A 144,179-nucleotide genomic window follows, 5' to 3' on the forward strand; every position below is an offset into this window, starting at 1 on the left:
GTTTCATGAGGTTTTCAGCAAATCATATCCACTTAGCTTAAACTGTTAAACGCGGTGGATTTAATGCAGACAAAAAAATAATTTACACTCTGCGGGAACATGACGTAACATACCACAAGCGCCATACATTGGTTGGGAATGGAGACATCCTAACTACAGTGTTGTTAAAATTGTTATTAAAGCACCACTCCAGCGTTGTTGTTATTTTATTGCACCGCTGGAGTGGTGCTTTAAATGTAAATCCCCTGCCCACCTGTCTCATACTCATCTTCCGGTGTTTGTCGGTCTTCGGTGACAAGTGACCTGCTCGCATCTCCAGGAGGGCACTTTACAATACTAGTCTACGGGAGCCTCGTTTCTGGCCTTGTTCTGTCTCTCAAGAGCTTGTGACCAGTCAGAAGCTGCGCTCACAAGATGGGGTTGTGGGACCGGAACGGTGCCGAGAAACGGTGAAGACGCCGGATGGTGAATATATGACTGGGGGCAGGGAGCTTACATTTAAAATGCCACTCCAGTGCTGAAAAAAAACACAGCTGGAGTGGTGCTTTAAAACAACAAAAGACAGAATCACCAACATAAACATTCCCTCAAGACTAGACGTATGTAAAGAAGGGTTACCGTTTCACGACAGTGATTTATCATAGATAGAATGCACATGATCTACATTAGAGCTCTCAAACACGTTGGCCCCATACGGCCACAGAGACTACATTGTGTGGCCCTTGGACCTCTGAGACGATTATGTCCACAGAGTCAGGGGCCCACCGACACGAGCGCTTCTTTTCAACCGAATATACTCCCTCAGAAGCACATTCAATGTGTCAATGAAATGTATTGCGGGTCGGAAGCCAGTCCTCTGCATCGCATGACCAATACCAGCCACTAGCTAATCAGAGGCCAGCAGCTGATGTTGGCATCTCCTTGGCGGCTGCGCATGACATAAGGATAACGACCAGGATGGGGAGCATTATTGCAAGATGAGGACCATTAATGCAGGACAGAGGACAATATTACAGAACAGGAGCAGGGTCTTCGTTAGGGGTAGGAAAAATAAGCATTTGCCTAGGGCTCCCACTACCCAGGGTCCCCCCAGCGTCTACAGCAAAAATTAGATTGATACTGTCAATCTAATTTTTGATGTTGAGTGTCACAAGTGTGCCATGCCAACCTGGGAGACCAGGGGGTAGAAGATCACTGCGTATTGTGAATAGCAGATCTTCCATTTAGGCCAGGGTCACCCTTGCGTGTGCAATGCGAGAAACTCGCCTCAATATCCAGCACTGCCGCCGGCACTCGGACTGGAGGGTGCTGCTGCATGTATTTCTATGCAGCTGAACGCTCCGGTCCAAACCGCCAGCGGCTTTGCCGGGTATTGATGCGAGAGACTTGTGCGAGTTTCTCACATTGCAGTTGAAAGTGTGATCCCGGCCTTAGCCTGTGTATTTGGATTCCTTATTACATTAATTTGATTTACTTTGGTGCTGAAGAGGTTAACCCCTTTACCCCCAAGGGTAGTTTGCACCTTAATGACCGGGACAATTTTTACAATTCTGACCACTGTCCCTTTATGAGGTTATAACTCTGGAACGCTTCACTGGATCCCGGTGATTCTGACTTGTTTTCTCGTGACATATTGTACTTCATGATAGTGGTAAAATTTCTTTGATATTACCTGCGTTTATTTGTGAAAAAAACGGAAATTTGGCGAAAATTTTGAAAATTTTGCAAGTTTCCAACTTTGAATTTTTATGCAATTAAATCACAGAGATATGTCACACAAAATACTTAATAAGTAACATTTCCCACATGTCTACTTTACATCAGCACAATTTTGGAACCAAAATTTTTTTTTTGTTAGGGAGTTATAAGGGTTAAAAGTTGACCAGCAATTTCTCATTTTTACAACACCATTTTTTTTTTAGGGACCACATCTCATTTGAAGTCATTTTGAGGGGTCTATATGATAGAAAATACCCAAGTGTGTCACCATTCTAAAAACTGCACCCCTCAAGGTGCTCAAAACCATATTCAAGAAGTTTATTAACCCTTCAGGTGTTTCATAGGAATTTTTTGAATGTTTAAATAAAAATGAACATTTAAATTTTTTTCACAAAAAATTTACTTCAGCTCCAATTTGTTTTATTTTACCAAGGGTAACAGGAGAAAATGGACCCCAAAAGTTGTTGTACAATTTGTCCTGAGTACGCCGATACCCCATATGTGGGGGTAAACCACTGTTTAGGCGCATGACAGAGCTCGGAAGCGAAGGAGGGCAATTTGACTTTTCAATGCAAAATTGACAGGAATTGAGATGGGATGCCATGTTGCGTTTGGAGAGCCACTGATGTGCCTAAACATTGAAACCCCCCACAAGTGACACCATTTTGGAAAGTAGACCCCCTAAGGAACTTATCTGGATGTGTGGTGAGCACTTTGACCCACCAAGGGCTTCACAGAAGTTTATAATGCAGAGCTGTAAAAATAAAACAAAAACCGTTTGGGCGCATGGGAGAGCTCGGAAGGGAAGGAGTGCCATTTGGAATGCAGACTTAGATGGAATGGTCTGCAGGCGTCACATTGCGTTTGCAGAGCCCCTAATGTACCTAAACAGTAGAAACCCCCCACAAGTGACCCCATATTGGAAACTAGGCCCCCCAAGGAACTTATCTAGATGTGTTGTGAGAACTTTGAACCCCCAAGTGTTTCACTACAGTTTATAACGCAGAGCCGTGAAAATAAAAAATCTTTTTTTTCCCACAAAAATTATTTTTTAGCCCCCAGTTTTGTATTTTCCCAATGGTAACAGGAGAAATTGGACCCCAAAAGTTGTTGTCCAATTTGTCCTGAGTACGCTGATACCCCATATGTTGGGGTAAAACCCTGTTTAGGCACACGGGAGAGCTCGGAAGGGAAGGAGCACTGTTTTACTTTTTCAACGCAGAATTGGCTGGAATTGAGATCGGACACCATGTCGCGTTTGGAGAGCCCTGATGTGCCTAAACAGTGGAAACCCCCAATTATAACTGAAACCCTAATCCAAACATATCCCTAACCCTAATCCCAACGGTAACCCTAACCACACCTCTAACCCAGACACACCCCTAACCCTAATCCCAACCCTATTCCCAACCGTAAATGTAATCCAAACCCTAACCCTAACTTTAGCCCCAACCCTAACTGTAGCCTTAACCCTAGCCCCAACCCTAACCCAGCCCTAACCCTAACCCTAGCCCTAACCCTAGCCCTAACCCTAACCCAGCCCTAACCCTAACCCTAGCCCTAACCATAGCCCTAACCCTAATGGGAAAATGGAAATAAATACCTTTTTTTATTTTTTTATTTTTCCCTAACTAAGGGGGTGATGAAGGGGGGTTTGATTTACTTTTATAGCGGGTTATTTAGCGGATTTTTATGATTGGCAGCCGTCACACACTGAAAGACGCTTTTTATTGCAAAAAATATTTTTTGCGTTACCACATTTTGAGAGCTATAATTTTTCCACATTTGAATCCACAGAGTCATGTGAGGTCTTGTTTTTTGCGGGACGAGTTGACGTTTTTATTGGTAACATTTTCGGGCACGTGACATTTTTTGATCGATTTTTATTCCGATTTTTGTGATGCAGAATGACCAAAAACCAGCTATTCATGAATTTCTTTTACACACGGCTGATAACACGGGATCCATCAACAACACTATGAGATGTCACAGGGTTCCTGATCCCTCTCCCTTCACTATCACCTTTGCACACGCTCATTGGACTCTTCAATACAAAAGATTGGGTCTGGATTGTGGCTGATGTCCATGTGTTATTTCCTGAAACAAAAGGAAGTGTCAGCCTCAATAAGTCCTAGTGGCCAATGTGAAAATTGCAAGATTTCTATTTTTATTACAGACTGCGCTATATAAAATAAAACATTAACAAATATTTTTTAAAAATACATTTAAATTAAAGACCGGATTTAGTCAATAGGTCATTTCCTTTAAATAAATAATGTTTCATGAGGTTTTCAGCAAATCATATCCACTTAGCTTAAACTGTTAAACGCGGTGGATTTAATGCAGACAAAAAAAATAATTTACACTCTGCGGGAACATGACGTAACATACCACAAGCGCCATACATTGGTTGGGAATGGAGACATCCTAACTACAGTGTTGTTAAAATTGTTATTAAAGCACCACTCCAGCGTTGTTGTTATTTTATTGCACCGCTGGAGTGGTGCTTTAAATGTAAATCCCCTGCCCACCTGTCTCATACTCATCTTCCGGTGTTTGTCGGTCTTCGGTGACAAGTGACCTGCTCGCATCTCCAGGAGGGCACTTTACAATACTAGTCTACGGGAGCCTCGTTTCTGGCCTTGTTCTGTCTCTCAAGAGCTTGTGACCAGTCAGAATCTGCACTCACAAGATGGGGTTGTGGGACCGGAACGGTGCCGAGAAACGGTGAAGACGCCGGATGGTGAATATATGACTGGGGGCAGGGAGCTTACATTTAAAATGCCACTCCAGTGCTGAAAAAAAACACAGCTGGAGTGGTGCTTTAAAACAACAAAAGACAGAATCACCAACATAAACATTCCCTCAAGACTAGACGTATGTAAAGAAGGGTTACCGTTTCACGACAGTGATTTATCATAGATAGAATGCACATGATCTACATTAGAGCTCTCAAACACGTTGGCCCCATACGGCCACAGAGACTACATTGTGTGGCCCTTGGACCTCTGAGACGATTATGTCCACAGAGTCAGGGGCCCACCGACACGAGCGCTTCTTTTCAACCGAATATACTCCCTCAGAAGCACATTCAATGCGTCAATGAAATGTATTGCGGGTCGGAAGCCAGTCCTCTGCATCGCATGACCAATACCAGCCACTAGCTAATCAGAGGCCAGCAGCTGATGTTGGCATCTCCTTGGCGGCTGCGCATGACATAAGGATAACGACCAGGATGGGGAGCATTATTGCAAGATGAGGACCATTAATGCAGGACAGAGGACAATATTACAGAACAGGAGCAGGGTCTTCGTTAGGGGTAGGAAAAATAAGCATTTGCCTAGGTCTCCCACTACCCAGGGTCCCCCCAGCGTCTACAGCAAAAATTAGATTGATACTGTCAATCTAATTTTTGATGTTGAGTGTCACAAGTGTGCCATGCCAACCTGGGAGACCAGGGGGTAGAAGATCACTGCGTATTGTGAATAGCAGATCTTCCATTTAGGCCAGGGTCACCCTTGCGTGTGCAATGCGAGAAACTCGCCTCAATATCCAGCACTGCCGCCGGCACTCGGACTGGAGGGTGCTGCTGCATGTATTTCTATGCAGCTGAACGCTCCGGTCCAAACCGCCAGCGGCTTTGCCGGGTATTGATGCGAGAGACTTGTGCGAGTTTCTCACATTGCAGTTGAAAGTGTGATCCCGGCCTTAGCCTGTGTATTTGGATTCCTTATTACATTAATTTGATTTACTTTGGTGCTGAAGAGGTTAACCCCTTTACCCCCAAGGGTAGTTTGCACCTTAATGACCGGGACAATTTTTACAATTCTGACCACTGTCCCTTTATGAGGTTATAACTCTGGAACGCTTCACTGGATCCCGGTGATTCTGACTTGTTTTCTCGTGACATATTGTACTTCATGATAGTGGTAAAATTTCTTTGATATTACCTGCGTTTATTTGTGAAAAAAACGGAAATTTGGCGAAAATTTTGAAAATTTTGCAAGTTTCCAACTTTGAATTTTTATGCAATTAAATCACAGAGATATGTCACACAAAATACTTAATAAGTAACATTTCCCACATGTCTACTTTACATCAGCACAATTTTGGAACCAAAATTTTTTTTTTGTTAGGGAGTTATAAGGGTTAAAAGTTGACCAGCAATTTCTCATTTTTACAACACCATTTTTTTTTTAGGGACCACATCTCATTTGAAGTCATTTTGAGGGGTCTATATGATAGAAAATACCCAAGTGTGTCACCATTCTAAAAACTGCACCCCTCAAGGTGCTCAAAACCATATTCAAGAAGTTTATTAACCCTTCAGGTGTTTCATAGGAATTTTTTGAATGTTTAAATAAAAATGAACATTTAAATTTTTTTCACAAAAAATTTACTTCAGCTCCAATTTGTTTTATTTTACCAAGGGTAACAGGAGAAAATGGACCCCAAAAGTTGTTGTACAATTTGTCCTGAGTACGCCGATACCCCATATGTGGGGGTAAACCACTGTTTAGGCGCATGACAGAGCTCGGAAGCGAAGGAGGGCAATTTGACTTTTCAATGCAAAATTGACAGGAATTGAGATGGGATGCCATGTTGCGTTTGGAGAGCCACTGATGTGCCTAAACATTGAAACCCCCCACAAGTGACACCATTTTGGAAAGTAGACCCCCTAAGGAACTTATCTGGGTGTGTGGTGAGCACTTTGACCCACCAAGGGCTTCACAGAAGTTTATAATGCAGAGCTGTAAAAATAAAACAAAAACCGTTTGGGCGCATGGGAGAGCTCGGAAGGGAAGGAGTGCCATTTGGAATGCAGACTTAGATGGAATGGTCTGCAGGCGTCACATTGCGTTTGCAGAGCCCCTAATGTACCTAAACAGTAGAAACCCCCCACAAGTGACCCCATATTGGAAACTAGGCCCCCCAAGGAACTTATCTAGATGTGTTGTGAGAACTTTGAACCCCCAAGTGTTTCACTACAGTTTATAACGCAGAGCCGTGAAAATAAAAAATCTTTTTTTTCCCACAAAAATTATTTTTTAGCCCCCAGTTTTGTATTTTCCCAATGGTAACAGGAGAAATTGGACCCCAAAAGTTGTTGTCCAATTTGTCCTGAGTACGCTGATACCCCATATGTTGGGGTAAAACCCTGTTTAGGCACACGGGAGAGCTCGGAAGGGAAGGAGCACTGTTTTACTTTTTCAACGCAGAATTGGCTGGAATTGAGATCGGACACCATGTCGCGTTTGGAGAGCCCTGATGTGCCTAAACAGTGGAAACCCCCAATTATAACTGAAACCCTAATCCAAACATATCCCTAACCCTAATCCCAACGGTAACCCTAACCACACCTCTAACCCAGACACACCCCTAACCCTAATCCCAACCCTATTCCCAACCGTAAATGTAATCCAAACCCTAACCCTAACTTTAGCCCCAACCCTAACTGTAGCCTTAACCCTAGCCCCAACCCTAACCCAGCCCTAACCCTAACCCTAGCCCTAACCCTAGCCCTAACCCTAACCCAGCCCTAACCCTAACCCTAGCCCTAACCATAGCCCTAACCCTAATGGGAAAATGGAAATAAATACCTTTTTTTATTTTTTTATTTTTCCCTAACTAAGGGGGTGATGAAGGGGGGTTTGATTTACTTTTATAGCGGGTTATTTAGCGGATTTTTATGATTGGCAGCCGTCACACACTGAAAGACGCTTTTTATTGCAAAAAATATTTTTTGCGTTACCACATTTTGAGAGCTATAATTTTTCCACATTTGAATCCACAGAGTCATGTGAGGTCTTGTTTTTTGCGGGACGAGTTGACGTTTTTATTGGTAACATTTTCGGGCACGTGACATTTTTTGATCGATTTTTATTCCGATTTTTGTGATGCAGAATGACCAAAAACCAGCTATTCATGAATTTCTTTTACACACGGCTGATAACACGGGATCCATCAACAACACTATGAGATGTCACAGGGTTCCTGATCCCTCTCCCTTCACTATCACCTTTGCACACGCTCATTGGACTCTTCAATACAAAAGATTGGGTCTGGATTGTGGCTGATGTCCATGTGTTATTTCCTGAAACAAAAGGAAGTGTCAGCCTCAATAAGTCCTAGTGGCCAATGTGAAAATTGCAAGATTTCTATTTTTATTACAGACTGCGCTATATAAAATAAAACATTAACAAATATTTTTTAAAAATACATTTAAATTAAAGACCGGATTTAGTCAATAGGTCATTTCCTTTAAATAAATAATGTTTCATGAGGTTTTCAGCAAATCATATCCACTTAGCTTAAACTGTTAAACGCGGTGGATTTAATGCAGACAAAAAAAATAATTTACACTCTGCGGGAACATGACGTAACATACCACAAGCGCCATACATTGGTTGGGAATGGAGACATCCTAACTACAGTGTTGTTAAAATTGTTATTAAAGCACCACTCCAGCGTTGTTGTTATTTTATTGCACCGCTGGAGTGGTGCTTTAAATGTAAATCCCCTGCCCACCTGTCTCATACTCATCTTCCGGTGTTTGTCGGTCTTCGGTGACAAGTGACCTGCTCGCATCTCCAGGAGGGCACTTTACAATACTAGTCTACGGGAGCCTCGTTTCTGGCCTTGTTCTGTCTCTCAAGAGCTTGTGACCAGTCAGAATCTGCACTCACAAGATGGGGTTGTGGGACCGGAACGGTGCCGAGAAACGGTGAAGACGCCGGATGGTGAATATATGACTGGGGGCAGGGAGCTTACATTTAAAATGCCACTCCAGTGCTGAAAAAAAACACAGCTGGAGTGGTGCTTTAAAACAACAAAAGACAGAATCACCAACATAAACATTCCCTCAAGACTAGACGTATGTAAAGAAGGGTTACCGTTTCACGACAGTGATTTATCATAGATAGAATGCACATGATCTACATTAGAGCTCTCAAACACGTTGGCCCCATACGGCCACAGAGACTACATTGTGTGGCCCTTGGACCTCTGAGACGATTATGTCCACAGAGTCAGGGGCCCACCGACACGAGCGCTTCTTTTCAACCGAATATACTCCCTCAGAAGCACATTCAATGCGTCAATGAAATGTATTGCGGGTCGGAAGCCAGTCCTCTGCATCGCATGACCAATACCAGCCACTAGCTAATCAGAGGCCAGCAGCTGATGTTGGCATCTCCTTGGCGGCTGCGCATGACATAAGGATAACGACCAGGATGGGGAGCATTATTGCAAGATGAGGACCATTAATGCAGGACAGAGGACAATATTACAGAACAGGAGCAGGGTCTTCGTTAGGGGTAGGAAAAATAAGCATTTGCCTAGGTCTCCCACTACCCAGGGTCCCCCCAGCGTCTACAGCAAAAATTAGATTGATACTGTCAATCTAATTTTTGATGTTGAGTGTCACAAGTGTGCCATGCCAACCTGGGAGACCAGGGGGTAGAAGATCACTGCGTATTGTGAATAGCAGATCTTCCATTTAGGCCAGGGTCACCCTTGCGTGTGCAATGCGAGAAACTCGCCTCAATATCCAGCACTGCCGCCGGCACTCGGACTGGAGGGTGCTGCTGCATGTATTTCTATGCAGCTGAACGCTCCGGTCCAAACCGCCAGCGGCTTTGCCGGGTATTGATGCGAGAGACTTGTGCGAGTTTCTCACATTGCAGTTGAAAGTGTGATCCCGGCCTTAGCCTGTGTATTTGGATTCCTTATTACATTAATTTGATTTACTTTGGTGCTGAAGAGGTTAACCCCTTTACCCCCAAGGGTAGTTTGCACCTTAATGACCGGGACAATTTTTACAATTCTGACCACTGTCCCTTTATGAGGTTATAACTCTGGAACGCTTCACTGGATCCCGGTGATTCTGACTTGTTTTCTCGTGACATATTGTACTTCATGATAGTGGTAAAATTTCTTTGATATTACCTGCGTTTATTTGTGAAAAAAACGGAAATTTGGCGAAAATTTTGAAAATTTTGCAAGTTTCCAACTTTGAATTTTTATGCAATTAAATCACAGAGATATGTCACACAAAATACTTAATAAGTAACATTTCCCACATGTCTACTTTACATCAGCACAATTTTGGAACCAAAATTTTTTTTTTGTTAGGGAGTTATAAGGGTTAAAAATTGACCAGCAATTTCTCATTTTTACAACACCATTTTTTTTTTAGGGACCACATCTCATTTGAAGTCATTTTGAGGGGTCTATATGATAGAAAATACCCAATTGTGTCACCATTCTAAAAACTGCACCCCTCAAGGTGCTCAAAACCATATTCAAGAAGTTTATTAACCCTTCAGGTGTTTCATAGGAATTTTTTGAATGTTTAAATAAAAATGAACATTTAAATTTTTTTCACAAAAAATTTACTTCAGCTCCAATTTGTTTTATTTTACCAAGGGTAACAGGAGAAAATGGACCCCAAAAGTTGTTGTACAATTTGTCCTGAGTACGCCGATACCCCATATGTGGGGGTAAACCACTGTTTAGGCGCATGACAGAGCTCGGAAGCGAAGGAGGGCAATTTGACTTTTCAATGCAAAATTGACAGGAATTGAGATGGGATGCCATGTTGCGTTTGGAGAGCCACTGATGTGCCTAAACATTGAAACCCCCCACAAGTGACACCATTTTGGAAAGTAGACCCCCTAAGGAACTTATCTGGATGTGTGGTGAGCACTTTGACCCACCAAGGGCTTCACAGAAGTTTATAATGCAGAGCTGTAAAAATAAAACAAAAACCGTTTGGGCGCATGGGAGAGCTCGGAAGGGAAGGAGTGCCATTTGGAATGCAGACTTAGATGGAATGGTCTGCAGGCGTCACATTGCGTTTGCAGAGCCCCTAATGTACCTAAACAGTAGAAACCCCCCACAAGTGACCCCATATTGGAAACTAGGCCCCCCAAGGAACTTATCTAGATGTGTTGTGAGAACTTTGAACCCCCAAGTGTTTCACTACAGTTTATAACGCAGAGCCGTGAAAATAAAAAATCTTTTTTTTCCCACAAAAATTATTTTTTAGCCCCCAGTTTTGTATTTTCCCAATGGTAACAGGAGAAATTGGACCCCAAAAGTTGTTGTCCAATTTGTCCTGAGTACGCTGATACCCCATATGTTGGGGTAAAACCCTGTTTAGGCACATGGGAGAGCTCGGAAGGGAAGGAGCACTGTTTTACTTTTTCAACGCAGAATTGGCTGGAATTGAGATCGGACACCATGTCGCGTTTGGAGAGCCCCTGATGTGCCTAAACAGTGGAAACCCCCCAATTATAACTGAAACCCTAATCCAAACACTCCCCTAACCCTAATCCCAACGGTAACCCTAACCACACCTCTAACCCAGACACACCCCTAACCCTAATCCCAACCCTATTCCCAACCGTAAATGTAATCCAAACCCTAACCCTAACTTTAGCCCCAACCCTAACTGTAGCCTTAACCCTAGCCCCAACCCTAACCCTAGCCCTAACCATAGCCCTAACCCTAATGGGAAAATGGAAATAAATACCTTTTTTTATTTTTTTATTTTTCCCTAACTAAGGGGGTGATGAAGGGGGGTTTGATTTACTTTTATAGCGGGTTATTTAGCGGATTTTTATGATTGGCAGCCGTCACACACTGAAAGACGCTTTTTATTGCAAAAAATATTTTTTGCGTTACCACATTTTGAGAGCTATAATTTTTCCACATTTGAGTCCACAGAGTCATGTGAGGTCTTGTTTTTTGCGGGACGAGTTGACGTTTTTATTGGTAACATTTTCGGGCACGTGACATTTTTTGATCGATTTTTATTCCGATTTTTGTGATGCAGAATGACCAAAAACCAGCTATTCATTAACTTCTTTTGGGGGAGGCGTTTATACCGTTCCGCGTTTGGTAAAATTGATAAAGCAGTTTTATTCTTCGGGTCAGTACGATTACAGCGACACCTCATTTATATCATTTTTTTATGTTTTGGCGCTTTTATACGATAAAAACTATTTTATAAAGCAATCGATCTATTGGATCTTAACTTTTCGGTATTAACCTTTGAGGCGGCATCGCAACGTTTCCCACTATTTAATAACAATCCTTTCCATTTTCTTCAGGCGCGTAGCTTAGCACAGAAGTGTCAGCCGAGTGGAGGGGTGGGGGAGGGGAGGACAAACCTGGATGGATTTATTAGAAATGCAAGAACACAACCAGCATCCATAAGCAACATCTACTCGGTAATACGCAAAAAATGGACGTGGGAAAGGAAAACAACGGGAGTGGCCAGATGGTTAAGGGACTTCCCAGGTCTCAAGATGGAGGATCTTCTTGACGCTACATTAGCGCAAAGAAAAGTACTATCATATAGTAGCTACACTGACATGGCTCTACTAATATTACATAGAGCCTACATCACGCCATATCTGCAGTCTAGGATGTCTCCGGTCTCAGTATACTTGTGTTCTAAATGTAAATCCCGCAACACGGATATCTATCACCATCTGTGGAGCTGCCCGAAAATTCAGGAGTTGTGGGGTAGTGTCCATGATGAGCTACAAAAGTTATGTGGAGTCAGTTTTGCGCTTACCCCTCAATGGGCTATTTTTAACATTCTTGATGAGGCACAAAACAAATTATCTAAATATATCAAAGCTACACTCGTGAGATGGGCCTCGGCGACCAGGAAGAGCATACTTCATCAATGGTTAAATCCGGCGGCTCCATCGCTTTCTCTTGTTCGTACAAAAATCCAATTCATATTTAAAATGGAATGGATGGATGCTTTGTCTAACAAAGAGAAAATGGCTGGTAGATTTTTGTCCACATGGTCTACTCTCATCCCGTCTCTACCTTTGGAGACTAGGGAAAAGCTGAAAGCGCAGTTTGAAAACACACAATGGTACTTGTTACAGAGGATAGGCGGCAACTCACCAGTTCCGTGACTTGCCTTGACGGTTATGCGCATGCAGAGATTGGGGTTTTTGGGAGGGGGAGGGTTTGGGTTGAGTTTATGTCTGCTAAATCATTTTGTCATTACCAATTGTATGATGGTTATATTGGAAAATTTAATAAACAGTTTAAAAAAAACCAAAAAACTATTTTATAGAAAAAAATATTTTTGCATCGCTTTATTCTGAGGACTATAACTTTTTTATTTTTTTGTATAAATCATTTTTATTGGTCATTGCAATAAAGAGTAAAGGTAAACAATACAAACTAGTAAATCAGTGCAATGATAAACAATGGTTACAAGTAAGTCAAGTAAGGCATTGTGACAACGTTTAGGTCTTGTAATTCAACTTTCTGGTAAATAATGTTGTTGGTTATCCCAAAATTATGAGGAGTTAATAATAAAAAACAGCTGGGATAGTAGATAGCCATTATTACATTTCTTTGTAATCATTTGACAGTATAATATATGTTCAAACTGGGTAAGAGGAAGACACACAAAGTAAGATAAGGGAAAGAAAGAGGGGTAGAAAGAAGGAGAGGAGTGGATGGGGGAGTAGGGAATGTGGGAAAAAAGTGTGGCTGCCAACCCGCTCCAGCGGCCAGAGCGCAGGTCGAGAAACGGCTCGAGAGTGCACGCGAATGTGTTACATAATGCGTCAAGTTCTGGAAATCCAGCGATCTAATTCAGAGGTTTCCCTAAAAGCAATCCAGGGAGCCCATGTGTTGTAGGTTTTTTCCGCATTACCTGTACACTGATTTATCAGCTGCTCCATTCTATAAATGTCATTAAGTTCTGCCACAAATTCCGCACTGGAAGGGAATTTTTCTTGTTTCCAAAAACGTGGGATTAGATTCCTGACTGCAGTAAGAAAGTGTCTGAGGATGCCCCTCTTGAACCTAGATATCGACAGGTTACACAAAGACAACAATGCTAGACTTGCTGAGGGTTGGATCTGTGTGATAGAGATCCTATTATGAAGTTCAAAGACGGCCAACCACGAATCCTTTATGGGGGGGCAGTCCCACCAAATATGCATGTAAGAGCCTATTTCCCTTAGGCATCTCCAACAGGTGTCAGGAGTCGTGGGGAACACCGCATGCACCATGGAAGGGCATCTATACCATCTTGCTAGAATCTTATAGCTCCTGTGATACCGCGCATAATGACGATCTGAACGAGAAGAGAAGAATTTTTCCCCTATCTTCAGATGACAAGGGTCTTCCCAGATCACCCTCCCATTTCGAGAAAAACATTGGTCAACCCTGCAGCGGAGCCCTCCCCTCTTGGAAGATTTTATATAGCAGCGAGACAGTATGGTCCGGGGGGCTTGCTGATATGCAAAGCATCTCAAAGGGAGTTAGCGGCCTGCTGATATTGGTTTGTTTAGAGATTGAGTGGATATAACTTCTTAGTTGTTCATAGAAGAACCAATCAACAGAGTGTGATTCCTCCTCTGGGAATAGTTCCCGAAGGGATTTCATCCCAGTTTCTTTTAAGTAGTCGTGGATGATGGGTTTGGAATCTTTTCTCTTATTTAGATATGTCCAGCCCCGCCGGAAAAGCAGAATTGTCATAGATTGGAATTAAGGGGCCTGGGAGAGTTGTGATCTGAAGGTCTTTGTTCCTGTTTTTAATAAGAAGCAATATGTTTTGTGTGAGGAAGGGTATTTAGATGCCTGGCCCTACCCCCTTGCTTCCTGTCCAAAGAACAACTTGGGAGTAGCATCCGTTAAGATCGTTTTCTAGGTTTACCCACTTTTTGCTATTTTTACTGTGATAAAGGTCTAGGATACAAGTTCCCATTGATGCATAACTATAAATCGCGAGATCCGGGAGACCCAATCCACCTGTCAGTTTAGATCTACTTAATGTTGTATATGAAATACGTGCCCGGTTATGAGACCAAATAAAACGAGTAATTATTTGTTTGAGGCGGGAAAAGAAGGAAGCTGGTAGGTATAGGGGAATTGTTTGAAAAAAATATAAGAGACGAGGTAGGAGGTCCATCTTAACTGCATTGATCCTACACAGCCAGGACAATTGGAGCCTGTGCCACCTCTCCAAGTCCGAGTTTGTTTTCTGTAGAATTGGCGCAAAGTTGGTTTCAAACAGTTTAGACGTTTTGCTTGTAATTTTGATACCTAAGTATGTAAAGGAATCAAAGCGCCATTTAAATGGGAAAGTCTTCCTTAATTGATCCGCCAAGGGGAGTTGGAGTGAAATGTTTAGGATTTCGGATTTATGGGAATTCATTTTGAAGTTACTTAGGAGGCCAAATTTATGTAGTTCCGAAATAATGTTTGGTAGGCTCGTAGAGGGGGATGTAATATATAGGAGAATGTCATCTCATCTGCAAAAAGTGCTAGCTTATGTTCTTCAGAACGTAGTTTTATACCCTTAATTGATGATTTGTTTCTCAAGGCCACAGCTAAATGCTCCATTGTTAGGATATATAAGAGGGGAGAGAGTGGGCACCCCTGCCTTGTACCATTTCTGACCGGGAACATATCTGATAGTGTGCCGTTTACCTTGACCTGAGCACTAGGAGAAGAATACAAGGCGGAGATCCTACGCAGCATATTTTCTTTTAGGCCAATTTCCTCTAGGGTCTGAGAAATAAATTCCCAATGGACCCGGTCAAAGGCCTTTTCAGCATCAATTGACATGATACACAGGGGGTCCCCCTCTCTGCCCGCTCTGTCAATTAGAGAGATAGTTCGGATTGTGTTGTCTCTCGCCTCTCGCCCTGGAACGAAGCCCACCTGGTCCTGGTTTATTAGTTTTGGTAAAAGGGGGCATAGTCTATTGGCTAACATTTTTGCATATATTTTAATATCCAGATTTATTAAAGAGATCGGGCGGTAATTATCGCACGTAGAAGGGTCCTTGCCAGGCTTAGGGAGAACTGTTATGTGAGCGATGAGTGCCTGTGTAGGGAAAGAGCCCCCAAGAGAGACAAAATTACAAGCCTTCAGAAATATTGGACTAAGCAGAGTGTTGAACGACTTGTAGAAGCCTGCTGAGTACCCATCAGGGCCCGGGCTCTTGCCTTGTTTCAAGGCGCTAATGGTTTCCGATACCTCCTCCACTGAGAATTCCTTTTCAAGATCAAGTAGATCACCTTCAGGCAGAGTGGGTAGTTTATGTTCCTGTAAATATGATTTGATTTTATTACGGAGAGAATGTAGTGGAGCCTCTTTATAGTGTCCCGCTATGTTATATAGAGATTTGTAGTATTCGCTGAAGTTGGAAAGAATATCTCTGGTATTAAACACTTTCTTCCCCTCTTTGTTTTTAATAAAAGGAATGTAGGTATTGGGATTACGTTGATTAAGGGCTCTGGCCAAGAGTCTACCACTTTTATTGCCGAGCTGATAGAAGCGGCTCTTGAGTCTTTCTCTGAGGCATTTGGATTTTTGGTCTATTATAGATAACAATTTTTGACTGGCCGAGGAGAGCCTAGCAAATGTGCTGGCTTCAAGGTCACGTTTATGTTTGTTTTCTAATTGGTGGATTTGTTCTGTTAAGCTAAGTATTTCCGCCGCTCTTTCTTTTTTCATCCTAGCGCCATGAGAGATGAGGACGCCTCTTATTACACTTTTCAAAGCTTCCCATTTTACAGTGGGGGACGTGGTGTCTTCCTCGTGGTCAGTCAGGAAATCTGTGATTGTTTGATCAATCTTGGATTTACATATGGGATCTTGTAACAAGTTTTCATTCAGACGCCAGGAGAAACCTGGTCTCGAGGCAGAATGAAGTGAGATTGTTAGGTATATAGGAGCGTGATCTGACCACAGTATCGACCCCACGTCCGCCTTTACCTGCATGTCGAGCAACTTATGCGAAACGAAAAAATAATCTATTCTACTGTAAGTGTTATGTATTTTTGAGAAAAAGCTATAGTCCTTAGTTGTTGGGTTAAGAACCCTCCAGACATCTACCAGTCTCATGCTGCGCAGCTGGGATCTTATTTTGTTAATAGAAGATGTAGAATATGAAGACTTACCCGAAGAGACATCCACCGCAGGGTTCATAGGAATATTAAAGTCGCCCCCAAGTATCACAGGAGAGGAACCAGCAAACTCCTCGAGACGTCTTTTGCAATCGGCTCCAAACTTCTGCTGCCCTTGGTTTGGGAAATATATGTTAGCTATTACAAGTTTATGAGCTGCCCATGTGATAAGTAGGAAGATATATCTACCATTTTTATCGATTAGTGAGTCCAAGATCTCAGGCATAAAGGATTTGTGGAAGGCTATTGAGACACCCTTTGACTTTGAAAATGGATTTGTGCTGTGATACCATTTGGGGTAATTTTTCGTGATAGAGTGTGGCACCACACCAGTTTTGAAATGTGTCTCTTGAAGCAGTAGCACAGAGACCCGTTGTTTGTGACTATCAAATAGGACCCGCCTTCTCTTTTCTGGGATATTTAGCCCCTTCACGTTAAAGGAGCAAAATTTAATTTCATCCATTATCAAATACTTTTACGCCATCTCGCGACACCACGCGCTCCATCCGCCGAAACAAACGACAGCCAAGTGTAGTAGGGAAAAAACACTGGGAGGGAGGGGAGAAAGACAGGGTGAAGAAGAAATAGTAGAACATAGAAAACATAGAAGGTGCGTTAGGGTTGACGCACCCAATCTGACTTTGCATCTGTGTAGTTAGGGCAAAAGAAAGGAGAAGAATAATTCTCCCCCCCTTCCCTCGCCCGTGCACCTTTAGTGGAGAAGGGAAGCCAAGGGGAACACCTGCTCCCCCACCCCCCACGCGAACTTGTTAGGTCCCATGAACAAAAACTTGCAAACGTGTAAAATCTATTTAAGCATAACAATAACCCTTGCATAAGCAAGATGTCCCGCGTGCCATCAGAGAACAATAAGGCCATGTTCACACAGTGCGTTTTTTACTGCGGAACCGCAGCGGTTTTGCCGCTGCGGTTCCGCAGCTGTTTTCCATGCAGGGTACATAACAATGTAACCCTATGGAAAACAGTCACTGCTGTGCACATGATCCGTAATTTCGTTTAAAAAGCCGCGCAGAATAGCTGCGGCAAAAAAGAAGGAGCATGTCACTTCTTTTTCCTGAACCGCAGCGGTTCTGCACCCATAGACCTCCATTGTGAGGTCAAAATCGCAGTAAAACCCGCAGATCAAAAATATATCTGCGGGTTTTACTGCGATTTGATGTGCAGAACCGCTGCAGCAGGAAGTGCGGGGGAGCGGGCGGAAGTGCGTGGGCGGAGTGTGGCTGCCCCCCCGTGCTCCGATCCTGCCCCCCCCGTGCTCCGATGCCCCCCCCCGTGCTCCGATGCCTCTCCCCAGTGCTCCGATGCCCCCCCGTGCCCTAATCTCCCCCCCTTATACTTACCCGGCGTCCCGGTGTCCGTCCGGCCGTCTTCTCCCTGGGCGCCGCCATCTTGCAAAATGGCGGGCGCATGCGCAGTGCGCCCGCCGAATCTGCCGGCCGGCAGATTCGCTCCAAAGTGCATTTTGATCACTGAGATATAACCTATCTCAGTGATCAAAATAAAAAAAATAGTAAATGACACCCCCCCCACTTTGTCACCCCCATTGGTAGGGACAATAAAAAAATTAAGAATTTTTTTTTTTTTTTTCACTAAGGTTAGAATAGGGGTAGGGTTAGGGATAGGGGTAGGGTTAGGGTTAGGGGTAGGGTTAGGGGTAGGGTTAGGGGTAGGGTTAGGGGTAGGGTTAGGGTATTTTCAGCCATTTTAGCCCTAAAAAGCTTCCTAGGAAACACACAGTCTCTGCATAGAAAACTGCATAAAAAAAGGATAAAAAAACGCATCAAAAAACGCATCAAAAAACGCATCAAAAAAGGACAAAAAAAGGACCAAAAAAAGGACCTGCGTTTTCTGCCAAGAGCTGCAGTTTTTTAAAAAAAACTGTCCTGAAAAAAAAAGGATGGAAATCCTGAACGTGTGAACATACCCTAAGAGAGAGAGAGAAAAAGAAAAAAAAAAAAGGGGGGGGGGGGGAAACGAAAACACTGATGACAAGCAAGACACCACGCGCTCAAATGTCCAGGGATTAAGACTAAACCTCCAAGGCGAACCCACAGTGAAACCATCCGCCCCATCAGGAGATTCAATCAATTAACAATAAGTATCCATGGGACCACTCAACTGCAGCAGAGTGTCTAAATACATTGCAGCAATGAGTAGAGGCTAATTAAAACTAGAGAAAAAAAATGGGAACAAAAGAAAAGAACTTCATGGAGGATCAGAGGAGCCTTCATTGGTGTGTCGATTCTTGGAACGGGGGACCTTGAGCCACCTTGGAGGAGCATTTGGGAGTGTTGGAGTTAGAGGCCAGTCTGGAAGATCTATTAGTGGAAGTTCAAATGTGCCTAGGAAGTTAGCCAGGTCCCCGATCCGGCGAAAGTATGCGCTTTTGCCGCCTTTGGATGCTGTTAGTTGGAATGGGAACCCCCACCTATAGGGGATATCTCTTTCCTTGAGAGCCGCCAGCAAGGGTTTCAAGGCTTTGCGCAGGAATAGGGTGCGTCTGGATAGATCTGACAGGAGTAGTATTGGTTGGCCTTCAAACTGGAGAGATCCCTTTTTCCTAGAAGCTATCATGATGGCCTCCTTAATTCTAAAGTAGTGCACCCTGCAGATGACATCTCTAGGGCGTGACTCAGACGTGGGTTTAGGACCAAGAGATCTATGAATCCTGTCGAACTCAATGGTGTTGTCTTCGTGATCGCCGAGAATGTCCAGGAATATTCTCTGGACTGTGCGGTCTAAATCCTGAGGACTGACGGATTCTGGGAGGCCACGTATACGGATATTGTTACGCCTGTTGCGGTTTTCCATTTCTTCAAGGCCAGATGACATTTCCTCCAGTTTCATGGTATGATCCATTAAGATTTCTCTGTGAGCCTGGAGTTCTTGTGAGATATCTTCTTGAGTCTTTTCCACGTCCTCTATACGCGATGTGAATTCCATCTGCAGATTATGTATCTCCTTTTTATACGAGTTCTCAAGTCTGCACGCAAAGCTTTCTAGATCTGTTTTGGTTGGGAGAGCTTTAATATATTTACTCAGCTCAGCTATATTCATGTCCTCAGGTAGGTCTTTGTCTCCATTACTATTGTCTGTTGATTTTTTAGGAGAGATATGTGAAGACTAACATAGTAACATAGTAACATAGTTAGTAAGGCCGAAAAAAGACATTTGTCCATCCAGTTCAGCCTATATTCCATCATAATAAATCCCCAGATCTACGTCCTTCTACAGAACCTAATTGTATGATACAATATTGTTCTGCTCCAGGAAGACATCCAGGCCTCTCTTGAACCCCTCGATAGTAACATAGACTGAGGCTCTTTGGAGGAGGAACCATTGTTATGCGGGGTTTGCGACATTGTTGATCTGGTATTCCTTGTTTGGAGTGGCTGGTTTAAGAACCGTTCCATGTCCTCTAGAGAAGGCTCCTTGTGTAAGCTTGTGGGTTGTCCAGAAATCCTTTTAGTTTTACCCATGTATGACTGCTGCTATTAATTGCCCATGATAGTGTTCAGGGGAACATGGGGGTGCAGCGATCACCACATTAGGCTCAGCCCCCCATCAGCAAGCCCCCTCCGAGGTGCATTTAATTACGATCTTAGGGTTAGTGGGGCATGTACAATGTTCTGAGCCAGGAAGGGGGAACCTCTGGATGCTATAATCGATCCCAACACTAGGTGTCACCAGAGGTCTAGATTTGTAGAATGCAGGCTTACTGGGTAATATGCTGGTAGTCTGTGTTTCCAATATTAATGTAAGAAAGGCACAATGACAGCCCCGTATAGAGCAATGGCAGGGTGACTGCACCGCTTCTGCAGCAAGGCTGGTGAGCAGGACAGTATGCTGGCGTGCCGAGAGTCTTAGGTATGCCCGCACTATGATGGTGTTTCTCTGTAAGGGGATCTGTCCCCAAGATGGCGTCCACCCTCCCACTGGCGGGAAAACGACCAGCACAGGGAACACAATGGCGGGCGTCCCGGGGGGTCTCCTGTCCCACCTGTACCAGTCCTACCTTGGTCGCCTTTCTCCTAAGTGAGGTGTGGTCTGCGCACTCTTCAGGGTCTTCCCTGCAGGAGCTGCAGCTGAGCGCGCCTGCGATGCTCTCCTCTCGGGTGCCGCGGGAGGTCCAAGGGCGGGAGGGCCTCTCTCTCACCACCCCTTTAGCTCGGCGGGGGGTCCGCAGTCTTCTCACTGCCGCCTCGCACCTTACTATGTGCCATCTGCTGGACTTCCCTTTGCCGTCTGCGGTACCTGAGGAGTCCTTGCTGTGCCGGCCTGTTTCTGGTGCGGCTGTGCTGCAGGGCCACTCTGTGCCTGAGGGTCCGGTGTGCCGGCTCCTCGCCGCGGGAGATCGCCGGCCAGGGGTCCCCCTTGATCCAGGTGTATTGCCAGGTAATAACTGGTGGTCCGTTCTTGGTTAAGGTCTGGGGAAAGACCTATATCTCCTCTTTGCTGGAGGAGATCTCCACCATGCGTCCTTCTTCTCCAGCAGCTGGACACGCCCCCTCATAACTTTTTTATTTTTTTGCTGATGATGCTGTGTGGCGGATCGTCTTTTGCGGGACAAGATGACGTTTTCAGCGGTACCATGGTCCGTGACCACTCCTGGCACATAGCGCCAGATGTCAGCTGCGATAGGCAGCTGACACCCGGGCCGCGATCGGCCGCGCTCCCGTGAGCGCGGCCGATCGCTATGACGTACTCTCCCGTCGAGGGTCAGATAGGCCCAGGTCACCTCGACGGGATAGTACGTCCAAGGTCAGAAAGGGGTTAATGACCCTTTCTATGCTGGTCAGAAACATGCAGCTCCATTTCAGCTGCTTCTGATCTGGTTGTTAACTCTTCCTACAAAACATGGGCAGATCCTCTCTGCCTTGCCAGTGAAAGCTCTGCTTCCTTGCTCTTAGACACTGTGCTGAATAGGAGTTTGTTGTTACCATTGGAGATTCTCCTTCCTTTGTTGTGTGGTAAAGATAAGTAGTTGAAGGTTGAAGTTGTGGTGCTCTGTAGTTTGCTGTTGTGCGTTTGTGTTTATCTCCTGGTACCCTTTTCTCATTTCATTTATTCCTCCCTGCCCCTATCCTCCCTATTATTGGTCAGTGCATTTGTATGATAGAGGTTTTCTGTTATCCGTTTTGTCTTTGTGTCTGGGTTACCTTTCATTTCTGTTTCATGCCTCATGGGGTGAGGGAGGGGACAGATTTAGTTTTTTACAGGCGCATAGTAAGGTCGGAGACCCAGGCCTCTCTACCTTCAAGAGTACCATCGGGCCAGGGATAGTTTGGGTCCCAGCTCCATATGTAGTTTGAGGACCCTTTTCCTTACTGAAGACCATCACAACATAACACTGAGACAGCTTAAGGACCTTCCGTAAGATCAGTCATGTGACCGTGATGGCAACGCAGGTCTTGTACTCTTTGGGACTTTAGGACCCTTGGTGACATCATGCCTCTTTAAGTATGTGTTGCATATATGCATGTATCTGTATGTGCACGCATTTCTCTGTATGTGCATACATAAAACTATTTATGTGCATGCATGCCTCAGTATGTATGTACAGTTGTGTGACAGTGTTTGCCCCTTCCCGATTTCCTATTCTTTTTCTTGTGTGTTACACTTACTGTAAATGTTTTAGGATGTTTCAGATCACCAAACAAATTTAAATATTAGACAAAGATAACACAAGTAAACACAAAATGCCATTTTAAATGAAGATCTTTATTATTAAGGGAATAAGAAATGCGTGAAAAAGTGATTGTCCCCCTTTAAAACATAAATTAACTGAGGATATCACATCTTTGGAAAGCTGAGTTAATATTCCCTTGCCACACGCAGACCTGATGATTACTGTCACACCTGATTTAAATCAAGAAATCACTTAAATAGGACCTGCCTGACAAAGTGAAATAGACCAAAGAAAGTAACAGCTAGACATCATGATCCAAAGAAATTCTGGAACAAACGAGAAGCAAAGTAGTTGAAATCTGCAAAAGGTTTTTGCCAAGAGTGGGCAGCTTTACCATCAGAGAAAATAACCTCATCCACAACTGCCAGAAAAAAATTTCATCTGTCATTGATGTCCACACCCCCCCCCCCCCCCCCCCCCCCTGAAGAAGTGAACACGAAACGTGCGTTGGGGTGGAGGGAGACAGTGCTAGAACCCGCAGCAGATACGGTTTGAATTCCTATAGAAATAGGTAAACAATTCCTTCCCTATTTTGTGGTTTATTTTTTTACTTTGTATTAGGCAATCAGCCACTGGGCACAAATTGCAAAGACTATTCAAACAGGAATGGGATTGTCCTAATAGGATTACACTATACATAACTGTTTATAAATGTGTTTTTTTTGTCTGGCATGTTTTCCCTGACACAAGAGGCATCTTGGCACTATTAATTTTTGTCAAAAATTTTTTGTGATTTATTATTGATGATTTTAAAGTATACTAATAAAATATAATACTTTGTATGCTCTGGGCAGCTGCTTGCTTTTAGATCATACCTTTGATTTTCTCTGTTCATGTCTTTGTCAGTGGGCACACTTACAAAATCAGCAAGGGCTCAAATACTTATTTCCCCCACTGTAAGTGCTTTGTGTATGCATGTATTTGTTCTTTGTATACCTATATGTGTGTGTGTGTGTGTGTGTGCGTAACATACTGGTGTGTAGCATCCGCATTTATAAATTGCAGCAGCGCAGACGAGAGTTCATATGTGTAAACATGTTGACATTCATCCAACGAACGAGCAACATGCTGCTCAGTCATAGAGTGATTGTATTGTTTATGGTGGAACAAAAATCAATGTTCTCAGCAGCACATTGCAAATGTGCTGCTGATAACATGATGCTGGGGCCAGATTGACCTAACAGCGATTGTTCTGTGCCAATCGTTCTTCCTCAGTCGGTGTGAAGAGTCCTGTAAACAATGACGTGAATATTGTTGATCGTGCTGGTTTAACATTCTGAACTCAGCACATATTACAGGATGAGGAACAATATTACAGGATGAGGGACATTATTACAGGTTGAGGGGACCTTATTACAGGATTGGGAACATTATTACAAGATGGGGCCAGAATTACTATAAGGGGCTACTTGTAAAACAATTTTACTCTTTGAGGCCGAATGGAAGGACAAAAAAGAAACAAAACGTTTTTTTATTAAAAATATATTATGGAAAAATATTTGGCCACTAAAAATACTGTTTTATGTAAAAACTGAAATAAAAAAGACCTGTACCTTAACCTATATGTTAAACACCATTATAAAGCATAAAAAAACATGCCAAAAAATGATTATCAAAAAGTCATGTAGAAAAATAATGATGTAAATGAAAACGTTATCCCCTACCGCAAAGAACCCGGGCCTTTATGTTCAATTTTTTTCTGTGTGTGGCCCACTTACCCAACCGAGTTTGAGACCCCTGATCTAATTTGTTGGAGAAAAGTTAATCACCGGAACTACATGCTGGAGAGTACAATGACAATGCTGGATATGTGTTGTGTAGGAATCAAACCTACAGCACAGACCAAAAGTTTGGACACACCTCATTTAAAGATTTTTCTGTATTTTCATGACTATGAAAATTGTACATTCACACTGAAGGCATCAAGGTTGGGGATAGATGTGGCCGGTGCCCATCTATCTCTGCAGACGAGTCCTGGCTGGAGAATTTGTCATGTCGGTCCGGGCCAGATGGAAAAGACGGGAAAAGTCAACAACTCCATCAAAAAGAAAGTCAGCTGTAAGTCTCTATACTATATATATATATATATATATATGTACTGTAATCAACAATATCAGCTGGTATCTACCACTATATGGTCACCATATGGCGGTAATATCAGTGTTGGTCTTTGTATAGCGATTTATTTTTAGTAACAGGATAGTCATCGGCTGATGTTCCCCTATACCCACTATTAGGCTGCACCACCGTAGTTGTAATCATGGATACTTGGTTTGGGGCCCATTCATATGTTTTGTGCCCCCCCTTCCTGAGCTGAACCCCTAGCTATGTCTCTGGGTATCGGTGTTCTCAATGATCTCTGAAGATTTAACAGGAGCCCAACTAAGTCAGTCCAGTTCCTGCAGCTGATCATGCATTACACTGGATCAGCATTACATGTATATCTGCTATGGAGCACTTGGTAAACATAACTTATCTAAGTGTGTATATATAGTGTATATATACAGTTAGGTCCATATATATTTGGACAGAGAGAACATTTTTCTAATTTTGGTTATAGAAATTACCACAATGAATTTTAAACAAAACAATTCAGATGCAGTTGAAGTTCAGACTTTCAGCTTTCATTTGAGGGTATCCACATTAAAATTGGATGAAGAGTTTAGGAGTTTCAGCTCCTTAACATGTGCCACCCTGTTTTTAAAGGGACCAAAAGTAATTGGACAATTGACTCCAAAGCTATTTCATGGAAAGGTGTGGGCAATCCCTTTGTTATGTCATTCTCAATTAAGCAGATAAAAGGCCTGGAGTTGATTTGAGGTGTGGTGCTTGCATTTGGAAGGTTTTGCTGTGAAGTAAACATGCGGTCAAAGGAGCTCTCCATGCAGGTGAAACAAGCCATCCTTAAGCTGCGAAAACAGAAAAAACCCATCCGAGAAACTGCTACAATATTAGGAGTGGCAAAATCTACAATTTGGTACATCCTGAGAAAGAAAGCACTGGTGAACTCATCAATGCAAAAAGACCTGGGCGCCCATGGAAGACAACAGTGGTGGATGATGGCAGAATAATCTCCATGGTGAAGAGAAACCCCTTCACAACAGCCAACAAAGTGAACAACACTCTCCAGGAGGTCGGCGTATCAATATCCAAATCTACCATAAAGAGAAGACGGCATGAAAATAAATACAGAGGGTTCACTGCACGGTGCAGCCACTCATAAGCATCAAGAATAAAAAGGCTAGACTGGACTATGCTAAAAAACATATAAAAAAGCCAGCACAGTTCTGGAAGAACTTTCTTTGGACAGATGAAACCAAGATCAACCTCTGCCAGAATGATGGAAAGAGAAAAGTATGGTGAAGGCGTGGTACAGCTCATGATCCAAAGCATACCACATCATCTGTAAACCACGGCGGAGGCAGTGTGATGGCTTGGGCATGCATGGCTGCCAGTGGCACTGGGTCACTAGTGTTTATTGATGATGTGACACAGGACAGAAGCAGCCGAATGAATTCTGAGGTATTCAGAGCCATACTGTGTGCTCAGATCCAGCCAAATGCAGCCAAACTGATTGGTCCTCATTTCATACTACAGATGGACAATGACCCAAAACATAAAGCCAAAGCAACCCAGGAGTTTATTAAAGCAAAGAAGTGGAATATTCTTGAATGGCCAAGTCAGTCACCTGATCTCAACCCAATTGAGCATGCATTTCACTTGTTAAAGACTAAACTTCAGACAGAAAGGCCCAAAAACAAACAGCAACTGAAAACCACCGCAGTGAAGGCCTGGCAGAGCATCAAAAAGGAGGAAACACGGCGTCTGGTGATGTCCATGAGTTCAAGACTTCAGGCAGTCATTGCCAACAAAGGGCTTTCAACCAAGTACTAAAAATGAACATTTTATTTAAAATTATTGAATCTGTCCAATTACTTTTGGTCCCTTTTAAAAACAGGGTGGCACATGTTAAGGAGCTGAAACTCCTAAACCCTTTATCCAATTTTAATGTGGATACCCTCAAATGAAAGCTGAAAGTCTGAACTTCAACTGCATCTGAATTGTTTTGTTTAAAATTCATTGTGGTAATTTCTATAACCAAAATTAGAAAAATGTTGTCTCTGTCCAAATATATATGGACCTAACTGTATATATATACACACACACTGTATATTCTGCAAAAATGTGACACTAGAAGGCATATAAGTTACAATGACTTTCCATTGATGGATGGGACATAAAATGCTCCCTTTATTAAATGGTCTACAAGAAAATGATCCAGCTTATTTTTAAATACTGTTATAGTGTCTGCCGTTACCATCTCTTGTGGTCGGTCATTTCACAGTCTGACTGCTCTAACTGTAAAGAACCCTTTCCTATTTAGCTGTCGGAACCTTCTTTCCTTCACACGTAATGGATATGCCCTGGTCCTTTGTACAGTCCTTAAAAGGAATGTGATATGCTGGTCCTATGTATTGACCACACATATATTTATACAGCTCTGGCAAAAATTAGGAGACCACTGCAAAATGTTCAGTTTGTCTGATTTTTCTCTTTATGGGAATATTTTTGAGTAAAATGTAAATTTTTCTTTTATGCTATAAAAGAAAAACATGTCTCTGACAACATGTCTCCGAAGTTCCAAGCAATAAATTTTGGGGTTTTTTTTCTGAAAAGGAGAAATGGTCAAAAATAAAAAAATAAACAGTGCTTTCAGACCTCAAATAATGCAAAGAAAACAAGTTCATAAACATTTAGAAACAACAATACTAATGTTTTAACTTAGGAAGAGTTCAGAAATCAATATTTTGTGGAATAACCATGATTTGTAGTCACAGCTTTCATACGTCTTGGCATGCTTTCCACCAGTCTTTCACACTGCTCCTGGAGCAAAAATGTAAGCAGTTCTTCTTTGTTTGATGGCTTGTGACTATCCATCATCCTCTTCATTACGTTCCAGAGGTTTTCAATGGGGTTCAGGTCTGGAGATTGGGCTGCCCATGACAGGGTTTTGATGTGGTGGTCGATTATAGCGACCACCACATCAAAACCCTGTCATGGCAGCCCAATCTCCAGATATATATGAGGTGTCCTATGAGGCATCTTTTTTTCTAAACTAAACAAGTCCAAATTCTCAGTAAAGGAAAGTCATTCCACACTGTAATAAATTAGGGGCTCATCTTTGAACTGACGCTAACAATATAAAATATGAAGCCCAAAACAGGATCCCATAATCTAGATGTGGTCTTACAAAAGATTTATAGAGGGGCAATAAAGGACGCGTTTGGATGACAGGATATTTTTTTTTCTTTTTTTTATGCACCCTAAAAACTTGTTTGCTTTTGCAGCTCATGTCTGACATTGAGTACTGCTGCTTAGCCTACTTGTATCCAGAATATAAGTCCGTCTACTATTCTGTCATTCCTATTATATTTCCATGTAATATATATGCAGAAATACGATTAGTCGTCAAGCTGTCGTCAAACTTTATATTTCTGAACATTAGACTTCATCTGCTGTATGTTCGATAAAGCAGACATGTTATCTAGATTGTTCTGTGATATTAAACAATCAACCTCAGTTTTTATTATAATACAAAGTTTTGTGTCATCAGAAAAAACTGATACTTTCTTCTCATTCCCATCTGCAAGGTCATTAATAAATGGATTAACCCCTTAATGACAGCCAATACCTCTTAACTGACCCGAGATATTTGAGAATAGCCTCCCCATACAGGTGACAATCCAGCAGCTGTCGGCTGTCCACTATAGCTGACAAGTTTCTGCATCAGCCCCAAAAGTTGTTGTCCATTTTGTCCTGAGTACGCTGATACCCCATATGTGGGGGAACCACCGTTTGGGCGCATGGCAGAGCTCGGAAGGGAAGGAGCACCATTTGGAATGCAGACTTAGATGGAATGGTCTGCAGGCGTCACATTGCATTTGCAGAGCCCTATGTACCTAAACAGTAGAAACCCCCCACAAGTGACCCCATATTGGAAACTAAACCCCCCAAGGAACTTATCTAGATGTGTTGTGAGAACTTTGAACCCCCAAGTGTTTCACTACAGAGGCGTGAAAATAAAAAATAATTTTTTTTCCCATGAAAATGTTTTTTTTTAGCTTCCCAAATTTTTATTTTACCAAGGGTAACAAGAGAAATTGGACGACAAAAGTTGTCCAATTTGTCCTGAGTACGCTGATACCCCATATGTTGGGGTAAACCCCTGTTTGGGCGCACGGGAGAGCTCAGAAGGGAAGGAGCACTGTTTTACTTTTTCAACGCAGAATTGGCTGGAATTGAGATCGGACGCCATGTCGTGTTTGGAGAGCCCCTGATGTGCCTAAACAGTGGAAACCCCCAATTCTAACTGAAACCCTAATCCAAACACACCCCTAATCCCAACCACACCCCTAACCCAAACTTGCCCCTAACCCCAACACACCCCTAACCCTATTCCCAACTGTAAATGTAATCCAAGCCCCAACCCTAACCCCAACGGGAAAATGGAAATACATTTTTTTTTTATTTTATTATTTTTCTCTAACTAAGGAGGATATGAAGGAGGGTTTGATTTACTTTTATAGCAGGTTTTTTAGCGGATTTTTATGATTGGCAGCTGTCACACACTAAAAGACGCTTTTTATTGCAAAAAATAGTTTTTGCGTCTCCACATTTTGAGAGCTATAATTATTCAATATTTTGGTCCACAGAGTCATGTGAGGTCTTGTTTTTTGCAGGACGAGTTGACATTTTTATTGGTACCATTTTGGGCACGTGACATTTTTGATCGCTTTTTATTCCGATTTTCGTGAGGCAGAATGATTTATAGAAAAAAATATTTTTGCATCGCTTTATTCTCAGGACTATAACTTTTTAATTTTTTCGCTGATGACGCTGTATGGCGGCTCGTTTTTTGCGGGACAAGATGACGTTTTCAGCGGTACCATGGTTATTTATATCCGTCTTTTTGATCGCGTGTTATTCCACTTTTTGTTCGGCGGTAATAAAGCGTTTTTTGCCCTTTTTTTTTTTACAGTGATCACTGAAGGGGTTAACTAGTGGGACAGTTTCATAGGTCGGGTCGTTACAGACGCGGCGATACTAAATATGTGTACTTTTATTGTTTTATTTATAGATAAAGAAAAAAATATATATATATTGTTCCCATAAATACATTTCTTTATTTAGGATTTTTTTTTTTTTTTTACATGTGTGAATATTTTTTTCTTACTTTATAACATTGCCCCAGGGAAGGGGCATCATATTATAGGGTCAGATCGCTTATCTGACACTTTCCAGAGCATTGTGTCAGATCAGCTGACAGGCAGTGCAGGGACACTTGCAAGCGCTTGCTCTGAGCAGGTGCTTGCAAGCCACCTCCCTGCAGAACTCGGATGCAGCCCAACAGCCATATTGAATCCGGGCCTGCAGGGAGGAGGAGGTAGGAGACCCTCGGAGCAACGCGATCACATCCCGTTGCTCCGAAGGTCTCAGGGAAGCATGCTGGGAGCCCCCTCCCTGCGCGATGCTTCCCTATACTGCCGAAACACTGCGATCATCTTTGATTACAGTGTGTCGGGGGTTAATGTGCCAGGAGCGGTCCGTGACCGCTCCTGGCACATAGTACCGGATCTCAGCTGCGATAGTCAGCTGACACCCGACCGCGCTCCCCCTGTGAGCGCAGCCGATCGCTTATGACGTACAATCCTGTCACTGGGAATTAAATCCCAGGTCACCTCGACGGGATAGTACGTCATATGGGATTAAGGGGTTAAACTCCATCCCTATCCAGCCGTGTATAACGCTATTCATTTAAAGGGAACCTGTCGACGCCAAAATCGAAGATGAGCTAAGCCCACCAGCATCAGGGGCTTATCTTTGGCATTCTGTAATGCTGTAGATAAGCCCCCGATGTATCTTGAAAGATGAGAAAAAGAGGTTAGATTATACTCACCAAGGGGCGGTCCCGCTGCGGTCCGGGTCCGATGGGTGTCACGGTCCGGTCCGGGACCTCCCATCTTCTTGCGATTACGTCCTCTTCTTGCATTCACACCTCGGCTTCTGCGCAGGCATCCTTTGTTTGCCCTGTTGAGGGCAGAGCAAAGTACTGCAGTGCGTAGGCGCCGGGCATCTATGACCTTTCCCGACGCCTGTTCACTGCAGTACTTTGCTCTCCCCTCAACAGGGCAGGCAAAGTACTCCTGCGCCGGAGCGTGAATGCAAGAAGAGGACATCATCGTAAGAAGATGGGAGGCCACGGACCGGACCACTACGCCCATCGGACCCGGACCGCCCCTGGGTGAGTATAATCTAACCTCTTTTTCTCATCTTTCAGGATACATCGGGGGCTTATCTACAGCATTAGAGGTGTGGCTTCAGTCACCACTCAGTACATAGTGAGCGACAGCTGTAACCATGCTCTGGCACTAATTGGAAACTGTCTTCACTAATGCACTTTTGAGCCAGCTGTTAGTGCCAGGGTGTGGTCACTGCACTGCTCACTATGTACCGAGCGGTGACTGAAGCCGAACCTCTATGACTAAGCCAGGTGCTCCTGCGAGACTGCACGGCTTTAGAACGCTATTAACCTGCAGATTAACATCATATCTACAGGTTATTAGCGTTTTATGAATTGACAGGTTCTCTTTAATATAATAGCGTGCTGTCTGACAAATTAAGGATTACTATATTTGTATTCATGTTAGGAACATTTAAAGAAATTGTCCACTACTTGGACAACGCCTTGTCATACCCCACACTTGGCCCCGATAAAATAAAAAAAATGGTTTTAAAAAATCATGGCAAAAAATGTGGCATACACTTTTTTCAAAACCACAAACTTCTGTATACATAAACTTTATTGGCCCGATGCCAGAACCAAATGTAGTGTATACATAGATTAACCTGCAGTCATTATCCATTACATGGGATTTCCAGGCTGAGAATAGAAATCTGCAGTCACACACACCCAGAAAACACCTTTAATTTACTTGGGATATATTCTCATGTGAAAGATTTGTTGAGGAGATTTCTGTGACTGCCCTTTTCATCTAAATGGAACTTGCAGAAATTTAGCTTTAGAAAAACTCAATCTTGAGGTTTGAAATTGATTTTTCACTATCACTAATTTCTGCAATGAATTTCCTGATTGTGAAGTTACTTCTCATGGAGTCACGCTAAAACAAGTTTATCTGGTATTTTCTTTGGCCTGTAAAAACAAACCATAATTTATATGGGTTTTCTACAAAGGTTTTTCTTAGCTTTTTTTTTTATACACATTGTTTTTGTTCTACATTTTTTTTCCTATGGGAAAATCTTTAAAAAAAAAAAAATACCACAGTAGAACATGTTGCATTTGAGGGAAAAAAACACAACAAGAACACAGAAAACACACCAAAAGTCTGAAAAAAAGGTTGCCAAACCCCCACTGTGTTTGTACTATATTTCTTATTTTACTATTGACTAAAAAAAAAAAAAATGAAAAATGTACTGTATGTCTGCAAAAAATACAATCAGCAAAAACAAGGCCAGGTTTTTACAGCCTAAACTCAAACTCGTCAGGTCCACAAATTGTCATTAGTAATTGGCTCTGTGTGTTCATGCACATAGTGGTGTCCTGTACGGTGGCAGTAGTTGGCTGCTATTGGTATGCACAAGCTTGCTCTCAAAAGAGACGTACATGCTACAATTTTTTTTTAATCGCACAAACACATGGTTTTGTGAAAAAGTTGTCATCTGAACATCCCAATTGAATTACATTGGTCAGTGAGCTGTCCGATTAACAGACAGCACAGGTACAGAAAATATGCTCGGGATGAAAATAGTTAAATGTGCTTTAAGCAATTTAAAGAAGTTGTCCACTACTTGTCATACCCCTTGCTTGGCCCCGATAGAATAAAAAAGCCTACACTCCGCTCTCGTGCCATTCCCGTGGTGTTGATAGTCGCTTTCCCCGAGGATCCAGTCTGGTTGTTATGACACGTGAAGCTGATGCCCAATCAGCGCTGGCGTCACTGGCTCCGCCTTTGGACAAATTGAACATGAAGAGGAAGTCCAGGCTGCAGCTGATCCCTGACTTCCTCTTTATGCTCGATTTGTCCAAAGGCGGAGCCAGTGACGCCAGCGCTGATTGGATGCTGGGTTCACGTCATAGCAACTGCACAAGAGCCCTGGGAGAGCGCCTGCCGACACTGCGGTAACGGCACTGCTACGGCAGGTTTTTTTATTTTATCGAGGCCAAGCGAGAGTTATGAGAATTCGTTCCTAGTAGTGGACAAGCTCTGTAAGAGCATCTTAGTTTGGTACATAATCTCTTCCCATCATCGCTTTAAGTAAAAGTACTGCAGAAATGCCATATACATTCCTCAACACCGAAATGGCAACACGAATGAAAAGTCGTGGAAATATGGAAATCACTTTATGGATAGACATGTTAATTATGTGTAAGTGATGAAAGAATGGAAAAATTTTTTTAAACATCTAAATGATTTTTTTTTTCAGTATCGAGTATGAGCACCATGCAAATAAATCCCTGCACGTATTCGCCTTGGCTGTTATCAGTTGGATCAGTAATGGTATCAGGAATGCTGTCACACTGAATGAACTTAGGCACAGAAATCAGCAAGATCCAGCACTGGCAGCTCTCTTTGCATTGGCTAACCAATGATGTCCCAGATGTACTCAATGGGAGACGAGTCCGGAGATGCTCCAGGGCATGGCAGCACATTTAGGCCATCCTGGCTGAATACAGAAGCCCGGGCACCATGCGCCCTGGCATTGCAGTATTGAAAAACGGCTCCTGGGACACTTTGGAAAAATGGCCTTACCACTGGTTTCACAACCATCTCAATGTAACACTGAGCTGGAATGAAGGCTAGAGGGATCCCGCCACCTTACTTTAGGCCACCTATTTTTTTCTGTGATGTATCTACACAAGTATACCTCATATCATAAATGCATACCAGTGAGACAGGGGCCAAAAAAAACACACTTTTGACCTCCTCCTGGTATTTTGGAGGCCTATGGGAACATTAAATTAGTAAATTATATGTCCTGAAAAGCTTTAGAAGAATACTTCAGGCTAAAAGCACAGGCGCAGTTCTGCACTTACACAGAAACTATGCAATGTCAATCTGCAATTAAAACCAAAATAAATGAACTGGAGTATAAGTTGGTATACATGAAACATGGAGGAAACTTTTTTGGAGGGAATTGGGTCAGGAAAGATGAACTTTATACATAGCATCTTCATTTGGAAAAAAAAAATCATACACAAACACATTTTTTAAATTAAGCAAATAGGAATACCACATCAAAACTCTGTTATGGGCAGCCCAATCTCCAGACCTGAACCCCATTGAAAACCTCTGGAATGTAATCAAGAGGAAGATGGATAGTCACAAGCCATGAAACCAAGAATAACTGCTTACATTTTTGTACCAGGAGTGGCATAAGGTCCCCAAAAGCAGTGTGAAAGACTGGTGGAAAGCATGCCAAGACGCATGAAAGCTGGGATTAAAAATCATGGTTATTCCACAAAATATTGATTTCTGAACTCTTCCAGATTTAAAAACATTAGTATTGTTGTTTCTAAATGATTATGAACTTGTTGTTTCTTTTGCATTATTTGCAGCCTGCAAGCAATGCATTTTTTTGTTATTTTGACTATTTCTCATTTTCAGAAAATAAATACAAAGTTTATTGCTTGGAACTTCGGAGACATGTCCGTAGTTTATAGAATAAAAGAACAATTTACATTTTACTCAAAAGTATACCTATAAAGAGAAAAATCAGACAAACTGAACATTTTGCAGTGGTCTCTTAATTTTTGCCAGAGCTGTAGTATATGCTACAATCACATGATTTTAAAGACTTAGAAAAAAAATGCATTAAATACATGTTGCATTAGTGACGGCAGTTTTTCTGCAAGCATCTGCCCTTAGCTTGGACTCATTCAGGAAAGGATTATACAGTTAAGAAGGTCACCTACCATTTAAGATCTTTATTAATCATGTGACTAATATGCGTCGAGCTTCACTATGGCATTGTGGGCACTGTAGTTCTCAATTGCCTGAAAGAAGCTTTAATCCTAAAGATCATGTAAAAAAAAAATTTAACACAAAAACACACAAACACTAAACAATTACAATAGATAAATCCTTTATTAAAACGGAGTGACAACCATTAGACATATGGGGATGTAGGGAGTGGTATAGAGCTAAGTTGGGGATTTTTCATGGCTATCAATCTGGGGATATCACAAGCCACAAAAACAAATACCATCCCCTTTATTAAAAAGGCACAACATCAGTGTAGTCAGTCTTCCAAGAGAAAAGCAATTAAGACATCTTATTCCTAATCCAGTGCAATCTTGGAAGGTGAAGACAAGAACGAGGAAGACAATTAGTTTCCTTGCAGTTTCACAAGAGACCACATAAAAAAAAAACAAAAAAAAACTTCCATTACAAAGTTTGTAAAACAATAAAAAAAAATCATGATGTACAACAGATGGCCAAGAAGTAGCTTCACTAGTCTCGCACCTTCTCGCCTGTCACTTCAGATCTAGTAAGGAAGCCCAGAAATTCAGCCACTTTATTTACAAGCACCATCTCAATCCTGCTAATCTAACAAAAAAGTAAAAAAAAAAAAGTTTAAAACCTAAAAGGTAACACCTTTGTGTGGAACAAGAAAGTTGTAAGAGACCAAGTATAGTAGTTCTGGGTTCCCGTGTTTGGATTTTGCTGCGCGTCTGTCCAGTAAATGCAGTTTATCATTAGGACAATCTGTAAAATAGAAAAATTAAAGCACATCCTTCTCTGTAATAAACATGCTAATCTAGTAGGGTCATCCTCCAGAAGCAAAAGTATAAAAAAAGCCGCAAGTCTAAAATCAAAATCCTAACAAGGGTTTTAAATAATGACAGAATAATTGTCTCTGACGTTCAGTAAAGTACACAGCAACACGCCTTTCATCCATCAATATTCGGCATTACCGTCATTTATAATACAGCATTAGTTTTATATTTCTGCGATTTAAACAGGAGTTGAGTATTGGACACCAGATCAATGGAATTAACTGTAAACAGCTGCATTTAGAGTTATGAGGGTTCTGTGCGGTATTATTGGGAGTTTTAAATAAAATAAAAAAAAATCTTTAAACCAAATTACATTAAGTTACTCAAATGGTAGTTTCTAGTCTAAAGCAAATTATTGAAAAGTTTACGCACACATCGGTTTTGTGGCTTGGTTTCCAGAACATCACACATGCTATGGATAGGATGTTTTTATGGCATTATTTTTTTCCATAGGCCTCTCTTTAAGCGTTTAAAAAAAAAATGCAAAAGTTTTAAAAAAGGTTACAAAATAAAATCCCACACAAAAACACTAAAACCGTTTATTATATATGGCGGTGCTTATAACCATTTAAAAATGATGAAGGAGCGCTTGAATAGGAATATCGCTGACGGCTCTGCCAGTCTCTCGAATATTCGCTGTATAGGTTAAAGGGGTTTTCCGAGGCTTAACCGTTGTTACACTACCTTTTGGACAGGTCATCAATACGACATTGTTAGCGGTCCGACACTTCCCGCAATCAGATGGAGTGAGTGGGACATAAAGCACTGTACTCGGCACTGGCTGCTGCGTTCCACCCCGTACATTGCTTCTATCCAAGCACTGCCTGAGCAGATGTCAGCTGATCGATGGCAGTGCTAGGTTTCGGACCCCACCAATCTCATATTGATGGCCCATTCTGTGGATATATCAGCAGTTGTTACATCCTGGACAGTCCTTTTTAAAAGTCCATTATGTGGTCCAGTGTTGTAAAAGAATATTCAAAATAATCAGATAGATTCAGGACTCCAGCTGTTGTGAAACTACAACTCCCAGCATTCCATGTTGGATGCTGAGGCTTCATAACTAGTGATGAGCGAGCGTGCTAGGAGAAAGTGTTATCCAACTACACTTGTGCGCTAGGATAAAGTGTTATCCGACTACTCGTGCGCTAGGATAAAGTGTTATCAGACTACACTCGTGTGCTAGGATAAAGTGTTATCCGACCACACTCGTGCGCTAGGATAAAGTGTTATCAGACTACACTCGTGTGCTAGGATAAAGTGTTATCCGACTACACTCATGCGCTAGGATAAAGTGTTATCCGACTACGCTCATGCGCTAGGATAAAGTGTTATCCAACTACACTCGTGTGCTAGGATAAAGTGTTATCCAACTACACTCGTGCACTACGATAAAGTGTTATCCGACTACGCTCGTGCACTACGATAAAGTGTTATCCGACTACACTCGTGCGCTAGGATAAAGTGTTATCCGACTACACTTGTGCACTAGGATAAAGTGTTATCCGACTACACTCGTGCACTAGCATAAAGTGTTATCCGACTACATCGTGCGCTAGGATAAAGTGTTATCCGACCACACTCGTGTGCTAGGATAAAGTGTTATCCGACTACACTCGTGCACTAGGATAAAGTGTTATCCGACTACATCGTGCGCTAGGATAAAGTGTTATCCGACCACACTCGTGTGCTAGGATAAAGTGTTATCCGACTACACTCGTGCGCTAGATAAAGTGTTATCCGACTACGCTCGTGCACTACGATAAAGTGTTATCCGACTACACTCGTGCGCTAGGATAAAGTGTTATCCGACCACACTCGTGTGCTAGGATAAAGTGTTATCCGACTACACTTGTGCGCTAGGATAAAGTGTTATCCGACTACGCCCGTGCGCTAGGATAAAGTGTTATCCGACCACACTCGTGTGCTAGGATAAAGTGTTATCCGACTACACTCGTGCACTAGGATAAAGTGTTATCCGACTACGCCCGTGCGCTAGGATAAAGTGTTATCCGACTACACTCGTGCATTGGTCAGTTAAGGTATTCCATTGTGAAAAGGGGGTATTGCAATATTACGATGTGTGTAGTACGGGCACATTCTCAATGCCTGACATTAAGAGGTTTATCCAGCACAAAAAAAAAAAACCTATAGTCCCCAGCATTAGAGTGCTGACGCTGCAGAGGTGCCCCTGGCCTTAGTTTACTTGTGGCTGGCACATGGCAAGTGAAGCCGATCACTGGCCACATCAGTCACGTACAATGGCGTCATGTCCGCTATCATTGATTACAAGTGGCTGGCACAGACTGCCCACCAGTTACCAAAGATATAGGGGCCACTAGGGCATCATCTCTACATCTTGTGGGAAAAGAGGAGGTAAATTGTGTTTTTTTTTGTTCCATCAGTTATTGAGAAAGCTGGCTAGCCTATTGAACTGGTTACGATACAAAGTGGTCTATGAGAGAGGCTGGAGAATGAAAGCCGAGGTCTGACAGCCGCCAAGGAGCGAGCTGATGCCATCTCTTCCGCACTATATACACGTGCTTCATATCTAGGCCTAGTGAAGCCATAAGTCGCAGATCATGCAGGATGAGGCCATTATACAAGGTACAGACATTTAATATATTGCAGTGCTATCCATATTCATTTACTAGGGACAATAAAAGGCACAAAGTATCGGGAGTGGCTGAGGTGAACCGATGAGATCACATTACACGTTGGCCAGCATTAAGTGGTTGTCCACCTTTTTGGAATTTTTTTTTTTTTGCAACTGAAATGCGTGGTGTAAAACAAAATTACTTTTTACACAGGATATGTTTGCAATGAGCGCCTCTCTTGTGCTGTGTATTGCTGGCTGCAGAATGAATTGATGGAGAATCCGTCAGTGAGTCACCATGAGGTTGGACAGGAGGTTGCAGCTTTTATCTGTCTTTTTTTTTTTCCTTATCTCCTCTCATATGATTTATGACCATAGACCACATCAAAAAATTGAACAAAGGGCCTCTAAAAGCAAAAAACTATGCAACATTTTAATGAAATCCAATTGCAAAAATTGTTTTTTTTTAGCCCTAAATACATGCATTTATGCAAAAAAAAAAAAAAAAAGTCCCCAAAATATTGTCAACCACTTTAACTAAACTGAACCACACGTGAATAATCTTACAAAAAATAAGATACAGAGCAAAAAACTGTTTGAAGAAGAGTGGATTATTTAATGCTAACTGCATATGTGCTTTTCTATAGTTGTGGGCGTCCACAGTACTCAATCATGTGTCAAATCTTCACGTTGCTCCACGTATCTAGCACTCAATTTCGCCTTTCAAAATCATCATACAGTGTTCACTAAAACGAACGAGTATAAATCCACACACACTGGGGGCACTACTGCACCCAGCATTCATACATTGCCCCCAACCTTACAATGCACATCTGTACAAAGATATTTCCTATATAATTAAAACAAGGGCATATACACATAATTATTCTCTTAGTCCCTGTGATGTAAAACCGTTGTCTGCTGGGTACGGACCTGCTCGCTTCCTAGCAGTGTTCACATTTAGTGCACTTACTGTATAACCGGTCATGCCCCCCTCCCCGCACGCTCCCTGCTCGCTTATCCACCTAGGTGGACTCTACATACAGTCGCTTCCCATACGTAACAGTAATAGGTAGGATATGTTACAATGCTCCAGACCTGTGGACACCTCAATTTGAGCTATATGACCTTGTACCACTGTCTAGAAGGTTGGAAGGAATCCCCATTTCTAATAACATATTAACAATATTAATAACAAGTTGTATAAAATTCTGTGATTCACATATAAAACGGAGCAGTTTTGTGGCGAAAGGTGGAGACTCGGTGATGTCACTTGTCGGCGTGAGCGATATCCATCTCCGTGATTAAAAGTCAGTGCATTAACCTGCAGAAAGAATACAAAAAGTTATTGGTATAGTTAAAATAAAAGTAATATATGCTGTATGTATATCAGGGTATAGGAGGAGGAGGAGGACGCAGTGGCACGGCACACAGACAAGAACATCACGGAGTAGGCCATGTCTACATGTGCAGTAGGTTAGCTAAGATAGCCAACACCGAATGTATCCACAGGTCTCCATTGAGACAACAGATGCAAAAATAAAATAAGCGTCCTTGGAGAATCTACAGTGGCATACATGATGTGGACGCCTAGGCACGGGGTGGGTGCATTGTCCATTTATCAGATTACATGACAGTAGACGTGCAGATCTCTCACCGTTACTCTCCGACGCTGTTGCGCATTGCAGCCTCTTCTCGCAGAGCGGCCATGGCAAGTCGCAAGTGTTCTTTCAGCTGGTCAATCTCGCGTTCTGACCGAGATTTGATGTTATTAAGTTCTACATAAATATCTTTGTATTTTTCTGATGCGTATCTCTTATCCTAGAAGGGAAGAAAAATAGATTTTTGGGGACACATACTACTTCTATGATAAATTTTGCCCAAAACAGAAAATTAGAAAGTACGGCAATATCCAGAGTGTGACAGCTATGCTTTACATACAGAGATACTAACCATTTGTGTAACAGAGCAGCCACAATGATAACAACCTTAGCATTAAAACGGTGTGGCCAAAGTGTGGTGCACCGTTACACCTCCTTATTAACATATTGGGGTCCTTCCTCTGCTTCTGATCAACTGTGCTCGCTTCCCAGAGATTTTACTGCAAGTACAAAACTCCACTGTTCTTGTTAATATCGGGAGACAAGCATCGTCGCATGTATTTGAACACTCCCAGAAGGGAAGGAAAAAGACAACAGAGACAATGCAGGCTGCACAGCAGACAGCGGCCTTTAGCATCCTACACCCCACGTTGGCATCTTGTAGAATTTGACAAAGGTGTGGACAGTGGCCCAGGTGACAGCCTAGCAGACCCGAGACAAAGAGGCCTGATGCCTGACTGCCCAGAAGGCCCCACCAGCCTGGATGGATAATCTACAAGATATAAGGCCTGAGATTTGGGTTAGCCTACAACTATGACCAATCCATTTGGACATGGTTGTCTTGGAGGCCGACAGGCCCTTGTGTGACCTATCAGGGATCAGGAAGAGACAATTGAACACATGAAGGCTTCAGTAATTGAAAAATTGGATCTGTTCAGGGTCATTTGGACCTTAAGGCGCAGAGAAGACTCCTGGGAATGAGACTCCAAAAGGATGAGAGTATGATGCTCTCATTTATATGGAAGAAAAGAAAGTTTATAAAAACGTTATGGGTGAAAGACCACCTTGTCCTGATTGAGAACAAGGAAGGCAGCCCTGCTGGAAAGGGCACGGAGCCAAGCATGGAGGCCACCAGAAAAGTCATCCTCCATGTAAAGAACCCTGCAGAGAGGCAAAAAAAAAAAAAAAACTGAAGAAAAGGAAGGTATTCTAGAAGTGAAGAAAACCATGTGATGGAAGGCCCTCTGTTCACATTAGCGAGGTGCAGAGGTAAACCTTGGCAGACTGTAGCTTACAAGCCCTCAGCTCATTCTAGACAACAAAGTCAGGCAGACCCTTGGATCTCAAAACCTTGGCCACACTGTTAAAACGCAGCTGAAGTAAACCATGGACATTGTGAAAGAAGGTCATAATGAGAAGGAAGAGGCCATGGAGCATCTGTGACCAACTAAATAAGGTCGGAGAGCAATGCCCAGCCATGCCAGTCCAGTGCCATAAAAATCACTGCAACGTATTCCACCTTTATCCGCTAGCCAAAGTGGGAAAGCAGTGAAAAAGGAGGAGAAGACAGAGCGGACATAACTCTGTCCCCTCCATGGGTCTCAGACCTGCGACAAAAGGTTGAGGCCTGGTGATTGAGCCAGAATGGCGCTGGCAGCTGGGTCATCTGTCTGGATGCTGCTTGTGGAAAAGTGGAGTTCTGGGACAGGTGAAAAGAACCAGAAAAGGAGCCTACAGGAATGTAGATACAGCCTGAAAGATAACCCGAGAAAATAAACATGTGCCCCAGTAACTAGCGCAAAAGTGTTCAAGATTATAAAGCTGCACTCTGACCATCCCCGAGCAATGGAGGGGGTGGAGGGAGGTTACACACCGCCGTGAGAATGAAATGATTGCAGACTAGCTACAAGTAAAGCCGGGGTCTCAACTAGTTAAGCTATCAAGCAGTGTGGCACCCCTGGTGTGTTAGTCATTAAGTGGGTTGGGGGGGCCAGTGGGACTCTGGTGACCACTGAAGATCCCATGGAGTGACACAAAAATATGTCGAAACACCCAAAAAATGGCCTCAGAGAAGAAGAAGCAAGAAAGTGCTTAAATTTAAAAACAAACAAACCAAAAAAAACATCTAAAAAAACTGAAACTGCAAAGAAGGGTGGGCTAGAGGGAATAAAGATAAAAGGAGATCCCCAGGAGGAATAACAATCAAAACCCATGGAGGCGAGGGTGAGGATGACATACAGGAGAATTATGCTCATCCATTCGGTATCTTCGGAAGCCCACAAGGTCACTCCTTGGGTGGCTTCTCACTATCGCGTGGACAACACCACCGAAGAAGGATTTTGAACTGAAACGCGCATCGGGGTGTGCTCTGTACTTGGACCAGCAGGCCTTAAAGGTATATTACCAATATTATTCCTCTTGGATTTTATTGAACCTTTGCATTTTTTACACATTTTTTTTCACCTTTTTATGTGCAGTTTTGCTTATTGCACCATATACCGCAATATATATATATTATTTTCCATTATTTTTCTTTTTTTGATAACACATATGGTTTTTATTTAACTTTGTTACCTTGGGATCTGCTGTAATTTTAATATTTTTATATGGAATATTTAACTACTGAGGTTATGTATTCCAAGTACGAGCATATCTTTACTTTAGTGCTACTATTTACCACTGTTGTCTAATAAAGGTATTTTATTTTAACAAAAATTGCATTTGTACTTTTTTTTGACCATTAGTTCGGGTTGGTTTCTTTTTGGCTTTTCTTTAATCTTGAATGGTCTTCCATTAGTCCATTTAGCCACTATATATCATATATTATTTATTCTTATGTATACATTATAAATACTTTTCCATTATTTTTGATATATAGTTATTGCTACGTTCAGTTTACTTTACATCTACAACACACAGAAGACCGGATACAGATCAAGTCTTCATCTACAGACACTAGGTTAACCTTAGTTGCCTTTTGTCTGACAAAAGATTAAAGCCCACCAGGCACAGCCAACAGTTTATTTCTACCTGGCGATGAGCCTCCTAGTGGTGGGGCGTATACCCACGTGTCTTCCAGCGCATTTAATAAGAAATCTGGTTCTAACTAGCAGAAAAAAAATACATGTGATACATTCTCTTTAACATCCAAATGTCTTATGTCAGCTAGTGGTTTAGGTCCCGAGTGACATTTTGACTGTCACGAATGTTGTTGGGTGTCCTGGGACCAGGGGCTCCTTCCCTGTCCCCAACGCTAGGGGCGCCCTAGCTCGCCCTGTTCTTCGGATTTTCTGATGGTGAAGACGCCGGGGCCACGTATCTTGCCCTAGCTCTTTAATCCGCCCTTAGTCTGTACCTTTTCCCCATGCAGGAAAGAGGGAAGTAGTAGTGTACCGCAATACTCCAACCAGATTAACAAGGTGATATGAACAGGATTAAAGGAAAATACCAATCATACAAACATACTCATACAAACAGAGGTAAACACAAGGGAGTGGAGGATGGGGTTAAACCAAAGTAGGAGAAGAAAGGAAATCACACACAAAACCTAGCAACAGTCACAGATAAATCCACCAAACGCCTTCTCCAATAACAACCACCAACAACTTCCAGCCATGCAGCATAAGCTAGCTCTGACAATGAGTGCTAGCCAGGACCCAGATTATATAGGAGATGGGAATGGCTAACAGTGCACAGCTGAGCCTTAAAAGCTCCTGGAGCTCTCAACTGAGCAGATTAACCCCTGCACTGCTAAAAGAAACTTACACCATTTAATATGAAGGTGAAGTGCTTCTAATCAGTACAGGAGTAGGAGAAATCAGACGCTGCGATCTTCTGGCTCCTCTTTGTCGCGGTAAACCCGTGACATTGACAATGCAGAAATACTTCTGCAGTCTGTCAGGAGCAGGCCACTTTATCACCACCTCCACCTTTATTTTTCCAAACTTCATAGTGCTTAGTAAGCGGTATGTAGTAAATGGAAGCAGTGGCAATGCCCATGGCTCTATGGGAACTGGCACTGGGGGTCTTCATGGCATAGAAGAACAGCTTGGTGTTAGCAGACCCAGATCAGATTTACCACTGACTTATGACAAATTTGTCATTCCTGATGACAACATGACTACATAGAGGGAAAAAAAGGCTATAATACAAGCTCTGAGCACAAATATGCATAAAAGCCACAAGCAGCATTTTAATATATTACAGGTACAGTAGCCCTGCATTGTTCTATAGTGTTTAGATGTAAATATGGTGGTCTGGGTGGGTTGCAATAGGCAGATATATAGACAATTTCCCTGTTTAAATCACTCAAGGCAAGTATTTTTTTCTGGTATCTATATCCATTACCAATTTTACAACAATAACACAATTACATAAAAGTCTTACTTTCTGCATGTTCTGGACATCCTCACGGAGGCAGGAGATTTCTTTTCTTAAATATTGCAACTCATTCTCTTTCACTCGAAGTAAAACCTAAAATTGAAGCACTTCGGTTACAGAAACATGCACACAAAAAACACTTTAACGAAAGAAAAAAAAGGGAATTGCTCAAATGGCCCATTCTAGAAAATATTCCAGAAATACCAGACAATGGAAACCAATGTGCCAGATGTTAACAATGAATTGGGTCTGTATGTATGTATGTATGTATGTATGTATGTATGTACACACAGACAAATGTCCAATACTAGATGAAAAGTCGAATACATGGACAGTTGTGTCTACATGTGGGACACTAAAGTTTTAGCAGAAGCTATTTTTGCATGTTGTATGCTATATAGAAACATGGTGGAACATGATCAATTTTACCATGATTGATTAAGTTTTCATTAAATTTGCTTTAACAGGCACCCCCTGAGAGGAGAAACTTTTTTTTATTATTATTATTTACCATATATATTTAGAAAATAAAACCCTAAAATACCTTTGATCTGCAAAACAAATTTGTCATATTTAGGGGGAGAATATTGTGGTCAATTAAAATGACAATCATCTTCCAGTCCTGGAGTATTAAGGACACAGAGCAGGACAAACAAGAGCAGGAGGAGCAGCAGCACGGACACATTGACAAGAATGACGTCGGCTGTAGATGGATCTCAGCAGATATGGGATCGAGTGGACACAGGCAGCTAAAGTGATGAGGAAGAGGGAGCGGGCGCTGACTGCTGGTGGTGGGAGTAGAGGAGGATGGTATTATTTAGGGGTACGTGACTGATCCGCTACGGACTACTAGAAATCCTGCAGGGACACAATCCACTCCCACACATTTTGATGTGGAAAGTTTGGATTTACAGCTCATTTCACAGAGGTGATATCTGCAGCCTTAATCACGTGTTTTTCCCCCAGAGAACCTCTGACAAACCCGAGAAGGCAGTGTGCCCTGCAGGTTCCACTGCATCAGTAAGGCCGGCGTCACACTACAGCGAGATACGGCCGAGTCTTGCTGGTTAAATACAAGCTCTGGCATCGGCACTCCGGAGCGGCGCGTGCGGCTCCATGTATTGCTGTGCGGCCGCACGCTCCGCTCTGGAGTGCCGGTGCCAGAGCTTGGTTTTAACCTGCGAGACTCGGCCGTATCTCGCTGTGTGTGATCCCGGCCTAATAGGTACACGACATTCTTCCTTTCTAAAATCAAAGCAAAAGCCGATGTTTCGATGTGTAAGGTTATGTGCACACGGCACTTTTTACAATCTGATTATGCCCAGAGTCCGTAGAAAAGGCGATCCAGTACATGAACATAATACACAGCAATGTCAATAGGGTTCTGCTGTATACATATTCCATCTCAAGTCACTTTTTTTTTTTTTTTTTTTAATTGCATCAAAGTTTGGTGAAAAGCACTGACATTCTCATTGTTTAGGCGGCTTCTAAGAGACTGTCTGCACAGAGCCTGCGGATTGTGCATCGTATTTACACCAGGGTTAGCTATGTGCCTAAAGGAGGCAGTCATAATGTTACGGCTGGTTCCATACACTACACTATGACCTGAATGACTCCTGTATATCGGCTGCCCAGAGAAAGCATCAATCAAATCATTGTCATTTATGTCACTTTACAACCTGCCCTGGATAAATGATTGGTGATCTCTTACAGCCCACACATTAATCCCATGTCAAAGTACAACTACTGGAGTGAGATGGACACACATACCGGATGCAGAAACCTCCCGTTTAACCCATTAGGGATGTTGTCCAATTTTGCATTTCCTTAACCTGTGTTGCTTTTGTTTTTCCTCCTTCTCTGCATTTGAAAAACCAGAACTTTTCCATAAACATTGGTCTCCATCCATATTTCAGACACTGATACGTCAGTACATCACAAGGCCACGTACACATGTTGAGTATTTTGGGAGTTATTGGTATTTGCAACCCCCCCAAAAAAGTGGGTAAAAATAAATAAATACAGAAGTGGTGACGTGTTTCTATTATACTTTTTCTTCAATTGTTCCTCTCCTGGTTTTGGCTGACAAATACTGATGTAAAAAATTCACCAAATACTCAAACTTGTGCATGTGGCCTAAGGGCGTATTCATGCTGAGTTTTTTGTGCAGTATTTGAAGCAGAAACTCTCCAAAAAGACTTCAGTTCTAGCAAACTAGTGGTTTATGGAAAGTTTCTGCTTTAAAAACTCAGCAAAAAAAACAAATAAATACACTTTTCACAAAGCGTCACATAGCATTATGATGCAGGAAGGAATTAATTTTTCATTAACCCTCACCCCCAAAAATTCATAAGAAATGTAAGTGTATTTTGTAAGACAAACTAATGCAGGGGTATAACAAAACTCCACCATAAGCTGAAGCATGCAAATTGCTATGTTCAACAAATCAACTATGATCCTTCAACCATGCTAGTGCAGTCACCTCCAGCTCGGCACTGTTCCTGTCTCCTGCTTGTAACCGTCCCTCACTTGGCCCATTACCAGCCATAAAGGTCCGCAATTTTGAGATTTCTTCTGAAAGCCGGTTGTTTAATTCCTATAATTAAAATAAATGATACACAATTAAAAAAATAACCAAAACAACCAAAGAACTTTACTTACACTGCATGAGGAAATTTGAAAAAAACAAACAAAAAAAAACATATGGAGTAGAATTAGTAAGTCAATTACACTGGCTTGCGAAAGTATTCACCCCTCTTGGCTTTTTACCTATTTTGCTACATTACAACCTGTGTTGATCTGATATGTGTGTGATGCATCAGCAATACATAGTCTAAGTTGATGAAGTCAGAAAAATCTAGGCATAAATTATATTCATGGGATCGAATAAGTAAAAATTGTCATGTGCATATGTATTCATATTCATAATTAAGGGTGCTTGGTCACCAGAAACGCCTTGATATCGCATTTTATCTACTGTTTACGCTGATGTTTTCATCCTCCATTGAGCACATTTTCTAGTGAATAAAGCAGCAGATGACATGGCTCCCCAAACCATCACTGATTGTGGAAACTTCACACTAGACCTCAAGCGACTTGGATTGTGGCCTCTCCACTCTTCCTCCAGACTCTGGGACCTTGATTTCCAATGTCCAGTGTGAAGTTTACACAATCAGTGATGGTTTGGGGAGCCATGTCATCTGCTGGAGTAGGTCCACTGTGTTTTATCAAGACCAAAGTCAGCGCAGCCGTCTACCAGGAAATGTTATAGCACTTCATGCTTCCCTCTGCCAACAAGCTTTTTGGAGATGGAAATTTTATTCTCCAGCAGGACTTGCACCTGTCCACACTGCCAAAAGTGCCAATACCTGGTTTACAAACAACAGTATCACTGTGCTTGATTGGCAGCAAACTCGCCTGACCTTAACCCCATAGAGAATCTATAGGATATTGTCAAGAGGAAGATGAGAGATACCAGACCCAACAATGCAGACGATCTGAAGGCTGCTATCAAAGCAACCTGGGCTTCCATAACACCTCAGCAGTGCCACAGGCTGATCGCCTCCATGCCACACCGCATTGATGCAATAATTGATCCAAAAGAGCCCGACCAAGTATTGAGTGCATTTACTGAATATACATTTCAGTAGGCCAACATCTCAGATTTTAAAATAATAATAATAATAATAATAATCTTTATTTATATAGCGCCAACATATTCCGCAGCGCTTTACAGTTTAACAGTTTCAAACACAAAAGTCATAAGTAACAACATTAACAATAATTAAAGCAAAATAAGAGGACCCTTCTCGTGAGAGCTTACAATCTACAATGAGGAGGGGGAGATGCAAAGTACAGGTGTGTATTTACAATGATGTATTTACAATCATGGTCCAGCCATCTTCAGAGGGTGGGGGATAGATGGGGATAGTGAATGGGCTACATACACACACAAACATAACATAACTTTGATTAGTGAACGTGATAGGCCGCTCTGAACAAATGTGTTTTATGCGAGCGCCTAAAACTATGCAAATTATTATATAAATAAATTATATATAATAAATTATTATATAAAATCATTTTTCAAGCTGGTGTTATAAAGTATTCTAATTTACTGAGATAATGGCTTTTGGGTTTTCATTGGCTGTAAGCTATAATCCTCAACATTAACAGAAATAAACACTTGAAATAGATCACTGTGATTGTAATGACTATATAATATATGAGTTTCACTTTTTGTATTCAATTACTGAAATAAATTAACTTTTTGATGATATTCTAGTTTTGTGAGATGCACCCGTATATCTGTATATAAAATTGCTTTGTTTGTAAAACAGGATTTTTGGTTGCTTACCGTAAAATCTGTTTCTTGAAGCCTCCATTGGGGGACACAGGAACCATGGGTGTATGCTGCTGCCACTAGGAGGCTGACACTATGCAAATAAAAAAGTTAGCTCCTCCTCTGCAGTGTACACCCCACCGACTGGCATTATACTCTTCAGTTAGTGAGAAAGCAGTAGGAGAAAAAACAAGGTTGAAAAAGCATAACCACAAACTTGAGAACTGTAAACGTGAGAACAGTCAGAGAACATATAACAAAAACATTGGGAGGGAGCTGTGTCCCCCAATGGAGGCTTCAAGAAACAGATTTTACGGTAAGCAACCAAAAATCCTGTTTTCTTTATCGCCTCTCATTGGGGGACACAGGAACCATGGGACGTCCCAAAGCAGTCCCAAGGGCGGGAAAAACAGACTTCCATCAGGTCAGAGGACTCACCACTGCCGCCTGCAGGATCCTTCTGCCTAGGCTGGCGTCCGCCGATGCGTAGGTATGGACCTTGTAAAATTTGGCGAACGTGTGGATGGAAGACCAAGTTGCCGCTTTGCACAGCTGTAGGGCGGAAGCCCTGTTGTGCACCGCCCAGGAGGCGCCGAATGCCCGGGTAGAGTGAGCCTTAATCCCAGGAGGGGGCACTCTGTTCTTGACCCGGTAAGCCTCCAAAATTGCCATTCTGATCCATCGAGCAATAGTCGCTTTAGAAGCCGGCTGGCCTCTGCGCGTGCCATCAGGAATGACGAAAAAGGAATCCGTCTTCCGGAAAGTGGACGTTCTGTCCAGATAGATCCTCACAGCCCTGACAAGGTCCAGCTTGTTCAACGATCGCTCCAGAAGATGAGTCGGAGCTGGACAAAAGGAAGGTAGAACGATGTCCTCGTTGAGGTGGAAGGTGGAAACGAAGGTGGGGGCCGGAAGACCACCTTGTCCTGGTGAATGACCAAAAACGGAGGACGGCAAGACAGGGCCGCCAGCTCGGAAATGCGGCGAATGGACGTGATGGCCACAAGAAAGGCTACTTTCCATAATAAAACTGATAGAGGAATCTCCCTAAGAGGTTCAAAGGGAGAAACCTTCAGAACGTCCAGTACCAGGTTTAGGTCCCATGCCTCCACAGGGGCCCTGTACGGCGGGACGGCGTGGGCTACCCCCTGAAAGAAGGTCTTAACCTGTGGCCGAGAGGCCAAGGTCTTCTGAAAGAGGATGGAAAGCGCAGAGACCTGACCCTTCAGGGAACTAAGAGCCAGGCCCGAATCCAGTCCTGCCTGAAGGAAGGCCAAAAGAGAAGGCAGGGAAAAAACCATAGGCGGAACGCGGTTGGACTCGCACCAACGGAAGTAGACCTTCCAGGTGCGGTAGTAGATCCTGGAAGACGAAGGCTTCCGAGCCTGAATCATGGTGTGAATCACCCGGTCCGAAAGGCCGGACGCTCTTAAAACCGCGGTCTCAACAGCCACGCCGTTAAACTGAGCGACCGAGAATTCGGGTGGCAGATCGGACCCTGGGACAGTAGATCGGGCCTGTCTGGAAGGCGCCAGGGAGCGTCCGCAAGAAGGTTGACGAGCTCCGCGAACCAAGCTCTCCTGGGCCAATCCGGGGCGATCAGGATGACAGGCACCCCTTCCGCTTTGATCTTCTTTAACAGTTTGGGAAGTAATGGAAGGGGTGGGAACAGGTAGGGCAGCTCGAACTGTGACCAAGGAATGGCCAGAGCATCGACGCCCACTGCGAGAGGATCGCGGGACCTGGAGACGAACTGCGGAACCTTCCTGTTGACTCGGGACGCCGTGAGATCCACATCCGGAGTTCCCCATCGAAGACAAATCTGATGGAAGACCTCCGGATGCAAGGACCATTCCCCTGCCGCGAGGCCCTCGCGGCTGAGGAAGTCGGCGGCCCAGTTTTCCACGCCGGGGATATGCACCGCGGATATCACCGGAACCGTTGCCTCTGCCCAAAGGAGGATCTTGGATACCTCGGCAAGGGCCAAGGAGCTCCGAGTCCCCCCCTGATGGTTGACATATGCCACAGCCGTGGCGTTGTCCGTCTGGATCCGGACTGGAAGGCCCCTGAGGATCCTTTCCCAGTGGCGGAGGGACAGAAAGATGGCCCGAATTTCGAGGACGTTGATCGGCAGAGATGACTCCTGCGGCGACCAACGGCCCTGAACCGTCAGGTGGCGAAAAACCGCACCCCAGCCGATCAGGCTGGCGTCCGTTGTCACCACCTGCCAGTGAACCGGAAGGAAGGACCTGCCCTGGGAGATGAGAGGTGACGTCAGCCACCAGTTGAGAGACCACCTGACCCGAAAGGAGAGTTTGATCGGTCGATCCAGGGAGAAGACCGACCTGTCCCACTGAGACAGAATGGCTTGCTGAAGGGGTCGCGAATGGAATTGGGCGAAGGGAATCGCTTCCAATGTAGCTACCATCCTCCCCAGAACCTTCATGGCCGAACGGAGGGAGGGAGGTTGAGGACCCTGGAGCAAGCGTATGTCCCGACAGAGTGGATCTCTTGTCTTTGGGAAGGAAGACTCTGCTCTGACGAGTGTCGAAAAGCATGCCCAGAAAGATGATGCGCTGAGAAGGAATAAGGCAGGACTTCTTCCGGTTTACCAGCCACCCGAAACGGTGTCGAGAACAATGGACAGGCTTTCGTGGGCCTGAGCGAAGGACGGAGCCTTGATGAGGATGTCGTCGAGATATGGAAATAGGACCAAGCCTCTGACTCTCAAGATGGCCATCAGCGCCGCCATGATCTTCGTGAACACTCTTGGCGCGGTTGCGAGACCGAACGGCAGGGCGACGAACTGAAAATGATCTCGTTGCACTGCGAAGCGCAGGAAACGGTGATGTCCGGGAAATATCGGGACATGGAGGTAGGCGTCCTGGATATCTATTGAGCATAGAAACTCCTGAGCCTCCATGGAAGCAATTACTGAACGAAGGGATTCCATCCTGAAGTGTCTCAGGCGAACCCTCTTGTTCAGCAATTTGAGGTCCAGAATGGGGCGAACTTTGCCGTCTTTTTTCGGTACCACAAAAAGATTCGAGTAGAAACCCGTGAAGCGTTCTTTTTCTGGGACGGGAACGATTTCCCCGGATTTGAGCAGAGAAGCGATGGCTGAGAAGAAGCCCGGAACTAGAGCGGGGTCTCTTGGAGGACGGGATTGGAAGAAACGATCCCGAGGTCGGGAAGTGAACTCTATTTTGTATCCCGAGGATACAACTTCCCTGACCCATGCATCCTCTACTGCGGAAATCCAGACGTCCCTGGAAGGAGAAGACGGCCGCCCAATCTGGGAGTTGGGCTGGAGTCTTGCCGAGGTGGATCTTGCAGTCCTGGGCCTGGAGGATCTACCCTGGGAGAAACGAGGACGCCAGGACGGAGTGGGCCTAAAGGACACCGCCTTCTTCTCTTGACGTGCCTGTGGCCTCTGTTGCTGCTGGGAAAAGGAGTTTGACGCAGCGAAGCGACGAAAAGGCTGAAAAGAACGAAACTGTCGTCTAGGAGGAGGGCGACGAGGCTTAGCCTGGGGGAGAAGAGAACTTGTACCCCCGGTGGCGTCCTTAATTATTTGGTCCAGCTGGGAACCAAAGAGGCGAGAGCCCTGGAAGGGCAGACTAGTGAGGGACTTTTTGGAGGACAAGTCCGCCTGCCAGGCCTTGAGCCAAACGGTCCGGCGGATGGCAATGGCATTGCTGGAAGCTTGAGCGGCACAAGACGCGACATCCAGGGAGGCGGAAACCAGGTATTCACCAGCGTGGGAAATCTGGTTGGCAAGTTCCGCTAATTGCGCGGGAGGCGCCCCGTCCAGGATACCTCGCCGAAGATCCTTGGCCCATTTTGAAATGGATTTTGAAGCCCAAGTGGACGCAAAAGCTGGACATAGAGCCACTGAAGCCGCTTCAAAAGCAGATTTCGCAAAGGATTCTATAACTATCGTTAGAATCCTTCAGAGATGCTCCACCGGACAGAGGAAGCACCGTGTTGGTGGACAGCCTGGACACAGGTGGATCCACTGAGGGAGAGACCGTCCAATTGGCGGTAAGTTCTGGAGAAAAAGGATATAGCACACCCAGGCGTTTTCCCCTCTGAAAACGCCTAGTGGGGTTCTCTCTCTCTCTGGACAAGATTTCCTCGAATTCAGGATGAGGAGCGAAAAATTTAGAAGGTGGTTTGGCCCGTCTAAACGAAACCGCCTGATCTGCGGGTTCCGTAGAGGGATCCTTGATGCCACAGGTTTGGTTTATTGCCCCAATGAGGTTCTGTACTGTCTCACTCATGGTGGCGATTTGGTTAGGATCCAGCTCTGAAATATCCTCCGAAGGCGCATAAGATAATGCCTCGCCCGACTCAGGGGAGGAGGATCGGTGGGACACCAACCGCGGGGGAGGGCCAAGCGGCGAGATGGAGCGCGAAGAGGACTCAGACCGACGTTCCTGTCTGGACCTTTTGTGGCTTATCAAGGAGGGCTCGGGCGGCGGTTCCTGCGATTCGCTGGCCACTGCAGGGGTAACCGATCCAGCGCGGACACTAGGGTTTGAGATACCCGTGTTAAATCGGCCACCGATTGTGACAGAGAGGCGGCCCAGCCTGGGATGGGGGGGATCACTCTCGGGCGGAACAGCCGGGGGATCCTGGGCGGTGGGAACAATCGGGTTGCTGCAGGACTGACACAGCGGGGAGGACTGACCTGAGGGAAGTTTGCTGTTACAGGACGAACATGCAAAGTACGTGACTAAGGCAGAAGATGAAGAAGTCGGAGGACGAGAGCGGCCCCCTTTAGAGTTAGACATTTTGAAGAGGTCCCTGAAGAAAATGCCAGCAGGTTAGGGGACAGTGGGGCAGAGGAGGGTGTCAGTCTGCAGTGCAGAGCTACTCACGGCAGACGAAAAACCCCCGGATACCAGGAGCTGCAGGCCTGGAGGAAGATGCGGTGGATCCCCAGCGCAGATGGCGTGCTGTGTTCCCAGAAAGAGCGCTCTGCGAAGTTCCCCCGGCGCAGGAGCGTGGCACGATGAAGAGAACTCGTGCCCTGAGCGTCCAGCAGCGGCGTGGAGGAAGGGGCGGAGCCAGCCGAGATGGCGCCGGTGGGTGGGGAATGCCGGGCAGAGTTTGTCGGGCGGGAGAAAGCCCGCCCGATGATACCGGAAGTGACGGAGCGCGTCACCGGAAGTAGGCCCCGGGGGAAGCCGGGGCCTAAATTAGCAGCCGGTGACCGCTGAAATGGGTGCCGGCGCCGAGGAAAAGGTGCGGGCGTCCCGTCTGACAGGCGCGGCAGCCGCCGCATGAACAGCGGAGCGCCGGTGTCGGCGCCGGAAGTAGGCCCCGGGAAGAGCCAGGGCCTACATTATAATAGCGGCCGAGACGACCGTGGCCGCTGAAAAGGAGGGACCGCGGCAAACTTAAAAAGGTACCGCCGTGGAGATAAAAACAGAGCGGCTGTCTGTAGTGGGGCCGCGCCGCAGAGGAAAGGGTCTGGGGCACCGATTAGAGGTGCAGAGCCACCGTGGGAAGGTAGCGCGGCCGGAATTAAGAGTCGCCGCGCAAAAGATGGGCCCCGGAAATTGTCCCTAATTGCTAGTACAGGAAGGGTGCTGCCGCAGGAATAGCAGTGCGGCCGCAGAAATGCAGGAAGAAGGGAATCCCGAGGCCCCCCAAATACTCACCTAATATCCCACGCCGTCTACTAACCTTAAAAACGTGGAAGATATTAGACGTCCTTGGAGCTGATGGACGTCCTCGTCTCCTCCGACCGACAGGCTCTGGAAGGCGAGTGGGTGGCGACGGAGCCAGGACCGGACTTCTGAGCACGCTTGTGTGCTAGGATCTTGGTCCTGGAGAGGGATCTATGAGGATACGGGGTGGCAGTACACGCCGTACTCATAGTCCGCTTTGTGGGACTACAGGTGTGACTGTTCACCCTGTATCCCTTCCGAAAACCTGAAAAAGAAACGACGCACATTGAGGTAGATAAGGGTCTAATGAAAGACCCGTGTCCACCTCCTACTGACACTAAGCTAAACTGAAGAGTCTAATGCCAGTCGGTGGGGTGTACACTGCAGAGGAGGAGCTAACTTTCTTATTTGCATAGTGTCAGCCTCCTAGTGGCAGCAGCATACACCCATGGTTCCTGTGTCCCCCAATGAGAGGCGATAAAGAAACTAACTTTAAATGACAGAATTTCTGTAAGTAAAAGCTGATGTTAAAAAAGCATTGCATAAGAATGCTAGGTGAGAAAAATCACATTATATTTGCATGACACTCGTCCTACTTTTCTGGATCAACATCAGTGCGATTTTTTTTTCCCCTTTACACAGAAAAGAGCCCTTAGTCAAGGGATTCTGATTAGGACATAGAATATAATACACTGTGGTGACTACAACACTTGCCTGATTCTGCCTGAGCAGCTCCTTTACTTCTTGCTGGTATTTTTGCAGTTCTCTGTCTCGCTCTGATGCCGCCTGATTCAATGCTCCAATCTCTAAGCACTTCTGTGAGTAACGTTCGGACAAAGTCTGCAGCTCCCGCCTTAGTGCTTCCATATCAGACCTGCCCAGAGGATAAAAGAGAAAAAAAGAAAACCTATAAGCAACCTGCATGACATTTTGATGCCATAATGCATCGCTTGGCAAAGCACACTAAACATGCATGGATGAGGAGCTGCTGTGTCCAAAACAACAAATAAAATCATTGCTTGTAGCAAATGCGCGTGTTCACACGTTGCGTTTTTCCAGAGGAAAAAAATGTTGTGTTTTACTGTACCAGCAGAGTGAATGAGATTTCACAGGTTGCTTATTCTTTTCTTGTAGATTTGAAGCAGTTTCATATCTGCAGCATGTCAATTTTTTCAACTTTTTTTGCAGTGTTTTTTACCCATTCAAATGAATGGGGGAAAAAAAAATACATAAAGCACACAAAGTATTTGTAACAGAGATGTCTGCATTAAAAAGCGCTGTTGTCTACTCCCATCTGTACTGAAAACAAGTTTCTTGCAGGAAACATGTACAATAAAACAGGATTTTTGGTTGCTTACTGTAAAATCTTTCTCGGAGCCTTCATTGGGGGACACAGGAACCATGGGTGTATGCTGCTGCCACTAGGAGGCTGACACTATGCAAATAAAAAACGTTAGCTCCTCCTCTGCAGTGTACACCCCACCGACAGGAAGTAGGATATTCAGTTAGTGAGAAAGCAGTAGGAGAAGCAACATGTTAAAGATAGAAAGTCAAACTGTGACAATATAACACAATAAAACAGAGCTGTTCAACTTGGGAGGGTGCTGTGTCCCCCAATGAAGGCTCCGAGAAACAGATTTGACGGTAAGCAACCAAAAATCCTGTTTTCTCTATCGCCTCATTGGGGGACACAGGAACCATGGGACGCCCAAAGCAGTCCCTGGGGTGGGAACAGCAGGAAAAAAACTCCATTCAGGTTGGAGAACTTACCACTGCTGCCTGCAAGATCCTTCCGCCTAGGCTGGCAACTGCCGAAGCGTAGGTATGGAGCTTATAACATTTGGCAAATGAGTGAATGGAACACCAGGTTGCCTTGCAAAGTTGTAGGGCGGATGCCCCATGGTGTACCGACCAGGAGGCGCCCACTGCCCGGGGCAGAGTGAGTCTTAATCCCAGGAGGAGTCACTCTGTTCCTGACCCGGTAAGCCTCCAAAATAGCAGGTCTGATCCAGAGAACAATTATAAACTTGGAGGCTGGCAGGCCTCTTGGCGCACCGTCTGGAATGACAAATAGACTGTCCGTCTTCCTAAAGAAGGTGGTCCTAGACAAATAGATCCTCACCGCCCTGACCAGGTCTGGCCTGTTCAGCGAACGCTCCAGAGTATAGGTCGGAGCAGAACAAAAAGGTGGGAAGGACGATCTTATTGAAGTAACAAGGAGGACACCACCCTGGGAAGAAAAGGCGACGATGGCCGTAAAACTACCTTATCTTGGTGAAGAACCAAGAAATGGGGCGACAGGAGAGAGCCACCAAATCTGAGACGCGCCTAATGGAGGTGATGGCCACCAGAAACGACACCTTGCAGGACAGAACAGACAGTGAGGCCTCATGGGGAGGTTCAAGGGGGGAAACCCCACTGAGCCTCCAGAACAAGATTAAGGTCCTTGGGATCCACGAGAGTCCGGTACAAGAGAGCTGCATGCACCACTCCTTGAAGAAAAGTTCTGACCTGAGAACGGGACGGATATATATCCTTGTACCGTGATAGCCAGTAGATAGACAAATATTTGGAATTGAATTAGTCTATGCCTGATGAAGAGGCCTGAGAAGTCTCGAAGGTTTGCAATTTGGTACCATCTTTTCAGTTAGCCATTAAGAGGTATCAACCACCGAGGTCTCTCAGATCTAAATATCTGACCTGAGAACGGGAAGTCAAGGACTTCTGAAATGGGACTTCAGAAAGAGAATGGAAAGCGTTGCTACCTGACCCTTTAGAGGACTAAGGGCAAGGCCAGCATCAAGTCCCGCCTTGAGAAAAAGGCCAAATGGAAGGATTCAACAGCCAAGATGTTAAATTGAACAACCAAGAACTCTGGTGGCAGATCGGTCCTTGGGACAGAAGATCTGGCCTGTCTGGGGCCTTCAGTGGAAGTCCGCGAGATTGACGATCTCAGCGAACCAGAACCTTCTGGGCCAACCTGGTGCGATCAGAAAGACTGGCACCCCCTCCGCAATGATCTTCAACAGCCTGGGAAGAAGGGAAGGGGAGGAAACAGATAGGGAAATACAAAATGCGACCCAGGAATAGCCAAAGCATCGGTCTCCACTACAAGAGGTTCGCGGACCTGGAAACAAACGGTGGAACCTTCCTAAGCAGTCGCGACGCCAAGAGATCCGCATCCGGAGATCCCCATCAAAGGCAAATTTGAAGGAAGACCTTCCGATGCAGGGACCACTCTCCTGCCGAAAGGCCCTCGTGGCAGCGAAAAACACCGCGGCCTAGTTGCCAACGCCGGGAATATGCACTGCGGATATTGCCGGAACCGTCGCCTCTGCCCAGAAGAGGATCTTGGATACCTCCACCATTTCCAAGAGACTGATTCCCTCCCTGGTGTTTGACATATGCCACAACCGTGGCATTGGATGTCTGGATTCTGACTGGCAGACCTCGGAGAACCTTTCCCCAGTGACTCAGGGACAGAAGAATGGCCGCTATCTCAAGGATGTCGATCGGCAGAGGAGAAGCCTGCTCCGAACAACGCCCCTTTAACTGACGGATTGCGGGAAACCGCGCCCCAGCCGGGAAGGCTGGCGACCGTCGTCACCACCTGCCATGGGCGAGAAGGAAGGACCGGACCTGGGGAATGAGAGGGGATGACAGCCACCAGCTGAGAGACCATTAGAATCGGACGGAAGGCCGAATCGGATGATCCAGAGACAGCACAGACCTGTCCCACTGAGAAAGGATGGCCTGCTGAAGTGGAACTGCGCAACAGGGAACGCTTCCGATGCTGCCACCATTCGTCACAGGACCTTCATTGCTGAACGGAAGGAAGGCAGCCGAGGGCCTTGCAGAGAACTCCGTCCTGGAGAATTGCCCGTTTCTCCTTGAGAAGAAAAAATAACAGAAAACCCTCGACTGACAGGTGTCGAACAGCATGCCTTAGAAGACGAGGCACTGACTCGGAACAAGACAAGACTTTGTTCTGCTGACCAGCCACCAGAAACGGGACAGGGAGTCGAGGACGATTGTCACTCTCCTGGGCCTGAGAGGGGGGCGGAGCCTTGATGTCTTCGAGGTACGGAATGAGCACTAGGCCCCTGATCCTCAAAATGGCCATAAATGTAGCCATGATCTTTATGAAGACACTGGGTGCGGTCGCAAGACCGAGTGGCAGGGCGATGAACTGGAAATGACTCTTCTGCGCCACGAAACGCAGGAGACACAGGTGTGCTGGGAAAATCAGAACATCGAGATAAGCTTCTTGGATAACTATGGAGCACAGGAATTCCTGTGGTTCCATGCAAGCCAATACTGAACAGAGGGACTCCATCTTGAAATGCCGCAGGCGGAACCTTTTGTTCACTAACTTAGGAACCAGATGGGTCGAACTGTGCCGTTCTTCTTCGGCACTACAAGCAGGTTTGAATAGAAACCTGTGAAGCGTTCCTACTCTGAGATGGAAACGATAACCTCCGAACAAAGAAGAAAGGCAATGGACGCAAAGAAACCTGGGATCAGATTAGGATCTTTTAGAGGGTGGGATTCGAAGAAGCGATTCCGGGGCCGCGAAGCGAACCCCATCTTGTATCCAGAGGATACCACCTCCCTGACCTCGATCGAGGCAAGCCAAACGTCCCTGCAAAAAAGAGAAAAAAAAACAGACGCCCGCCCAAACTGGGAGGAACGCTGGGCCCTGAGCACGAGTTATGCCAAGGAAGATCTGCCAGGTCTGGGCCTGGTGGAACTACCATGGGAATTGAGGGAACGCCAGGAAGGGGTAGGCTTGAAGGAAGCCTTTTCTCTAGCCAGGCGAGACCGCGGTCTGTGCTAGCCAGAGGAATATTCTGACGCCGCAAACCAGTGAAAGGACAAAAAGGGAGCTGAACTGCCATATCAGGGGAGGCCAGCGACGCTCGTGCCTCCTGTGGCGTCCCTAATAATTTGTTCCAGCATGTAGTCAAAGACGGGCCCCCTGGAAAGGGAGGCTGGTAAGGGACTTCTTTGAAAACAAGTCCACCTGCCATGTCTTGAGCCAAATATTCCACCAGATGGTCACCATATTGCTGGATACCTGAGCTGCACAAGACGCGCATCTAGGGAGACAGCTACCAAATATTTCCCTGCATAGGAAATCTGGTCCGTCAGGTTGGCCAGCTCCCCCGGAAGAGGTCTAGCCGTGGTACCCTTACAAGGCTGTTTGGTCCATCTAGCTGTGGTCCTTGAGACCCAGGTAGAGGCAATGGCCGAGGCACAAAGCAGAAGTAGCCACTTCAAAAGGCTGATTTTTTCAGCGATTCTATAATTGTATCCTTGGAATCCATGAGGGATGCTGCATTAGAAAGTGGAAGGACCATGTTGGCGGACAGTCTGGGGACTGACGAGTCCGCTGCCGAGAAATCAGTCCAGTTAGCGATGAGCTCAGGGGAGAAGGGATATAGGATGCCGAGACGCTTCCCTGTCTGAAAGCATCTGGTATGGTTCACCTTTCCCCTGGCAAGTACCACAACAAATTCAGTGTGTGGAGCAAAGACCTTGGAAGTTGGTTTTGACCGTCTAAACGAAACCGACTTTTCTGCGGGTTCCATAGAGGTATCCATGATGCCTAAGGTCTGGTTGACTGCAACAATAAGGCTTTGCACCCCATCACTCATGCTAGAGGCCTGTAGTGAAACAAAGTCTGAATCTTCCTCTGAAAACATGACCGAGGACGCCCGTCTGACTCGGGAGAGGAGGATCTGGAAGAGGGATCTCACCGTACCAGACCGGAGGGCGAGATGGATCGGGAAAAGGACAGAATTTCGCTCCTGTCTGGATCTCTTGTGACCTGTGTTGAAAAGGCCGGATGGAGAATCCTGTGACCCACTGGCAACTGCGGGGGGCTGGGAGGGACAATCTGTCAAGCACGGACACCAGGGACGTGACATCCTGGTGAGGTCCGCCACAGACCGAGACAGAAGGAAAGCCCACCCAGGGATAGGGGCCTCGGTCTCACCCGGGGTAGGAACTCCTGGGCGGTGGGTTCATGATGAGCAGACCCATTAACTGATGCCAGAACATTAAGCTAAACTGGATATCCTACTTCCTGTCGGTGGGGTGTACACTGCAGAGGAGGAGCTAACGTTTTTTATTTGCATAGTGTCAGCCTCCTAGTGGCAGCAGCATACACCCATGGTTCCGGTGTCCCCCAATGAGGCGATAGAGAAATGAGCTTTGATGTATTTTTTGCATGCGTTTTTGATGAATTTTTCCCCATTCATTTGAATGGGTGAAAAAATGCTGCAAAAAAGCTGAAAGAATTTACGCTGCAGATATGAAACTGCAAGTAAAAAGTAAGCAGCGTGTACATGACACTTCAGAAAGTTCACTTTGCTGAGGCGGTAAAACTTTTTACGTGGCAAAAACATGTGGAAAACCAAGGCAAAAACGCAATGTGTGAACATGCCTTAGAAAAAATAAAGCAGAACCCATCTAGGCCACATCACTCCCCCCATTTTTTCCCATTATGATATCTTTGGGATGATCCCTTTCAGATGGTCCTCTCCTGCTATGTGGCGGCATTAGTTTATGGTTTCTCAGTCTTCTGTCCATCATGGTGTAAATACTTATGTTCTAATTTTGGGAACGACTTCTTCGCTGCACCCAGTGTACAGGTCATAGTGTAAAAATATGATGTCTGGACGCTTTGATGGAACAGTTTTCTCTTTGCCTGTACTTTTTATTTTTACGTATCAACATGTTCTCTATCTTTGATTGTAAATGATGGTCTGTTATATCTATGATGGAATTTATAAGGTCCATAGATGGAGAAGGGGAGTGAGGACGGGGGAGCGTGTTATTTGAAAAAGGAAAAATTAAAAAAAATTGTATCCAATTTAAAAAAAAAAAGTGATGTCGCAAATCTACATGTTAAAATTTAAAAAAAAAACAACAAAAAACAAACAAGAAGTGCCTACTGGTGCTGCCGCCGGATCATCTCGTTGGTTGAGGAGCCGCCATGTTGGAATGTCCGAGCCTTCTCCACTTCTCTTTGTAGTTCTTCCTTGTGAGCAGCCCGTATGGCGTCAATCACTGTGGAAGAGCAAAGAGGATACTAAATATCTACACATATTACCTGCAGAATTAGCAACGCATGTCAGCCATCAGTCTGGAGATCGGGGTCCAGCTGCTGGGTCCACCATGCCCGGACAAAGCCATAGTGATGGAGCCACTCAATAAGAAGAATACAAACACTTGCACCATTTCTCTGTACAGAATGGTCTCAGTGTTTCCCAAAATTTTACACTAGGATTCTGTAAACATCCAGCCGCAATCTGATTCCTTGGCTGCTTGCAGACACTATGTAGCAGGTGTGTACGATTTGACTATAGCTGCTATCAATTCCATATTGATTAACAGAAGGACTTTCATTACATTGCAGACGATCTCTGACAACTCATCCAATAGAGTAGTGTTAGCAGAACGGGCGAAGAAATATCCATTACTGTACTCCGCCATACCAGATGCTGTGGCTGCGGTCTCCTCCGCTAACAGCTGGTCCTTCTCCTGCCGCAGTCTCTGGATCTCCCATTCATGGTGTCTCTGGAGTTCAGATAAAAGCTGCTTGTGCGAGTTCTCCATCTGAGAGAGGCTGTGCTCACAGGCCTCCTGCAATACAGAGTAAAGGGAATGTGTGCGTACAACATTATTGCTGTTAGATGTGATGCACATGTATCAGAGTCCCAAAATCAAGCAAATATTGGATGTTTGGATGCAAATTGCCAGAAATAGAGAGCCTGTTACGCCACTCATGCTGGCTGCCCAAATCTCTAGCAGCATGAATCAGAGATTTTGGTATCTCTACTCAGGTTTGTCACATTCATTCTCGCTTCAGGAGAAAGCTGTGAGGAAGTGAGAACTTTTACTTCTTTGCATATTTCTTATTTCTGCCATTAGGTGGCGCCATTACCTACAAGAACAGTTGGAAGGCGTTCTGTGCAGTGTGGATAATGGGAGCCATAGCCAGGGATGACCATCAGACAGTGACCAGGCACAGGACACGGGCTAACCTTTCTGGTAACTAAACTCTTCTACTACATTCTACTTGGCAGAATTCATTTCTCTGAATATTTGTACAAAAACTTATCTATAATTATTTATGGTTAATAATAGAGCAAATGAATCATATCAGGAGGCGGAAAAGCACCAGATCATGAACTATTTGTATTTTATAATTGCTGTGACAACTTCTTATGAATGTATACAAAATAAGGGGGAAAAAAAAGTCTATGCCCACCATGATGTGGGAAGGCAAAAAAAAAAAAATTAAAAAAAGTTTGCCTAGGTGTCCCAGATTTGATACACCACATTCACCCTTTTAAATTTGTTGCAATACAGATACGGTAGTCTAAACTTGATTTTCAGAAATTAGCACTGCTGAAACATTCTCTATTGGGTCACGGAAGGGCTGTCCTGCTAAATACCTGAGCAGGGTACATGATTAAAGAGAATCCATCAGCAGATATTTTGTTATGTAATCCAAGAGCAGCACAATGTAGGTAGGGTACGAGAGCCCCGATTCCAGTGGTGTCACTTACTTAGGCTGCTTGCTGTCCTGATACAATCGTTTTCTCTGCTGTACAGCCGTGTATAACCCCGCCCACATCACTGATTGGCCGCTTCCTGTGTACACTGCTAATCAGTGGAAGGGGCGGGGTTACACAGAAGAATGACATAGGAGGCACGAGGCACTTCGGCTAGTTTCACACTAGCGTTTACCTGATCTGCGGTGGGCTGTGGACTTCCTCCGTGAAGCCCCGCCCTCCACCGCACCTCCGCTGCTAGCTCCGCCTACATCTGCATGCAGCCCGCATGCGGCCGGCGTACCTATATTTAACATTAGATACGCAGGTCGTGCGGCTGTATGCGGATGGTGCCGCATGCGTCGTTTTGACGATGCGGCGACCAGTGTAGGACGCAGCCTGTAGCATTTTTTTTTCCGCATCCTCAAAACGACGCATGCGGCACAATCCGCATACAGCCGCACGACCTGCGTACCTAATGTTAAATATAGGTACGCAGGCCGCATGCAGATGTAGGCGGAGCTAGCAGCGGAGGTGCAGCAGAGGGCGGGGTTCACGGAGGAACTCCACAGCCCGCCGCAGATCAGGTAAACGCTAGTGTGAAACTAGCCCAAGTCATGTACTGATAATTTCCTGCTGATAAAATACTGATTTTATTGAAACAGCAACACACAGCAATGACAAACGACACTATAGTGTTCAAAACGCGTTGCTGCAGTCATTGATGCCATGTAATTTTTATTTTTACCAGTCCCTTGGAGTCCGTGCTTCAACACGCCACACACAGGGTGAGCTGGTTTTTCAATTTTTTTCTGACAGACTAGTAATACATCACTGTAATCAGGGTCTATGTCCCTATATCATGCTGCTCTCTGACATAGCAAAAAACTTCTGACATTCCCTTTAATGTATGACTCTTGGAGGGTCCGTATAGTGGGACCCCACTGCAGCAATGGTCTGCCTGTCTGACCACTACTCTATGCACTTTTTATGGGACTTGTTGACAGACATTTTCCACCAGCCCCATAGAAAAGAATGGAGTTTTCAAGATTTGTAGGGTCCCAGCGATCAGACTTCCAGCGATATCACAGTAGATTTATCACCTATCCGATCAATAGGTGATAAATGTATTTAGTGGGAAAATAGGGATTTTTGTGTACTCACCGTAAAATCCTTTTCTCCGAGCCATTCATTGGGGGACACAGACCGTGGGTGTATGCTGCTGCCAATAGGAGGCTGACACTAAGTGATACAAAAAAAAGTTAGCTCCTCCCCTGCAGTATACACCCTCCTGCTGGCTCTCAGCTAACCAGTTCGGTGCAAAAGCAGTAGCAGATCAATAACAATATATGAGCGTATAGCATGTCATATTCTAAAAAAACAAGCATAAGCTAATAACAGGGTGGGAGCTGTGTCCCCCAATGAATGGCTCGGAGAAAAGGATTTTACGGTGAGTAGACAAAAATCCCTATTTCTCCTTCGCCTCATTGGGGGACACAGATCGTGGGACGTCCCAAAGCAGTCCCTGGGTGGGGACAACAATAGATCAGGCCCTGTGTAACCGCTACTTACAAGTGCGCCACCGCGGCCTGCAGAGTCCGCCTGCCCAGACTCACATCTGTGGAAGTGTGGGAATTATAGTGCTTCAAGAATGCATGCGGACTGGACAAAGCCGCAAGCTTGCAGGCGTGCCTTGCTGACGCCTGGTGCTTAGAACCCTTGATAGACAGGGAGATAGGCTGACATCTAGCACGGAAGGACTCCTGGATGGTGAAAAGAATTCACCATGTTATCATGGTCGATGAAACGGCTAAACCCTTCCTGAAAATGACAGGAAGCCTTCCTCTACCGTCAGGAAGCCCAAATAAAATGTCCAACCTTCAGAAGGACGCTGTCCTCAAGACGTACCTACTCAGAGCACTCACTTCGTCCAGAATATGGGGGATCTTATTCCATTTTGTGGACTGGAGCCAAAAGAGATGAGGGAAGAACTATGCCCTCATAACAGTGGTAATACAGTACCACCTTGGTAACAAGGGATGGAGATGGCCTGAGGACAACCTTGCCTCGAAGGTAATAAGGGAAAAAAGTCTGAAAGAGCAGAGAAGCTAGCTCTGAAGACTCGTCAGAGTGAGAATATCGCAGAGGAGAACGGGACGACTTTCCCTGATAGTAAAGTCTGCCCGGACAACAAAGGAGCCTACTGTAAGGCTCCTAGGAATAATAAGGTCCCAATGATCTAACGGTATGCGATAGGGAAGAACTACGTGTGAAAACTCCCTGTGAGGAAGTCCCTACTTGCAGTTGTGCTGCGATAAGGCGAGAAGATACTAGCTCCGCAAACAAAAAAAAAAAAAACGGACGTGGTCAGTGCGGATCTCTGAGGATCACTGGGGCCCCTTTCTGCTTCCGAAAGGCTTTCGGAAGCAGTGGAAGGGGAGTTATGGAAACTGGTACCACGGCAGAACCAGAGCATGGAGAGCGATGGCTCTTGGATCTCGAGGCCGAACCACGAACTCGAGTACATTGGCCTTCAGTCTGGATGTCATCCCACCTACAACTGGAGAGCTCCAGTAAGGACAGATCTGATGGAAGACTTCGGGGTGAAGTTCCCACTGACTTGAGGCGGAACCCTGACGGCTGAATTTGTTTGCCGTTCAGAGTTCTACTTCTGGGATATATACTGCCGAGATCACCGAATAATAGACTTCGGCCCATCAGAGAAAGTGAGGTACCTCGGTCATGGCGCCTGATCGTGGGTACCTGCTAGATGACTGACGTAAGGCACCGCCGTGGCATTATCCAATTGAATTCGGATAGGGTGACCCGCCAGAAGGCAGTGGACCTGATGAAAGACTACCGTTCGGATCTCCAGAACAATGATGGGGAGAAGAAGACTGGCATTGGTAGTTACTAATAACCATTGAACCGGGAGAAAGGCCCTGGATAAAGAAGGAGCTCAGAGACTATTGTCTGAAAGTCTATTTGACTTGCTGAAAACGAGCGGAGCGAAGGAAACCGTTTCCATTGTCGTCACCATTTTTGCTCAGAACTCTCTTAGCAAATCGAATGAAATGAGGGGAGAGTAATCAAGTCCTCAGAACTCTCCTTGCGCGAGCTCCCTGTTGAAGGGCCATGACCTTGTCTCGAGGAAGAATTACCATCCTTCTAGAAGTGTGCAGGATCATCCTCAAAAAGGATATCTGCTGGGCTGGAAATGAGGAGAACTTGTCTAAGTGTAGCTGCCAGCCCAGGAGAGAAGGTATCGCAAGTGATATAGACGACTCAGCGTAGTCCTGGAAGGGCGGCTAGACAGACCAAACAGGGTAGGACGAGCACGCCTCTAGAGTGCAAGAGAAACATGACATCCGCCATGACCCGAGCTAACACTCTGGGTGCGGAAGCAAGGCCAAAGGACAAGGTTGTGACATGAAAATGCTGTTGACGAATGGAAAGGCGAAGGAATTTTTGCAGAGGGCAAGCAACCCGAATGTCGATGGATGCCGGAAACTGCACCTTTTTCTGTTGAAGTAATGGCTGAGCGGAGGAACTCCATCCAAAGAAGGAGGACCATGTCAAAGGTTGTTAGAAGTTTGAGGTCCAGAGTCGATCTTACTTTCCGTTCCCCTGTTTGGAACCAAGATCCCTTAGATCTAGACTGTGCTGGACAATCCTTATACAATCCTTTGTCAGTCTCCCGCTCAAAGGATTTGATTGGCCAGTTGTTGCTGGTGTGAATCAAGGTAGTTAAGGTCTCCAGCCAGGAGACCATTGCTCTAGCAATCCATGCGGCCGCTAGGGAGGATAGAGCGCTGGACTCGAAGCCGCAAGACGGAACGAACCAGCTTTGCTATCTGACAGTCCGTGGTATTTTTAATTGATGACCCATCAGGTAGGGATACTGGTAGGAATACCACAGGAGATTCTACCCGGTTAATCTGCCCCATGGCAGAATGTGCGGCTGCATCCAGCAGGTCATAGTCTCTTGCCATCTTCTCTTTTCACGGTGCAGAGATAAAAATTAGGAACCCTCGATCCATCAACCTCTTAACAGGGAAGTGGAGAGGAATTGTCCGCCTTCTTGCATCATCCACTAAATAGTGGTGATGCAGAGGGGGGAGCTCGTACGCCAAAAAGGGTGCCTCTATATGTCCACAGAGTTCAGGTCTCCAGGTGGACAGGACAGGTTGTCTGGCGTTAGGCCTGGATGCAGAAGAGGAAACATGGAGACGACACTCCGTGTGCTCGTCTGTTGATGGTGTGGGGAGATCGGTGCCCTTTAAAGGACCCGTCGCCCTTAAAAAACAGGCCAGGCATGGCATCCCACGTAGAGGCTTCTGTCCAGTGAATCGCTTATCCGAATTGAATGCAAATGCTCTCGAGGGAGTTTAGTCTCTGAAGCTCTGGCAAGCTCAGGCAATATCCAATCCATATTCAGAGCCTTGTTGTCATCAAATCATTGGTGAGGGAGCAGGAAACGAAAAACTTCCGTTTTCTAGATGCCTGTATGTTTCTAGACGCCTGCACGTTTCTAGAATACTTGCGGCCCCTGCTAGCCGATGGCTCCCATGTAGGATAGGGACCATGTATATTGGTCCTGCGAGCACTCCAAACACAGAGGGTACACAGAGGGATTCAATCTCTTGGTCAGAGAACCATGGATTGGTCAGTGAAGAAGTCCACTGAGGGGAACTAGAGGATAAAGCTAAGGTCGGCGGCGGAGGGCTCCTCGGACTGATCAAGCGCCTTTAAGACCAGGAAATATTGGTCATACGCCTTTAAGACCAGGGAATAATGGTCATGCGCCTTTAAAACGAGGAAATACCGGCAATGCGCCTTTAAGATCGGGGAATACCGGCCATGCGCCTTTAAGACCAGAGAATACTGGTCATGCGCCTTTAAGACCAGAGAATACTGGTCATGCACCTTTAAGACCAGAGAATACTGGTCATGCGCCTCCAGGCCAGGTACTTCCTTACCCGGGTACTGATGTAGAGTCGATGTGCCCCTTTAATGCAAAAATACTGTCACCCCAGTGTGAGCTGGCCGGGTGGACCAAGATGGCCACCGGGAGCTGCAGAGTTGATAAAATCTCGCAGAGAGCGAGAAGCGCCAATTTGGGGGGCGGAGCCACAGACACGATGTTGAATAGGCCTAAGCCGGGGCCTAAATTTCTGTAGCCGGCGGGCGACACCAGCGGGGCGTTCCAGGCAAGACTTCCAGGATGCGGCCTACAAATCGGCCGAAGCCGGGGGCTAAATTTTTGCAGCCATTCAGAGCGTTACCTCAGAGAGGTGGGCCACATGGAAGTGGCTGAGGCTGCCTGTCAGCATGTGGATATCCCTCTGAAGATGGAGCCACTCACCATTGGTGCACGTCCCGGCATGGAGCCGCCGCGGATGTGGGTTTCAGCGCTGTTCTGTGCAGCGTGGATGGTGCAGAGATAAACCTCAATCCATCATCCGTTTGTTAGGGAGGTGGAGAGGAACCGTCCGCCTCCTTGTGCCATCCGCTTTCACAGTGGTGGGACAGTGGGGGCTGCTCGGACGCCATAGAGAGGGGCCTCTGTACAGCCACGGAGTTCAGTCTGGGTGGACAGGGCCAGTTGTCCGGCATTAGGCCTGGCTCCAGGAGAGGATACATGGAGGCGACACTCCATGTGGTCGCCTGCTGCTGGTGTGGGGAGATCGGGACCATGAAGGAACCGTCGCCCCTGAAGTGAGCTCAGGCATGGCTTCCCACGTCGCAGGAGAGGGTACGGGGAGGTATACTCGCCGTGCTCGCCAGTTGATGGTTCGGGGGAGATCGGAACCTTGAAAGGATCCGTCGCCCCCTTCACTCCGTTAATTAAAAAATAAAAATTTACAGAAAAGTAAACAAAATAAAAACGTTGGGGTCTGAAACAGACCCATGTGCCTCCTACAGACACTAAGCAAGAACTGGTTAGCTGAGAGCCAGCAGGAGGATGTATACTGCAGGGGAGGAGCTGAAAGCCAGCAGGAGGGTGTATACTGCAGGGGAGGAGCCGAGAGCCAGCAGGAGGATGTATACTGCAGAGGAGGAGCCGAGAGCCAGCAGGAGGGTTTATACTGCAGGGGAGGAGCCGAGAGCCAGCAGGAGGGTTTATACTGCAGAGGAGGAGCCGAGAGCCAGCAGGAGGGTTTATACTGCAGGGGAGGAGCTGAGAGCCAGCAGGAGGGTGTATACTGCAGGGGAGGAGCTGAGAGCCAGCAGGAGGGTGTATACTGCAGAGGAGGAGCCGAGAGCCAGCAGGAGGGTTTATACTGCAGGGGAGGAGCTGAGAGCCAGCAGGAGGGTGTATACTGCAGGGGAGGAGCTGAGAGCCAGCAGGAGGGTGTATACTGCAGAGGAGGAGCCGAGAGCCAGCAGGAGGGTTTATACTGCAGGGGAGGAGCTGAGAGCCAGCAGGAGGGTGTATACTGCAGGGGAGGAGCTGAGAGCCAGCAGGAGGGTGTATACTGCAGGGGAGGAGCTGAGAGCCAGCAGGAGGGTGTATACTGCAGGGGAGGAGCTGAGAGCCAGCAGGAGGGTGTATACTGCAGAGGAGGAGCTGAGAGCCAGCAGGAGGGTGTATACTGCAGGGGAGGAGCTGAGAGCCAGCAGGAGGGTGTATACTGCAGGGGAGGAGCTGAGAGCCAGCAGGAGGGTGTATACTGCAGGGGAGGAGCTGAGAGCCAGCAGGAGGGTGTATACTGCAGAGGAGGAGCTGAGAGCCAGCAGGAGGGTGTATACTGCAGGGGAGGAGCTGAGAGCCAGCAGGAGGGTGTATACTGCAGGGGAGGAGCCGAGAGCCAGCAGGAGGGTGTATACTGCAGGGGAGGAGCTAACTTTTTTTTTGTATCACTTAGTATCAGCCTCCTATTGGCAGCAGCAGCATACACCCACGGTCTGTGTCCCCCAATGAGGCGAAGGAGAAAACCTTTTAATAGTAATCGAAGATAATATCCATATACCAGGAGCAAATGTAAGAGGAATAATCATCCTATGGCACACTATGTTAGGCATGCCATCTATGGGGAACTTACCTGAGATATATAACCCTGGGGTAAAGCCCCCTCGCCCGCTCCCCTCTGGGTCTCCGTCTCCTTCTTCGCCTTCTCCAGCTGCATCTTTAAACTCTGGACCTAAATATGAGCAATGCATAGTAATTCATCACCATAAAGCCCCACAACTACTGGTAAAGACAGTATGACGTATAGCTCCATCTATAGCAAAGAGGGCTGCACTAAAAAAAATAAGTCGTAAGTCAATGCAAAAAAAGGAAAGATTCTCCAGCGATGGAAGGTGTGATTTCTATATAAAATGTCACATTTATTAGTACATTTGAAAGCTGCAAAAGTCACTGGCACACCACAGGGGACCCACAGAAAACGTCAGCACATTGTGCTCTCTGGTTTGGCGGAAGGCAGGGAGCTTTCGTGGACCTCAGCAGGTTCTCCTTCATGATCTCGTGCTCCAGCATATGCCACCTTCACGCCTTCATATCAATGGTCAGGATATTCCTTACCAGAAGAGGCCACAGTTACCATCACAGGAGAGCAATCCCAGCTTCTGTCCCTACATTTCTCATGTCCCTATGTGTCGCCTGAAGCCTCGTTATTGCATGGCACAATACAAGCTTCAAAACACAACAAAGTGCATTAAAGTAGAAATAAAATAATAGCACTGTACGTACCTGCTTCTCAAGTGCCGCCGTGCTTTCTCCACCAGTCCTGTTTCTGCTCCCGCCTAGTAGACACGTAAGGGACGTCTGCTTTGTGTCTCGCAATGGTAGCCGCTCCAGCTCCCTCCATTTAGCCTCAATATCGTCACCGAGGCGTTGCTTTTGCTCCTCTGTGAGTGGGGTCTGTGCGATACGACGTGTAGAAGAAGAGTCTCCTCCAGGGGGAGCTTCAAACCAGCGTCTGCGCTCCTCCGATCTTTGATCCCGCTCCTCTCCGGGGGACAGTGGGGACAACTCCACATAATCAAAGGAACCTTGGCGAGATCCTGCCAGCTCCACTTTCCTGGCTCGGACTTCTGAGCCAAGCCGAAGTTCATCTGGTCTCTGACTCTGACGCGTGGGAACAAATGTATTCTCCTTATTGCTCTCAGACAGCCTGAAAAAGAGAAATGTGCAGAAATGTCAGGTATAATGTACACCAGTGCCACCATCTGCAACAGTGCTCCTCAACAAGTATGAAGGCGGGGGGCAGCGACGCCAGCGCCGAGTGGGCACAGGGCTCACGTGACATGGCACGGTCATGTTAACCCCAGGAACGAGTGTGCTGGAACAGCACCGGGATGGGAAGTGAGTATAGGTGCTTTTACTTTAATGGGGTCAAACATGGGAAACGAGAAGGGGTTATTCCAAGTAGTGGACAACCCTATTAACATAGTGATGCATGTTAAAGTAAACAAAGCCTGACCAAGTCAATGCACTGCCAATGTCTTAGGTGAACTACGCCCGACCAATTCCACTCCCCCTGCTGTTTTCACATTTTCAATTGTGTATTTTTTCATGAACTCACAACCTTAGTTCACGACCGTGCTTCATATGTTCCAGCTGTTCTGTTCAGAATAGTCACTTTTCAGATGTAAAAAAAAAAAATTTCCACTAAATAATTTAATCAAATTGCCTTTTTCCACCCCAAAGTGTTTTATGGCATCACATATGTCTTGCATTGCTGCCCTAACACCTCACATTGTTCGTGTATGCATGGTGGAAGGAAAGCTGAACTGTAGGATCCTGAAACATGCAGTAAAAACACAGCAAAAACCCAATTTTTGTTTGCAGCCTTTTTACTGCCCAGGGATCGGGTTTTGGCTGCAGAATAAAGCAACGTGCGAACATATCTTACAGATCTTTTGCCTAATCCATTTATGGAATATAAAATAATGAAGATGCTTTTAACTATTTTGGCATAAACATTGATGTTCTCCTTTAATTTATCATATCTGCTGTAAAACCTTAAAAAAAAAAAAAAAAAACACAAGCCAATGGTCACCAAAATGTTATTTTGGCATTTCACTTGGCTACTTGACTTAGTGGGACTATGCCGCCATATATCGCAATCATCATGTCATTTTCATGTTTGATCAGGTATAGGGCATATGATCTATTAAATACAAGCTCAATAACGCCTGGATGTTGGATTTTTGCAGGGGCAACTATCTCACCTGGGTGCAGCAGCCATGTCAGATTACAGAGGAGAGCGGTGCTACACAAGCCCTTCAATTTCTTTATGGTGGTCAGAGCTTTACTTTTCTGGATACAGGCCATCATTCAGGGCTATTGTACATGCAGTGTACTATTTTTTTTTTTTTTTTTTAATACGTTCACGACCAGAGGTATTTCCGTTTTCTGCTCCTCTAAATCCCAGAGCCATAACTTTTCTATTTTTCGGTCAAAATAGCCATGTGAGGGCTTGTTTTTTGCGGGACGAGTTGTACTTTTGAACGACACCATTTGTTTTAACATATTGTGTACTGGAAAACCAATACACTAAGTGAGGTGAAATTTCAAAAGGTGCAATTCCAGTTTGTTTGTCTTACCATGTTGACTAAATGCTAGAACTGCCTTTATGATGTTTTTATCAATACCATTTTGGTGTAGATTCGATCATTCTGATATGTAGCGTCAACCAAAAAAGCGTAATTATGAAGTTTTTTAATTTCTCGTTACATCGTTTAGCGATTGGGTTAATCCACATAGCGACCTTTTGATGTGAAAACTGTACAGCGGCCAGAGTGAATTGCTTAAGGCAATTGTGAAGAATATTGGGGGTATAATTTCAAGTCAATCATTTGTATCCTATTTGGCATGGGATTATGAAACCCCCTTACTTGTGCAGCTGTAACAGGACACCTGGCTCAGGAGGGGGGCCCAGCATTCTCAGCTTCAGAGAAGAAATTCACACCCCCACCAGCTAGCTAGTATCAAGCTACTACAGGAAGACCCCCTGTATAGAAACCATGCGGTCCAACTGCTTTGATGAGTCTGCTATGATTTCATAGGGAGAATATGAACTTATCGTAAGTCCTGGTCACACACCAGTTACATTTTCAAGATCTCTGAAATGGACCGAACACTTAGCTTTTGCAGTTTTTAGCTGCTAGAGGCAAGGGGATGGGATTTAGGTTCAGCTCAGAGGGCAGGAGCGGAGTGACCCAAAGGGGATAAAGGCTAGTGTAAGGCCATGCTATGCTGTTCAAGCTGTTATGCTTGTTGTTCACTTCGAAAGTGGGGGCCACATCGAATAACGTGCTGTGAAGGAACCAGTTAGCAGCCAATGCCCGCTGCGGCCCAGGGTAGAACAGCAAACTGGTATTTGGCATAATCCATCCACTTATATATCTTTTGTACTTGCATATCTCACCATTGTATATGAATAACCATTTTTTATACAGTTTATTGTCTAGTAAACTTGGGCTGCTCTTATCTCAATCCACACGTTCGTAATCTCGGTTTAACTTTCTATGCCATCGGGGCTGGTTTTTGACCCTATAATCTTTATTTTTATAATCCCATTAACGGAATGGGCTTATATTAAACGAGGAACTGGTGGCAGTCCTACCGGGCTGGCAGTGCTCTGTTTAACTGGTGCTAGTGGGAAAGGAGCCCCTCAGTCTGTCAGGTTTGTGAGAGCGTGTGGTGCGTCTGCGTGCACCACATCCTCTCACTCCCTGTGCCTCCCTGGTCCTGTGTGGACAGGGGTTGTCTGTGTAAAACTGTACCAAGCTGATCTCGTGTCCCTGGGGAGTGTGGAAAGTCACATTGGTGTAAGTGGGGAGGCCGCACTACATGATCCTTCTGACGTAATAGTGACATCAGGCGTGGTGGCGAGGTGCAGGTTCATCAAAGCCATCCGTATTATGTAAAAGTCACATGATAACTTGGACCCCGTATAGATTTTGTCATAGTTCCAAATAGTTTTAAGTCCAAAGTTCTAACAGAAGAGTAACAGACGCTTACTTGGTCACATCAGGGATGGAAACTGGGTGGACATTCTTTCTCAGTGCTTCGATCCAGTTTCTCCTTATACCAGATGTCATGGCGGAAAGTGTGAATACACCTTCATTTGTCTAGAAGAAGCGTAAGATGATTAAAACAAATGGCATGTCCAGATAAATAATAATGGTGATCTATCCTGGCAATATGTCATTCATATCAGATCACTAAGGAGTGGACACTTGGCTCCCACAGGTCAGATGCTCTTAGAGCTCTGGCCTAATAGAACAGGAGCTGATCTGCAGTACTCGGCAGCGGCCACTACACACTGAACAGAGTATCAGTTCAACTTTATTCAATGTTTACATCCCTTATGTACAGGCTCAAAAAAAAAAGAAAAAAGCTAGTAAGGGTTGCATATGCCTGCAGTGTCGGGGTACAGACGACCTGAAACATCGTCTTACTGCAGGCAGCACAGGAAGGTTTTATCTGGGAGTTTACCTTTCCTTTTCCAGAAACGTAGTAATATAAAATATCCTCTTATTTCCCAAGTACTGTCTGTAACACTCAGCAATGGGTAAAGCCTTGTCTGCATGAGGTCTTATTAGACTACTGCCATAAAAAAGGGCAATGGCTGCTGACTGGTAAAGGACGATGGTAGCAAAAACAAAGTGTCCACGTCAGTTTTACTTCTAGATAAAATATCAGTGACATAAAATACTACAACACACTGACATATGAACATGTAATTTCTGCAAATCATCTCACATGAATCTGGAAGCCATAATTCCTCTGTACAGCAAACTCCGGCACGTCCGTACAAGTTCGCAGATCAATCTCCCCATCTAATTCATCTGCCTGAGGAGTGGAGGAAAATATGTTAAGACTTGCACCATTGCTCCCCACTCGCATTCACTTTATTATTTCTTATAAAGCTGCTATCTACGCGCCGATCTACACACAAAGCCCTGCACAAAATGGTGAGCGACAACGCAGACTTAGGATGAGTCAGAACGTTGTAATTTCGTACAGCAAACTTACACCTATTTAGTGTTAGGAGACTGCTAACTGTGATAGAAACACCACGAAACTGACTGATAAACTCTACCCTAAATATTGCCCCATAAACTCAGATCCTTCAGTACACACATCACACAGACCCAATAAACCTGAAATCCTGGGCACGGCCTCCTCCACATTTAATTGTGGTGCTGCAGGAGACTGTATTTGTATCAACACCCTATTAGAATTGTATTTTTACCAAAATTCCTCCCTCTTCAAATGGGAAAAAATACATCAGAAAGATCTGATTATTAAGAGTATAATCTAGTTGCATCAAACGCTAATAATTCAGCATTTTCAAATACAAACTCAGAAAATGTAATATCTGGATTTTTTTTGTAGTACAGGGAGCAAAAATCTGTGTATGATGGCTAGTGATGAGGGAATGTGCTTGAATAAGGTGTTATCTGAGCATGCTCAGGTGTTATTTGAGTATCTAAGGTCTGCTAGAATACTATATTCAAGTCCCCGTGGCTGCAGGTCTCTCAGCTGTACGACAGCCGCAACACATGCAAGGATTGCCGAACAGCCGCAACACATGAGGGGATTACCGAACAGCCGCAACACATGCGGGGATTACCCAACAGCCGCAACACATGAGGGGATTGCCAAACAGCCGCAACACATGAGGGGATTGCCAAACACCCGCAACACATGAGGGGATTACCCAACAGCCGCAACACATGAGGGGATTACCGAACAGCCGCAACACATGAGGGGATTGCCGAACAGCCGCAACACATGAGGGGATTGCCGAACAGCCGCAACACATGAGGGGATTGCCAAACACCCGCAACACATGAGGGGATTACTGAACAGCCGCAACACATGCAGGGATTACCGAACAGCCGCAACACATGAGGGGATTGCCGAACAGCTGCAACACATGCAGAGATTGCTGAACAGCCGCAATACATGAGGGGAATGCCTGACAGTCAGGAGACATGCAGCGGCAGGGACCCGGACATAGTATTCAACCACACCGAAGACACTCGGATAACACACGCGCTCATCACTAATGATGACCTCTGCCCACATGTTACAGAAAACTACAGTGGTTTCCTACTTATTTCTGCTCCTCTTTGGAGAGAACTTGGAGGAGTCTCCAACATACAGTATTACACCACTGTAATGCATCAAACCTTCACATAACACTTCGTTTCTATGTTTCTTACAGCTCAACTTGGCTGACGTCCATAATGACTGTTTATGTTATACTCCTTTTTCATCCCTGATTGATGAATTCTTCAAAACTTGCACAAATGCCTCCCAGAAGTGTTCCGGACACAAACCAACAGTTATTATACAGCAGACATTTTGCTTTCCTACAATTATACAAAGCTTCCAGGCATATCTCCTTAGGTGTCAGATGCATATAGATGGGACTGTTCGTGGCAGCTGCATGCTGCCAACAAGCCAAGCCAGAGGCTGTGGGACAGTATTTCACACTAAGGCCAGATGTACATGTTGCAGATTTTCAAGAAACGCAGAGCAAGTGTTTGTATTCTTACGGAGCAAGCCGCTTCAAATATAATATATATATATATATATACACACACACACAGTTAGGTCCATATATATTTGGACAGAGACAACATTTTTCTAATTTTGGTTATAGACATTACCACAATGAATTTTAAACAAAACAATTCAGATGCAGTTGAAGTTCAGATTTTCAGCTTTCATTTGAGGGTATCCACATTAAAATTGGATGAAGGGTTTAGGAGTTTCAGCTCCTTAACATGTGCCACCCTGTTTTTAAAGGGACCAAAAGTAATTGGACAATTGACTTCAAGGCTATTTCATGGACAGGTGTGGGCGATCCCTTTGTTATGTCATTATCAATTAAGCAGATATAACGCCTAGAGTTGATTTGAGGTGTGGTGCTTGCATTTGGAAGGTTTTACTGTGAAGTAAACATGTGGTCAAAGGAGCTCTCCATGCAGGTGAAACAAGCCATCCTTAAGCTGTGAAACCAGAAAAAACCCATCCGAGAAATTGCTACAATATTAGGAGTGGTAAAATCTACAGTTTGGTACATCCTGAGAAAGAAAGCACTGGTGAACTCATCAATGCAAAAAGACCTGGGCGCCCACGGAAGACAACAGTGGTGGATGATCGCAGAATAATCTCCATGGTGAAGAGAAACCCCTTCACAACAGCCAACCAAGTGAACAACACTCTCCAGGAGGTCGGCGTATCAATATCCAAATCTACCATAAAGAGAAGACTGCATGAAAGTAAATACAGAGGGTTCACTGCACAGTGCAAGCCACTCATAAGCATCACGAATAAAAAGGCTAGACTGGACTTTGCTAAAAAAACATCCAAAAAAGCCAGCACAGTTCTGGCAGAACATTCTTTGGACAGATGAAAGCAAGATCAACCTCTACCAGAATGATGGAAAGAGAAAAGTATGGCGAAGGCGTGGTACAGCTCATGATCCAAAGCATACCACATCATCTGTAAAACACGGCAGAGGCAGTGTGATGGCTTGGGCATGCATGGCTGCCAGTGGCACTGGGTCACTAGTATTTATTGATGATGTGACACAGGATAGAAGTAACCAAATGAATTCTGAGGTATTCAGAGCCATACTGTGTGCTCAGATCCAGCCAAATGCAGCCAAACTGATTGGTCGTCGTTTCATACTACAGATGGATAATGACCCAAAGCATAAAGCCAAAGCAACCCAGGAGTTTATTAAAGCAAAGAAGTGGAATAATCTTGAATGGCCAAGTCAGTCACCTGATCTCAACTCAACTGAGCAGCATTTCACTTGTTAAAGACTAAACTTCAGACAGAAAGGCCACAAACAAACAGCAACTGAAAACCACCACAGTGAAGGCCTGGCAGAGCATCAAAAAGGAGGAAACACAGCGTCTTTTGATGTCCATAAGTTCAAGACTTCAGGCAGTCATTGCCAACAAAGGGTTATCAACCAAGAACTGAAAATAAACATTTTATTTAAAATTATTGAATCTGTCCAATTACTTTTGGTCCCTTTAAAAACAGGGTGGCCCATGTTAAGGAGCTGAAACTCCTAAACCCTTCATCAAATTTTAATGTGGATACCCTCAAATGAAAGCTGAAAGTCTGAACTTCAACTGCATCTGGATTGTTTTGTTTAAAATTCATTCTGGTAATGTCTATATCCAAAATTAGAAAAATGTTGTCTCTGTCCAAATATATATGTACCTAACTGTATATATTATATATATATACATATACACACATACATACACACTGGTCTGCAAAAAAAAATAGTTTTTCTGGCATGGACTTTAAGAACAGTTTTAAACTAATTTGAGGGTGCTGAATTCAAATCTGATCTTATAATTTCTCTATCACATCACGTTTTTGCTGTACAGGTATATGGCCCATTTTCAAGAATTCCATGATAAATATAAGTAGTGTATGAAAAGTGCCAGTTTATACGGTTCACCAAGGTAAATTTAGTTTTCATTTAGGGTATGTGCCCACGCTGCGGATTTTCCTGCGGATTTTTCCGCAGTGGATTTGGAAAATCCACAGTGCAAAACCACTGTGGTTTTCACTGCGGATTCTTCTGCGGATTCTTCTGCGGGTTTTCACCAGCACTTTCCTATTGGTGCTGGTTAAAACCCGCTGCGGAATCCGCACAAATAATTGACATGCTGCGGAAAATAATCCGCAGCGTTTCCGCGCGGCTTTTTCCGCAGCATGTGCACAGCGTTTTTTTTCCCCATAGGTTTACATTGTACTGTAAACTTTGGGAAAACTGCTGCGGATCCGCAGCAAAATCCGCAGCGTGTGCACACAGCCTTAGTCTCCCAATAAATGATAACACCCTTGTTTTCTGTGCTACTGGGACAGTAGAGCTACAGCAGAGCATTGGGTGAAAACTGAATGGCCTCAGCGACAGAGTTTGGCATCTGGCGATAAGAATGTCATCCATGATCCTCTAGTGGATAGGAAGGGCATTGTCTTTCCTCCCTTACATATAAAACTTGGATTGATGAAGCAGTTCTTCAAAGCTCTCAATCACAGTGGAGAATGCTTTAACTATATACTGTATGTTCAACTTTTCCTGGTCTTAGGCTACGTTCACATTTGCATTGTGCGGCGCTGCGTCGGCGACGCAACGCACAACGCAAATATGAACGCATGCACAAACGCTGCGTTTTGCGACGCATGCGTCGCTTTTTGCATGGTTTTGGGCGCAGGAAAAACTGCATCATGCAGCGTTCCCTGCGCCCTGACGCATGCGTCGCAAAACGCAAATGCAACTCATGTCCATGCGCCCCCATGTTAAATATAGGGGCGCGTGCGTCGCCGCGGCTGCGCCCGACGCAGCCGGGAGCGGCGCAAATGTGAACGTAGCCTTAGTGAAGAGAAGAAAAAGGCTGGAATATTTGATGGACCTCAAATAAGAACACTTATCAGAAACCCAAATTTTATCACATCAATGAATGAGACAGAAGATAGAGCTTGGAATGCATTTTGTAATGTGGTGCAGAATTTTCTAGGGAATAAGAAAGCAGACAACTATGAAGAGATCGTGGAAGAGCTACTAATGAGTCTGCGAAATCTTGGATGTAGAATGAGTATCAAGAGTCACTATTTACACAGCCATTTGGACTTTTTTTCCAGAGAACCTTGGGGATGTGAGCGAGGAACAAGGGGAGCGTTTGCATCAGGACATTAAAACAATGGAAGAACGGTATCAAGGCCGGTGAGACTCACATATGATGGCTGACTATTGCTGGAGCTTGATGAGAGACAACCCAGAAGATGTACATCACAGATCAGCCAAGAAAGAAAGTTCCAATAACTGCCATTTGTCATTCATCTGTGTGCCATGTATATGTGTTTTTATATTTTGTAGTTTAATTCTGTAAGTATATTTCATTTTCTGTACATAGACTTTGTAATCTTTGTTATTCCTTGATTAAAAATATACAAAATGTAGCACCGAAAATCATGTGTTTTTATCATAAAACATTAGGAGTCATTTTCATAAAAAATTGAAAATATCTCGAAATCCTGATGTGATAGCCAAAAACGGAGTTCATATTCGTAATCAGCAGCCAAAATTGACTTAAAGTATGTTTTTAAACCTTTTGCCAGAAAAAATTGCGTTGACCAGTGTAATCGTCGAAGGTCCACTTCCATCTGTTTGTCGGACCAATCAGAGACAGGCGCAGTCCGGCCGCGAATTGCCGCAGGATTTGAACCACACTTCGCTAATTGGTCGCGGCTGGCCAGCCGAATCCTGTGTATTCATTGCATTATTCTGAAATCTTCATAAATAAACTACATACATATTCTAGAATGCCCGATGCGTTAGAATCGGGCCACCACCTAGCATACATATAAAAGGGTAAAAAACAAGTAATAAGAATGTATCCACCAGTCACAAATTATTTTACGTGAATGTGTAATTTACAACGCCCATTTTAAATAACCTTTAAATTCGGTGAATTCTGAATGAATGGAGGCATTCCTCACCGAGAATCCTCATCTATTAGGCAAGTAGATTTCATTCTCCATGGCCCAAAGTTCAGTCACTTGCGGCTGATTAGTGGGGGTGATTTCCACAATTGTAGTTAGATTCCTACAGTGCATGACCAAGCACCCTGAACCATTAAACACTGTCTTTCCTTATAGTGCACACAACGCTATCCATCACAAGGTCCAGCAGACAACGCTATCCATCACAAGGTCATCGCCGATATTTCATACCATACAAACAGATAGAGGTTAAAAGATCCCACAAATAATGTTTACGGCAACATCTTATACACATTTCTCTGACAGCTCGAGCTCAAGTGAATGAGAAGTGAATATGGCCAAATAAAACATACTTCTACCACTTCAAGGGGTTGTCCGTCCTTAGTGTAGATGTCTAGTCAACTACATGACTGCAGATATGTGAATCCTCACAGTATGTACACTGCTAGAATTCTCAGGTACCAAGTGGGGACGGTCATGAGGACGCAAGTATGAGATTTGCATTCGTCCGGTAATATGCCGACTTGACATGTCCAGCCTCACTCAATACACATGCATTGAGCGTGGTTGCGCAAGTCTAGTCGGCAGGTGACCGCATGTATACAAATCACATACCTGCTGTCATGCGTCCACCGCCAACACCAGAGAATCATCACAGCATGCGCACTGTGAAGATTCACAAGTCTGCGGTCATATAGACTGAATGCAGACTTGGCAGGACAACCCTTTTAATACATTGACACTTTTTTATCAAAAACAGAAAATGGCCCATTTGGAAACTAGATGCTCACCTCTTCAGCATTGGAGTCTCTGTAATATCTGAGGCTGGAATCCGTCAGGACAAACCAGTGCTTCTTCCACTACGAGGAAGGATGAAAAGTAAATTACATCCTCAGTATGATTACATGTGGACTTGGTGCCAATAGAGTCACAGGACCCGGTCCATCGGCCAGGTCAGTAATCTGTGGCCGTCATACGGGACCTCTGGGATTCGCCTCTTACCTCGTGGCATCTTATTATTATTATTATGGCCTGGCATGATGCTGTTGTTGTGGCCTAAAGCACAGGTATCATTGAACCAGGACGGCTAAATAAAGGAAGTGGTGTGGATGCCGGGAGGTAGGAGGACAATCTCATGGCTCCCGTCCAGCAGCCTCTGAGCGGACCCGTCTGCGCTCCATACGCTGTATCCAGAGACAGCGTCGCTGTAATATCCTGTATACCAGGCTGGCAGCTAACATTATATACACCTGGAAAACACCGGCAGCAGGTAAGGGCTCTGTATGCTGGCTGGGAAAACAATGGCTCCAGGGATACAGCAAACAGAACAGAAGAGAATAAATATTCCCTTACTGGTCCGAAGACACGGTATACAATACTTACAGGTCTGGCCATAGACGTTGGCCACCTCCAGAGCCCATAGAGACACATTCCCTGTACATGGGCAAAGCTATGTACACATGGCTACGGTGGCGGGGGTAATAGCCACAGCTGAGCTCACGGCGCACCACTACTGACCAAGTAGCAGACATCACAGCACACAGATCTACACCCACCTCTCCATTTGCGTCCAGCAAGGACATCCAGCCCTTCTTGAAGTTCAGCAGGTCGGGCTGTTGAGAGAAAACACACATGGACTGCAACTGAACATTCAGTAGTACAAAAAGAGCGGAAGGGGTTAATACGACTATGTATGTGTACAGTAGAGACCGAACATGAAAGGGATGCAACACCACAGGAGGATAAACGTGGTCCTTGGCGGAGGACTTCATACCTCCAGGTCAGAGCTGGCACCTCTCTCAGAGGGCGTATTACTGGGCAACATGGGCACGTCTCACCACCACGGTGCCTCAATGAAGTTTGTTCTTCTTGGAAGGCAATTCTTCTGTCATGGCCACAAGACCCAAGCCATGTCCTACAGACTTCCTCCAGTCTATCTATACATTTAGGGGACTCAATCTATTTTTTCTTCTATCTCGCCAGCACATGAGAGTCTGATGTGACTGAGTCCAGTCCCCCTCTCCAGCCCTTTCCTTCTCCAGTTACAGAGTTGTTGTGTGCATGGCAGGGACGCTGGTGACACCCGCCCCTTGGCCACAGGCCCGTTAGTTCGAGGGCAAAGGGGGGCAGAGAGAGACATACGACGGATGTAGCAGATTTGGTTTCACCTTGTGAATACCGCATGAGACGGGCGAAAAGTGAGACTGCCCCATAGAGAGCATAAGCATTTTAGACACCCAATACCCTACTGGTATATAGGAGACGCTGAATGATCAGAGAAACTGTCAGCATGCAGCTGGTTAATAGGACGCGACATACTACAGGGCTCAGGTATCAATGGTGATGGTGCGATAGCAAGATTTCTTTTGTAGGACACGTTCAGGATGTCCAAGATGGCAGTTATATAGTGCAAAGTATTACAGAGCGGTATAATAAAAAAAAAATCTCCGTACAGTAACGGGATTTTCCTGACCTTAGTATGTCATCAATATCAGATGGGCGGGCGCCCCAGGCAAATAAAGTTGGCATTGTGCAAGCATCTGCCATTCACCTGTATGTTAGAGCTTGCGGTACCAGTCAATATAGTGAGGAGTGCCACATCCAAGCGCCATGGTGCCTTCTGTCAACTGATTGTTGGGGGTCCCAGCACGCAATCTCATACTGATGGTGTACGTGAAGAATAGGTATTACATTCCTGGAAAATCCTTTTTAATGAATGTAGCATGATCTAGCAGGTTATTACTTTCCCAGATTGACATTCGAAGCTCAGTACAATCATCACAGAAAAGGGACCCCGACTGGCGATGTGTATGAGGTAACCGTGTACACCCAATACAACCATCACAGAAAAGGGACCCCGACTAGCGATGTGTATGAGGGGACCGTGTACACCCAGTACAACCATCACAGAAAAGGGACCCCGACTAGCGATGTGTATGAGGGGACTATGTACACCCAGTACAACCATCACAGAAAAGGGACCCCGACTAGCGATGTGTATGAGGGGACTGTGTACACCCAGTACAACCATCACAGAAAAGGGACCCCGACTAGCGATGTGTATGAGGTAACCGTATACACCCAGTACAACCATCACAGAAAAGGGACCCCGACTAGCGATGTGTATGAGGGGACCGTGTACACCCAATACAACCATCACAGAAAAGGGACCCCAACTAACGATGTGTATGAGGGGACCGTGTACACCCAATACAACCATCACAGAAAAGGGACCCCGACTAGCGATGTGTATGAGGGGACCGGTACACCCAATACAACCATCACAGAAAAGGGACCCCGACTAGCGATGTGTATGAGGTAACCGTGTACACCCAATACAACCATCACAGAAAAGGGACCCCGACTAGCGATGTGTATGAGGTAACCGTGTACACCCAGTACAACCATCACAGAAAAGGGACCCCGACTAGCAATGTGTATGAGGGGACCGTGTACACCCAGTACAACCATCACAGAAAAGGGACCCCGACTAGTAATGTGTATGAGGGGACTGTGTACACCCAGTACAACCATCACAGAAAAGGGACCCCGACTAGCGATGTGTATGAGGGGACTGTGTACACCCATCACAGAAAAGGGACCCCCGACTAGCGATGTGTATGAGGGGACCGTGTACACCCAGTACAACCATCACAAAAAAGGGACCCCGACTAGCAATGTGTATGAGGTAACCGTGTACACCCTATATAACCATCACAGAAAAGGGACCCCGACTAGCGAGGTGTACAACCATCACAAAAAAGGGACCCCGACTAGCAATGTGTATGAGGTAACCGTGTACACCCAATACAACCTTCGCAGAAAAGGGACCCCCGACTAGCGATGTGTATGAGGGGACTGTGTACATGACAGGAACACAAGGAATAGGAAGAACTAACCAGATGACACAACCCGACGCTAACATACACGTCGTACGGCGCGATCCACAACCAATCATCAGTAGAGAAAGAAGAGCTGAGAGAGACACAATAACAATGGAAGACCCCGGGGCGATGGCACACTGAACTCACGGGATGGGCAGACATAGTAAGAAGCAATAACCAGCTGAAAACTATGAATGACGGGTAACCGTGTACACCCAATACAACCATCACAGAAAAGGGACCCCGACTAGCGATGTGTATGAGGGGACCGTGTACACCCAATACAACCATCACAGAAAAGGGACCCCAACTAACGATGTGTATGAGGGGACCGTGTACACCCAATACAACCATCACAGAAAAGGGACCCCGACTAGCGATGTGTATGAGGGGACCGGTACACCCAATACAACCATCACAGAAAAGGGACCCCGACTAGCGATGTGTATGAGGTAACCGTGTACACCCAATACAACCATCACAGAAAAGGGACCCCGACTAGCGATGTGTATGAGGGGACCGTGTACACCCAGTACAACCATCACAGAAAAGGGACCCCGACTAGCGATGTGTATGAGGTAACCGTGTACACCCAGTACAACCATCACAGAAAAGGGACCCCGACTAGCAATGTGTATGAGGGGACCGTGTACACCCAGTACAACCATCACAGAAAAGGGACCCCGACTAGTAATGTGTATGAGGTAACCGTGTACACCCAATACAACCATCACAGAAAAGGGACCCCGACTAGCGATGTGTATGAGGGGACTGTGTACACCCAGTACAACCATCACAGAAAAGGGACCCCGACTAGCGATGTGTATGAGGGGACCGTGTACACCCAGTACAACCATCACAAAAAAGGGACCCCGACTAGCAATGTGTATGAGGTAACCGTGTACACCCTATATAACCATCACAGAAAAGGGACCCCGACTAGCGAGGTGTACAACCATCACAAAAAAGGGACCCCGACTAGCAATGTGTATGAGGTAACCGTGTACACCCAATACAACCTTCGCAGAAAAGGGACCCCCGACTAGCGATGTGTATGAGGGGACTGTGTACATGACAGGAACACAAGGAATAGGAAGAACTAACCAGATGACACAACCCGACGCGAACATACACGTCGTACGGCGCGATCCACAACCAATCATCAGTAGAGAAAGAAGAGCTGAGAGAGACACAATAACAATGGAAGACCCCGGGGCGACGGCACACTGAACTCACGGGATGGGCAGACATAGTAAGAAGCAATAACCAGCTGAAAACTATGAATGAAGGCTGTACCATCTATTACTGAGCCTGGAAATACTAGTATTACATAATACATGTAGTAACGTGCAGAGCATCGAGTCATGGACGGGGGAGGAAAATAACTAATCGTAACAAGGGCACTAATGCGGATATTACACCTCACCTTAGTAATAATTGCGTTCTCATAAGGCAATAATTAATGGTAATTAATGTCATTAATTGATAATGATGGCCTACACCTCTCAGGCCATAAATAATTCCAGCATCACAGATGTCCATAGCCCTGGGGTAAACATCATATACAGTGGCATGTAAAAGTTTGGACACCCCTGGTCAAAATTACTGATACTGTGAACAGTTAAGTGAGAAGAAGATGAAATGATCTCTATAAGGCCTAAAGTTAAAGATGACACATTTGCTTTGTATTTTATGCACACACACAAAAAAAAAAGATTTTTTTTTTAAATATTTTACATTTTGAAAATTACAAAAAGGAAAATGGGTCAATGTAAAAATTTGGGCACCCTGTACGTTTAGTAACTATTAGCACCCCCATTTGAAAGTGTTACAGCTTGTAAACACTTTTCGTAGCCAGCCAAGAGCCTTTCAATTCTTGTTTGAGGGATTTTAATCCATTCTTTCTAGGAAAATTCTTCCAGTTCTGTGAGATTCCTGGGTCATCTTGCAATCTCTACTGTTTTGAGATCTAGCCACAGATTTCCAATGATGATCAGATCAGGGGACTGTGAGGGCCATTGTTAAACCTTCAGCTTGCGCCTTTTGAGATAGTCTAGTCTGGATTAGACATGTGTTTAGGATCATTACCCAGCCATCCTCTGTTCAACTTCAGCTTTTTTACAGATGGTGTTATGTTTGCATCAAGAATTTGTTGAAATTTCATTGAAACCATTCTTCTCTCTACCCGTGAAATGTTCCCTGTGCCATTGGTTGCAACAACCCCAAAACATGATTGATCCACCCTCATGCTTAATGGTTGGCAAGATGTTCTTTTCCTGAAATTCTGTGCCCTTTTCTCTCCACACACATACATTTGATCATTGTGGCCAAAGTGTTCTATTTTAACCTCTTCAGTCCCCAGGACTTGTATCCAAAATGCATCAGGCTGGTTCAGATGTTCTTTTGCATACTTCTGGCACTGAATTTTATGATGAGGACGCAGGAGAGGTTTTCTTCTGATGACTCTTGATGGCTATATTTGTGCAGGAGTTAGAACAATGTACCACAACTGCTACATCTTTCTGATGATCTCTTGCAATCAAGCGGGGGTTCCGATTTGCCTCCCTAGCAAGCCTAAAAGCAGCTCTTACTGAAATTTTGCATGGTCCACTAGACCTTATCTTGACCTCCATTGTTCCTGTTAGCTGCCATTTCTTAATTACATTTCGAACTGAGAAAAGGGAAACTTGAATCCACTTTGCTATCTTCTTATGACCTTCTCGTGCTTTTTGGGCCTCCACCATTTTCATTTTCAGAGTACTAGGCAGCTGCTTAGAAGAAACCATGGCTGCTATTTTTGGGCACAAGGTTAGAGGAGGCTGGGTTTTTATAAAGCTGGGAAATGTGCATCACCTGGCCTTTCCTAACAATGATGGTGGACAAGCCATAACCCTAAGGCTATGTTCACACGTGGGAAGGGGGCTGCGGGTTCTCCCGCGGGTTTTCCCGCAGCGAATTTGATAAATCTGCAGGGCAAACCCGCTGCGGTTATCCCTGCAGATTTATCGCGGTTTGTGTTGCGGGTTCCGCTGCGGGTTTATCCTGCACTGGTTTTACTATTGATGCTGCATATGCAGCATCAATAGTAATGTTAAAAATAATAAAAATAATGATATACTCACCCTCTGACGTCCCGATCTCCTCGGCACTGCAGGCGGCGGTCCGGTTCCAGAGATGCTATGCGAGAAGGACCTTTGTGACGTCATGGTCATGTGACCGCGATGCCACCGCAGGTCCTGCTCGCATAGCAAACCTGAGACCGGACGGCCGCGTGCAGCGCTGGGAGGTGAGTATAGCTTTATTTTTTATTTTAATTCTTTTTTTTTTTTTTTTTTTTTTTTTTACACAAATATGGTTCCTGGGGCCTGGAGGAGAGTCTCCTCTCCTCCACCCTGGGTACCACCCGCACATTATCCGCTTACTTTCCGCATGGTGGGCACAGCCCCATGCGGGAAGTAAGCAGATCAATGCATTCCTATGGGTGCAGAACCGCCGCGATTCTGCACAAAGAAGTGACATGCTGCGGGTTGTAAACCGCTGCGTTCCCTCACGTTTTTTCCCGCAGCATGTGCACCGCGGTTTGCGGTTTCCATAGGGTTTACATGTTACTGTAAACGCAATGGAAACTGAAGCGGACCCGCAGCTGCAACATCGCTGCGGTTCCGCGGTAAAAACCGCAAAGTGTGAACATGGCCTAACAGGCCAATTAAGGTCTGAAACATTGGTCAAAGTTATGAGCGCACACATTTGCAAGGTTGCCCAAATTTTTGCATCGGCCTATTTTCCTTTTTAAAATATAAAAAACTAACTTTTTTGCTGAAAATACAAAGGAAATGTGTCATCTTTAACTTTAGCCCTTTTAGAGATCATATCTTCAACATGCTTAAGTGTTCACAATAACAGTAATTTTGATTAGGGGTGCCCAAACTTTTAATGCCACTGCACATCGATTACTACTACTTTCTGGACTGATTTACATGGTCTATTAAAGTTTTCTGTAGGGTTCACTCTCAAATATGTTTTAAATTTTATGCTGGTGATGGACACAAGAGATAGTTGTGTTCTGTGCACTGGTCCAGTGTCCATTGTCTGATAAAGTAACCTCTGAGTCAATGGCACTGATTCATCATTACTTTTGCACTTTTTTTTTTTTAGCCAAATTCAACTTTTCATTCGTGTCTTTTTTTTTTACCCCCTTTTCATGTATTAGTCTGGGGTTTGCTTTGGCACTGTGGGCTTACTAGATTTATTCACCTCATTTATCATTTGCAACAGTTTCAAAATTTACTCCAGTAATAATTCTATGTACACGACAAATGTTTTGCACAACTTTTGTGACTTTTTTGATTACTATGTGACTTTTTAAGCTAAAAAAAAATAAATAAAAATAAAACAAAGAAAAAAACTAGGAGATACTTTTTGGTTTACTTTGTGCAAAATTCAAGAACGGCTTGTGACATTTTTAAGGATCTGGTGTAAAAAAAAAAAAAAATGGCAACGAATATGACAATAAAAAAGGAAAATTTACCTTTTTATTCACAAAAAAAAAAAACAGCATAAAGCAAATAAATAAATTGTAGTTACTTTCTGGACCAGCACCGCTGCTCCGCTGTCAGCCCTGTGTCCATGCTGAACTCCTGACATAAAACATTGTTTCTTCCACTTGGACAGAGAGGTAAACGCTGCAGCCGATCAGTAGTAGCAGGTTATTTCAGGAGACTGGCAGGGGGCACAGGGCTGAGAGCGGAGGATCAGTGCTGCTCCTGGAGGAAGGTATAGATTGTTTTTATTCACTTTATGCAGCACCTTGGGGCAATTAATAAGGGGACAACAGCCGGGTGTCTGTCTACATGATGTGTACAAAGTGTCCTCTCACCTAACTTGAGTGGTCCAGCACTGGGTCCCCCCTTCCTCTGCCTGCGAGAAGACATGGAGGGGCACACAAGAACACAGGGATCTGAGTCTCCTCCGCTGTTCCCATTGTCTATTATTGTCTGCAGTGCCGAGCACTGCAGACAATCAGTGAGTTCGGCGCCATGTGCCATCATTTCACCGACTGATGTGCTACGTTCACACTAGCGTTGTGCGCCGCTGCGTCGGCGACGCACAACGCTCCGAAAAACGCGTGCAAACGCACGCAAAAACGCTGCGTTTTTCGACGCGTGCGTCGTTTTTTGACGAAAATCGGACGCAAGAAAAATGCAACTTGTTGCGTTTTCTTGGTCCGACGCTAGCGTCAAAAAAGACGCACGTGTCGGAAAACGCAACAAGCAAAAACGCATGCGTCCCCCATGTTAAACATAGGGGCGCATGACGCGTGCGTCGCCCGACGCTAGCGCGACGCACACTAGCCGAACGCTAGTGTGAACGTAGCCTAATATCAGCGCTGCAGACAATTACAGACACTGTGAGCAGAAGCGGGGAGCATACAGACAGTACAGATTGGCAGGCCGAATAATAGAGGAACCCCTCTTAATACCCCAGTTATATGTCATGTCTGTTACTATTTGTGACAAGCCCTTCCCCAAATTATATAAAGGGGTTGTTTCATCCCAGACAATGCTTTTATTAGGGGGGCTGCGGAGACCCCGGACAGACAGACAGACAGCACCTGATCATTGCCCAGTCACTGCTGTCCATGTAGCCCCCCAGGACAGATGCTGGGAGTAAGTGGAGCAGAGCACTGTGACGGTTCTCCTCTGTTACAATGGTGGTCCGCAGCCTGTGGTTGGCCAGCCGTTAACAGTTCCCCAGATGCTGAGAGTTGTAGTTCTGGACCTTCTGATAAGCGACAGGTTGATGACCATTACTGTACAGTAAATAGACAGTGCTGTAAAGCCTGACAATGTGAAGGGTTAGTGACTTCCCGGAAGAGTCACATCACTGCAGTGTTACAGCATTTCCTCCTAAGGCGCCTCGTCCCCCCAAAAAAGAAAAATGTATGGCTGATGTTGGCTTACAGACCGCACAGCCAGGCTAGTCCTACCATGAATGCCAGCAGCCCCCGAGAGACCCCGGTAATTGATAATGAAATTGTTCATTTTGATGGGAAAACAACAATTGTTCCTGTTCTTGGATACCGTCAGCGCACAAAGCCTAAGGCTACGTTCAGACAAGCACTGAGTTTCGCTGACCAGTCACATTCATGACCAGCGGACATGTCTGTGTGCTCGCCCAGACAGCGGACGGGTGCAGGCGCTGACTATTATTTATGTGCTCTGTAAATCGGACAGGAATACTGCGCGGAGACTCCATACGGATCAAAACCCGTGTGTGAACTAGCACCACAGCCGGACACTACTGAAGGGTGGACAGCACCGAGAACTGTCACTGAGCTACGCGGGAATCGCACCACCAAAGACTGAACTGTGCCACCGATAACACTGCAACAGAATTATTACTAATGTCTACACTGACTCCATGGTGCACAGGAGCGGGAGACAGCCAAACACCGGACAGCCTGATGGAGAGGACCTGCCCTTCCGGGATTACATGGAAGTGAATGGAAAAAAGCCCCTGAACTCAGTGATGGGCTGCAGGGATGTCAGCGCTGCAGACAATAACAGATAGCAGCTGAGGAGACGCCCAGTGTAAAGCACATTTGTATGGGGTTTTTTTTTTGTTTTTTTTAACAAACTTAAAGTGGACGACCCCTTTAACCATGTGTTTTTAGACACGCTGTTTAGCAGTATGGCCGCCGTTATGGCAGCTGCAGAGTTTAGCTCCCAGGCACCAATGCAAAATCTCCAACAGGGCCCCCAGTCATCGCCGGTCTATATGACTTCTCTGCTGGGGTCTCCTAAGCTCCAGGGCCCGCGTGTGCCCACTAAGGTGCCCACCTCACATATCACTGCACTGTTGCCACACCTGTAGTGGTGGACAGGTCACAGAGGGGGCAGCTCTCCTGCCATGAGGGTATGAAAGTGCGGGGGGCACGGGTCGTATGGGTGGGGTGCGGGGGGCACGGGTGGAGTGCGGGGGGCGTGGGTGATATGGTGTGCGGGGGGCACGGGTGGTATGGGGTGTGGGGGGTATGGGGTGCAGGTGGTATGGGGTGCGGGGGGCAGGGGTGGCATGTGGTGCGGGGGGCGCGGGTGGTATGGGGTTCGGGGGGGCTCAGGTGGTATGGGGTGCGGGGGGGCGCAGGTGGTATGGGGTGCGGGGGGGCGCAGGTGGTATGGGGTGCAGGGGGTATGGGGTGCGGGGGGTATGGGGTGCGGGGGGCACGGGTGGTATGGGGTGTGGGGGGCACGGGTGGTATGGGGTGCGGGGGGGCACAGGTGGTATGGGGTGTGGGGGGTATGGGGTGCAGGTGGTATGGGGTGCGGGGGGCACAGGTGGTATGGGGTGCGGGGGGCACAGGTGGTATGGGGTGTGGGGGGTATGGGGTGCAGGTGGTATGGGGTGCGGGGGGCACAGGTGGTATGGGGTGCGGGGGGCACAGGTGGTATGGGGTGTGGGGGGCACAGGTGGTATGGGGTGCGGGGGGCACAGGTGGTATGGGGTGCGGGGGGCACAGGTGGTATGGGGTGTGGGGGGCACAGGTGGTATGGGGTGCGGGGGGCACAGGTGGTATGGGGTGCGGGGGGCACAGGTGGTATGGGGTGTGGGGGGCACAGGTGGTATGGGGTGCGGGGGGCACAGGTGGTATGGGGTGCGGGGGGCACAGGTGGTATGGGGTGTGGGGGGTATGGGGTGCAGGTGGTATCGGGTGCGGGGGGCACGGGTGGCATGTGGTGCGGGGGGGCACGGGTGGTATGGGGTGCGGGGGGGCACGGGTGGTATGGGGTGCGGGGGGGCACGGGTGGTATGGGGTGTGGGTGGTATGGGGTGCGGGGGGCACGGGTGGTATATGGTGCGTGGGGGCATGGGTGGTATGGGGTGCAGGTAGAGAAGAGCTGATATTGGGTGCCAGGGTGGAGCAGATGTGGTGTGGGGGGAGAGGTGGAGCAGAGGTGATGTGGGGTAGGGGTGCAGAGGTGATGTGGGGTAGGGGTGCAGAGGTGATGTGGTGTGGGGGGAGAGGTGGAGCAGAGGTGATGTGGGGTAGGGGTGCAGAGGTGATGTGGTGTGGGGGGAGAGGTGGAGCAGAGGTGATGTGGGGTAGGGGTGCAGAGGTGATGTGGGGTAGGGGTGCAGAGGTGATGTGGTGTGGGGGTGCAGAGGTGATGTGGTGTGGGGGGAGAGGTGGAGCAGAGGTGATGTGGGGTAGGGGTGCAGAGGTGATGTGGTGTGGGGGGAGAGGTGGAGCAGAGGTGATGTGGGGTAGGGGTGCAGAGGTGATGTGGGGTAGGGGTGCAGAGGTGATGTGGGGTAGGGGTGCAGAGGTGATGTGGTGTGGGGGTGCAGAGGTGATGTGGGGTAGGGGTGCAGAGGTGATGTGAGGTAGGGGTGCAGAGGTGATGTGGTGTGGGGGGAGAGGTGGAGCAGAGGTGATGTGGGGTAGGGGTGCAGAGGTGATGTGGGGTAGGGGTGCAGAGGTGATGTGGGGTAGGGGTGCAGAGGTGATGTGGTGTGGGGGGAGAGGTGGAGCAGAGGTGATGTGGGGTAGGGGTGCAGAGGTGATGTGGGGTAGGGGTGCAGAGGTGATGTGGGGTAGGGGTGCAGAGGTGATGTGGTGTGGGGGTGCAGAGGTGATGTGGGGTAGGGGTGCAGAGGTGATGTGGGGTAGGGGTGCAGAGGTGATGTGGGGTAGGGGTGCAGAGGTGATGTGGTGTGGGGGTGCAGAGGTGATGTGGGGTAGGGGTGCAGAGGTGATGTGGTGTGGGGGTGCAGAGGTGATGTGGGGGGAGAGGTGGAGCAGAGGTGATGTGGGGTAGGGGTGCAGAGGTGATGTGAGGTAGGGGTGCAGAGGTGATGTGGTGTGGGGGGAGAGGTGGTGCAGAGGTGATGTGGGGTAGGGGTGCAGAGGTGATGTGGTGTGGGGGTGCAGAGGTGATGTGGGGGGAGAGGTGGAGCAGAGGTGATGTGGGGTAGGGGTGCAGAGGTGATGTGGGGTAGGGGTGCAGAGGTGATGTGGGGTAGGGGTGCAGAGGTGATGTGGGGTAGGGGTGCAGAGGTGATGTGGGGTAGGGGTGCAGAGGTGATGTGGGGTAGGGGTGCAGAGGTGATGTGGGGTAGGGGTGCAGAGGTGATGTGGGGTAGGGGTGCAGAGGTGATGTGGGGTAGGGGTGCAGAGGTGATGTGAGGTAGGGGTGCAGAGGTGATGTGAGGTAGGGGTGCAGAGGTGATGTGGGGTAGGGGTGCAGAGGTGATGTGGTGTGGGGGGAGAGGTGGTGCAGAGGTGATGTGGGGTAGGGGTGCAGAGGTGATGTGAGGTAGGGGTGCAGAGGTGATGTGGGGTAGGGGTGCAGAGGTGATGTGAGGTAGGGGTGCAGAGGTGATGTGGGGTAGGGGTGCAGAGGTGATGTGGTGTGGGGGGAGAGGTGGTGCAGAGGTGATGTGGGGTAGGGGTGCAGAGGTGATGTGGGGTAGGGGTGCAGAGGTGATGTGAGGTAGGGGTGCAGAGGTGATGTGGGGTAGGGGTGCAGAGGTGATGTGGTGTGGGGGGAGAGGTGTGCAGAGGTGATGTGGGGTAGGGGTGCAGAGGTGATGTGAGGTAGGGGTGCAGAGGTGATGTGGGGTAGGGGTGCAGAGGTGATGTGGTGTGGGGGGAGAGGTGGTGCAGAGGTGATGTGGGGTAGGGGTGCAGAGGTGATGTGGGGTAGGGGTGCAGAGGTGATGTGAGGTAGGGGTGCAGAGGTGATGTGGGGTAGGGGTGCAGAGGTGATGTGGTGTGGGGGGAGAGGTGGTGCAGAGGTGATGTGGGGTAGGGGTGCAGAGGTGATGTGAGGTAGGGGTGCAGAGGTGATGTGGGGTAGGGGTGCAGAGGTGATGTGGTGTGGGGGGAGAGGTGGTGCAGAGGTGATGTGGGGTAGGGGTGCAGAGGTGATGTGGGGTAGGGGTGCAGAGGTGATGTGGGGTAGGGGTGCAGAGGTGATGTGGTGTGGGGGGAGAGGTGGTGCAGAGGTGATGTGAGGTAGGGGTGCAGAGGTGATGTGGTGTGGGGGGAGAGGTGGTGCAGAGGTGATGTGGGGTAGGGGTGCAGAGGTGGAGCAGAGGTGATATAGGGGGGACACAGATGTAAGAGAGGTAATAAGGGGCACAGAGGTAATGCAGCTCCCCTCCCCGGTCACCCACACGGCTCCCCTCCCCGGTACGAGCGCCGGTAATGGCCGGTGCCGCCAGGTGAGGTGCTGCACCCCGTGCCTGCAGTCTCACCGTCATGTCTCCTCCGTGTCCCGTCTCCTCCGTGTCCCGTCTCCTCCGTGTCCTGCTCTCGCACGCCCGGGCACGGCTCCCGCCTCTTCTAATGGCCTCACGGTGAAGTCCCCAACTTCGTCGTTTTTAGGAACTTTTCCCTTCTGAGTTTCCTCTATTTTTTTCTCTTTAGAAACTTCCTGGGAGGGGACAGGAAAAGTACCCGAGCGAGGAAGGAGGAACCGGCGGGAGGAGGAGGAGGTCACATAGGAAGTGCACACACTGACTGCAGGAACTGGCACACTGTGCCGGAGCTGCTGCTGCTCCACCGTGCAGATACCGGGCATAATGGGGGCAGTAGCGTCACAAGGCCTCGCGGTTAAGCTGAGAATTTTGGAAGAAGTTGCTGGGACTTGTAGTTATAACCGTTGCTGTCCTGCTGTTTGCTATGGGGCTGGTGGGTGGCTCATTCTCGGACCTTGCAGGTGAGAGCATGGCCCCTCAGACCCCCGGGAGGTGCCGCACCTGCCATCGCTGCTGTGGGTACAACCCTGGGTACAGCAGGTGCCATAGGCCTCGGCACTGCTGCTCCCGGACATGGCGGCCAGTGACGGGCTCTGTGCACAAAGCAGTTGGTTCTACACTGTTCATCAGAACAACTGCACCTTAGGCTACTTTCACACTGGCGTTTTTTGCCAGACGTCGCAATGCGTCGTTTATGGCAAAAAACGCATCCTGCAAAGTTGTTTGCAGGATGTGTTTTTGCCCCATAGATTAACATTAGTGACGCATTGCGACGCTTTGCCACACGTCGCAACCGTCTTGCGACGGTTGCGCAGTGTTGTGGCGGACCGCCGGGAGCAAAAAACGTTACATGTAACGTTTTTTGCTCCTGACGGACCGCTTTTTCCGACCGCGCATGCGCGGCCGGAACTCCGCCCCCACCTCCCTGCACCTCACAATGGGGCAGCGGATGCGCCGGAGAAATGCATCTGCTGCACCCGTTGTGCAGTGCATCAAACGCTAGTGTCGGAATCTCTGCCCGACGCACTGCGACGGGGAGATTCCGACGCTAGTGTGAAAGTAGCCTACATTCCAAAACGTCACCAGAGCACTACACTGCGCCATTTTCCTGACAAAATAGTGCAACAGCAAGCAGCTTCTTGTCCCATCTGCTGTGCGACTAGCACAGTATCCTCACAAAAATGCTTTTTATTTTCACAAGGCTATCAGTGGAAAATGTACCTTACAATTTGTTGTGCAATTTCTCCTGAGTGCACAGACACCTCATATGTGGAGGAAAACTACTGTTTAGACGCACAACAGGGCTCGGAATGTTAGAAGCGCCATTTGACTGAATGCAAGATTTCCTGAAATCATTAGCAGACATCATGTCGCGTTTGCAGAGCCCCTGTTGTGCCTAAACAGTGGAAACCCCCCACAAGTGACCTCATTTAAGAAACTAGACCTCCTCAAGGAACTTATCTGGATGTGTGGTGAGCACCTTAAACCCCCAGGTGTTTCACATCAGTTTATAATGTAGAGCCATGAAAATAAAAAAAATCACATTTCCTCCACAAAAATGTTTTTAGCCCCAATTTTTTTAGTTTCACGACGTAGAAGGAGAAAATGGATCCCAAAATGTGTTGTGCAATTTCTCCTGAGGGGAGAATTACTGTTTGGGTGCATGGGATGGCTCGGAAAGGATGGAGTGACATTTTGTAACGCTGATTTTGATGGAATGTTCTGTGAGTGTCAGGTTGCGTTTGCAGAGCCCCTGGTGTGCCTAAACAGTGGAAACCCCACAACTGATCCCATTTTGGAAATTAGACCTCTCAAGGAATTTATCTAGATATGTGGTGAGCAACTTCAACCCCCAGGTGCTTCACAGAAGTTTATAACATTGAGCTATGAGAATTAAAAAAAAATCAATTTTTTTCCCACAAAAATATTTTTAGCCCCTAATTTTTATTTTCACAAAGTAACGGGAAAATGGACCCTAAAATTTGTTGTGTAATTTCTCCTGATTACGCCAATACTCCATATGTAGTCCAAAACTACGTTTAAGGCACAGTGCAAATCTCAGAAGGGAAGAGGCGCCATATTGGAGTTCAAATTTTGCTGAACGGGTTTGTGGTGCCATGTAACATTGACAGATACCCTGAGGTGCCGAAACAGCAGAAACCCCCATAAGGGACCCCATTTTACAAACTACAGCTCACAATGAATTCATCTAGGGGTGCAGTGATCATATTAACACCACAGGTGGGTCACAGAATTTTATACCATTGGGCAGTGAAGAAAATAAATTACATTTATTACCACCAGAATGTTGTTTTAGCCCCATTTTTTACATTTTAACCCCTTAAGCCCCGAGGGTGGTTTGCACGTTAATGACCGGGCCAATTTTTACAATTCTGACCACTGTCCCTTTATGAGGTTATAACTCTGGAACGCTTCAACGGATCCCGGTGATTCTGACATTATTTTCTCGTGACATATTGTACTTCATGATAGTGGTAAAATTTATTCGATATAACGTGCGTTTATTTGTGAAAAAAACAGAAATTTGGCAAAAATTTTGAAAATTTTGCAATTTTCCAACTTTGAATTTTTATGCCCTTAAATCACAGAGATATGTCACACAAAATAATTAATAAGTAACATTTCCCACATGTCTACTTTACATCAGCACAATTTTGGAACCAAAATTTTTTTTTTTTAGGGAGTTATAAGGGTTAAAAGTTGACCAGCAATTTCTCATTTTTACAATATTTTTTAGGGACTACATCTCATTTGAAGTCATTTTGAGGGGTCTATATGATAGAAAATAACCAAGTGTGACACCATTCTAAAAACTACACCCCTAAAGGTGCTCAAAACCACATTCAAGAAGTTTATTAACCCTTCAGGTGTTTTACAGGAATTTTTGGAATGTTTAAATAAAAATGAACATATAACTTTTTTTCATAAACAATTTACTTCAGCTCCAATTTGTTTTATTTTACCAAGGGTAACAGGAGAAAATGGACCCCAAAAGTTGTTGTACAATTTGTCCTGAGTACGCTGATACCCCATATGTGGGGGTAAACCACTGTTTGGGCGCATGGCAGAGCTCGGAAGGGTAGGAGCGTCATTTGACATTTCAATGCAAAATTGACTGGAATTGAGATGGGACGCCATGTTGCGTTTGGAGAGCCCCTGATGTGCCTAAATATTGAAACCCCCCACAATTGACACCATTTTGGAAAGTAGACCCCCTAAGGAACTTATCTAGATGTGTGGTGAGCACTTTGACCCACCAAGTGCTTCACAGAAGTTTATAATGCAGAGCCGTAAAAATAAAAAATCATATTTTTTCACAAAAATGATCTTTTCACACCCAATTTTTTATTTTCCCAAGGGTAAGAGAAGAAATTGGACCCCAAAAGATGTTGTGCAATTTGTCCTGAATACGCTGATACCCCATATGTGGGTATACACCACTGTTTGGGTGCATGGCAGAGCTCGGAAGGGAAGGAGCGCCATTTGACTTTTCAATGCAAAATTGACTGGAATTGAGATGGGACGCCATGTTGCGTTTGGAGAGCCCCTGATGTGCCTAAATATTGAAACCCCCACAAGTGACACCATTTTAGAAAGTAGACCCCTTAAGGAACTTATCTAGATGTGTGGTGAGCACTTTCACCCAACCAGTGCTTCACAGAAGTTTATAATGCAGAGCCATAAAAATAAAAAATCATATTTTTTCACAAAAATTATCTTTTCGACCCCAATTTTTTATTTTCCCAAGGGTAAGAGAAGAAATTAGACCACAAAAGTTGTTGTGCAATTTGTCCTGAGTACGCCGATACCCCATATGTGGGGGTAAACCACTGTTTGGGCGCATAGTAGAGCTCGGAAGGGAAGGAGTGCCATTTGACTTTTCAATGCAAAATTGACTGGAATTAAGATGGGACGCCATGTTGCGTTTGGAGAGCCCCTGATGTGCTTAAACATTGAAACCCCCCACAAGTGGCCCTATATTGGAAACTAGACCTCCCAAGGAACTTATCTAGATGTGTGGTGAGAACTTTGAACCCCCAAGTGTTTCACTACAGTTTATAATGCAGAGCCGTGAAAATAAAAAATCTTTTTTTCCCACAAAAATGATTTTTAGCCCCCCAAATTTTTATTTTCCCAAGGGTAACAAGAGAACTTGGACCCCAAACGTTGTTGTCCAATTTGTCCCGAGTACGCTGATACCCCATATGTTGGGGCAAACCCCTGTTTAGGCACACGGGAGAGCTCTGAAGGGAAGGAGCACTGTTTTACTTTTTCAACGCAGAATTGGCTGGAATTGAGATCGGACGCCATGCCGCATTTAGAGAGCCCCTGATGTGCCTAAACAGTGGAAACCTCCAATTCTAACTGAAACCCTTATCCCAACAGTAACCCTAACCACACCCCTAACCCTGATACACCCCTAACTCTAATCCAAACCCTAATCCCAACCGTAAATGTAATCCTAACCCTAACTTTAGCCCCAACCCTAGCCCCAACCCTAACGGGAAAATGGAAATAAATCCATTTTTTTTATTTTATTATTTTTCCCTAACTAAGGGGGTGATGAAGGGGGGTTTGATTTACTTTTATAGCGTTTTTTATACCGGATTTTTATGATTGGCAGCCGTCACACACTAAAAGACGCTTTTTATAGCAAAAAAGTTTTTGCGTCTCCACATTTTGAGACCTATAATTTTTCCATATTTTGGTCCACAGAGTCATGTGAGGTCTTGTTTTTTGCGCGACGAGTTGACGTTTTTATTGGTAACATTTTCTGACACGTGACTGTTTTTGATCGCTTTTTATTCCGATTTTTGTGAGGCAGAATGACCAAAAACCAGCTATTCATGAATTTCTTTTGGGGGAGGCGTTTATACTGTTCCGCATTTGGTAAAATGGATGAAGCAGTTTTATTCTTCGGGTCAGTACGTTTACAGCGATACCCCATTTATACCATTTTTTTATGTTTTGGCGCTTTTATACGATAAAAACTATTTTATAGAAAAAATAATTATTTTGGCATCGCTTTATTCTCAGGACTATAACTTTTTTATTTTTTAGCTGATGATGCTGTATTGCGGCTCGTTTTATGCGGGACAAGATGACGCTTTCAGCGGTACCATGGTTATTTATATCCGTCATTTTGATCGCGTGTTATTCCACTTTTTGTTCGGCGGTATGATAATAAAGCGTTTTTTGCCTCGTTTTTTTTTTCTTACGGTGTTTACTGAAGAGGTTAACTAGTGGGACAGTTTTATAGATTGGGTCGTTACGGACGCGGTAATACTAAATATGTGTACTTTTATTGTTTTTTGGTTTTTTTTTCTAGATAAAGAAATATATTTATGGGAATAATATTTTTTTTTTCTTTAGGAATTTTTTTAAATTTTTTTTAATACATGTGGAATTTTTTTGTTTACGTTTTGACTTTGCCCCAGGGGGGGACATCACAGATCACTGATCTGAAAATTTGCACAGCACTCTGTCAGATCAGTGATCTGACTTACAGTGCTGCAGGCTTCACAGTGCCTGCTCTGAGCAGGCACATGGTAAGCCACATCCCTCCCTGCAGGACCCGGATGCCGCGGCCATCTTGGATCCGGGCCTGCTGCAGGGAGGGAGGTAAGGAGACCCTCGCAGCAACGCGATCACATCGCGTTGCTGCGGGGGTCTCAGGGAAGCCTGCAGGGAGCCCGCTCCCTGCGCGATGCTTCCCTATACCGCCAGCACATCGCGATCATGTTTGATCGCGGTGTGCCGGGGGCGGTCCGTGACCGCTCCTGGCACATAGTGCCGGATGTCAGCTGCGATAGGCAGCTAACACCCGGCCGCGCTCCCCCCGTGAGCGCGGCCAATCGCGTATGACGTACTATCCCATCACTGGGAATTAAGTCCCAGGGCACCTTGACGGGATAGTACGTCATATGGGATTAAGGGGTTAAAACTGGGAAATAGGTAAAAATGGCTCCAAAATGTGTCCCACAATGCCTGCTGAATGTGGCAATGCCCCATTTGTGGCTGTACAGTACTGCTTAGGCTACGTTCACGACGCATACCGACGCATGCGTCATGCGCCCCTATCTTTAACATGCGCCGTATGCGTTGTCATGCGTTTTATGACACATGCGTTTTTTTGGCGCACCTGACAGGACGCGGACGACGCTACAGGTTGCAGTTTTGATGCATCACATTTCCGAAGAAAAACGCAAGCAACGCACCTGCGTCGTAAATACGCCAAAAAAACACATTAGTGTATGAAAAACGCATAGGGTGCAGGTGCCTGCGTTGAGCCGCGTTTTTTGATGCGTCTTTTGACTAAATGTATTTTTTGGGGGCATTTTGGATCTTCAATTGTATAGGACAACGCATGCGTCAAAAACGCTGCGTTATGTATGCATTTGCCATGCGTTGTGCATTGCGTCGACGACGCTGCGCCAAACAACGCAAATGTGAACGTAGCATTAGCCATACGGAGAGACTCGGGAGGGACGGAGCACTATTTGCCTCCTGGAGCGCAGATTTTGCTAGAGTAGTTTGCAGACTCCATGTACAGAGCCCCTAAGTGCTAGAAGAGTAGAATCCTTCCCCAAGTGGAAATTATACCCCTGTGGGAATTTATCTACAGCCGCTGCAGTGACGATTTTGACTCCATGGGTGTTTTCCAGAAAGAGGCAGCAGTGGATGTTGCTGAGTGAAAATTGCAAATCTGCCATTCTAGTCATCAGTACATTGTGCCCATCTCATGCTTCTGGTGGCATGCACCTGTAAATTAGTGCTACAGAAATGGCAAACGTGGACACTATGGGTATGTGCACACGTTGCGGATTTGACGCTGCGGATTCGCACCAGTTGTCCATGCGTTGTACAGTACCATGTAAACCTATGGAAAACCAAATCCGCAGTGCACATGCTGCGGAAAATATCGTGCGGAAATGCTGTGGTTTATTTTCCGCAGCATGTCAATTCTTTGTGCGGATTCCGCAGCGTTTTACACTTGTTCCATAATTGAAATCCGCAGGTGTAAAAACGCATGTGAAATCCGCACAAAAACCACGGTAAATCCGCAGGGCGTTTTACCTGTGGATTTTTCAGAATCTGTGCGGAAAAATCCGCACACAAATCCGCAACGTGTGTACATAGCCTTTATGTGTTTTAGGCACACTGTGGTGCTCAGAAGGGAATTTGCAGAATTACTTTTGGGAGACAAGGAGCCATAGAGCTTTTCCAGAGCCTTTTTGCTCCCAGTAATGTGGAAGCCCCCTTTATTTTTGTTAACAGATGACAGATCTGAGTGGGGACTTGTTTTTTTTGTGGATTGAGTTGAAGCCTACCTTCAAAACATTCAAAAAGAACCTAAAGACCAGGGCTGTATTTGCCACTAGGCACTTGAGGGCACGTGCCTAGGGCGGCAGGATGTGGGGGGCGCACTTGAGCAAGGTTTTTTATTTTTTTTTTTTTTTTTTTATAAAGTCCGGGGTCAAGCGCCTGCCCCCCCTCCCTACCGCCCTCTCCCTCCCTCTCTCCCTCCCTGAAGACTTCATACTCACCCTCCTCCAGCGGTGCCTGCTGCAACTCCGTCTCAGCGCCGGCAGCTCGTCCTGTCCTCAGCGGTCACGTGGTACCACTCATTAACCCCTTTCCAACATTAGATATACTATCCCGTCGAGGTGGGGTGGGCCCGTATGACCACCGACGGGATAGTACGTCATACGCGATCGGCCGCGCTCATTGGGGGAGCGCGGCCGGGTGTCAGCTGCCTATCGCAGCTGACATCCGGCACAATGTGCCAGGAGCTGTCACGGACCGCTCCCGGCACATTAACCCCCGGCACACCGCGATCAAACATGATAGCGACGTGCCGGCGGTGCAGGGAAGCATCGCGCAGGGAGGGGGCTCCCTGCGGGCTTCCCTGAGCCCCCCGCAGCAACGCGATGTGATCGTGTTGCTGCGAGGGTCTGTTACCTCCTTCCTCGCTGCAGGCCCCGGATCCAAGATGGCCGCGGCATCCGGGTCCTGAAGGGAGGAAGGTGGCTTCACAGAGCCTGCTCAGAGCAGGCACTGTGAAGCCTGCAGTGCTCTGAGACAGATCGGTGATCTGACAGAGTGCTGTGCAAACTGTCAGATCACCGATCTGTGATGTCCCCTTCCCTGGGACAAACTAAAAAAGTAAAAAAAAAAATTTCCAAATGTGTAAAAAAAAAAAAAAATATTCCTAAATAATGGGGAAAAAAATATTCCCATAAATACATTTCTTTATCTAAATAAAAAAAAAACAATAAAAGTACACATATTTAGTATCGCCGCGTCCGTAACGACCCCACCTATAAAACTGGCCCACTAGTTAACCCCTTCAGTAAACACCGTAAGAAAAAAAAAAAAACGAGGCAAAAAACAAAGCTTTATTATCATACCGCCAAACATAAAGTGGAATAACACGCGATCAAAAAGACGGATATAAATAACCATGGTACTGCTGAAAACGTCATCTTGTCCCGCAAAAAACGAGCCGCCATACAGCATCATCAGCAAAAAAATAAAAAAAGTTATAGTCCTGAGAATAAAGCGATGTAAAAATACCGTATTTTTCGCTTTGTAAGACGCTCCGGATTATAAGACGCACCCCAAATTTTGAGGAGAAAAATAGGAAAAAACTATTTTTTAATAAATTGGTGGGGCGTCTTATAATCCATGCGTCTTATTACTTACCAGGGGTTGTGGTTGTGGTGGATCAGGGTCCCAGGCTCGTTGCCGGAGGCAGGAGTGGAGCATTGCTGCAGGCTGGGATGAGGGGGTCTGCAGGGGGCTCCTGTGCTGCAGGGGGGCTCCTGTGCTGCAGCCTGGGATGAGGGGTCTGCAGGGGGCTCCTTTGCTGCAGGCTGGGATGAGGGGTCTGCAGGGGGCTCCTGTGCTGTAGGGCTGTCTCCGGTGCTGCGGGGGGCTCTGGTGACATTTTGTGAAAGACCAGAGCCCCCCGGCAGTTCTTCCATGCGTTCCAGTATGACTAATTCCGGGAAAATGGCCGCCGGAATCTCGAGAGATGAGATCTCAGCGCTGAAATCTCATCTCCCGAGATTCCGGCGGCCATTTTCCCGGAGTCAGTCATACTGGAACTAACTCCGGGAAAATGGCCGCCGGAATCTCGAGAGATGAGATCTCAGCGCTGAAATCTCATCTCCCGAGATTCCGGCGGCCATTTTCCCGGAATTAGTCATACTGGAACGCATGGAAGAACTGCCGGGGGGCTCTGGTCTTTCACAAAATGTCGCCAGAGCCCCCCGCAGCACCGGAGCCTTCAGCATCACCCGGGGCAGCAGCGGACAACCCCGGCAGTGGCGGCGGACGACAGCGGCGGCAGGCGGTAGCGGCGGCGGACACCCCCTCCTCCCAGCCTGTAATGGTAAGCGGTATATCCGCTTTGTTAGACGCACCCACATTTCCCCCCCAAATTTGGGGGAAATAAAGTGCGTCTTACAAAGCGGAAAATACGGTAATTATTTTTTCTATAAAATAGTTTTTATCGTATAAAAGCGCCAAAACATAAAAAAAATGATATAAATGAGGTATCGCTGTAATCGTACTGACCTGAAGAATAAAACTGCTTTATCAATTTTACCAAAAGAAATTCATGAATAGCTGGTTTTTGGTCATTCTGCCTCACAAAAATCGGAATAAAAAGCGATCAAAAAATGTCACGTGCCCGAAAATGTTACCAATAAAAAAATCAACTCGTCCCGCAAAAAAACAAGACCTCACATGACTCTGTGGACCAAAATATGGAAAAATTATAGCTCTCAAAATGTGGTAGCACAAAAAATATTTTTTGCAATAAAAAGCGTCTTTCAGTGTGTGACGGCTGCCAATCATAAAAATCCGCTAAAAAACCCGCTATAAAAGTAAATCAAACCCCCCTTCATCACCCCCTTAGTTAGGGAAAAATTAAAAAAATGTATTTATTTCCATTTTCCCATTAGGGTTAGGGCTAGGGTTAGGGCTAGAGCTTGGGTTAGGGCTTGGGTTAGGGCTAGGGTTAAGGCTACAGTTAGGGTTGGGGCTAAAGTTAGGGTTAGGGTTTAGATTACATTTACAGTTGGGAATAGGGTTAGGGCTAGGGTTAGGGTTGGGGCTAAAGTTACAGTTAGGGTTTAGATTACATTTACAGTTGGGAATAGGGTTGGGATTAGGGTTAGGGGTGTGTCAGGGTTAGGGGTGTGGTTAGGGTTACTGTTGGGATTAGGGTTAGGGGTGTGTTTGGATTAGGGTTTCAGTTATAATTGCGAGGTTTCCACTGTTTAGGCACATCAGGGGCTCTCCAAACGCGACATGGCGTCCGATCTCAATTCCAGCCAATTCTGCGTTGAAAAAGTAAAACAGTGCTTCTTCCCTTCCGAGCTCTCCCGTGTGCCCAAGCAGGGGTTTACCTCAACATATGGGGTATCAGTGTACTCAGGACAAATAGGACAACAACTATTGGGGTCCAATTTCTGCTGTTACCCTTGGGAAAATACAAAACTGGGGGCTAAAAAATAATTTTTGGGGAAAAAAAAAAAGATTTTTTATTTTCACGGCTCTGTGTTATAAACTGTAGTGAAACACTTGGGGGTTCAAAGTTCTCACAACACATCTAGATAAGTTCCCTGGGGGGTCTAGTTTCCAATATGGATTCACTTGTGGGGGGGTTTCTACTGTTTAGGTACATTAGGGGCTCTGCAAATGCAATGTGATGCCTGCAGACCATTCCATCTAAGTCTGCATTCCAAATGGCACTCCTTCCCTTCCGAGCCCTCCCATGCGCCCAAACGGTGGTTCCCCCCCACATATGGGGTATCAGTGTACTCAGGACAAATTGGACAACAACTTTTGCGGTCGAATTTCTCCTCTTACCCTCGGGAAAATACAAAACTGGGGGCGAAAAAATAATTTTTTGGGGAAAGTTACAGGGCATTACATACCTAGTAAATTGCTGGTGGAGATTTCCGGGCATCCCTCTGCCCCGACGCGCGTTTTGCTCTACTTCTATGGGAGTCGCCTGTTATTTTGCTGCTACTATTAGCGTTTTTCACATGTTGTCTTCTTTATTGCATATTGCAACTATTATTATCATCTGAGCACCTTTGTGATTGAATTGGATTTTACTGTTTGGGGCTTGAGTACATCAGTGGGTTTTTGTTGTAGGATACCCCAGGGCTTTGTAGTCCCTCTTCATTTTTTTGATCTAGCACCTTTCTTGTTATGTTTTTAATTGTCTTTACAATAAAGATATACTTTTATTCAGTGAGTACCAATTTTTGGCACCATTTTTTACATACTGGTTTCTATCAGTGTGATATCTAGTTATTTGTGGTACGTGAACACTTATGAAATACGGGTTGAGTTACTTGGGGCGAATTATTGTGATTAAAAAGTGCCATAATAGGTAAGGTCCTTCTGAATGTGGTGATACCAAATATGGGTTGTTGTTTTTTTACATAATTAAATGTATTTATTTGATTAAAATTTATTCTTTTTTTTCTTGATTCTGTGATTATTATTTTTTTTTTTTATATTCTTACAATTTTTATTAACTTTTTTTTTTTAAACTTTTTTACATTGTCCCAGGATGGGAGATCAACTTTACACTGACGGATCGCTGATCTAATACTCTGCAGTGCTTCTGTGTTGTAGGGTATTAGATCAGCATCTGACATGCAGGGAGCAGGCGTCAGCTCATGCTCTGAGCTGGAGCTTACAGGCCACCGTCCCTGAGTGACCCCGCGGCTATCTTTCGGCCTGGGGTCACCATGGAGACTATTGGCATAACGTGAGCGCATCGCTTTATGCCAATGGGAGCAAAGAGGGCGCTCATTCCCTCTGCAATGCCTCGCGGAATCAGGGGTTACACACCCGCGTGAAGAACTCAGACAGCGCGCACTGCCATCCCTGTGTCATCCGAGCAGGAGGCTATGTTCACATGTTGCATTTTTACAGCTTTTTTTATGCAAATTTTAAGCTGTGTTTTACAGTACCAGCAAAGTCTATGAGATTTCTGAAATCTCATGCACACACCTTGGTTTTATTTTCCTGACTGATTTGGAAAACTGCTGCATTTTTGCAAACTGCAGCATGTCACTACTTTCAGCATTTTTTCAGTGTATTTTCAGAGTTTTCCACCCATTGGAAACAATGGGCAAGTGCAAAAACGCAGCAAAATACACAGGTATCCGTTTTTGCTGCACTAAACTTTTATAAACATGCACAAGAGACAACAAAAACGCAGGAAAAATTCAGAAAATCTTACTTTTTTTCATCTGACTTGGGAAACATAAAAAATTCAAAAGCCAAAGAGTTGACCCAATTGAAAAACTGAGTTACAGGCAAACTGAATGCATTGAAGGAAAACAATGGCTCAAAAGTTAAAGAGCACCTTTCACCAAATTTGTGGTGTTGAACTGAACACGTAATGGTGACTGCAGAGCAGAATAAAATGTTTTTGTTTTTTTAATTTTACTTCTTCGTTGCAGAGATATTAGCAATAAAATTATTTGGCACCTAATGAGTTAACTTTCTTATATCCAAGTTGGTGTTATTACATAGTTTTCACTTCCCCCTGTATGATGCTGACCAATCATAAACAGATAACACTTCACTCAACAGACAGAAAGAAGAACACATCCCCACCATAGCTTGGATCAGATTTCTCAGAAGAGTTTGTATGTGACACATGTAAACTGAGCTGTGCTGCCTCTCCCCCACACTGACTCATGTAGGAGGCTAGACCAGGAGATCAGGGCGGTATCATTACATGTCACACACTGAGAAACCTGCTCTAAGCTACGGTGGGGGCGTGTTCTTTCCTTTGAGTGTTGCTACCTGCTTTTGATTGGTCAACGTCATACAGGGGGAAGAAGTACACGCCCCCAGTAAAAACTCTGATAACACTCACTTGGAATTAAAGGGAATCTGTCGGTAGGATCAACCTTTCTAAATTGTCTATATGGGCATGTAGGTCATAGGAAGCTGAAGAAATTGATACATTGGCATCTGTGATCCAATGTCTTATTCCAGAGACATTTCTTATATGTAAATGATATGTTAAGATCTATGGGCCAGACACTGATCTTCCTGACAATCTACCTTCAACAATTATTAATTAGGCAGATTAAAATTAATCTCCCATTTTGTTTTGCAAGCAGATAAGCAATTGACAAGTATGTCTGGCAGCTATCCACTCCGCTCTCCCCATAGAGAACACATGAATGAGTCTGGAGAGGACAAGCTTTGAGAAGTCAGTTCTAATGAAAACTAAACAATATAATTACGAAGTAACAACTCAGGTTCACTTTAACATATAGTATTAATGTGGGATTGCCCTTCAAACTGTAACCTCATTATTGCATCCAATATTATTTATCTTTTCTCTTGAAAAAAATTAGTAATGCCAAAATCAAGCCTGGTTAATGACAGAAATATACATGTGAATATGAATGCATTAAAGGGCTTGTCTGGGACTTTTACATCGGTGGTGTATTTTTCGGATACATTATTATTATAAGATCGGTGTTGGGGGAGTGATACCCAGCATCACCCCACCGATCAGCTGTTCCCGGTGCCGACGGCAGCCAGAAGTGCTTAGGTGTATAGCTACGCAGCTCCATCCACGGCGAATAAAGTGCAGAAGCCGGCCATGACCAATATACAACTGACAAAGCTGTGTCGTTCCGCAACTCGACACATCCATCCGGCACCGGAAAAAGCTGTTCTGTGGGGGTACCGGGTGTTGCACCCCCACAGATTCTGATGACCTATCCTAAGAATAGGCCATCAATGTATAAGTCACCTGCCCCGGACAACCCTTTTAATAAATGTGTATTACGCAAACAATATCAGCCAGTGGAAGGCTTCACTGTGGCACTTACCTGCCTGTGGTTGGCCATTGTGTTCAGGTACAGATCGATGTCACAGTCTTCTTCGTATTCTTCAGTACTGCTATCCGCAGGGCAATATTCACCATCCTGCACATGTATAAATCCTGTAGTGAATGACATTTCATCTGAAGGTGACTTAGAGCGAGGAGACATTATTACATTGTGAAGCATCTCACAAGCATCTGATAAGTCTAATTCCTTCAGGTCATAGGTGACATATTCTGGAGAAGGAGGTCTCTGATAATCCTTCTGAATGGTATTTTTTGGAGCCATATGTAGCTTCTCATGACCCGTTTTTAAGTTTTCCGATGGAGTATGAGGCCTGCTCCGAGCTTCTGGTGGACGTTCACTCCCATCCAAGACATTCTGACACCTTGGCTCTTTTTGGACTTCCACATCACGTGAATCGGTGCAGTTGTTTTCTGCAGATTCTGAAGTATCATTTATGGACGTCTCGATGACAGTCCTCGTTGGCCTTAGCACAACTTTGGACAGCGGGCTTTCGGTGCCACTATACCATGCCACAAGTACTTGGTTCTGTGGTTCTGGCCTGAAACAAGAAAGAGGACCTGCCGGCTTATACAGAGACCTTCCCGGGTGATATGTTGGTTCTTCAGTGCTGTTGGCCTCTTCTGGAGAAGAACTTGATGATAGTGGATGTGATTGTTGTAGACTTTCTTTTTCATAAGGGCAATCTCTGTTATTTAGTTCTATCATTCCTTTAGATAGAGATTTTTCGAGTTTGGGATGCTGAGAAGCTGGCTTTTCTAATACTGAAGATTCTACCATAGGGGATTTTTTGAGTTTTGCTTGCTGAGATGCCGGCTTTTCTAATACTGAAGAGTCTACCCTAGGAGATTTTTTTATTGGTGAGCTTACAGCGTCATTATGGATGATCTCAGGAGCGCTGGATTTATGTAAATCCATCAGATTACCATGATTAGGCTTACTCGAATGAGCATGTGATTTGGGGGAGCTGCTGGAATGTGGGGAGGGGGTTTGTACCTTTTGCTGTTCCCATTTCATAAATTCAGGTGGAGACTTGTTGCCAGATTCTGGGGGAAAGAATGGTGGATCTTGAATATTTTGTAATTTAGTGTCTGATAATAATGGCGGGCCCTGTGACTTTCTACTCTCAGACTCAGGTGGGCTTCCTTTGCACGGCACAGTACCATTTGCTGATGTTTCCCTTTCGGTTTGTGTTCCAGTTGCCCTCAGTTCAGTTTTAAGAGGTAAACTTTCAATTTCAGAAAAACCCAAAAACTGTTGTTTTTGTGGTTCCGGTGTGTGGCAGGAAAGTGGCCCCGCAGGCTTGTATTGCGACCACCCCACATTTTTTGACTCTTGTATAGAGTTGGCTTCAGTATAGAACTGCTCATTCTCGTAAAGAGACCCATACGAGAGAGAACGCTGTGTGTGATGTAAGTGGTTAGATCCAGTGTAGTATGACTCTGTGTTATTAGTAGGCAATGGTTTATACTGCTGCTCCACTTTTTGGGACCTCTCAGATTTTTGATATTGCAAGATGTCGACGTGTCGAAGTGCTGGCTCTGCAGATGTTCTTGGAATACTTGCTTGGTAATTCTGCGGAGAAAAAACAATTAGCAAAAAAATATTTATTTCAGTGTGAGTAGTCTGCTGCGCTTTTTAAAAAAATCACAGCAAAACAAGACGTTTGGGTGGACATTTAGAAAAAATACAAGTCTATCTAGTTCAACGTATGCTGCTCTGTTGACCCACAGGAAGGAGGAGAAGCCTTCCCGATTTCAAATGCAGCAATCAGAATAAATCTGTCTGTAAACTTCTCCACTTTCTATAAAGGATTGAAAATCAACTTAACTGAAAAGAAAATGTGTGATGTGAAAAGCAGTAAATAGAAGAAAGGGAGGAGGGGAGAGGAAGGGGATGCAGCTGCAGATTCTCAATGTCTCAGGGAATTAGCATGAGTGGGAGAAGGGAAGGGAACAGCTGTTTGGAGATTTACATCACTCCAGAAAGAGCCAGCCCACCCAACAAGCACGGAGGGAAAAATGTACATTTACAGAATACAGCGAAGGGAAGGAAAAACTCAAACTATGCAGGTTACACGATATTCTAACTGTTAAACTATATGTAGTATATCCACGTTTTCCTATGGAGTGATCAAGCGATTATTTAGTAGCAGTGGGATTGCTTTAAGAAACAATGTGAGGATATGGCTGTTTTGAAAATCAAAGATACTGTTTTCTGCGGCTTCCCACTTAAAGGAAATGTGTCACCTTTATTTATTTTTTTGTTAATTAATGGGAGTCTTTCTGCCCCAAATTTCAAATGTAACCCCTTATTCAGTCATATAGGGATCTTAGACCCTATAAAAATAATACCTGTCCTATAGACTCACAGCTTTAGTTTTACATAAAAAACCTTTTTATTAGATATTCAAATAATGGGTCCTCGGTGCACTTTTTAGTGTGGCCAAATGCTCACTGCACCATTGCAGCCACTCACTTAGCCTCCTCCGTTCTTCCTCTTAGGCTACGGTCACATGCTCAGTTTTTGGTCAGTATTTCACATCAGTATTTGTAGCCAAAACCAGGAGTGGGTCGCCAGAAGTGGCGACATGTTTCTATTATACTTTTCCTCTGATTGTTCCTTTCCTGGTTTTGGCTACAAATACTGATGTAAAATACTGACCAAATACTGATAGTGTGAACGTGGCCTTAGCTTGATTGACAGCGCTCGCTTGATAGAGCAGTGTCTTGAGTTAAATCCCTGATATTGCAGGTGCTCAGCGAGTGCACACACATAGTGTCAGTACAGGCACACGCTCATGCCTCTCTCCTGTCGGCCGCTCGAAGTACACAGGATCACACAGTAGCGGGCGACCGATGCAAACAGGAGAGAGGGACGAGAGCGGTCCTGCACTGATGCTGTGCGTGCACTCGCTGGGCACCTGCAATATCAGTGAGGATGCCCAGGGCCAAGAATTACATTCAAGCAGTGATCCACCTGCCAAGCGAGCACTGTCAATCAAGATATGGAAAAGAATGGAGGATACTATGTGAGTGGGTAGAACGGTGCACCGATACTGTGGGTGCCCGCACTGGCTAGACTCCTACAGAGTCAGTGGGATGGGCAGGGTCGTGGATTCAATTGAAGCAGTGCTTGCTCCGGCACACAAGCTCTGTCAGTCAAGCCAAGTGGAAGTGCGGAGGATGCTAATTAAGGGGGCAGAACAAAGCCCAGAACCCTTGGCCAAAAGTGTACACTGAGGACCCGTCATTAGCATATGTAATAAAAATATTTTTTCTGTAAAACCAAAAGAGTGAAATCTAAACTACAGGCATGATTTTTTTACAGGGAGTAATTTTCCTCTGTAAGTCGTTTAGTATGAACAGACTCCCTTTAACGGGATAGTAAAATATATTTTTTATAGTTTATGTCCATAGGTTTTTTTTCCGATTGTAGCTTGATAAGAAAAATGTAAATTGTGTGTTTTATTGAAGCTGTGTACCTGCGTGTACCGTGTTCTTGCATGTGCAGATTTACAGCTATAGTTTTCAAGGTGGTTGAGCGCATCATCTGCTGGGAGTATATAGATGTCTTATATTCCCTCCTTCCCTTCTGCACATTTCTCATATACAGCCCTGGCAAAAATTAAGAGACCACTGCAAAATGTTCAGTTTGTCTGATTTTTCTCTTTATAGGTATATTTTTGAGTAAAATATAAATTGTTCTTTTATTCTATAAACTTCTGACAACATGTCTCCGAAGATGCATTGCTTGCAGACCTCAAATAATGCAAACAAACAAGTTCATAATCATTTAGAAACAACAATACTAATGTTTTATCTCAGGAACAGTTCAGAAATCAATCTTTGGTGGAATAACCATGATTTTTAATCCCAGCTTTCATGCGTCTTGGCATGCTTTCCACCAGTCTTTCACACTGCTTTTGGGTGACCTTATGCCACTCCTGGTACAAAAATGTAAGCAGTTCTTCTTTGTTTGATGGCTTGTGACTATCCATATTCCTCTTGATTACATTCCAGAGGTTTTCAATGGGGTTCAGGTCTGGAGATTGGGCTGGCCATGACAGGAATTTGATGTGGTGGTCCTTCATCCACACCTTGATTGACATAGCTGTTTCATGGCGCATTGTCCTGCTGGAAAAAAAAACAGTCCTCAGAGTTGGGGAACATTGCCTGAGTAAAGAAATCAACTGTTTTTCCAGGATAACCTTGTATGCGGCTTGATTCATACGACCTTCGCAAAGAACAACCTGCCTAATTCCAGCCTTGCTGAAGCATACCCAGATCATCATCGACCCTCCACCAAATTTCACAGTGGGTGCAAGACACTGGCTTGTACGCCTCTCCAGGTCTCCGTTTAACCATTAGATGACCAGGTGTTGGGTAAAGCTGAAAATTAGACTCATCAGAGAAGATTACCTTACTCCAGTCCTCTATGGTCCAATCCTTATGGTCTTTGGCAAACTTCTGCCTGGCCTCCTTTGCTTCTCATTGATGAAAGGCTTTTTTCTAGCTGTACATGACTTGAGTCCTGCCTCTAGGAGCCTGTTACGAACTGTTCTTGCCGTGCACTTCACCCCAGCTGCCATTTGTCATTCCTTTTGTAGGTCACTTGATGTCATCCTGCGGTTGCTGAGTGACATTTGAATAAGATGACGGTCATCCCAGTCAACGGAGAGTCGTTTTTGCTCTCTGTACCCAATGTCTGCTGCTTGACCTTGTTGTAATGGACTGTTGTCTAAAAAATTTTAAGGGTGGAGGCAACATGACACTCACTGTGTCCCTCTGCTAGTAAAGCCAGAATTGAGCTCTTCCTTTCCACACTCAAGACTTTTCAACTCCTTTGGCATGGTTAAAAGTTATTTTTTTCATTCCTATTACTTTTGGGATGTTACTAGCACTTGTTTTGCCATCCAGCTTGTCTTATTGCAAGAGGATTGTGAACACCACAGCGGTGTTTTTTATACTTTAATTCGTTAAATAAGATTTGGTTGAGGTGATCACCTAATCAGAAGCACATTAAGTAGAATGAGGTGTACTCTGGTTGGAATTCAACTGACACTGCAATGGAATGGCTGCCAGACACGTAGAGAAGCTGATTTATATAAAACTGTGCAGTGGTCTCTTAATTTTTGCCAGAGCTGTATACTGATGCAGGCACAAAATCATTTCTTTCCATTTCACAATAGTTTATGACACATGTTAAACATTGCCACCTCATGTTATTTTTACTGTTTTATATAGACGTAAGGATGTGCATACGTAGTGTTAGAGAGGGACCAAACGGAGCAACCTAAACTCTGCCCACCACCATGGCCAATTGCGGCAAGACTTTGTTTCACATTTGTTCCCGCCGTAGCTTGGCGGAACTTTTTCCACGTTGTCACCGCTAAGGTGCCATTATACAGTGTGGGGCCTATGAAGGGGAATTATACAGTATGAGGGCTATTATGGTGCCATTATACAGTATGAGGGCTATTATGGTGCCATTATACAGTATGAGGGCTATTATGGTGCCATTATACAGTATGAGGGCTCATATGGTGCCATTATACAGTATGAGGGCTATTATGGTGCCATTATACAGTGTGGGGGCTATTATGGTGCCATTATACAGTATGAGGGCTCATATGGTGCCATTATACAGTGTGGGGGCTACTGTGTGGCCATCATACAGTGTGAAACTACTGTGGGACATCATACTGTTTAGGGGGCACAGCTCAGCGTGTCCTTGTGTTATTCTATGTTAGAATTGTAGTGGAAGTGTTCGGACACCCTAGATAGTGTCCCTGCCCTTTGTTTCTCTTTATCGGTGGGCATCCTAGAGATGGTAACTGCATCGATCACATATTGGGCCTATTCACAGAAATAATGAATGTTCCCAGAAAACACTTTTAAGCATAAATTAAATACATTGCACAGTACATTCATATAAAGTTCCCATCAATGTTATATGGAAAATAAAATCCAGGCATTTTGTTACTAGCTATGAGTGATTAGTCACAGTATATGGCCACAAAACAACAAATTCGGGGCTGAAATTGTCATGTCTTCTAGACCACTGGTTATTGGCTACTGTGAAAAGCCACAAATACCAGAATGCCATTAAAGTTGCTGGCTGTTATGGGAAGCTTGGACTTGTAGTTTTCTGACAATTGAACAACCACAGGTTCCAGGAAGGTTCCACGTTCTTGGAATATTTCCTGTAATGTTGGGGAAACTTGCATTTGTAAGTACAGGAAGGGGCTCTGCTAACATCAGTCCGCGTCATACACACTCCAGCATCTTCTATACTGATTTTGGTAAGAAGTGTGACCTCTCGAAAGTGAAAAAAGTTTTTACCTCTTTGCTCCGACGTTCAGTATAAGAAGTTTGATGTTCATATGGAGCCTCTACCGGCAGTGGTGTCTGTAATGGAAGATGTCAGCAATGTTATCCCACTCGTTTCTGTTTCCATGTTAAATGGAAATTCACAAAAACAAAAAAAAAATAAAACAACAACAAAAAGAAGTCTCTTCCTATTTTACAAAATACCGCACCTTTACGCACAAATGTGCTGTAACATTATCAGCAGAATCAGGCTGTATGTTAATTCCCTGTAGTCTGATCCCGTGTCACACTTACAAAAAAAGAAAATGTAGCTGAAATTAACATTTCTTGTGTTCTGTCTTTTAAAATTGTCCGCAGACAATAACAGACGACAAAGCAGCATTGGAGATACAGAACTGGACCGGGTGAGGGAGAGTAAAGCACAGTTTGTTTTTAAAAAAACAAAACAAAGTGCAACTGAGGACAGAGGTTTTCTGAAAATGGAAAACAATCTTTATACGTGGGATTAAATGTAAATAGTTTACTATGTTGGGTTCCAATGCCTTAAAGAATTTGCTGTGCAGTTCAATGTACAGTAATTGATTGTTCCCTGCAGGCAGACATTCCAGGCTCGGGAGAAGACAGCCATACTGTTCTTACAGAACGGCAGAAAAAATAGAAACATGTCTGCACTACTTCTGCAGTTACATCCAGCAACGTTCCCTGTATCTCATGCGGCATGCCGTCATCATAGCTAGGTTTAGATGTGCTACCAATATCATAGAAATGGTTCCTCAATAATATTATACATTGCTTTTTAATCTTGTACGACTCTCACCTCAACAGGTAGAACATGGTGATGCTTGAGCCACATCATTGGTCCTATTTTATGCCAACATTTTTAAAGGGAACCTGTCACCCCCCTCAGGCGTTTGTAACTAAAAGAGCCACCTTGTGCAGCACTAATGCTGCATTCTGACAAGGTGGCTCTTTTAGTTATGCTCCCTGCACACGCTGAAATAAACGCTTATAAAATATGCCCCCTCTTACTGTGAAATCATCCAGGGAGGCGGGACTTTCCCCCCTAATCAGACGCAGCACCGCCCGCCATCACTCATGGCCTCTGCGCGCCGGGCGCCGCCTCCTCTTGCTTCATTAGTGTCTCTGACGCCCGTGCTGTAAGATCGAAGGGCAGCGCAACTGCGCATGCCCGGAAAAAAATACTTACAGCGCAGGCGCCGGGGACGATAATGAAGCAAGAAGAGGCGGCGCGGGCGCGCAGAGGCCATGAGTGACGGCTGTGCTGCATCTGATTAGGGGGAGAAAGACCTGCCCCCGAGACGATTTCACGTTATGAAGGGGCACATTTTATAAGCGTTTATTTCAGCGTGTGCAGGGAGCATAACTAAAATAGCCACCATGTCAGAATGCAGCATTAATGCTGCACAAGGTGGCTCTTTTAGTTACAAACGCCTGAGGGGGGTGACAGGTTCCCTTAAAACGAAATCTGTCACAAGATTTATTCTTCCCAATCTGAGGACAGCGTAAATTAGGGATAGAGACAATGATTCCAGCGATGTGTCACTAACTCTGCTTTTTTCTATAGTTTTGATAAAATCAGTTTTATCTGCTGCAGCTTTACTAGTCCTCACAATGCTGAGCCCTGTATAACCCACCCAAGCCACTGATTCTAAAAGAAAAAGACAAAATAGCAACACTCCAGAGGGCCTGGACATCGGGTAGGCAGAGTAGGCACCTGCCTAGGGTACTACTTTCTGCCTCCCCGAGGGGGGTACACTTTGTGGGAAAAAAGTGACATTGCTGAATGCTTGTGGCTGCCTGTCGACTTCCCTTAGCCACAGGCATTCAGCATAGTGACAGCCGGGGCACAGGCACACAGGGGAGCAGTGTCATTGACACCGCTCACCCCTCTCTCTGCCTGCACTCCTGCCATCGCTCCATCCCTGCACTCAATTGTATTTCTGTCTGTCAGATGTGCGTTCAATTGATGTTGGCGCTGCTAGGACAGGAGCAGAGGAGCTGTAATCGGCTCCCAGCTCCTCCGGGAACTCCAGCAGAACGCATGGGTCTGGCTGTGGGGACATGTGCAGGGTTGGCAGATGGGACAAACGTGGAGCTGACTGTGGGGACATACATGGGTCTTGTGGGGACGTACATGGGGCTGGCTTTGGGGACATATAAGTGGCTGGCTGTGGGGACATTACAAGAGGAGCTGATGGTGGGAACATAACAAGAGGGGCTGCGGAGGACATAATATTATATGGGAGACTGTGAGGAACATTATACTGGGAGCAGTGGGGATAGTATACCTGGGCTGTGGTGACATTATACTCTATGGGATATGTGGAGAGGCCTCATACTGTATAGGGGGCTGAGGGGGACATTATACTGAGAGCTCTGGAGACATCATACTGTATTGGAGGCTGTGGTGACCATATTGTATAAGAGGCTGTTGAGGACATTATTCTTTATTTGAGGCTGTATATTGGGGGGTTCTGGTGGACATCATGGTGTATATTGGGTGGCTATTATGGCTATCATACTGTATGGGTGGAGGTAGTGACTTTCATACCATGTAGGGGGACAGTGTTAGGAAAGAGTACAGTTGGAAAGGACAACATGGTGGTCAGTATGAGGGCATAGTGTGAAAAGGGGGCACAGAAGGGAAATGGACAGGGGGCAGTGTGAAATGGGCACAATATGGAGAGAGGTTAGCATGGCAGGGGGACAGTGTGAAGATATAGAGAGCATAAGGGAAAACAATGGAGAGAGGACAGCCATGGTATAGGCTGTGGTTCATAAGGACTGACAGTGTGGTGGCTATAGCTGATGATGGCAGACAGTGGGGTGGGTATAGATCATTAAGTCGGACAGTATAGAGGCCAAATACCATAAGAGGCTTATTTAAGGCATAGTATAGATAGATATTTTTATGCAAAGGGCATTTTAATAACACTCTTATTTTTAAGGGCACCGTGTGGGAATATGCTGCAGCAGAGTGGAGAAGAGGGAATCAGCAAAGAAGAGCTGTGGATGTGAATAGTCATCATGGCATCTGGACAAGATGGAGACGTAAAGAAAGAAATTACTTAATCAGAGATGATGTCACCTATAAGGTACCTGGATATAAATGTTTACTTGTTGATACTGGCTACTTCTCATCAGTACTGTGCTTCCTGTATGGTCGGCAGTCTGACTGATAACTCCCAGCATCTCCTTACCATTGTTAAGGATATACTGGGAGGTATAGGCTCATGAGATACAAATGTATATTGGCCTGACTTGATATTATAATTGATTGCTGTGCTAAGCTTGGTGATATATTCATGTACTGATGGTGATTCTGGTGAAGTATACATGGACTGATGATGCTACTGGTGTATTTATTGACTGACCGTGGTTTTCATTATGTTTTCATGTACTGGTTGAGGTTCTGGTGACTTATTAATGTACTGATGGTGATTCTGTTGATGTATTCATGTACTGATGGTGGTGCTAGTGACCTATTTATTTACTGATTATGATTATGGTGCAGGAGCTTAGAAGACTAGAAGAGCTGCAGTAGATAAAACAGTAATTTTGTCAAAATTACACCACAAATCCCAGTAATGAGCCAACACTGAAAAATAGTCTTTGACCCTATATCATGCCGCCCTCGCTCTTTCTCAATGTTTCCTGGAAGTAGAAGTGGTGTCAGGAATGTTGCTAAACCAAATATTTTATACAGCCATGGCGGTCTGTGCCATAACGGCCTCGCTGGCTCATATTGTCATCAGACTATACCCATGAGAACCATCTGCACATATACACACCTATATTGTCTCACCGATTTTAGGAAGGTCTCTCGATTTCTCCAGGCCAAGTCAGTGTTTTTGCTGAACTTTTCTTCTTTCTGCATCAAAAATGTAAAATATTTGTAGACTTTTCCAGAAACCAGTTTGTTTTCTATTTACCAGAAAACATGCTGAAAAGAAAATTAACTGAATCATCTAAGCACGAGGCTGATACATGAGAGAGAACATGTGCTGGAGAAGAGCAGCAAGCGGTCAGCATAGTGTAGCAATGATTTACACTAGTTGCTACAGAGCTGCATTATGTGAAGTTCTGCAATCTGTGTCCTGTATGAAAGCAGTTATTGTGTGTCTGTCTTGTGTTGTTTTCTAAATCCTCTGATGATACTTTACAAGATAAACACGGAAAACAAAACTTCACATTTGAAGCAATTATGCACTAGTGTGGTCAACGTAGTTTCAAAAAACTTAATAAATCAGACAAATAAGTGAATATAAGAAACTTTGTAATATTCTCGTCAAAGAACTATAGTTATTTCTACACTTAAATAAAATAAAATAAAAAAAAGCAGAAATCCACCATGGTCAAAGAATAAAGACTGCCAGCACAGTGAGGTATCAGGTTACAGAGAATGTTAAAGTCATTGAAAAGCGCATGGGGCAGGAGTTGTGAGGAGTGTTGTGAGTTCTGTTTTTGGGCTCCCTCTGGTGGTTACTGATGGTACTGGGTGATTTGTGTTCTGCTGTCTCTGGTGTCCACCTGTTCTATTAGGATTTGGGAGTTTCCTATTTAACCGGGCTTTCTTGTCATTTCCCCGCCGGCTATCAAGGTTATCAGAGTGTTTTGTTACCTCAGCTTCTGGCTTCAGTAATCTTCAGGACAAGCTAAGTTTTTGATTTTCTTGTTCCACGTTTTGCTTTATTTTTGTCTTGTCCAGCTTGCATATAATTGTTTCTTTGCTGCTGGTTGCTCTAGTGGGCTGTAATTGCTCCTCATGTTCCATGAGTTGGAACATGAGTTCAAGTAATTACAGGATGGTTTTTTGAAGGGTTTTTTGCTGACCGCGCAGTTTACTTTTGTATCCTCTGCTATCTAGTTTTAGCGGCCTCATTTTGCTGAATCTGTTTTCATACTGTGTATGTGCCTTCCTCTCATTTCACAGTCATTATATGTGGGGGGCTGCTATTTCTGTGGGGTATTTCTCTGGAGGCAAGAGAGGTCTGTGTTTCTTCTAATAGGGGAAGTTAGATCTTCGGCTGGTGCGAGACGTCTAGGATCAACGTAGGCACGTTCCCCGGCTATTGTTATTTGTGTGTTCAGGTTTAGGGTCGCGGTCAGCTCAGGTTCCATCACCCTAGAGCTCGTTGGTGCTTGTCCTTTTGTTATTCCCTGCCATTGGAATCATGACAGTATAGCCGGCCAAAATGTTTGGGCTGAAGTAGGAGGAAAAGTAGTCTGAGGAAGTTTTTTTTTTTTTTTCTCTCCTCTGAGGTTGCTGCCTAGCCTTAATTGCAGCCTGGCTGATTTTTTTTTTTTTTTTTTCCTCCTCTTAATCCTTGAATGGCTCTGACCTTAGCTGTTTATCATGGACGTCCAGAGTTTAGCTTCCAGCTTGAATAATCTTGCTGCTAAGGTTCAAAATATACAAGATTTTGTTGTACATGCTCCTATGTCTGAACCTAGAATTCCTATTCCAGAGTTCTTTGCTGGAGATAGATCTAGTTTTCTGAATTTTAGGAACAATTGCAAGTTGTTTCTTTCTTTGAAATCTCGCTCTTCTGGAGACCCTGCTCAGCAAGTCAAGATTGTTATATCTTTCCTGCGGGGTGACCCTCAAAATTGGGCATTTGCATTGGCACCAGGGGATCCTGCGTTGCTTAATGTGGATGCGTTTTTTCTGGCATTGGGTTTGCTCTATGAGGAACCTAACCAGGAGATTCAGGCTGAAAAAGCTTTATTAGCTCTCTCTCTCAGGTGCAAGATGAAGCAGAAATATATTGTCAAAAATTTCGGAAATGGTCAGTGCTTGCTCAGTGGAATGAGTGCGCCCTGGCTGCAAAGTTCAGAGATGGCCTTTCTGAGGCCATTAAAGATGTTATGGTGGGGTTCCCTGCGCCTACGGGTCTGAATGAGTCTATGACTATGGCTATTCAGATTGATCGGCGTTTACGGGAGCGCAAACCTGTGCACCATTTGGCGGTGTCTTCTGAACAGGCACTTGAGACAATGCAATGTGATAGAGTTCAGTCTAGAAGTGAACGGCAAAACTATAGGCGGAAAAATGGGTTGTGCTTTTATTGTGGTGATTCAGCTAATGTTATATCAGCATGCTCTAAACACACAAAAAAGGTTGATAAGTCTGTTGCCATTAGTACGTTACAGTCTAAGTTCATTCTGTCTGTGACTCTGATTTGTTCATTATCATCCATTTCCGTCGATGCCTATGTGGATTCAGGCGCTGCCCTGAGTCTTATGGATTGGTCATTTGCCAAGCGATGTGGGTTTAGTCTTGAGCCTCTGGAAGTCCCTATTCCTTTGAAGGGAATTGACTCTACACCTTTAGCTATGAATAAACCTCAGTACTGGACACAAGTGACCATGCGTATGACTCCCGTTCATCAGGAGGTGATTCGCTTCCTGGTATTGTATAATTTACATGATGTTCTAGTACTTGGTCTGCCATGGTTACAAACTCATAATCCAGTCCTTGACTGGAAAACAATGTCTGTGTTAAGCTGGGGATGTCAGGGGGTTCATGATGATGCACCTCCGATTTCTATCGCTTCATCTACTCCTTCTGAGGTTCCTGTATTTTTGTCTGATTATCGGGATGTTTTTGAGGAGCCTAAGCTCAGTTTGCTTCCTCCTCACAGGGATTGCGATTGTGCTATAGATTTAATTCCTGGTAGTAAATTTCCTAAAGGTCGTTTGTTCAATCTGTCAGTGCCAGAGCATACTGCTATGCGGGATTATGTTAAGGAGTCCTTGGAAAAGGGACATATCCGTCCATCTTCGTCCCCTTTGGGAGCAGGTTTTTTTTTCGTGGCCAAAAAAGATGGGTCCTTGAGGCCTTGTATAGATTATCGTCTTTTGAATAAGATTACCGTAAAATATCAGTATCCTTTGCCTTTGTTGACTGATTTGTTTGCTCGCATTAAGGGGGCTAAATGGTTCACTAAGATTGATCTTCGGGGTGCGTATAATCTTATACGAATAAAGCAAGGTGATGAGTGGAAAACCGCATTTAATACGCCTGAGGGCCATTTTGAGTATTTGGTAATGCCTTTCGGACTTTCTAATGCTCCTTCAGTCTTCCAGTCCTTTATGCACGATATTTTCCGTGAATATCTGGATAAATTTATGATTGTGTATTTGGATGATATTTTGTTTTTTTCTGATGACTGGGAGTCTCATGTTCAGCAGGTCAGGAAGGTGTTTCAGGTCCTGCGGGCTAATTCCTTGTTTGTAAAGGGCTCAAAGTGTCTCTTTGGAGTCCAGAAGATTTCTTTCTTGGGGTATATTTTTTCCCCTTCTACTATTGAGATGGATCCCGTCAAGGTTCGGGCTATTTGTGACTGGACGCAGCCTGCATCTCTTAAGAGTCTGCAGAAGTTCTTGGGCTTTGCTAATTTCTATTGTCGTTTTATAACTAATTTTTCTAGTGTTGTTAAGCCTTTGACGGATTTGACTAAGAAGGGTGCTGATGTTGCTGATTGGTCTCCTGCGGCTGTGGAGGCCTTTCAGGAACTTAAACGCCGGTTTTCTTCTGCTCCTGTGTTGCGTCAGCCTGATGTTTCGCTTCCTTTCCAAGTTGAGGTTGATGCTTCCGAGATTGGAGCGGGGGCGGTTTTGTCACAGAGAAGCTCCGATTGCTCGGTGATGAAGCCATGTGCGTTCTTTTCTAGAAAATTTTCGCCCGCTGAGCGGAATTATGATGTGGGTAATCGGGAACTTTTGGCCATGAAGTGGGCATTTGAGGAGTGGCGTCATTGGCTGGAGGGTGCTAGACATCGTGTGGTGGTCTTGACTGATCACAAAAATCTGATTTACCTTGAGTCTGCCAGGCGTCTGAATCCTAGACAGGCTCGTTGGTCACTGTTTTTCTCTCGTTTCAATTTTGTGGTTTCATACCTGCCAGGTTCAAAGAATGTGAAGGCGGATGCTCTTTCTAGGAGTTTTGTGCCTGACTCCCCTGGAAATTCTGAGCCCACTGGTATCCTTAGGGATGGGGTGATTTTGTCGGCCGTCTTCCCAGACTTGCGACGTGTTTTGCAGGAGTTTCAGGCGGGTAAACCTGATCGTTGTCCGCCTGAGAGACTGTTTGTTCCGGATAGTTGGACCAGTAGAGTCATCTCCGAGGTCCATTCTTCTGCGTTGGCAGGTCATCCTGGAATATTTGGTACTAGAGACTTGGTGGCCAGGTCTTTTTGGTGGCCTTCCTTGTCGAGGGATGTGCGTTCTTTTGTGCAGTCTTGTGAGGTTTGTGCTCGGGCTAAGCCTTGCTGTTCTCGAGCCAGTGGATTATTGTCACCTTTGCCTATCCCGAAGAGGCCTTGGACGCACATTTCCATGGACTTTATTTCGGATCTCCCTGTCTCTCAAAAAATGTCCGTCATCTGGGTTGTGTGTGACCGCTTTTCTAAAATGGTTCATCTTGTACCCTTGCCTAAGTTGCCTTCCTCCTCTGAGTTGGTCCCTCTGTTTTTCCAGAACGTGGTTCGTTTGCATGGGATTCCGGAGAACATCGTTTCTGACAGGGGATCCCAGTTTGTGTCTAGATTTTGGCGGACGTTCTGTGCTAAGATGGGCATTGATTTGTCCTTTTCGTCTGCATTCCACCCTCAGACGAATGGCCAGACGGAGCGAACTAATCAGACCTTGGAAACTTATTTGAGGTGTTTTGTTTCTGCTGATCAGGATGACTGGGTTACCTTTTTGCCGCTGGCCGAGTTTGCCCTTAATAATCGGGCTAGTTCTGCTACCTTGGTTTCTCCTTTCTTTTGTAATTCGGGGTTTCATCCTCGTTTTTCCTCTGGTCAGGTGGAGCCTTCTGATTGTCCTGGAGTGGACATGGTGGTGGATGGGTTGCATCGGATTTGGAGTCATGTGGTGGACAATTTGAAGTTGTCCCATGAGAAGGCTCAGCAGTTTGCTAATCGCCGTCGCCGCGTGGGTCCTCGACTTCGTGTTGGGGACTTGGTGTGGTTGTCTTCTCGTTTTGTTCCTATGAAGGTCTCTTCTCCTAAGTTCAAGCCTCGGTTCATCGGTCCTTATAGGATCTTGGAAATTCTTAACCCTGTGTCGTTTCGTTTGGATCTCCCGGCATCGTTTGCTATTCATAATGTGTTCCATCGGTCGTTGTTGCGGAGGTATGAGGTACCTGTTGTTCCTTCGCTTGAGCCTCCTGCTCCGGTGCTGGTGGAGGGAGAATTGGAGTATGTTGTGGAGAAGATCTTGGATTCTCGTGTTTCCAGACGGAAACTCCAATATTTGGTCAAGTGGAAGGGTTATGGTCAGGAGGATAATTCTTGGGTGGTTGCCTCTGATGTTCATGCTGATGATTTGGTCCGCGCTTTTCATAGGGCTCATCCTGGACGCCCTGGTGGTTCTCGTGAGGGTTCGGTGACCCCTCCTCAAGGGGAGGTACTGTTGTGAGTTCTGTTTTTGGGCTCCCTCTGGTGGTTACTGATGGTACTGGGTGATTTGTGTTCTGCTGTCTCTGGTGTCCACCTGTTCTATTAGGATTTGGGAGTTTCCTATTTAACCGGGCTTTCTTGTCATTTCCCCGCCGGCTATCAAGGTTATCAGAGTGTTTTGTTACCTCAGCTTCTGGCTTCAGTAATCTTCAGGACAAGCTAAGTTTTTGATTTTCTTGTTCCACGTTTTGCTTTATTTTTGTCTTGTCCAGCTTGCATATAATTGTTTCTTTGCTGCTGGTTGCTCTAGTGGGCTGTAATTGCTCCTCATGTTCCATGAGTTGGAACATGAGTTCAAGTAATTACAGGATGGTTTTTTTAAGGGTTTTTTGCTGACCGCGCAGTTTACTTTTGTATCCTCTGCTATCTAGTTTTAGCGGGCCTCATTTTGCTGAATCTGTTTTCATACTGTGTATGTGCCTTCCTCTCATTTCACCGTCATTATATGTGGGGGGCTGCTATTTCTGTGGGGTATTTCTCTGGAGGCAAGAGAGGTCTGTGTTTCTTCTAATAGGGGAAGTTAGATCTTCGGCTGGTGCGAGACGTCTAGGATCAACGTAGGCACGTTCCCCGGCTATTGTTATTTGTGTGTTCAGGTTTAGGGTCGCGGTCAGCTCAGGTTCCATCACCCTAGAGCTCGTTGGTGCTTGTCCTTTTGTTATTCCCTGCCATTGGAATCATGACAGTGGAGCACTCAGCATAGTGAGAGATCAGACCGCTCTAGCTGCAGCTTCTAGCAAATGTGTTTCACTTCAGCGCTGGATTCACAGCTATGCTGCTTAGTACTGCTGCATAATGATCTCCATATTGCTGCTTCTTTGTGTTACAGAAAAAGAACAGGAATCTTTCTCTCTGTATGTACTGTCTATGGAAGGTATCATAGCAGATAGTCAAAAGTCATTATCTCAGTAAATAATAAAAATTAACAAAAAAAACTGCAAAGGCTTCCTAAGCATTTAAAAAGGTCCCTTAGTCTGTTTCAGTAGGCTCCACAATCATGGGGAAGACTGCTGACTTGACAGATGTCCAGAAGGCAGTCATTGACACACTCCACTCCACAAAGCTCAGGACTCCCATCTGTTATCCAGAGTGCCTCTCCCTCTGGGGGACACTTCTCATCCGTACATTACATGGATGAGCCAGTTATTTCGGTGAGCCCTGTATAATGCAGAATTTACCCTATAGGGCCACATGGTGGGCTGATTTCCCAGACTGTAACAGCTAATCATCTAGACATCCCCCTTTATTTCCATCATATACAAACCTTATCTTGTGGTCCCAAAGGTCTCAGTATTTTATCCCGATCGATCCATTCAGGCTCCTGAAATGCTGCTCGACCCTAATGGGGACACAGATCTATTACGTAAGGTAATGGAAGCAATATCACATTATATCAGGATTACCGTTATCATTTATTTTTCCTGTATACAATCAACTTATTATTTTGCATAGTAATTAAGGCAAAACTTAAAAATTACCATAGCTTTACCTGAGCACTTGTACGGTACGGGGAGGGGTCCCGGCTCCTAGTACTCGCTGCTTTTGTACCACTGAATCCCTGTGTGATGAGACACATTAGTGATCTGATCAACATAAAAGCGTCATTATGTGGTAATAGAATAATAAATAGTATCTTTTGTATTCTGATAGGCGAGGTCTGGAGTCAGTGGTACAGTATATACAGTACTTACTGGCCAGTTTTGTGTCATGTACTATATGTAGAGCCCAGGGAAGACTTTGGTGTACACCAAGGGGGCAGAACAATAATGTTTCATGCATAGAAGTTACCAATGACTTGTTGACTTCAAAAAGGCATTAAAGCATCAATTCTTCTAGGTTCACTTGAACTTGCACGCAGTTTTTGAAAGAATTCAGCAAGGAGGTTAATCCAAACATCTTGGAGAACTAACCACAGATCTTCTGTGGATGGAGACTTTCGCAACTCTTTCTTTCCCTTAGGGTAATAAAACACAGACTCGATGATGTTGAGATCAGGGCTCTTTGGGACCATACCATCAATTGTGGAACTCGTTGTTGTTCTTTTCGCTTTTAAAGATTTTGGTTGTGTATTTGGGGTTGTTGTCCTGCTGATGAATAAATATGGAGCCCCCATGATTGTATTGCATGATGGATAAGTACATGCCTGTGTTTCTAAGTATTGAGGACAACACGAAATGGCCAACATTGAAGACCGCAGGCACAGCGGTTGGCAAAGGAAATGAAAGACAAATCATGCTTACTTCCCTTCAAAATTGGAAGATGTCCAGCAGTGCCATCAACTCAGAAGTGGCAGCGACTAGTGGGAATCAGCTACACCCATCAACTGCTCGGAGCATTCTAGCCTGAAGTGGTCTTCATGAACTGAGGCTAAAAACCATATCTTTGAGATGGAAATAAGAGCTAGTGATTTAAATTTTCATGCAAATATAGGAAGTGGAATGCTGAAAATGGCAGCTGGTACTCAGTGCTGATTACTGATGAGTGAACGTGCTCGGATAACGTGTTATCTGAACATGCTTGGGTGCTATCCGAGTATCTTGGGCGTGCTTAAATAATAGCACACCGAAGACACTCTGCTAACACCTGAGCATGTTATCCGAGCACGTTGGTTCATCACTAGTGCTGAAGAGCCAAAATGTGAAATATTTGGCAGTAAGAAAATGCCAAATATTTGCTTAAAGGGGTGGTCAGGAGGTCAAATAAATTTTCATCTAAATTCTTATCTATTTGATGCCGTAGTATCTAATATACTTGCATTCAAAATTCCCTACCATCCCCTGACTACACTATCTAATAGCTATTGTATTTTGTTTCCCTACTTACTGTCTGATGACCCTTCGTTTCCGTTTCCCCAGTGCTTCCTGGGATACTCAAAGGAAGCGTTATCAGAACAGGGCGCAGAGGCCTCTCCTCTCATTGAAACAGCATCAACAGTGACCCTTGTTTCCGGGGACGTGCTAGTCCCTGCTGTGCCCCTGTGGGCTGTCATTGTGCAATGTGTAGTCACGCGCGCGCTGTCATTGTGCGATGTGCAGTCACACACGCGCGCTGACATTGTGCGATGTGTAGTCACGTGCTCGCTCTGTGTTGTTGACTCATATCAGTAATAATGAGCAGGTAACACAGACCAGGGCACACTGCATGGTGTCAGGGTACCTGCTGTGCAAAGACCAGCGTCTCCCCTGTGGCATGCATGGCTTCCAATGGCAAGTTTTAAATAAAAAATAGTGTCATGTCGAACCCAAATCACAAACATTTGGTCACTCTCCTAATATTTCTACACCTAACTGTCTATATACCATTATAATGCAGTAAGCATTATACGTCTCCTTCTCTTGAGAGAAATGATGGAAGTGTTCCCAGGGTGTCAGCTTGCTGAGGGAGGCATAAAAACAAATGGGAAGATCAAAAAGTCTAAAAATAGTCAAATCTGTCCTCTAAAGTATCTTTCTGTTAGCTTTGATCTGAAATACTGTACATACACAATACTTACCATACCAATCACTTTTCTAATACATGCTGCTGCTATCCATAAAGGAGTTTTCACATAATATTATATACTAGCATATTGATAACCTATCCATAGGAAGGGTTGTTGATATTAGTTGGGGTCCAGCACTCCCACCGATCAGCTGCTACAGGTGTTATAGAGTGCATGGAAAGCAGCAGTGCCACTATCTCTATGTAATGTGGTGGCCATGTGGCTGGGGGAGAAGTATAAGGGATCTCGGCAATGTCATTGTACGTACTTTCTAAATATAATATAGTACAAAGTAACGTATCTTTCTCATCTTCCGTGGAATCTGGACTTATTGACATTGTGCTGTTGCCCGTGTCCAAATCTTCAGGCAATGAAGAGAAAGAATTTAATTTATTTTACTTGACATAGTGTGACCCCGGAGATATGGATGACCTCCTGCCAAAGGTGGTGCTTTCACAAAACAATTCTGATGTCTCTACTATGTGGCTACAGGAAAAATATAGATAGAAAAAAAATAATAAAAATTGAGGTTCCTTAGCAGAATGGAAATAGTGATGACAAATAGTAGCTTTCAAGACTACTTGGGTCTGTTCATCAGGCATTCATCAGATACCGGAGTAGTCGCAGACGCTTGCTGTTTGTCATCACTGTAAGAGCAGTGAGACTATGGAACTCTCTGCCGTATGATGTTGTAATGAGTGATTCATTACTTAAATTTAAGAGGGGACTGGATACCTTTCTGGAAAAGTATAATGTTACAGGGTATATACACTAGATTCCTTGATAGGGCGTTGATCCAGGGAACTAGTCTGATTGCCGTATGTGGAGTCGGGAAGGAATTTTTTTCCCCAATGTGGAGCTTACTCTTTGCACATGGGGTTTTTTTGCCTTCCTCTGGATCAACATGTTAGGGCATGTTAGGTTAGGCTATGGGTTGAACTAGATGGACATATAGTCTTCCTTCAACCTTAATAACTATGTATGTAACTAGAGACGATTGAATTAAAGTGGAATAGAATTCTGCTCAAATTTTTAAAAATCTGCATTCACCAAAACGTGGATTTTTTTGTAATTCACTTCTTCTTACCTTTCTGACCTCTCTGCTCCATCACCTGTCTGTATCTTGCTATATATAGATTGCTGACGCTTGCACAGAAATTTCTGGGCTTCTCACACTGGCCCACAAAAGGTCATGTACCTCCCGGGCCCATCAAAGCCGGAGGTCCAAGACCAGGGTGAGAGGCCCGGGGATTTAAGTACAAGCAGCAGCGATCTGAAGAAGCAGCGAGCACCAGTCGGGTGACACTGAGGATCAGAGGGACCAGAGCAGGAGCAATGAGGTGAGTATAAGGATTTTTTTTTTGTTTTTATATCTTATGTTTAATGTTGTACTAGGCTCTGGAGAGACCCAAAGCATAATAAGGAGCATGACATTCTTGTGTGTTCTCCGAAGTTCTTTGGTGTGCTCAAAAAAATTTGTTCGAGTCCCCACGGCTGTATGTCTCAAGGCTGTGTGACAGCCTCAACACATGCAGGAATTACCTAACAAGCAACCCTGCATGTGTTGTGGCTGTCGAACAACTGTGAGACGTGCAGCTGGGGGGAATCGAATATAGTGCACAGCTCCCAACCGTCCCTCATACTGCGGGACTGTCCTGATTCTGAGGTTGTGCCCCGCAGTCCCGCATGGGACTCCACTTCTCCCACACAGCCAGCAGAAGAAGCAGCCAACACGCCCCATTGTATTAGGCCATGCCCCTCCGTATCTTCCGGGGCGGTGGTTCAGAGAGGGAGAAAGGAGATTCTGAGGTGTGTGTGTGTACTGCACACATACATGTACTGTGCTTACAGTACAAGGCATCATAACCAGGAGTAGTGGCAGCAGTTACAGCAATCCAGTGCAGCCTGTTAGTTATAGCCACAGTATATATACTTGTATCCTTTATATACTACAGCAGTTATGGAGTGGAGCCAGTAGATAGTGGTGTTGTCTGAGTGCATGCAGAGTTTGCAGAGCTGGGCTATATTGCAATGTGCAGAATTTGTGAGGCAGCAATGTGGACAGCGACAGATGGTGAAATCTTGCCTGCATTGTAAGCAGAGCTGCTGGGTCTGGATCGCCCCCACGTAAGGACAATGGGGTACTCGGTATCGGGTCCTTCAGTTCCCTCAGCGAGGATGTCACGGTGGCCCGACCCGGACCGTGGCCCTATGAGGGGCGCCCAATAAAAGGCAGAGTTCGTAGATAACGGTAGTGTTCGTGACGCCACCTGTGGTATTCGGTCAGAGTGACCGATGCTGCTCAGGGGTCCGCTGGGGTGATGTTATGGCAGCTAGATGGTATACCTTCCCACAGGTGAAGTATTTCCCCAGGGCTTCCCAGAAGTGTAGATGATGATGGTGGATGATGTAAGGTGCGGCGAATAACGAGGACACAATGGGTGCAGTTTCTTTACCTTTACTGAAGGCTTCAGCATCCACAGTCCAGAGTGCCGGATGACAGGGTAGGCAGGGTCCCGCCGGTCTGATGGCAATTCCAGAGTCCCCTTATCCAGGTGGAAATCAGTAGCCTTCCTTCTAGCGCTCATGCGTTGTAGTACCCCCCTGCTGAGCAACTCGGTAAGGTCCTCACAACTTTTGTGGATGTTGTGTCTTTCTTTCCCTCTCCCCCAGATGGATAGGACAAACCCGTATGACGGTGATGGCCTGAGGCTATTTTATAGGGACCCTAGAGATGCCCCTCCTCCACAATTGCCACCGTGTCTGCTTAGGTGTTTAGGTCGGACAGCCAACTTGGAATTGACTGCCCTGCCGGTCTCTCAAGTAAAGCGTAGAGTCTATTACTCCCTCTGTGTTCTGGCCACCGGCCCGCGCTCCAGAAGGAGGCAGCCTCTCTTAAGACAGGACTCCTTCTGGTTTTTGTTTTCCTTTTGCTGTGACTTCGTGGCTCACTCCCTACAACACAATTCCTTTCGTGTCCTTTCTTAGGATGCTGCCGCATGGGTTGCAGGCGCAGCTCTGTGTACTTTCTGTCCTCCTCAGACAGCAGTCTGGATCTGACTGGAGATCACTCCAGCCAGCTCGACCTGGAGACCTTTCCTCGTCGGTCTCCAGCCAGGAACTCCCTAACTTCCTCCCCAACCCACCAGTTTTATGTGAGGAGTGGCCTAATAGATGGAACCCTTAGCTCCCCCTGGTGGACTGGAGTGTGAAGTGTGTTGTGTGTTTTGTGATACCTGGCAAAGTGAACTCCTTTGGTGCCATCAGACGTAACATCACTCCCCCTGGTGGAAGAACAACATTACTGCAACGACCAGGACTCTGGGGCGCTGCACATCTACAGCCCCGACTGTACACTGGCATATACAGTATGGAGTATCATGTGTGGCCATTGTACAGTATGAAGCACTGTGTGGCCATTATACAGTATGGAGCATCATGTGTGACCATTGTAATGTATGGAGCACTGTGTGGCCATTATACAGTATGGAGCATCATGTGTGGCCATTATACAGTATTGAGCATCATGTGGGGCCATTATACAGCATGGAGCATCATGTGTGGCCATTATACAGTATGGAGCACTGTGTGGCCATTATACAGTATGGAGCATCATGTGTGGCCATTATACAGTATGGAGCATCATGTGTGGCCGTTATACAGTATTGAGCATCATGTGGAGCCATTATTCAGTATGGAGCATCGTGTGGCTATTAAACAGTATTGAGTATCATGTGGGGCCATTATACAGTATGGAGCATCATGTGTGGCCATTATACAGTATGGAGCATCATGTGTGACCATTATACAGTATTGAGCATCATGTGGAGCCATTATACAGTATAGAGCACTGTGTGGCCATTATACAGTATGGCGCATCATGTGTGGCCATTATACAGTATGGAGCACTGTGTGGCCATTATACAGTATGGAGCATCATGTGGGGCCATTATACAGTATGGAGCACTGTGTGGCCATTATACAGTATGGAGCATCATGTGTGGCCATTATACAGTATTGAGCATCATGTGTGGCCATTAAACAGTATTGAGTATCATGTGGAGCCATAATACAGTATGGAGCACTGTGTGACCATTATACAGTGTTGAGCATCATGTGGGGCCATTATACAGCATGGAGCACTGTGTGGCCCTTATACAGTATGGAGCATCATGTGTGGCCATTATACAGTATGGAGCACTGAGTGGCCATTATACAGTATGGAGAATCATGTGGGGCCATTATACAATATGGAGCACTGTGTGGCCATTATACAGTATTGAGCATCTTGTGTGGCCATTATACAGTATGGAGCACTGTGTGGCCATTATACAGTATTGAGCATCATGTGGGGCCATTATACGGTATGGAGCACTGTGTGGCCATTATACAGTATTGAGCATCATGTGGAGCCATTATACAGTATGAAGTACTGTGTGGCCATTATACAGTATGGAGCATCATGTGTGGCCATTGTACAGTATGAAGCACCTTGTGGCCATTATACAGTATGGAGCATCATGTGTGACCATTGTAAAGTATGGAGCACTGTGTGGCCATTATACAGTATGGAGCATCATGTGTGGCCATTATACAGTATTGAGCATCATGTGGGGCCATTATACAGCATGGAGCATCATGTGTGGCCATTATATAGTATGGAGCACTGTGTGGCCATTATACAGTATGGAGCATCATGTGTGGCCATTATACAGTATGGAGCATCATGTGTGGCCATTATACAGTATTGAGCATCATGTGCTCACCTGTCTTTCACTAGGACTTGTCAGGGAGTCACAAAAACACTGAACTTTAGGAAGGCAAAGTTTGACCAGCTTAGAGATGCCCTTAATCTGGTAGACTGGGACAATATCCTCAGAAATAAGAATACAGATTATAAATGGGAAATGTTTAAGAACATCCTAAATAGGCAGTGTAAGCGGTTTATACCTTGTGGGAATAAAAGGACTAGAGATAGGAAAAACCCAATGTGGCTAAACAAAGAAGTAAGACAGGCAATTAACAGTAAAAAGAAAGCATTTGCACTACTAAAGCAGGATGGCACCATTGAAGCTCTAAAAAACTATAGGGAGAAAAATACTTTATCTAAAAAACTAATTAAAGCTGCCAAAAAGGAAACAGAGAAGCACATTGCTAAGGAGAGTAAAACTAATCCCAAACTGTTCTTCAACTATGTCAATAGTAAAAGAATAAAAACTGAAAATGTAGGCCCCTTAAAAAATAGTGAGGAAAGAATGGTTGTAGATGACGAGGAAAAAGCTAACATATTAAACACCTTCTTCTCCACGGTATTCACGGTGGAAAATGAAATGCTAGGTGAAATCCCAAGAAACAATGAAAACCCTATATTAAGGGTCACCAATCTAACCCAAAAAGAGGTGCGAAACCGGCTAAATAAGATTAAAATAGATAAATCTCCGGGTCCGGATGGCATACACCCACGAGTACTAAGAGAACTACGGTAAGTAATGTAATAGATAAACCATTATTTCTTATTTTTAGGGACTCTATAGCGACAGGGTCTGTTCCGCAGGATTGGCGCATAGCAAATGTGGTGCCAATATTCAAAAAGGGCTCTAAAAGTGAACCTGGAAATTATAGGCCAGTAAGTCTAACCTCTATTGTTGGTAAAATATTTGAAGGGTTTCTGAGGGATGTTATTCTGGATTATCTCAATGAGAATAACTGTGTAACTCCATATCAGCATGGGTTTATGAGAAATCGCTCCTGTCAAACCAATCTAATCAGTTTTTATGAAGAGGTAAGCTATAGGCTGGACCACGGTGAGTCATTGGACGTGGTATATCTCGATTTTTCCAAAGCGTTTGATACCGTGCCGCACAAGAGGTTGGTACACAAAATGAGAATGCTTGGTCTGGGGGAAAATGTGTGTAAATGGGTTAGTAACTGGCTTAGTGATAGAAAGCAGAGGGTGGTTATAAATGGTATAGTCTCTAACTGGGTCGCTGTGACCAGTGGGGTACCGCAGGGGTCAGTATTGGGACCTGTTCTCTTCAACATATTCATTAATGATCTGGTAGAAGGTTTACACAGTAAAATATCGATATTTGCAGATGATACAAAACTATGTAAAGCAGTTAATACAAGAGAAGATAGTATTCTGCTACAGATGGATCTGGATAAGTTGGAAACTTGGGCTGAAAGGTGGCAGATGAGGTTTAACAATGATAAATGTAAGGTTATACACATGGGAAGAAGGAATCAATGTCACCATTACACACTGAATGGGAAACCACTGGGTAAATCTGACAGGGAGAAGGACTTGGGGATCCTAGTTAATGATAAACTTACCTGGAGCAGCCAGTGCCAGGCAGCAGCTGCCAAGGCAAACAGGATCATGGGGTGCATTAAAAGAGGTCTGGATACACATGATGAGAGCATTATACTGCCTCTGTACAAATCCCTAGTTAGACCACACATGGAGTACTGTGTCCAGTTTTGGGCACCGGTGCTCAGGAAGGATATAATGGAACTAGAGAGAGTACAAAGGAGGGCAACAAAATTAATAAAGGGGATGGGAGAACTACAATACCCAGATAGATTAGCGAAATTAGGATTATTTAGTCTAGAAAAAAGACGACAACCATGTATAAGTATATAAGGGGACAATACAAATATCTCGCTGAGGATCTGTTTATACCAAGGAAGGTGACGGGCACAAGGGGGCATTCTTTGCGTCTGGAGGAGAGAAGGTTTTTCCACCAACATAGAAGAGGATTCTTTACTGTTAGGGCAGTGAGAATCTGGAATTGCTTGCCTGAGGAGGTGGTGATGGCGAACTCAGTCGAGGGGTTCAAGAGAGGCCTGGATGTCTTCCTGGAGCAGAACAATATTGTATCATACAATTATTAGGTTCTGTAGAAGGACGTAGATCTGGGGATTTATTATGATGAAATATAGGCTGAACTGGATGGACAAATGTCTTTTTTCGGCCTTACTAACTATGTTACTATGTTACTATGTGGAGCCATTATACAGTATGGAGCATCATGTGTGGCCATTATACAGTATGGAGCATCATGTGTCAGTGGCCATTATACTGTATGCAGCATCTTGTGGGGCTACTATACAGTATGAAGCATCATGTGTGGCCATTATACAGTATGGAGCATCATGTGTCATTGGCCATTATACAGTATGGAGCAATGTGTGGCCATTATACAGTATGGAGCACTGTGTGCCCATTATACAGTATGGAGCATCATGTGTGGCCATTTTACAGTATGATGCATCATGTGTGGCCATTATACAGTATTGAGCATCATGTGGGGCCATTATACAGTATGGAGCACTGTGTGGCCATTATACAGTATTGAGCATCATGGGTGGCCATTATACAGTATGCAGCACTGTGTGGCCATTATACAGTATGGAGCACTATGTGTGGCCATTATACAGTATGGAGCACTGTGTGGCCATTATACAGTATGGAGCATCATGTATGGCCATTATACAGTATGGAGCATCATGTGGGGCCATTATGCAGTGTGGAGCATCATGTGCAGTCATTATACAGTATGGAGCACTGTGTGGCCATTATACAGTATGGAGCACTGTGTGGCCATTATACAGTATGGAGCATCATGTATGGCCATTATACAGTATGGAGCATCATGTGGGGCCATTATGCAGTGTGGAGCACATTGTGTGGCCATTATACAGTATGGAGCACTATGTGTGGCCATATTTTTTTCTGTTTATAATTATTGTTTATGAAACAGTGTGATCAGCCAGTGCTAAATGGGTGTGGTCGAGTCGTGGATCTGGGTGTGACTAGTTGTGAAATGGGTGTAGTCAGGGCGTGACCTAAAATTTGCCGCTGCGCACGCCGCTACCTTTGTCCCTCTTTGCCTTCTTGAAAAGTTGGGAGGTGTGATAGTGTTAAGGCACGCCGAAGTCACTCAGCACACAAGCATACTCAGATAATATCATCTGAGCACGTTTTCTCAGCTATAGTCAACACCTTTCCTGTTAGCAACTAAGAGATATCCATCACTGAGAACTCTCACATTGTATTATTTTTTCTACTCTTTGGCACCACCCTAACTCGTGCTATACTTGTACTAGAACCAGAACACCTCTTTGCTTCTCACCAATATTTCCTGTTTCTCTGTCTTTGAAGTCAGAGGAAAGAGAAGAACTTTTAGTCAAGATCAGCCGGTCCTCAGCAGCAGGAAACTAGAGTGATAATTTTCAGGTATCACAGTAAAATGACTGCTGTGCCCCCGGGTCATGTTAACTGGTATAATTATTTTACTAAAAATAGTGCTGAGCAACAACATAAGCAGCATATATATTAACTCTTACCATTGTGGTAAATATTCATTTTTGCACCTTTGTTTTTTCCTCCTTTTCTTTCAGGAGCCATAACATTTTTATTTTTCTGTGGCATAGACGTGTGAGGGCTTGTTTTATGCGGGACGTGTTGTAGTTTTCATCTATACCATTCTTTTTACCATACAATGTTTTGGAAAGCAAGAAAAAATTTCCAAATGCAATGAAATTGTGAAAAAATGCAATTCCATCACTTTTTGGGTTTTCTTTTTACAGTATAAATTCTGTGGAAAGCAATTATCTAAATCATAATTCTCCACGTGAGTATTATTACGGCAATACCAAACTTACGTGGATTTATCTTCCCTTTAGTTGTGTCGCCAGTTTCCGAGACCCCAAACATTTTTATTTTTCAGTCAATTCAGCTTGTTTTTTTCAGTGAAGAACTGTCGGTTTTATTGTTACCATTTTGCGATAGATTCGACAATTTGATTAGCTGTTATTGCATTTTTTGGTTAAAAGTGGTGATGGAAAAAGGTCAATTGAGACATTTAGATTTTTTTCTCCAGGCGTTTAGCAATCATATTAATTAATTTACCTTTTCAATAAATCCGACTTTTATGAACACTGCAATACCAGATATACTTATTTTTTTAATTTCTTTATTTTTAATGGGCAGAAAAGGGGAGTGATATTGCACTAAGGGATTAATTTCTCCCAAGGGTTACAACTTTAATGCCATCACAGTTGCAAATCACCATGATGAAAAATTTGGCCACAAAAGCTTTGTTTGAAGCTGGTTACTTTGGCCCAAATATTGGCCATAAGTGCTCTCTCCATCCACAGCTAGGGGTCAGTCATCTATCCATTTCCCTTGCCTTCGGTGGCAGTCTTCCCACCCATCGGATCTCTCCTGTCTTTCTCCCTGTGGGTGTAGAGATCAATGAGGGGATATGTCCTGCAAACAATAGATAATTTGGGAAAGGGGACGTTCAAAAGGAGCTAATTGGTCAAGTGAAGAAGAGGCTGAGTTTGCGAGTTATGAAAGTGAAGCTTGGGGTGAGGGTTTAGACAGTTCACTTTTTGGAGTTCTTCGCCCATTCGATCTTTTCATTGGTTTGGAACAAAATAGGATTTAAATGTGTTTGATTATTTTACAGCCGATGCGTAGGCAGAGCGGGGGGCTGATATAGCTATGGGAAGCCATTCAGATACAGCAATGATGATTTGCTGAGGAAACAATCTCTCAAGTGTGTTGAGCGTAGGCCAGAAATTGAGATGTGAGAACCAAGTACTGAAAATAATATCTGAAGATTAGGGAACCTTTATTCATAAAAATACATTAGTGTGATAAATTGTTATATAAATATTTATATATTTTTTAAAGTGGACAATCCCTTTAAAGAGATCAAAAGACACCAGTTTTTGCACGTATTTGATTTCTGCTCCTTCCCTGAGTATTCTGCTTCTTTTTTCTTTATCCACTCTACAGTTCCAGACATATGGGTCTTTTTATTTAGTTCTACTTTTTATTGTCTTTACCAAGGGGGATTGGTGCATATGATTATCTGGAGGCGTATCTCTAGGCTGATTTGCATTATTATACCATGAACCATGCCCACATGGTACATACTGTAAAAATTAGCACTAAATAAAAAGACCCCTATATTTGGAACTGTATGGTGGATTTACTAACAAAAATTACACTCAAAAAAAAATATTCATGGAAATAAAATAACAATAAAAATTGGTCAATTATGATGTGGTGACTTGTCCTCTTTAACAGGGAAACATGCAGCAGGGAATAAAACACTAAGGGCTCATTGACTCATCCGATTTTCGTGTTTTCCCTGAGAGCACTCGTGCCTATGATATTCTATAGGGCTGTGCACATGTCCGATTTTTTCCTAGGCCTTGGAGTTCAGCAGAAAATATTGCAGACATGTCCAATTTTGATCCAAGGGTTGAATCAAAATCGACAATGCAAGTCAATGGGTCCGTGAAAAAAATCTGAGCACACTAGGGTGACATCCAAGTGTGATGCAATTTTCACAGATTGTCAGAATGGAGAAGGTGGAGAAACTTTTCTTTTCATTTCTCCACATTCAAGAAAAACAGAAGACACTCAGGCCACACTCTGATTCAAACTCTGATCAGAATAACTGGTCCATTTTTGTTATACGTGGAAGAATCGGACGTGTGAATAAGCCGTGAGTCTTACACCTATGAATGTGTAGCGTGCAGTTCCTCACCATATCTGTCCTTGGCGGTGGATGAAGACTGGCTCTCCTCATCCGCAACTCCTGCCGCATACGGACTGATTCCTGTAAGCAATTAATGTCAGTCACATTTTTTAAAAGGAAGTAGCAAAGTAAAAATGGATTAGAACAATTAATGTAAGGCTGTATTTTTATTTAGCTAGGGAGGTCCATTGTTCCTTCTTAGAGGTTTGGGCTTTGTTTCCCTTCTTCCCTGAACTGGATTCTAATTCTGTTTTTGGCTATTAGGAACGGACTGGACTTCCAAATGCAAGCGTGCATGCAGCCTATATAAAGTAAAAAGCATTAGACAAAGATAAATACAATTAGAAAATTAATTATAAATGTTACGAATATGAGGGCACCCATATTGGATATGTTCAATAGCAGGATAATCACCTAAATGGGTACGTTCAAAATTTTCCTATTCAAGTTAGTGATGGCTACAAATGCAAACATTGTGCTTCCTACAATAACATTTACAATTGACTATTAGAATTTTTCTTGATCGTAACACTATTACAATGATTTCTTACCTCTGGATAAAGGCAAGGAGTTGACTGTCGTCGAGCTCGACGTTGCTCCATCAGTGAATATTTCCCAGAAAGACTATCAATTAGCCCAGCTTCTAATGCCTGAAAAGCTTCTAGGGCTTCTGTTGTCCTGAGAGTAAAAAAATGACAGCAAATAATATATATTTTATTATATGGCTGTGTGAAAATATGGACTGCCACCGATATCAGTGTTATGATGTTTTTATGATATATAATAATAATTGGTTGAACATAAAGGACAAATTCCTACCCACCTTCGTTCCTGACCAAATATCCGCTCAACTTCTGCTTTCCCGGGACTACGCATTTGTCCTTTTAGTTTAAGAGTTGCCAAGTCAGGTCTCAGACGCTTTGCTCTAGGTATGTCCGCTAGTGTGGTGTAATGGTTTCTGCCTGAGGATCCTCGTTGACTACATTCTGAATCAATTGAGCTTGTGGAAGAAGTGAGCCTGCGGCTGACCCCAAGGGATGGAGGATCGTGATTTGCACGAGATGGTCCATGATAAGAGAATGGTGACCGGTCAACTTTATTAGTTCCATGACGAGGGGAATTTACATTTTCTTTCCATGGATAGTTCTTATCAAAAGATTCTATAAATACATAACATAAAATTAGTAATGGAAATGAAATGTAGGGTAGACATGCCATAGCCTACATATTTGTTAGTGTGCCAATTGTACATAAAAGACAAAGAGTATTAGTTTGGTTCAATTGGGGCTTGACTCCGACCAAACATTTCCAGTTTGTAAAACTAATTTCTTTTTATATACTGTACTCTACTAGGTATTAATGAGTTAGGCCTCATTCAGACGTCCGATTGTCATGTACTAGTGCTATCCATGTTTTTTACAGATAACACTCGTACCTGGGATAGTCTATAGGGACACTGACATGCCCATAATTTTTTGCAGACTGAGCAGTCCACTGAAAATCACTGAGACATGTTCAATTTTAAACCAAGGTTGAGTCAAAATTGGCAATGCAAGTTAATGGTTCTGTAAACAATCAGACCACAATAGGGTGACATCCGAGTGCGGTACAATTTTTACAGACTATCAGAATGGAGAAGGTGGAAAAACTTTTTAATTTATCCACATGTGAGAAAAACAGATGACACTTAGACCACACTCTGATCAAAGTCTGTGAATGAGCCCTTAAGGGTTCGCTCACATCGGCGTATAAATATGCCAAGTGCAATGTGATAAAAAAAATTAATGCACTCAAATCAATGTTATTTAAGGAGGCAGATCTGCTATATATTTTTTTCACCTGTATTCGGCATGTGGAAAAAATCACACCATGATGCCAGTGGCCGCGTATATCAGATGAGACTCGCCAATGCAAGTCTATGGGTGCAAGAAGAAAAAACGCTGTAAAAAAATGGCCATGTCAGGAAAATATTAATTATTTTCCATTGTTCAGGATACAACCAGAGCTGGCCTACTCCTCCTCCCATCATTGGTTTCTGTAGGACCAAAATCCTTCATGCAGCCCCTTCCCCTCTGTGAATTTCCACCCCCTGCCTTCACGAAAATGGTCCATGTGGAATATGAGTTTTTATTGCCTGCCAGCCAGCAGAGCTGAATGTGTTTTCCCCCCAAAGATCCCTTTGTCTTATAAGCAAAATATTCAAAGTCAAATTCAATAAGACACATTAATCCCAGAAACATGAAAATTAGATTTCCAGGATCTGGGCACTTGGGGTTACGCATGGCAGCGTTTTGCGGCATGTAGGGCCATCAGAAACCTGGGAAATCACAGACATACAGTGTTTGGACTCTAAAGAACGGTAAATTTGCAGGGGAAAAAAGTAATGCCAATATCGTTGGCCTGGGGGCTTCCAGGCTAAAGATATGAAGAAAATTAGTTATTGGTAACTTTCCTAGCTATGTGTACCTCCCAGAAAATAGCCCATATGTGAGGTCAGCAAAGTGGAAAGTCTTAGGCCTCTTTCACACTTCCGTCGCTGCGGGTGCGTCGTAATGCAGTGATGGATGTTGTGAAAGTAGCGGAAAACGTGTGCAACGCATCCAGTGTTATGACGGATGTGTCGAAGGAGTTCCTGCCTGGATTTTCATGTATAAGATTCTGGGGGGAGAGAGAGAGATTTCCTGACTACAAAATCCTTCCGGGCATGCTCAGAACACAAAAACGTGATACGTCGCTGGATTCCTGTTTTTCACAGTCAGCGACACATCCTGCAATAGGCTTCCATTATAGCCAGTGATGGGCAGCGCAGGATGCATCGCTAAGCGATTTTCCAACGTGCAGAAAAAACATTCCTCTGAACGTTTTCTCCGCCCAATGGACCGTTTTTGGCCGACGGATCCAGTGCGTGACGGATGGCCATCCGTCACTAATACAAATCTATGAGAAAAAACAGGATCCTGCAGAAAAATTTGCAGGATCCTGTTTTCTCAAAACTCAACGGATTGTGAAGGAGATGAAAGACGGAAGTGTGAAAGAGGCTTTAGCTTTATGGCCAAAGCATAAAACAAGAACGTCCATCTTTGGCATTGATTCAGAGCCAGAGAGACAGCTAGACACAATGCTGTGGTACTGGATCATTTCTTTGGGACCTCTCCTTCCCTTTATTGACACGTCATACCTTTGTCTGAGATTTAGTTTAGTTTCTTATTTTCAGCCCTTTTAATTTCATAACTGTTTATACATACTTATAGTTTGTCTCTTCTGTATTATCATTTGTATCTTTTGTAAACACTGCTGATTTTTTCTGGAGTAAACTTATAAATTTGTTAGCTTCATTCTTCTTGCTCTATAAGCAATCCGCCATGTACACATACGTGCAAATTTACATTACAAACGGGTGTCCATTCCACCTATTAGAGGTTGTGGCAGCATAGTTGTCATATTTATGTGGTGTTGGGGACTTGATGGTGACTGGAACAGGGTATATATATACACGTATGTTCCTATCAGGAATCGGTGGTATATATACATCCCGTCACATCACGTGACTACTACTGCATGCGGCGTGCATGCGGCCTGAGTACCTATCTTTAACATTAGGTACGCAGGTCGTGCCGCTGTATGCGGATGCTTCCGCATGCGTCGTTTTCACGATGCGGAGAAAAAAAAATTGCTACAAGCTGCGTTCTACGCTGGTCGCCGCATCATCACAATGACGCATGCGAAAGCATCCGCATACAGCGGCACGACCTGCGTACCTAATGTTAAAGATAGGTACTCAGGCCGCATGCACGCCGCATGTAGAAGTAGGCGGAGTTAGTGGTGGAGGTGCGGCTGAGGGCGGGGCTTCACGGAGGAAGTCCGCAGCCATCCGCAACACTAATGTGAAACTGGCCTTATCCTGCTTAAAAAAAAGCTTAATCTTTTAGCAAAATAATAAATCCAAACACAAAGCACACTTGAATGGGTCAAGAAAAATAGGTCGATACCTTAATAAAGTCCTGATCTCAATCCAGTAACGAGTACTGTATGTAGCACTGCAATACAGAGGAGTGGTCTCCTGACATGTCTAGTCTGGTAAATACCTTTATTCACCGTGAAATTACAATTCCAGATAACCTTTTCTATAACTCTGTGTTGTACTATTCCTTTGTTATTCCTCCTAGAAATATATACTTAAATAGACAACTGGGTGGTACTATTCCCCTTGTAAAATAGGCATGTTCCTGTATCCTTAGTCTCAGTCTTCAGTCTGACCGTAGCAGCACTAATTGTAAAGGTCACATTCTGAAGGTACTCTACTCTTTCTTTTACTAATACATATCTAGGAGACATACCGCCCAGTTATCGATTTTGTTACGTACCAGTCTCGTCTTCAGGAGTGGGCTCTGCTGCCTTTCCCTATGGACGCTGCTCTTAGTTGTGCTCCACGTTATCTCTTACACATGGCCCAGTGACATCATCTCTCGAGTCCCTTTCAGGCCCACTGTTACACACCTTTGTGTCTCAGTATTGATACTGTAATGTGTTCAGTTGCTGTTTGTTTGAAGTTTGCTAACACCCCGTTACTGGGTGTTCATTACTGTTACTACTGTTACTGTTACCCAGTTTGGGTCTTCCAAATGGACAATGACCCGAAGCATACTGCCAAAATGGTAACAAAGTGGCTTAAGGATAACAAAGTCAATGTTTTGGAGTGGCCATCACAAAGCCCTGATCTCAATCCTATTGACCTATTGAAAAGGCCGGTGCGAGCAAGGTGACCTACAAACCTGGATCAGTTACACCAGTTTTGTCAGGAGGAATTCGCCCAAATTCTGACCAACTATTGTGAGAAGATTGTGGAAGGATACCCAAACGTTTCACCCAAGTCATTCAGTTTATGGCAATGATACCAAATACTAATGAAATGTATGTAAACTTTTGACTTTGCAGTAAGTAATAAAAATGCCTTATAACATTCTCTCATTATTCTGTAATTTGGCAAATATTAATAATTATGGTAACCCTCCTATTTGACCTAAAACGGGAAAGGTTTATACTCATTTCATGTCAGATATTGAGAAAAACATGCATATGTGTCGTTTTATATAGTGTAGGGATTTCACTCACTCAGGTGTGACGGCTGACACTCAGGAGGCATGTTCCTTTAAAAGTTCACAGGGTTTATTTGTTAGGTGTTGAGGTCCCGCCTCTGCACAGGGGGAATCTCGAACCATCTCCGCTGTGGTCTCCCATTCTTCTCCAGCCACAGTGGAGTCTGCTCAGCGGAGACATCAGTCCCAGCGTCTAGCTCAGGCTAATACTGGACGACTGGCTACTACTGAACTTCCAGGCTCTGTTCTTGTAGCCAGCAATGTTTAGCAGCGAGCAGTGTTTCTGGGACTAAGTCCACATTTTCCCTTTCTGAGCATGCCCACGGCATGACCTCCCATTGGAGGTCGGGGGTCACATGCTTAGATACTGCAGCTAGTCCAATTGGTCCTCTAGGAAGGTCCTAAAGGTGTTCTTCTTCTGTGGCAGACTCCCATTGGTCCTTTTCGGAAGGTCTTGTACTTGCTGCAGCTATAAAAGGTTTGCATGACCGCACGGCCATGCGCTAATATACAATTGTAATCGTGTGTGTGTTGATGAGTGCAAGTCGTTCCTTAAAAACCCCATCCCTTGTGTATGACTGTTCGCGTAAGGTGTATGGCTGCAATCTAGCGCCCGGCTGAACTCACAGCTTTAACACACGAAGCAGCGTCTACTGCTGTGACCGCCAGTGCAGCGCCGTGCGCTATTAGAGCGCTTACCTTACCCAAGTCTGGGTGGTTTGTGGCGTCCGCTAGTGTGGCACAGCATGCACTTTTGTGCATATTAGTTACCTCTGATACCCCAATTGTGGTGTCGATTGCAAGAGGTCTACACTAACTCTAATCCTGTGTCCTGGGATAGAGTTCTGTGACTCCTTGCTTGCGCTCTCTGTGCGGTACCACGACCCTGTGACTTAACAGGGATCGCTTTCTTTATACAGGGTGAAGTTAACCCATGTGTGTATCCTCATTGTACCGCCATATAGTCCGTCATTACTTAGCAGCAGGTTCCATCTCTTCACGGTGGACCCCGAGCTGCGAACGCACCTTATTATATCTATTTAATTATTTGGTGCGTTCTGCTAGCCCTAACATTGTGTTTATTCACATCTATTAGTAGATTTTGTGTTATTATATTAGTGGACATTCGCATATGTAAGGTGTACTTATCAACACAAAAACCCTCTCTTTTTTCCTTTGGTGTACTTATTAAAAGAGCAGACCTGAATAAGTTTGGGCAGCAAAAGAGGC

At 45.0% G+C, this 144,179-nt stretch overlaps 1 protein-coding gene and 1 long non-coding RNA gene across 4 annotated transcripts; one reads left to right on the top strand and one right to left on the bottom strand.

Moving 5' to 3' along the window:
* Positions 1-20,317: 20,317 nt before the first annotated feature.
* Positions 20,318-79,339, top strand: LOC138647737 (uncharacterized). Its single transcript, XR_011315027.1, has 3 exons — positions 20,318-20,570; positions 61,784-61,903; positions 79,055-79,339. It is a non-coding gene; the product is annotated as an uncharacterized lncRNA (long non-coding RNA).
* TRIOBP (TRIO and F-actin binding protein) lies at positions 34,538-94,245 on the bottom strand. 3 transcript variants are annotated; one of them, XM_069736984.1, is made up of 14 exons: positions 94,060-94,245; positions 81,472-81,552; positions 80,707-80,775; positions 74,129-74,218; positions 73,385-73,494; positions 70,106-70,529; positions 69,456-69,554; positions 61,348-61,495; positions 60,805-60,919; positions 54,560-54,719; positions 46,308-46,421; positions 43,832-43,918; positions 39,502-39,665; positions 34,538-39,168 (listed from the first exon to the last, which is right to left on the bottom strand). In XM_069736984.1, the coding sequence occupies exons 1-13, from the start codon at positions 94,063-94,065 to the stop codon at positions 39,504-39,506; spliced, it is 1,665 nt and encodes a 554-aa protein (XP_069593085.1). In that variant the 5' UTR covers positions 94,066-94,245; the 3' UTR covers positions 34,538-39,168; positions 39,502-39,503. The 3 variants fall into 3 exon arrangements, with proteins under 3 accessions (XP_069593085.1, XP_069593086.1, XP_069593084.1); XM_069736985.1 differs by having other exon boundaries at positions 81,472-81,528; positions 94,060-94,244; XM_069736983.1 differs by lacking the exon at positions 94,060-94,245 and adding an exon at positions 81,690-82,496 and having other exon boundaries at positions 81,472-81,528.
* Positions 94,246-144,179: the final 49,934 nt, after the last annotated feature.

This window comes from Ranitomeya imitator, chromosome 8 (genome assembly GCF_032444005.1).
Source record: "Ranitomeya imitator isolate aRanImi1 chromosome 8, aRanImi1.pri, whole genome shotgun sequence".
Lineage (NCBI taxonomy): Eukaryota > Metazoa > Chordata > Amphibia > Anura > Dendrobatidae > Ranitomeya > Ranitomeya imitator.

Bases quoted from the DNA above. Each gene is read 5' to 3' on its own strand.
- TRIOBP (XM_069736983.1), bottom strand. From the start codon at position 81,740: ATGTTGCCCAGTAATACGCCCTCTGAGAGAGGTGCCAGCTCTGACCTG. The intron at 60,920-61,347 runs GTATGGCGGAGT...GCTCTTCCACAG, and splicing joins GACCGCAGCCACAGCATCTG to TGATTGACGCCATACGGGCT. The intron at 54,720-60,804 runs GTAGGCACTTCT...TCCTCTGGGCAG, and splicing joins ATGATCCGGCGGCAGCACCA to GTCTGATATGGAAGCACTAA.